Genomic DNA, 139,717 nt, shown 5'->3' with positions numbered 1-139,717 from the left:
CGGAGGGTGTGCTCCAACTTTAGGGGGATCACACTCCTCAGCCTCCCTGGGAAAGTCTATTCAGGGGTCCTGGAGAGGAGGGTCCGTCGGATTGTCGAACCTCGGATTCAGGAGGAGCAATGTGGTTTTCGTCCTGGCCGTGGAACAGTGGACCAGCTTTATACCCTCCGCGGAGTCCTGGAGGGTACATGGGAGTTCGCCCAACCAGTCTACACATGTTTTGTGGATTTGGAAAAGGCGTTCGACCGTGTCCCTCGGGGGCTCATGTGGGGGGTGCTCCGAGAGTACGGGGTACCGGATTTCCTGATCGGGGCTGTCCGGTCCCTGTACGACCGGTGCCAGAGTTTGGTCCGCATTGCCGGTAGTAAGTCGAACTTGTTTCCGGTGAGGGTTGGACTCCGCCAGGGCTGCCCTATGTCACCGATTCTGTTCATTACCTATATGGACAGAATTTCTAGGCGCAGCCAGGGTGTTGAGGGGGTCCGGTTTGGTGACCTCAGGATCGGGTCGCTGCTTTTTGCGGATGATGTGGTCCTGTTGGCTTCATCGGGCCGTGACCTTCAGCTCTCACTGGAGCGGTTCGCAACCGAATGTGAAGCGGCTGGGATGCGAATCAGCACCTCCAAATCTGAGGCCATGGTAATCGACCGGAAAAGGGTGGAGTGCCATCTCCGGGTCGGGGAGGAGATCCTGAACCAAGCGGAGGAGTTCAAGTATCTCGGGGTCTTGTTCACGAGTCAGGGAAGAATGGAGCGCGAGGTCGACAGGCGGATCGGTGCGGCGTCCGCAGTGATGCGGGCTCTGCATCGGTCCGTCGTGGTGAAGAAGGAGCTGAGTCGAAAGGCGAAGCTCTCTATTTACCAGTCGATCTACGTTCCTACCCTCACCTATGGTCACGAACTATGGGTAGTGACCGAAAGAACGAGATCGCGAATACAAGCGGCCGAAATGAGCTTTCTCCGTAGGGTGTCCGGGCTCTCCCTTAGAGATAGGGTGAGAAGCTCGGTCATCCGGGAGGGGCTCAGAGTAGAACCGCTGCTCCTCCGCGTCGAGAGGAGCCAGCTGAGGTGGCTCGGGCATCTGATTAGGATGCCTCCTGGACGCCTCCCTGGTGAGGTGTTCCGGGCACGTCCCACTGGGAAGAGGCCCCGGGGAAGACCCAGGACACGCTGGAGGGACTATGTCTCTCAGCTGGCCTGGGAACGCCTTGGGGTCCCCCAGGAAGAGCTGGCGGAAGTGGCCGGGGGGAGGGAAGTCTGGGCCTCCCTGCTTAGGTCGCTGCCCCCGCGACCCGATCCCCGGACAAGCGGCAGATGACGACGACGAGTTGATGGTTTTACTTGTGTCCCAGACATGCACGTGTGACTTTGACTGTAGCAATGCCTGCGTGGGGTGTGCATGTGTGCTTGCATGTGTGTTTATGTGGATAAAAAGGGTTCACTAACCCATCTGTGCAAATATGTACAAATGTGTGATCAGAATGTTGTTCATCTCATGTCCTGCAGACCTCGTGACTCGTGAAGACACATTATTAAAATGCTCTGTCCACATGGTCACAGCCTTCTGTGGTGTCCAGGGACCATATGCCTCAGGGCTGTCCTCCTCGGCACAGCCCTGCTGGGGCATTAGTGGGGCCAGATGTGGGCCCAGCCTGCTGTGGCTTTGACATGGGGGCTTGGAGTTAGGGGAGAGAAAAATGCCCTGCAAGACCATTCATGAAAATCCCATTGTTTATGGCAATGCAATTATGAGGGCAAAACTTGCATCACAGAGCTCTGGACAGACAGTGATTTGGGATTTTAAAATATTTGGAACTCATCACAAAAGTGGCAGAGATCAAGACTATTTTTGGCAGGGTTAAAGATTTGATGTTTTACGAAGGCTCTCTCTTGGTTTGAATTGTGTTCCATGTAGCACGTGGAACAACCCCAACAGTAGTTCCCCTTTTGACAATTTTCTGACCCGTTAACATTGGTGTTGATTTGACATGTTGCCACTGTGACAGCTGTACTTTATCCAAGAATTCAGCTTCTAGAATGAGAACAAAGAGGAAATATTTCCAGTTGGGAGTCCCTTAGAATTCCTGTTGAGAAAACTGGAAAGATGTGACCACTAGGTGGTCACCAGGGCTGAGGGAGTTTGTTCTCGTAGTTGGTAGTTTGTTTTTGCTTCAGAGTTCTTATCAGTCCCTTGATACGCATGGCTTTCAGTAATAAACACAGGGGCTATGTTTCAAGCATTGCTGACTATATTTTCTATTATTTAGAATGAAAGTTGTTTTGCTCGTTACACTGTATTCTTATGATTTCCAGATGTTGCTTGGTAATTACAGTGTTCTTTGAGTAAGTTGATGTTACTTAAAATAGCAGATCAAGGCAAAAATAAATACAGACAGGAAACCCTAACTATTTTCCTCAGTAACTCTGAAGCTGGTGTTTTCCCTGGGCTCAGATGAAAGCTGCTCCACAGTTGAAATTGACTTTTACTCAGTATTTTTTCTGTCAAGCTTTTTGCACAATCTAGATAAGAGACCAGATACAGAAGTCAAACAAAACAACATAAACAAAAAAATACTAACATAACCATAGCAACCATGTAAAAATAGACATAGATAAATAGTAATGTATCCAAAACTATAAGTAAACACACTTGCATTTGCACATTTCAGAAACCCTCATGTAGCTCTCAATCCGTCGAGGTTGTGGCTCTTGAAACTAGTTGCTGTGCCACACTATCCACAAGTCTTTGTCAGCTATTGACACAGACTGGGTGTACCCCCTATGGATAAACCTCTTATGTACTGGATCTTGCAACACTGTCTTGTCATAATCCGCCTCCCCACTATGATCCCAGTCTTGATCCAGACTGCAACATGACTAACCAACACAAAGTCTAGATCTAAAGGTAAAATATAAGTCCTGATATCACAGATTTTCCTGTGAACTTGGAGAACAGAGAATGATAAGAATGTATAACGCACCTCTGACCGCCAACACCTCCAATCTGCTGTCTTTCAGCCCTAGTCTATGCAACTTTAATGGGGACCAATACAGAAACAATTAAGTATTATAAATTGAAGTAGTTCAACTCTAATATCCCGTGACATTTTTTTCAGTGCTGAAAAATGCTTCCCCATTCATTCTCACTGAATGAAAGACTTTGATCATGTTCCCAGACCTGCTGAGATCCCTTCATGTAAGTATAACCAAAACTGTGTCCTGGGTAAAACCATCCAGTTCTCATCATGTTCTTGGCTGTCAGAAATATGTCTCCAAAGCTGCAGTCTTTTTGTCTGTGCACTTCACCCTAACCAAGTTACTGGCGTGCGTCATGATTTCCAGTTCACCTCAGAGAGAGAATGAGAAAGCAGAAAGAGGGCCTTGTCTTGTTCTCCAAGTCTGAGAAACCCTCACATCACTCAGCAAACTCCAAATTCCCCAAAGAAGGACCTGCTGCCAAAAAAAGCTGGTGTCTGGTTGCCATTAAAGAAATAGTGAATGGGATGAAGAGGAGGGTAAAAAAAGGAAAGAGAAGGGGCACAAAGGCACCAGGCATTAGTTGGAGTTAGTGATGGCAGTCATGGCTGTGGTCGTCAGTGTACTGGACAGACAGGACAAAAGGCCTGCCTGTTTCTCTGAAAGTAGAGGCGTGAGGGAAGGCATGTGGCTGCCTGTGAGCACCTCCTTGTCACAAGCACACATTCACACGACCATTGCAACACAAAGTGAGCTCTTCTCTTGTCCTCTTGAATCAAACCTTATTCATAGTTTAACCTAGACACAGCCTACCTTACTAAAATCAAATTAATAGCTTCAAACGTGACATGTGGTCATAACAATAATGTTCTAGATGTTTTAAATGGTTTTAAACAGTAAGGGGAAGTTCACCCCAACATGTTTCAACTTGAAAAAAAATATTTCTCTGTCAAACGAGTTTGGATGACAAGCCTTGAGGAAATGTCATATGAGTCACTAATACTATAAGACTATAATGTATTTTCTGGGTTTTGCAGGGAAACTTTCTTTTGCAAGCATATGAAGAAACACTGTTCTATTCTTTTCTATTTTATTCCACCATGTTATGTTATGTTCTATTATTTTGTCATTTCACCATGTATAGCTTGCCTTACCAAAATGCACCAGTGACAGAGGTGTCGTAATAGGTTTACGTTGCAGATTAAAATAAACACACAGCTACTTTAAAGGCTCTGCTGCCTAAGTAACATCGTAGACTCATGGACTGAAAGACTCACAGAACAAGTGCAAGCACTGAAATCCTGGAAGGCAGTGAGGCTAAATGAATAGAGCTAGCTGTTTGATGTCACACCCTTAGTAATGCAAATGGCCAATGGCCTTATCCCATTTTTAAAGCATGGAAATTCAAATGGTTCATTCTTAGGCAAATGTAAGATTCCATTGAAGTGTTCCTTTTATCTTGGCAAAGGAATATGTTGTGTTGTTAAAATGAACTATGGAAAAAAAAAAAAAATGTTATCTGTAGTATCACAGTATTCTATTTGTTCTGTTGTAAACTCAAAAACGAATAAAACATAAAACATATTTAACTGTAATTTGAAGTACAGTCCATGTACTACAAGAGCTATATCTTATATACATACAGGAAGTATTTAAGTATGTATTTCCATTTCTAACCAATTGACAAATTGATGATAAACAACCTGTTTCTTCAGAAGGTTATTCCTCGAGTGAAGTGGATTGGTGAAAGAAGATTTACATATTGTATTTTAATTTTCTTTCTCTAACTATAAATGAGGAATAGGAACCGTCGACTTCAGGTGACCTCTACTCTCTCTCAGTGGCTTGTACTGCATGTCAGGTGGTTTACTGTAGGTGCCCAAACCCAGGGTTACAAAGCAGCTCAGGGATGTCTTATAGTGACCAGAATCCCGGCTCAGTGGAGAAGATAAGCTGCCGTTTACAGACTGACAAGGGATTGCTCTCACTTCCTAGACACTGAGTATTGTTTTTCTAAAAGGGGGATGGTATTGGAAGTAACACTCATGCTTGTCTGTCCAAGATGTTGTGCAGATTCACGTACGGACCTTGAATTTATGAATTCTGTATTTTGACTCTAGGGGAAAGACTGGCATTACTGCTGCCATCACTGCCTGTCTTGATTCCTAGACCAGACCTGTGTCTGATGTCCCAGTCAAACTGGTATCCTGACTATAGGGCATTGGTGGGCATCAACCCTAAAACGTCACAGTGACGACACTCTGGATCAAGTCCTATTTTGGCCCACCTGTGGAGTGAAGCTTTGATTCTTATTTTCCAAAAAGGGAAATTATGACCCCCCAACACCAACTAACCTTATGTTAAGATAGGAAATCTTTAACATGCATAATATTACATAGATTTTGCTTTGTATTACAGTTAATTACTAAATCCACAGTCCTGTTTTTACAAACATAATATGCAATAGTTGCCCCTTGGGAAGAAAGCAGTAGAAACCACCCTTTCTGTTCAATAATGCTGGGATCTATCACTACCACAAATTAGCACATACCCAACCTTACTTCATTGTCTTGGTAAATAATCAATTGTATTTGAATAAATTACATGTGAAGAATGCAGAATTACAGAGCTTTTTCCACATATGTCTCTTTAACTATTTATGTTGAGTAAAGCAAGATACTGGAAACACAGGATAGTATAAAACGAATCACGTATAAGTTCTGTCATTAGAGAGATAACTGATTGGTCTTTGCTCCAGAGTGAATGTGGAACAAAGCCTCCCCTGATCGAAGGTAATCAGCCAGACCCAAACATACCAAGCAGGGCCCCTAAGACGATTAGCACCCAGACCCAGAATAGGATTAAGGGAGAGAGACACACGTATGGACAGTGTGTATGTATGTATGTATGTGTGTGTCAAGGGAGCAGGGACAGGTATCAAATGCACACACATTACTTTCAAGTCCATGTATACATTTAGACACAAATGCACATTTTAGTAGGCCTACTTCTGCAAATATACTGCGGAAATATGTTGATAACCTGTCCAGTTTAATGTTATCATAGGTCACTTTACTTTCAATCTCTTACAATACAGATGCAAAGTCTCACTGTATAATGCATTCATTTAGGTCATGCCTCAAGGTCTGTTGTGTGTCCTTCAATCCCAGATTATTTTACTAACCTTTTTTGATTATGGACTTCTTGATTCCTCTTGCATCACATGACACTTGGGAAAAAGGGCTAAATGTTTTACATTGCCACCTTCTAGTGGTTAAAATGGAGCAATGCAGTTTAAATCGAAGTCAAAGACGGTTGTCTGGCGTACAATTTGGGGTACTTGGCAATCTTTTTGTTTCTCTCCCTTGTCTAAAACGCATGATTATTGAATATACAAAATACATAAATACCCCTGAAAGTCAACTCGAGTAAGGATTAAAAAGTCGGTAAAAATATTGTCACTGTCCTAAATGGAAACATCAAAATGTCCGTTTGTTAACTTAAGTGACTTCTAACCAAGAAATAAGGGATGGCGGTTCTCCAATGGAAAAAAAACAAAGGATAACAAAGGACAGCGCAACCATAGAACCAGTCTCATTCATTAAGCCCCATGTTGAGTAAAACCAGTCTCATTCATTAAGCCCCATGTTGAGTAAAACCAGTCTCATTCATTAAGCCCCATGTTGAGTAAAACCAGTCTCATTCATTAAGCCCCATGTTGAGTAAAACCAGTCTCATTCATTAAGCCCCATGTTGAGTAAAACCAGTCTCATTCATTAAGCCCCATGTTGAGTAAAACCAGTCTCATTCATTAAGCCCCATGTTGAGTAAAACCAGTCTCATTCATTAAGCCCCATGTTGAGAGCTGCTTCAGTACCACTCATGCAGCTGAGGTCTGGTTGGTGGTCTACCCACTGACACCATCTTCTTGTAAGCCATAAAACAACCTCTCTCTTTTACAACACTGACTATAGGGCGTTGTTTGGAAGTGATTTCGAAGCGGTGCTGTGGGGGAGACTTGGGCTAGCTCCGTTGCTAGGCGAGGTCAGGGTTGCCAGGGAGTGGTATAATAGTCTCTTGGGGTTGACATGATAGTAGGGTGGGGTGAGCTGAGTGTGGATGAGGTGGGAGTTTTTATTCCTTCTATTCTATGGGGACTGTGGAGGGGAGTTGGTGGGTGAGTACATGTAGGGAGGAGGGGTCGGGGGGGTGAAGGGGGGGGGGTTATCTCCAGGGTGCTGGATGAGTGGGTAGAGGATCTGAGTCTTATTACTTCTACTCTCTGTTACTTATCCAAAACCATCAATCCCCATTGACTTTCTTAGGGCGTTCCTTTAAGCAGCAATTACGAAGCCCCCCAGGGTGGAAATGGGGGAAGCTGGATGTGTGTTTTATGTGTTTGTATCTTCTTCCAGAGGCAAAGCCTGAGTATTGGGAACTGACTGTTCTCTAAAACAGGTAACCTCTCTGCAAGTTGTCTTACACCCTGTATCATTAGTCAAGTAGGTCGAGCAAATCAATCCAATGTATCAGAACAATGGGCATCGTGGGTAACAACAACAAAAGATTTCAACAGAAATATCTCTACATAGAGGAGCTCAGAAAAAAACAGGGTGACTGTTTGACCTGTTTGTTTAAATAGATAGATTAAACTACAATTACAAAAATCTTATCATTCGTGAAAACATGGGTGTCTAACAATGCAAGGATTAATATGTCCACATGATGGCAGCAGAGATTCACCTGAACAACCCAAGGCTCCAAATACTAAAGTAGGAGGAGCAACGTCCAATGAGAAACCCAGAAGTTGACCTTATTCCAAACACAGCATTTATACCAGCAGTGGTTCTTAAGACTGGATTTTTTTTCAGGAAACAATGGCAAGTTAACCAAATACCTGTGAATACTGAAAGAAATCACCCAGTCTGGTAAATGTCGTACCTTTATATAATATTTCTTATAGTGCTCACCTCAGTGAATATTTGAATGTCAGTCCCTAAAATACCCAGAAATCAACCTTGTGGAATCAGAGCATGGTTAGGATGATTAGCTCTTTTGATCACTTTTTGAAAAACTTTAGCTCTGGATGTGGGCTGTATTTACCGCTGAATGGGCTGGCTGAGCCTGTGTGGGATACCTTACCTCATACAAATTGTCTCCTTATCTCATTACACTGAGGTAAATCTCTAATTAGGTGTTTTCATCCTTCTTAAATAGTATTTCACCTATCACGTAGGGGTAATGAAAATGATCAAATGTCTAAAATGACATTAAATTAAACTTTTTTTTTTCAGATTTTCTTGTGAAAGGAAACTGATACCTAGTGTGATTGTACAATTTCTCTATTAAAATCTGTGTATACTATAAATATAGGGGACTGGACAATGTATTTTGCAGTGAATCCTAACCTTAGATTGATGTCCTTGGTCAGATAGGACAATGAGTGCGGAATTAGACTATGTGTTGGTTATGGTGAGTGTTAGCCAGGATTGTCTGAGGTGCGGAGTGCACAGCCTAGCCTCTGATGCAAGCTTAGTCAGAGTTCACTGCCCTGATTCAGTCTAGACAGTGCAAATGAGCTCTGCTAATACAGATCAGCATCAGCCATTGTCAACAGTTTGTGTTTTTGTATGTATATATTTAGAGACATGAGTTGAAAAAAGTTGAGATGCTTAAGAGAGAAATACTGTTACCTCTTACATAATGCAAAAGTATGCCTGACTGCTTCCCTTACGTGCATCTCTCTCCTTGCACACTGAAATCCACCTGAAAGCTCTGGCTTGATCTCCCAAGTCCCTCTGACCTAAAGCAGGGCCACTGTTACGTACTTTTCAGTAAGCTGCTCCTCACAGGCTCGTTCTGACAGCCTAGAACGGAACAACTAAGCCCTGTGTGCAGAGTCAATAAACTGTGCTGTTGTGTTAGTCATGATGTCCAGTGTTTCATTCATATTGATCTTTGGCAACTGGGATTGACAAAAAACGTACATTTACTTTTATTTAAATTAACATTTGCTTTTGTAACAAAGAGCCAATCAAAGGAAACTTATCAGAGAGAGGGGGGGGGAGAGAGAGAGAAAAAGAGAGAGAAAAAGTGACTTGTGCTCCAAAGGTGTATTCCATCTTTACTAGATCAGAGCCCAGATTCCAAATGACAATTCTTAAATTGTCTTTTGAGGTCAATCAGACATGGATCCTAAAATCTTAAAGCTGCAGCGCTCTGACTCCAACAGGGACAATACAAAGCCTGTTGTAAGGGGTTCAAGCTACTAGAGGTAAACATGGGAGAGCAACATCAGGCCAGGATTTTCTCTATTAGGTTTGTAGGTCCTAAGAGTTGAGTGTTATTTTAGACTTACTGCTGTAGAACATCATTTAGATGCTTTATGGTTCCATTGGTTTAATCACACTTAACATCTTTCAAACTTAGCTGTAGTATATGAAAAGATTACAAATAAGAGTTGACGAGAGTTTGATGAGATTACTTCATGATTGGTCATGTTAGTCCATGTCAAAAAACATTTTATATTTGAGGTAGATTTATACTACTTCATAAAAATTAGAGTTGGATTTACAAACTCACATATGTACAGAAGAAAAGGTATTTGAAAGATGGAACTATAATCATAACAAACAATAAAGCAAGTGATAAGCCACACTCACCTTTTAACAAGGACATCAGTGGATTTGTGGACAGGAGCCAAGGAAGTGGCCTTCAGACCTGGAACGCTGAGTCTCATTCTTTCTTCCAGGGACTTGCTTAGAAAGGTTCAATACTTTTAATGAACAAGTTTCCATTCAATGGTTACCTCTCTAAGTGAAAGACAATCTTCTGGTGACATCAAGCAAAAATTCTGAGTTTTTTGGAACATTTGAAAGTTGAATTTGCCATGTGAGAGTCTGATATGGTGATACTTGCAGTGGTGTTTTTCTTGTCAGAAAACGCATCAGTGCAATAAATAAGGGAATAGGATATACAAGTCACAAAATAAAAGTCCGGTTTATTGTCAAACAACAAACTTCACACATACATCGGAACAGGCCATCATAAAACAAATTGCCGACAAAACAGAAATGAAAAGGAATAGAGACTCCTGTTCTTTGGCCATGCCCTCCCATACAAACAAACGCTAGCTATGGTACAACTAAAGAACATACATAAATTTACTGGAATGCTCTGAGTTCAACGGTTTAAGATTTATACATGTTTTGTATCCTCTTCAGCTGAAATATCATAACGTGCTCAACCAAATAAATCTTTCATAAAGAAGCACCGATTTGGTCACAGGAGGTCACTATTCAGAAACGGATCCCCTAACAATATGTACAAAAATATAAAATGTAAATAAAAATACAAACAAATTCTCCTTTTGTGTATTTCATTGAGAATGTGGAGCCTTGATCTGCATTGTTGTGGTGGTGTTTCCTTTAGAACATTTACAGTTGGGGTGTTTGTGTGGACATGGATGTTGAACTACTTTCTAATGACCATGTTTTTTTGAGTCCTCCATTACTGTCACCTCCAACATAAAGGTCAAAGGTGAAGAATCAGGAAGTGTACAGCACGATAGGAAAACGCATCAATCATCGTCATCAGTTTTCTGCTTCTTGGTTTGAACTTCATCCTATAAAATAAAGAGGGGTGTTTTTGTTAAGTCTAAATAGAAGGGCCATATTGAAAAGTCATAAAATGCAGTCATCAACTCATACCAAAACGTCTGTCTTTACCTCATCATCATCATCCTCATCATCGTCCTCATCAGCTGCCCGTTTTGTGCCTCCCCCCAGATCATCGTCATCATCGTCATCGTCGTCATCATCACCTGGAAACAATTTCCATGAATTCAACATCAAAACAGAACCATATACCCACAGTATATGGTTTTGCCCCCCCCCCCCCCCCCCCCCCCCCCAATAAAACTTGTGTTTTCCAATCACCTTCTCCCTCATCTTCCTCATCGTCGTCCTCCACTTCCTCATCATCCTCATCGTCTATCTCGGGCTCACCATTCTCCTCATTTTCCTGTGGGAAAAACAAAAAAGCTAAATCAAAAACCTAGCACAAATTCAATTTGGTACTTTCAAAAGTGTTTGAATGCTATTATGCTACCTTGAGGTTCATAGATTTAAGTTATAGTCTGATATTCACATGAGATATGGGCCCTGCTCTTGGGACAGTAGCCTACACTACTAACCTATATTAAAAAGGTAGGAGCACACCTTGATGTCAAACGTATTTACAGTAAAGAGAAAAGCAATCTCAAACACTACCTTTCCATTGGTGGCAACCTTTTTACCATTCTCTTTCTCATCAAGGAGTTTCTTCTCCTTGAGGTCCTATAGGAGAAAAAAATACAATGTATTAGTATGTTACAATAAAAACTGACCCACAAAGTAAGACAATTGTTTATATACACACACACACACACAACTGTATGATGTCGGCATTTGACGACATCATAAATAATAACATTTATACATTTGCAGGACAACCAAGAGCCCACAATGAGCTGTCCCTTTTACATATTGTTTTGCCAAAAGATGGCTTCCAGTAAACATGTTGGCTGCTTCAGAGATTTAAATAAACGAAAAGCAACGCTTCCTTTTCGACTCCCGCCTACTTTACGGAGTTGTCTGTGTTGTAATCTGATATTCTAATGTTTGGAGTTGGGGGTAGCCTACTGTGGATTTTGTAGTTCAGCAGGTTTCGTCGGCACCATATGTCACGTTAGACACGCCCGGGGAAAACACTGCAATACCCAGGGTGCAAAGCTAAATTAAAGTAGAAGCCTAGAGCCTGAAAGAGCAAGGCCAATTTAACAGAAGGCATAGGACAATAGAAAACGACACATGGCTCTGGACTAAGCAACTGTAATTGTGCGTCATTGGCCACACTCACGCCAAGATTAGTCGGGGCGAACCTATTTATTACTACGCATCACGTTTATGTAGGCTACTTATCTAGTTCACCAATATATTGTGACCACTGTGCTTCTCAACTGTTTCCTTGTTTCACACCGATTAATAACGCAGCACGAATGCTTAGATCAGATAAATAGCATTCTTGGTTTACATAATCTTTTAGCCCTAAATCCGTTTATCTGCACCATCTCAGCGCCGCCTACACTTACGCTACGCATGTAGGATAAACACATATACTTAAGAGAACTTCAGCATCCGGAGTATTGGACTTGAAAGTTTGTGACAATTATTTTTCCAACCTCAGACAATGAATATTGGATCACATCAGACTATGCTAACAACATTATTCTATTCTGTGCGTAATTGTTTGTTCACCTTTAGTTGGCCAAACCAGCATCCGGAAGATAACTGTTGTTGATAAGGTCATACTAGTAATCAAGACCACTGTTTGGGCCTGACTGTTGATCTCTGGAAACAAATTTCGTTCGAAAACAATCAAGCCCTCTGTAGAATTGCCTACTACTCATGGGAGGGAAAAGTGTTAAGCTATACCGTCAACCAGTTTCCTTTCGTGCAGAACGGTTGTAATATATAACTCAAGTTATATTGGGGTCGGTTGGGCCAAGTAGCTGAACTACATTCGCCGTCCGAAAAAAAGTATAATAAGTCATATAAGAAACTGCCGACACTGGACAGCTATAGACTACCCCAAGCGTTATCATTCCGACGCTGAGTTGCGCCTCCATCCTCGGTGGCCAATAAGAAATATTATTTTATAGCTTAAGTGTAGACCATTTTAACACGATGGCAAATCATACCATAGCCTACAATTGTTCTGTGTAATAGTAAGTAGGCTAATTGTAGCCTAAATATTTGGCATTCATTCCTTTTATGTGCGCATTACATAGACCACTTATTTATGGGCTCCTTGTCCATTCAGACGAGCTCTGCCTCGGAACAGCCGGTGAACTTAAGAGTCATCACACCTCAATCAAAGTGGGCTCTGAACTCCACATTTGTCTTGTATCTCAGGGTCAGTGAATTAAGAATGCACATGCATGTCCACTGTTAAAACGGCATAGCTTTATCATGTTTGAAACGCTTTTAGATCAAAGCATCTATACTGTATGAAACCGTTAACAAATCGCCAGATGAAAATGAATTAGAAAAGGCAAAGAAAAGACTCGAACAGATTATTGGAGGAAAAAACTATGAAATATCAAGACACGGATTTAGTGTAATAACAGCTTTAACATTATTAAAGTTCAAAGAACCGGCACGCTTGTATAAACAAAGAACCCGCGCAGACTGACACTATACGGACAATGAAAGCAAACGCTTTCCACCGAGCGGGCGCGATACTTTTGCTCCATCATCCACTTTTATAAAAGTGTGTAGTCAGTGCAGCGTTAATAGGCTATGTTCAAAGTGACCATTCGAATCAGCCAACATTGTTGGTGTTTAAGGGTGTTTAAATGAGCGCGAATCAATGGGAGGAAATCCTTTACAAAAAATCTAGATTGCGAGTCCGTTAAATATAACATGAATCAGCCGACGAAATGATAAACAGGAAATGTCTTACCTTGGCAGAGATATCCGAACCAGAGTCAACTTTCGTATCTGCCATTATGTGTGTGCAATAAAATGGACGGGCGAAAATAATAGTTGCTTTAGATTAAATCCTTTCTGGGATATGGCTCACACTATAATATTGTGCCAGTTGCCAATTCAACCAACAGCGGAGGCTTTAATATAGGCTTGTGGGCGGAATGAAGAAGGCGGTCTGAGATACCTGATTGGTCAGTGGCTACGCAGAGGTGTGCGTCTTGCACGTTGGAGTGGAACAATGGGTAGTATTTCTAAATCCACAAGACACACCTCTATTCGCCAGCTATAGCAAATATCAATTACCAGCAGCAACCAATAGTTTGATTATACCAACTAAAAAACAATTTGGACGAAGAAGTTCTTATCGTGTAAACTAATATTTTTTGAGAACATAACCTATTCAGAACAATTGAGACAGGTTTTCTGGAGTTGACGTCGTAGCTTGATTGATTGCAGTTTTGTTGATTACTAGGGCACTTGACTGCATACCTTTGACCTAAGATTAACTGGCTTTAGCAGTCAAAATCGGCCGACTTTCAGGTGCTCAATAACTGTGCTTCGTTGTTGTTATGCTATTTAGATTTCAACCTGATCTACCCAAACGAGAATATCGTACACCTTTTATAATCTACCAAGCCGGCGATTGTCAAAAACATGCTTGCCCCTCCCCTTCCAACATAGCCTACGTTTAACATCCTTCCAGCCCCAGCAATGAATGTGTGTGCACTAACATGCGTTCACGCGTCAAGGTCGTAGCAAAATTCTCACTTAACCCAAATGTATATGGTGCGACAAATACGCATACAATGTGTGGTTGAATGGCAAAGAAATATGATATTACTTTCATCCATGTATAATGGCGCGTCGTGACAAAAAGCAGTGCTACACATATAGGCTACATGCTATAAACAAGTGCGAAAACAGTGCTCAGTGTTATCAATCACGTATATTCTTTTCAAACACGAGGGCAAACACGTATGATTCTTACCCAGTATAGAACATGGTAAATACAAGCTGGAAGAGCGCTGAATAAAGCGGCAAAATGCCGACATTGTGCGCTTGTATGGGGGAGGGGACCACCAGACAGAGCGCCTGGCTGAACACAAGTAACCCACATTCGCATTCTACTTTGATGACGCATTATCTGGCAGCAAAGACACCCGATTGGTTGAATACATAGATTTAACACTCACTTGACGCCTCGAGCGCAACGATTGGTCACTATGAAAGTCAATCATTTCAAGGGTATAGAAATGGTTGTTGATAAGCATTGGAAGAGGATCTGGATTATGGATTTGTACACTATGCATGCACAATAAAAGTCTACAGTGTTACATTTTTGCCCCTTAATTTAAAAGTACTACCGACTGTCATGGCTCCACGTTCATAATCCCCACGTTCATAATCCCCTTATGCATGTGTGCACTTTTTAGAATAGGTTTTAGAAGGAGAAAAGATGAAAGATAGATATTTATAGGTGTGATTATAGGCCTATGTCAAAGACCTACAACTTTTTGGGCCAGGTGATTTACATCTGCAAATATCCAGATGAACATATATTAACATATTGAATAACACAGCCAAGTAATAATCCATTAAAACAATTAAACACTGAAACATACAATCTATATTATATATTAATATAATACATTCGAATTCAGCTGTGTTTAACTGTAATATAGGCTAGCCTTTAAATGCGAACAACTTTCCGATGACGTCGAACAAGTCTAGAGAGCACTTTCAGGGATAATAATTCCTCCGAATCAATTTGACATAAACTGGAACATTTTCCTTCGTGCTTCTCACCGGTTGGATTTGCAGAGCAGATACCTCGGTTCACACTCCTACCACCTGAGAATCCATAGCTGCCTTTCTCTATAGTAGGCTAGGCCGAGCAGGAGTGCATGTGTAAACCTGTCTCTGCGATGTCGACGGTTGGGGGAGCAGCACTAGTCCAGCGGTACTATCTATGTTTTTGAGTTGATGCCTTAAACCAGAAGAAACATGATATCATTTTATATAGTGGGTTGGATTGTTAGATGTTATATGCTCGCCCTCTAGTGCGGCATTTTGAGTATAGCAATCACTGGTTTGGACCCAACTAAATGGTATTTCATTTTGTTTTAAACACTTAATGTGATACGAATAACTTTATGTTCGAGTTGATCAGACCGACTGGGGCTTATGTTAATTTAACATTGGTGGCGTATTAGACTAGCATACACATGCAAATGTCACTCTATGTACAGTTTGGGCCAGTCAAGAGGTCAAAACATGAGTTACAAGCCCAGTGGACTAACAATACTAGCAACATACAGTTTACATGGACAACAAAATGAACACTGAAAACCATTTAGGCTATTGTCAATGAGAAAGGACACTGAGTGTTATATTGGAGATAAGAGGATGTGTTACCTGACTGTGTGTTTGTGTGGGTGTGTACGTATGTGGTTATCCCCCACTCTGCACATTAAGAGGAACCAGAGACTAATAGGAAGAAACGATATTCTGACATCAACTTCCTCTCACAACAGATTCATGTTAAAAGACCCACTCTCTGGTGCATGTAGCACAGTACATAAAGAGGACCACAATTCTAAACTTACTTGCAAACCAGTCATCCTATTCTGAGGTATACCTTCAAATAGTGGTTGCAAATTAAATCAGTGTGGGTTGTTGTAAAATACCAGTATCCTGTATCAAAAGTTTAACAGGACTCATGGCTTTTGTGTCCTGATTTTTTGGGCTAGTTAACTGTAGTACTTTTGGCATTCTACTGTCTTCAGCCTTTTCTCTCTGTCTTCAGCCTTTTCTCTCTGTCTTCAGCCTTTTCTCTCTCTTCAGCCTTTTCTCTCTGTCTTCATTGCTCTTTCTCTTTCCTCAAGCTCTTCCTCTTTCTCTGTTTCACCTTCTCTATCAACCCCCCCCCCCCCTGTCTTTCTCTGTCCCACTATCTTGCTGGGAAATTCTCCCAGCCTTCTCTCTTCTGCAATCTCAGTCTCTCCCACACGTCTTGGTCTGACTTCATTTTTTCCAGTTTCATCCCTCGCTCTTCATAGCTAGCTCTCCCTCAATCACTAGCTGTCTCTCTCCTCTTTCAGATTGCTTTATCATCTCATCTCCCCCTCCCCCTCTGTTCCCTTCTTCCTCTCTACGTAACTGTCTCCCACTCTCTCTCTCTCTCTCTTTCACACACACACACACACACACACACACACACACACACACACACACACACACACACACACACACACACACACACACACACACACACACACACACACACACATATATACACACTCTCTTCCTCTCTGTTCCTTCTAGTCTCGCTTGTCTTTCTGTCTTCTCTACCTCGCTCCCCTCCCCTTTCTTGCTGGTCTGTCTCCTCCTCTTCGCCCTCTCATCATCTTGTGATCTATTTCCTTTCCCTCCCTTACCCATCCTGCTCTCCACCTCCCTTTCTCAATCGATTGCTTGGACAAGGGCGTTATGCCTGATGTATAACATTACATAGGGTGGATGGAGGAGAACTGGAAAAGAGACAAGCTTGGCTGTGAAGCGGTTTTGCTCCATAAAGCTAACAGAACACATCTGTCTCTCTCTTTCTGCTCTTGCACTGATAAACACCTGTGTGTGTGTGTCACACCTGCACTTAAGTAGTGCCTGACTCAGACCTCTTCAAGGTCAAAGAGGAAAGAAGGCAAACCAACAAAAGGATATGAGAGAGAAGGAGAGGGGAGAGATGAGAAAGAGTGAAGGAGCGAAAGAGAGTGAGAGATAGAGAGGGTAAAAGAGTGAAGGGATGGATGGGGGAAATGTGATTGGGATGCAGATAGATAGATGTGGGGGAGTGGGGGGTGGGTAGTGCAATGTAGACAGATGGACAGTACAGGTGATCAGAGGGTGGGTCAAGATAAGTTTGTAGTGTTAACCAGGTGAGATAAACAATTATTCTTTAAATAATGAATACACAAAGACAAAATAAAATGATGTATGGATCACACTGGCAAAAGGGCTGGAATAACCGCAGACTTAACTTAGAAGTGACATGAAATACCAGTTTGATGAGTGTGTGCACCCACGTGTGAGTGAATGCCGTGGCCGTATGTAACTTCAAGGCACAGTTTTTAAAAAGGTGTCTCTGCAGGTTTTTATGAATCCTTACCCTGAGGCTCAGTACTTAGCATTAGAGTTATGCTTGAAGAGCATGCTGAGACAGTCGGGATTGAGTTAAAGATAAGAAAACAACATCATACGTAAAGAGTCTCCATAATCCTCCTGAATAATTTGCCCATTTACTTCCAAGCCGTATTCATCAGGGAATGGATTTTCACGCATCGAAGAATAGGAGAAAAAAAAGTGGTTTGGGTAGGTGCATGGGTGTGAATGCATTTCAGGGCAGTGTGGAGTCTGAAAATGTTTATCTGTGTTAGATTGTGGATGATATGTGGATTTTAAAAAGTGCTGTGTCAGATATGAATATTTAGACATATAAGATTAAGTACAAACATTTGTTTGATTTTAGATGATGTTTAAAATACCAGTAGTTTACCCACACCCTCCCCTATTAACTCCCCCCCCCCCCCACCACCTTTCTCTAACCTTTATATACAGTACAGTAACACTTGCCTGTGTCTTGTAGACCCCACCCCCTTTTAAGCATGCACCATTTGAAAACACCATTAAGGTACTTCCTTTGTTGGAAATGCATTAACTTGAAAACTAAATACCACTGAAGATGTGCCTGTAGCTATTATAATAGGATATTATTGTTAACAATAGCTTGTGGAAGACTCAAACACTAGCTAGTGGGGTAAAGTATTTGTCCCCACATAGACTTCATGTGTTGTGCTCTGATGACCATCAAAGCTGTTTTCCTCTTTCACCTTTTCAATCAACGTACCAACACTGTCCAAATGGTACTATTTTCCAGTATAAGCAGTATATTCCAAGTATAAGCACTTTCAGCAAAAGGTCAGTGAAACACTGAGTGTATGAATTTTACTTTGGTTGATGAAGCAGATAATAATAAGAAACCTCATAAAATATTAAGTTGCATCAAAAGCCCCTGAGAATCATCTCGTAAATGGATCACATATCACATTTGTATTCAGCTTTCAGTGTAACGAGCCCTAAACATTTACAGATGGCGCTCTAGTGCTGATGCAAGCTAAGGGGCCACATCTTTAAGAAATAGGAAAGAACTGGTTAATGCTGTACAAACCATGTTTGTAGAAGTGCTATAAGGTCTTGTAGATGTAACCATTTATCCTGTAACTGCTTATGAATTTCATTGTCCAGGATGACCTTATGTTACACTGTGCACATGATAAATAAATCACTTACACAGTCTTCAATGTGTTCTTGACTGACAGTCAACAGTGAATAAATGTAAATTATTGCACAGTATAAATAAACATAAATGTTATGCTCAACTGATGTAAAACCTGACCACCAAGCAAACTTAATTCAGGCCAATGACTGTAATCCACTTAAAAGCTTCTGTGTCTTGCATAGTATTCGTCCATATGCCATGGACAGAATTCACTGGTGGTGAATGCTAAAGTATTTTGCATTTAGAGGGGAGGGTTTTTGAATGAGGACACCAAAAAGTTTGAAGAGGGAGAGTAGATGATCAGACTCTATCTATCAGGAAGGAAGGTAGTGTTGTGTATGCTTCTTGAAAAATATAGTATTTTTGTTTAACAATTACGTTTTTCTGTTTAAAGAACCATGACAGAAGAAAACCTCTATCTTAAAATCTGTGTTTTTCTGTCAAAAAAGTAAATGAAGTGTATGGAGTTAAAACAAACTACTGTATAACTCACATTTAAGATGTTTTTTTTTTAGACAAGGACAACATCCAGATCTTTTATTGAAGAAACTCCCCTTCATTCCTAAGAGAACCCCTGCAGAGATTGAACCCTCCCCCGCAACCTCACCCACATGACTTCCTGGTTAATTGCCTCCCCCAGCCTTCTCCAGTCAGTTTTACCATAGGCTCCACATCAGCCCCTCCACATAGCCTATCCTCTTTCACTCACAGACAGACAAGTAATAGACAGCAGGAATTGTTTCTCCTGTTATTCTTAAGCGGTAGTGTTGTGGGAGGGTTTATGTTTTAATTCTTTTTTTGATAGATGACTTTTCCTTTTTTATAAAGAAAGTTTGAGAGAGAGGGTAAGACCTGCAAGAAATGGACTGGGCACCCTGCATTAAGGCCTTAACCTTAGTGGTGCTCGCTCTTTCCCAATGAGAAGATGTTTATTTGTTCTAACCTATTGAAATAATTTGATTTTTTCCCCTCCAAAGTTTATTACATGTATGGCTCACTGAATTCAGGGTTTGAGAGAGTTTGTTAATGAGTCACAGAGTTGACCACATCTTGAGAGGGTTTCTGAATCTTCGTCAATTCTGAATCTGAAACAACTCCCTGCCAGCTCACTAAGGAGTTGATTCACACTGACTTCCCGGAGAGAATTTAAGAGCACATTATTGTTTATCTGCATGAGTAGCTGCAGCTCCAGTCCAAAATATCGCTGGATAATGAGTTGGGGTTTGTTGTCAGAGAGCCTTTATATATATTTGTATCAAATTATCTATTTAGCAAGAAGAACCTAACAAAATGACAGATTAAATCATAGATTTTTTCTACTCAGATATAATAGAGTACTTAGCTGCTAAAACAACACGTTGTAAAGATTAGGAGAGTCAATAAAATGGGTTTACTGTCTTTACATTGTCTGTAGGGGTTTGGCACACTAAGCCGATGCCCTTTAGATCAAACTCAGGGCAGAGGTCACAAGGTCAAATGGAGGCTTATGGTTGGAATGTCTAACATCACTGACCTTGCTATGATACTACACTCACACATTTTCAAACCTATCCATCTGGACATAATATTTCTACCCCCCCCCCCCCTTTCCCTCTCTCTCTGTCTCCTACAGAAACTCACACATATATACATATATTAATAATTCGACAGGCACACAGATGCCGCGCACACACACTCTAAGCGTATTTAGCCAGTTGAGCAAAACAGATGTCTTTCTCAGGTCTTATGTCGTGGCCCATTACACACGTTTAAATATTGATCTCTACAGCTTGTTTGTCTGGATTTACAATTAGATTATCTAATACAGATGGGGCACCAAACTAGATATATCTGTATCAGTTAACTAGAATTTATAGCATGTTCATTATGTGATGAGTGAAATAACATCACAAACCATTAGATTTTAGAAGACTTATTTTCTGTACTTCTCCAAGTTACATATATTTGTATCCTTTCTGACAAATAAAGATTACAGTACAAAATTGCACAAATACATGACTGTTACATTTAACATTGTCAACAGTCATCATAAAAGCTACCTTTTAAATAATTTTGTATGATCATATAATTAGGTACAGACTACACACGTCCCAACCTTTTAGTAGGCACATTTATTTAGATGCATGTTTGATACGGTGAATAAAACAAAACAATTCCAGATTGGGTGCCTAATGCAAACCCACCTGCCTTTTTTCAAAGGTGACTACTTCACCTGCTGTTAAAATACTTTATCACCATCTTGTGGCAAGATATTGTATATGTAGATTAAACTACATGTAGTACCATAAATAAATGAATCCGTATCAATAATCTCTGTGTGGCACGTCATGCAAAAATGGACAGACATATAGCTACCTGAGTTAAATGCCTCAAATATTCCCTATGTCAAAGGAGGACAGAAGTTGGCTGAATCCTACAGAGTGTTTTCAAACCAATTACATTGCCATGAATGAATGATGTATGACAAAGTTACAGGTCACTACAATTTCATAAATGCAATATTTACTTTATTATTAATCCACTGCAGATCTGTAACCAACTGAAATAAAGAAGAAGATTTGAAATATATTGACATGGTGGCCTTTGGCTCAGAAGATCCCTTTCATGTTTGCTCTTTGAAAACTTAAAAAAAGACTACATCTTTTGGGTCACTTGCTGCCATCTAGCGTCCATCCAACTTGGTGAGCCTCATGGGGTTGAGATTGCATTGCAATTATCCATATCAAAACAAAATATCCACAAATATCAATCTCTTATTAAGGATGATAGTGTTGTCCATCCCACTAAACAGGATGCAGAAGTCAAAACAATGAAATACAACCTCTTCTGACAGGGCACTAACACAACAAATGCAAAGAGAGTTACTGATTTACAGTTTTTCCAAAAATAAATGGAAGAGAGCGATGTACACTATCCATATCTGTAACGTTGTTAACCTTACAACCACCATGGTCATTCACCTGGCAATGTATACAAATCATGCAAACTATAGGCTCTCTGGGTTTCTCTATCAAAGTCATGATTTTCCTTTGTATTGTTGATGACTTTGCTCAACTCTATCCATGACAATGACAGGGAAATGGCTGGTGGTCTACTCAGCACTTCCTAAACTTTTGAAGAGATCGCATTAACATAAAGTACACCTATCAGCCCCTTTTTCTCCAGATTTATACATTTGAGCTATCCCAATATCTCAGGCAGTTTACCATAGTATTGTAGGTATTGTGGCTGGCTGTTACATTGGACTAAACTGTATTTAGACATACCTGCCATGATTTTATTTGAGAATATTATACATTTCATGTTTTAATAGTAGGCTAAATCCTATATTTCAACGGATGTGAATTAAAACTAGAATCTACTCTGCCTGTTACCCCTTCCTTCATCAAAAGGTAGTTGGGTCATTATCTAAAGTGCTAAGATTCACCTTCTCTTGGCTACATTAGGGGTCTGTACATTGTTGTTCTGGATTCAGGTTTAAAAGATGCACACATTACAACTTGTATGCACCTTTGGGTTTAGTTTTTTTGTTTGGCATTAAGGGAAATTAAATTACATCTATCTTTATCCATGCCATAATCTATATATTTTGGGTTATTAAAATGTTGCTTTACTATCCATGTTTACCAATGGATTGATCAAATGATTATAGGCCACTAGGCCAGTGAAGTGACACATTTTGAGCATCACCGTCGCCGTGAAAACAAAGACCGTTTTATTGTGTTCTTCCATGACACGACTTGCGAAAACCCCTTTCAAGCAACGTGAAATGGCGGACCTAGGAGAAAAGGACAGTGAAATCTGAACCGAGGATAGCAAAAATAAACATGAAATGTGGAGCGGATCTCAATCTAGAACTGGATCTGGAGCAATATTTTGCTTCCTCAAACGTCTATTCTTTTTTCAGACAGCATTATTAAAAAAATTGTGTTGGATAAACTACATGACAAAAAAGTAATTTATTATGTATAACACATAGCCTAACTCAATGTTTTGATTTTCCATAGTACTATCTTAAATATTATGATTTTAAATACAAAAATACAGCAATTTGAACACAAACCCCATCTTTCTCACACACACACAGAAACTTGCATAATTGCATAACAACAACAAATCTGAATTTGGATGGATTTCAGGAAAATTGTTGCTCCCAGTTACGTTTCCTCACTGGAGATTTGAAACATCCATCCCATTTTCTCCTCCCCCTCTACTTATCCATCGCATACCATACATGGGCTTGCTTGAGAAGAAGTCTCAAAATGGAGAGAGGCGGGTTGAGGACTTGGGAAAGCGGGAACAAGGAGTGGATGAAGAGTGATGTGTGGGCTGGGCTATGTCCTGAAAACAAACATAAACACACTCCACACACATACACACTACACACACATGCACATTACACACACATGCACACTACACAAACATTCACACCCCACACAAAGGCACACATGAGGAGATACAGGCTGCTAGGAAACACTGGTCTTTGGAACAGGGATCAGAGCAAATTTCCCATTCCAATGTCCTAACCTATTATTCTTCACCTATCCAAGATAATGCTGTTGAAACAAAAATGAAACTGTGGTTGCTGTAGGAAACTTGAAAAAACACTCCCATTCCCTCTGAGTCGTAAGCCAATATCTGAGATACATTCAGGGCAAAAATGTAAAGAATGAGGAAGTTTCGGTCCATCAACCGTTTCAAGAGGTCTATCAGTGTTTATTTTGTTTATGCTCTTTCTGTTCCTTTCTCAGTAGAAAGTAAGCTACGGTTTACTTGTTTTGTTATTCATGACCAGGTGGTGAATTTAGGGAAATAAGACCTTTCACATTGTAAAGCATTAATGGCAGACAGTTACTAACATTAGTACACAATCCAGGAAGTAGCTCAATGTAGGTCATGTGAATATCAGAAAGGGTCATAATATACTTATTATACATTTTTTGTTCAGTCTTTTGACTTAAATCAACCCACCAAATTCAAAAAAACTATGCAGAGGCAGAGAGTTTAGGTTTCCAGAGAGTAACATCGAGATCTACTTCCTGAGTCACATAAAGAAACAGGAAGTAGTGAGAGGCCAGTTCTGGCCCAACCATAACAGTATGGGCTGCTTGACTTTAAACAGCTCTGCAAAGAGGTTCAAGTTTCCCCTCATTCTGTATCATGAAGCTGAAACAGGAGCACTGAAGACTTAGCCTTAAGCTGTTTATAGCTCTCTTGCTTGTCCTCATTGAACTGAGTGTGAGAATAGTAATTACTCTTCAAACAAAGAGAAGGGATTAAAATGTAATGGCCAAGTATGAACCTGAGGCTATAAGGTGAACTGTCATCATGTTCTGGTTCACATGTATCGGCCTGAACTGGAATTTGTAAAGTAGTTACCTCAACGGTAGTTTTTTTTTTCTTGCTTGTATGAACTTTTATCTATATGCAACTTGAATGATGAAATTTAAGTATTATTATAAAAAATCTTTATTGGAAAAGTGACCCCTATTTTTTTTATTTATATAAATGTTTCCATTTTATGCATTGTACCAGATGAATTGTACCAAAAAGATCATAAGAAACATCAAAGCTTAAAGCACTGTTTTATGACTAAAGTTGTTTAGTTAATCAGGTTGCTGGAAAATGCCAAGCTTGCATAGATGATCATTCTGAGTCAGTCAAGTTTTGCGGGTAGGTAAAAGGTCTCTAAATGAAAATGAGAAAAAAACAAGCATGAAGAACGTTTTGTGAACTAGGGCAAGATTTTCCTATTCCCCTTAGACTCTTTAATGAGGCTAACCATTAAACAGAAGCAGGGTAATCAGCCAAATCTGCTCAGCAAATCAAGTGGGCCTCTCCAACGACGAGTGGCACATATTTATCAAACCTGCTGGGAGCTCAATGTTCAGAGCCCCATGCCAGATCATCGATAATCTAGTCGTCTCCTAAAGGATACAGGAAATCAGAGTTTGACTTGATAAAGACAGTCTCTCTTGAGAAATGGATGCTGACATTACAAGGTTGCTCTGCTTAGTAATGATCTTCAGCCATGGCCCAAGCCTGATGGCAAATGATTTGTCATAAGCCTGAAGTGTGTCCCCTCCGTATTACCTTCTCTGGTGAAAAACCTGTCACAAATAGAAGAGAAAGGCCATATTCTGGATCCCTGGAGACTGCGGCATCAGCAAGGACATGCCACCAGTTCACAGCAAAGTGCACAAGTAATCTCAACATCCCATCTGTTATGAGAACATTATGACACCAGTAAAGCTGTCACCCCGGCAAGTCCTATGCAGTCAGTTCACACCCAAAACAGACAGTGTCATTGCTCGCTAATGGGCTATAGTCAGATTGCAGTCTCCCTAACAGTCTTCAGGGGGAAAACATTTAAAAGGGAAACATAGGTAAGGGAGGATTGCTTTAGAGGCACAGACAGTTGACATGTGAATGCGTTACATGGGAAGTGTAAAACTTCCCCGATAGAAAAAAGACGACATATAACTGCATTGCAGTGCGCTACAGCGACCGGGGCAGATCTAGCACTCCGACAAAGGGTGGCGGAAGATCGCCATGACTACCGGCCCAATGCTGGTCACAGTGTGAGGTTAGTGTTTCCATGGAGATGGACCAACTGAACATTAATCTGTCTTTGTTTATGTTCTGCAGAAAGAGTGATGTTGGAAGGGGAGTCCTGTGTATGTGTTTGAGTTCACTACAGTATCTCCAAGCTGCAAAAGTAACCATCCTCCTATTAGCAAATCACCCTTGATGCTCTGCAGACAAACTGAAGCCACAGAGATGAAATGACGAGGTAACCTTCCACTAGGGCATGTGAAAAGTGTTGGTATTTCTTTAACGCAAAATCAGCTGTGATTAAATATGTAACAGTCATTAGTGTGTTGGATGTTTGCATGAAAGTCAGTTAAGAGCCGGATTGGGTGTAGCGTAAGCAGGGTTATTTTATTGAATTTTGGGGGGTTTCACACCTGAATTCACATCACATCATCAATTCTCACCTCATATATAATAAAACTTTCTTCTCTGTATCATTCAAACAATACAGTCACACCTGGTTGGCTAAGGCTCAGCGTGATAAATTGGCGGGAGCCAATCCCAAACTCCTTCCCTCTCCCAACCCCCTTCACTTCATGAATATTTAAACATAGCATCCTCCCAGATGGCCAGAGGGGGGAAAAGATCTCTTTGCAATATGACCCTGCTGCTCCTGTCACCCCCCCCCCAAATGTAGCTAACTATAGATGATGTCAATTCCCTTTGTTCATAGGACAAAGTAGACCCAAATAGGTTGTTCTGTGAGACTAATTCATTCAAGGCAGGCGTGTAGTGACAACACTGATGGAGAGAAATCACTTGATTTACTGCCATTATGGTACCTTGCTTAAACCCAACAAGATTGAGGCACTGTAATAAGGAAATTAGTTCAGTTCATCTTTAAAAACCTGGCAATTATGATTGAGGTAAACCAGGCTTACTTTTGTAACATGATCCCAGAAATCAGTCCTTAACAACACAAATTGGGCCTTATTCACTGACAACATCTGGGCTGACAACCTGTAAACATGGGTCTCCCCCAGGACCTGTGTTCAGCACCACTGAAGTGAAGGAGTGAAACGTGATCTACAGAGATGGCTCAAACGTGACATGAGGAATGCATACACTCTTCAGAGATGCTTTATTTTACTTCTGCAACGTCAAACTGAAAGAGAAAGAGTGCGTTTTAGAATGATCTTTTTCTACCAACAGCGGAGGTTGTCAAAGTGCAGTTTTGCATCTATGATCATGTCTGTGAAAGATAAGGATTATATTATACCGTAAACATAATGATGAGTGCATTCTATAAAGTGTATCCATTGGATGCTGGAATATTAAAGCAAATAAATCTTTGAACTTACTTGTTGAAGCTCAAGTTATCTTGTAGGTTCAAAACCAGGCTGTCTGCACTAAGGTTCACCTTATTCTGTGATGTTGCCACCTAGTGATCAAACAGAAATATACAATATAAACTGGTTCATATGAAACCATTACAACTGAGATCACGAAGAGAGAAAGTTATATAAATGCTAGAAACTATGGCTACAACGATATGAATGGTAAGGACACTTTCAAACAAGTGCACCGGTAACTGATCTATACTACAGGTGATAATAGTAGCCTTTTATAGTATGTAAATACATTTCAGCTTAAAATGCAGAATTATTTTTAAACACACCAATCTTACAAGTCATGCGTCAACACAATACGTTTTATGCAATCATCTGTCAATATGATAAAGCCTTAACCATATTCAACAATAGTTTTTTTTCCTGTAGAGTACACGCCATAGAAATGTGCATAATGCACCATGTAGTTCTAGTGGGGTAAACAGTATTATTACTGATTTTCTCCAGCTATAGTCATACCGTCTTTGCTATGTTCTGGGCTGCCCTGATTTTCCGGAGTTTCAGGTAACCAGGGTTCTTTTTCACTGCCTCTCCCAACTGTCAAACAAAGAAACATAAAAAAAAAGTTGAAAAATACATAACATAACCTGTAGATTCCTTGCAGGTTTGACAAGACTTTGGATTCCAACTGCGAGCCTCCCACTGTCTGCATTCAAGTCCCTCAGTTGTGCAAAAGTTAAGGCAAGATTTTCCAATTCATATAATCTTCTACTGAGCATAAAGACAAAAATAACCCAGTACAGGTTTTTTGATGATGTGAGAGTGAGGTTCTGTGACAGTGATGCCTCATAGTGGTCATACTGAACACTGACCAGCTCAGATTCTGCTGCGTAAATAACAGATGGAGACCGACTGCTTTTTGAGAACACTGTGTCAATGACTGCTAGCCAATTTTCCTATCTTCTTGATCTTGCCAGAGATAGCTGTTCATACTGTAAGAAATGGTTTTAACAATTACAAAGATTTAGATAAAGATAAAGCTTTCAGACAAGGATTTAGGTTAATTGTTTTAGGACAAATTGCTACAAATAGCCACAGTTCACACAGAATGGAATCATAACTTTTGTTGTTTTCGTAAGTGACTATTGCATGTCCTTACATGCTCATTTAAATTAATCCTAATTGTCTAAAATTGAGAACTAAAACTGAAGTCCATTTACACTGTTAAAGCTAAACATATTGGTTGACTTCAGATCAAGCTGAACAGAGCCCGGGCCAGTGCAAGTACTCCGACTCCCATCACAGAGGCTGGTGAGGAGAGATGAGGGAGCTCACCATTTTGGCAGCCTGAGCTTCTCCCTCAGCTTGGATGATCTTCTGTCTCTGGTCCTGCTTGGCTTTCTCCACGTAGAACTGGGCCCTCTGCGCCTCCTGCTGGGCTGGGGGTGCAAGGACACCACAGTGCAGGTGGTAACACACACAAAACATCAGTGGTTCCCAACCCTGGTCTTAAGGGACCTCCCAACCCTGGTCTTAAGGGACCCCCCCCCCCCCCCCCCCCCCCCCCCCCCCCCCCGGGGATAACGACCCATTCATTTGAATCAGGTGTGTTGGAGGTTGGAGCAGGGAAACATCTAAAACATGCAGGACAAGGGTTCTCTGAGGACCAGGATTGGGAACCACTGCAAAACATCACCTCCCCTAACTCCCTGTGGTTTGAAGTGGTTGGGGTCTTTAAGGCCACTGACCCAATGTGTACTAACATGTTAGTGGCAGTGACAGAGGTCTAGTTAGAGTGAGTAATGTGTGTGCGTGGAAGAGCTCACCAACTTGCTTGGCCTCCACCGCAGCAGTATACTCCCTGCTGAAGCTCAGCTCGGTGATGGCCACGTCATCAAGGATGATGTTGAAGTCCTTTGCCCGCTCATAGAGCTCTCGCCTGATGAGCAGAGACACCTGTACCAGAATACATATCTCGCCATCAGTAACTGTGTCTACAAGCACTGTGTAGATGGGACTGACATCATGCACCATGGAGCCTCCCAGTACCCCTGTGTGAACAGCTATTTAACTGGCTTGATCGAAGAGATAAAAAGGGCACTTTTGACTGAAAACCTATGTGAAATGGGCATAGGCATACTGTCTAATAAAATGGCGTGTCAGTTGATGGCACGGTTCCCCATACTAGACCACATGCCTGGAGTTCCCTTCGTAGCATTGCTGTACCTGGGCTCTCTGGGTGATGAGCTGTGAGGCGTTGAACTTTGCTACCACACTCTTCAGCACCTCGTTGACGATGGAGGGCAGCACCCTCTCATCGTAGTCCTTCCCCAGCTGCTGGTACATTAAGGGCAGGTTGGAGGCCAGAGGCCAGGACAGCACACGCAGGGCGATGTTCACCATCTGCAGGTCTGGGGGGAAAACAAGGACGACAGTTGTGAGAGGCCTGTAAGTGATTGATGTTGATTATATCAAGCTGTAAGACTTAATACTGTTCTGGGGGAAATTGGTGTACATTATGTAATACAAATGTGTGGTATTTGTGGGCCTGTAAGCTAAGCGAGTTTCTACCCCAACATCAAGGAAGACATACATAAGTAAAACATGAAGTTACAATAATCTCATCAAGGACAAAGCAGTGAGAACAAAAAACACCTTCTGTGGCACACTTACAATCACCCCACAGTTCCCCCCAAAGTCTCTTTTCAAAAAAAACAACAAAGCCCAAGATACCCTTGCTTCCAGTGAGGGAAGATATCTTCCTGGGTCTTGCTCTGATGTCATAGATGATGGGATACTGAAACCATGGTATCCTGTCAACAAGAATGAAGTGTTAATTCACACAATCATGTTATTTAGCCTCTTTTATACAACCACAGCTTTGCAAGGGCTGAAACAACCTGTAAATATGGATTTAGTCATGATGGGTCATTTATGGATAGACGTACTTCAAGTGTAGCCCCTCAGCCAGTACTGTGTCCATTTGCATCCCACCAATCCGGTTGAAGATAATGGCCCTCTGGCCACCTTCCACTAAGGAAAGAGGCTCCGTGAATCTCACTTATTGAACATTCCAACTGAGTCTTGGCATATGTGTTGCGAAGGACTGATGGTTTTGCCCCCTCAGACTGTACACGTGAACAGCCCTTTCGCTGCTGTTGGGTCATGCCGTTAGTGCATGCACCCCTTATGGCTCTACGGGCACAGCCAATCGGAGTGCAGGTTTTGGGGATGCTCGCGCTGACGATACCCAGTGGCGGGAGTAGTGGACTGCCTTGTTTCTGGTGCGGACATTAGTTTATTGAGGAGAATAGAATAATGTTGTATTGTGTGCGTTCATATACATGTAAGTATTTCTGATGCTTCTTGTTATGTCTCGTTATGTCGTTATGAGTCTGTGTTTGTTAGATACGGTATTGTAGCAGTTAAATGTGTTTTCTGATGCCGAAGTGGTGGTTACTGTAGCAAGGCTATGTAACCGTTGTTAGCCAGCAAACGACATGTTTACTTGCGCTGTTTAGCGGCTGATATTCCTACGTGGAACAACAGACAGTATAGACAGTAGTGTCACTGCATTAACGTTGTTATAAGAATGTTGTAATAATATGGCTCTTATTGCTGTGAGGTATTCACTAGCAATATATGTTGAAATGCCTATTATTGTTTTATGCTAATCATCCGTTGTCTGCTGTTTCTTTACAGAACCACGTATATACACATATACACACAGGCACACACAGGCACACACACACACACGCAGAACCCATAAAGGCAAATATAAACAGCACCATTTCTCTCAACTTTACAATAAAAAACAACTTTGAATCTGTACATCATCTCCGGCATTTTCATCAGATGCACCACAGTGGCTTCTAAGCATTACTGACCAGAGAACATAGTCTCCACAATAATATGACTGTCGATGGAATCATTCACAAGGCCTACAAGAAATCTATGGGAAGGCCAATATAATGTGTCGTGCATGCTTAACATGAGCACACAGGCAGAGATGTTGATATGTCTTCACCATGTTGGTGATGTACAGTAATGAGAGTGTACTGGGTCTCAACAGGTAGTCAAACAAACACAGGAGATAAAAAGAAGGACAGGTTGACTTCTATCATAGGGTCGATTACTCTTTTGTTTCTGATACACACTCAGCATTAAAGTAGCTGAAATATATGCAGTCAGCAAACAGAAACATATACCGGTATATATAGCTAAAGGCGAAAGCACTGCTACCAAGTCCATTATTTGCCGTGAAATAGAAAACTCGAATCCCCTTTCAATACCTATAAGCAGCATGTAAGACTTAGTGGCCAGAATAGCTACCTGTGTATGTGGCTTCCTTGAAGCCATAAGCAAGAGCTCCTGCCCCAATAAGTAGTTTGACACCAAGTCCAGCACCTCTTGGACTAGAGGACATTCTGCTAGCAATCTGCCTTAGCTGCTGCAACAGACCCTATTGAGACAAAAAGTTATCCAAATCTATTTCCAGTACACAAACCAAGGCCCCAGGGTTCGAGGTGTCCCCCAGGGACACCTCGAACGCCGTATTCTATGTCACCTGAGGTAGCACTCGAGACAACATTAGTGACTTAGCTAGCTTATCAGTGACAGACGAGTTGGGTGAGTGATGATAACTAGCTAGCTACTATGACTGCCTTTTAGAACAAAATGACAACGTTAGATTTCAAGAGAGGTCCAACCATTGATTTTCTACGAGAATAGATACTTTACCTAAATTCATTCAAAGTTGTTGCTAGTTAAATTGGCTTGATTTGATAAATTAACTACATTTAAAATCGCACGTTATGCAGTTGGTTTTGGACCCAATCATATACTGAGTAATAACTAATAAGCGCCTGTTACTAGCCTACTACTGACTATAGTGTAAAGGCAGCTTTGGCAAATGTTAGCTGATGCGTGGACCCTTATAAGATAACTGTCTACTTACGACATAGACTCGTTTTATGCCATGCCAATTGACAGTGGATTTCAAACATCTATAATTTCTGCCCCCAGAAATGTATGAGACAATTAGTGTAATAGGTTAAGAAGAACTTACACCTGGATCTTTATTCGCCATGCCGTCTTCTGTTTACGAAACGTAACTTTAAGGTCGTAAGCACTTCCTGTGAGAGGAGCATGTTGGGATAGAGGGTTTTTCTCATTTTTAAACATTACGTTTCAGGTCAAATAATGCATCATACTTTGTGGGAATGCACAGCAGTATAATATTTTATAATTCGTAACCATATTATGCAGTTCCATGTCAAAATTCAGAGGACAACCCAAAGTCATATGTTTTACTCATTATGATGCTGAATTATCACATACAGTATACAGTATACATTTTAATACAGTGAAATGTAAAATAAGCCAATTCGTGGACTCATACCAGGTGGCAAATAAGCCCCACCATACCTAAATACCATTTTGTTTGAACCTATGTACTATTTTAGAACACGTATTGCTCTAGGGCTCTCAAGTATCAGGCATTCGCCGTGAGACACATTTCAACCATTTCTCACGGTCTCACGCACCTTGTATTTCTCATGCATTTTAACAATTTCTCTCGCTGAGAAATAAGGGATAGCTCTATTGTCCCGCTATATAGGCTACAATTAATGGATGAGGCGCAGGCATACAGAGGGAAGATTTCTGCCGATTTGATAGTGTATCGACGACAGAGTTGAAAACAGGGGCGAATCTAGGTTCCCACTTTTGGGGGGGCTAAACCCCTAGATAAAACCTATTATTTTTCCTGTGAGCCAGCAAAACTAGGAGGGTCTGGGGCATGTTCCCACATTAGATTTTTTTTCTCGAAAAATATGCTTTAAATAGTGTCATCTAGTGGGTTTTAGGAAGAGAAATTAACAAATGTAGATTTAAAATTAAAATAAATAAATAATAATGTTTAGGGGGGCTAGTGAAACCAAATAGGGCTAGGTACGCCCATGGTTGAAAACCTGCCCAACCAGCCAATCAGAAACATCATGGGTAATCTCACGCAATCTTTTTTTGAAAATTTGATAGCCATGTTAAATAATTAAAAACTTCAGTGACTTTAGAGATTAATCATGGTGATTTCTCTTCACCAGGAGATGGCAGCATATCACTACATGCATTGAACTGATAGCCTGTTAGCATTCACCTAAGAAAACGACCACATGCCGTGAAAACCATGGATATTTTCCAAGATGTAGCCTATTCATCAATTTGTGAGTTTTCATATGATGCTTTCAGGAATGTGGATTATTATCATACTCAAAAGAGCTACTTGTAGGATGGATAACAACCCTTCTATTTCAAACATTGCATAAAATTTGCTTAAAAACACGAAAATAAACAACTTACATTTGTCAGTGACTAAACACAAGGAAAGAGCTTATTTGACACATGACCTACTGTATGACAGAAAGGACTGAGATGAGTGAAGCACAACCATGACAGATTGTCATCTACGTTAATGGAACCTTATTCTTCAACATCAACACTTCAACACTTCAAATACTTGTGAGTGATTGGCATGTCAGAATCTAAACAACCCGACCTGCCTTTCTTTTAACTTTTACACAAGCTTACCCATAAAACTGTGCCATCTACGCTGATTGAATAGTGATTTAATTGCTCTGCAATCTGACTACATCAAGAGATTAAGAGAAGCGATCTGGTTAATGCCTTTTTCTCGAAACATGGCGAATTTTCCATTCAGGACCAGAAAAACCTAAACTAACAACATATATTAAAATAAACAATGATTTCATCAAGCAATGTAATGCAAAGGATGAATCAGAAAATAATGTGTTAAATGTTCAATATACTTGACTACGACGCTGAAAAGATCTGCAGGCAATCAAATCAACATGGTAGACGTCTTATCAGAGGTAGCTGACATACCAGAGGTCTTTTGGTTTACGCAATAGAGTTCCTGACTGTAGGTGACAGGGATTTGTGATTTTATTTGAACAGAGACAAAGGTCATTCAATTACATAAATTAATGTACGTATATCCAATCAACGTATATTCAATCAGTGTATTTTTGTCAGACAGCAAAATGACAAGAGATTAGGGTTGGTTTACTGGAATTAAATCAGAATGCCTGGCTGGAGACAAGCACTGGCCAAGAAGAGATGGGATAACAAAGAGAGGAGTGTGTGGGTGTCTGAGTTTGAAAGAGTGAGAAAGTGTTGACAAAACTAGAGATTAAAAGATTGAAAACAACACACCTACAACCTGCATCCAGCTTTGAAAGAGGTTGCCCTGGCTTGCCCAGTTATGATGGGTCAAGACATTCCATACTCATTGCATTTTTTTTCATAATCAACCCAACAATTGTGTGAGTGGAATTGAGTCCACACATAGACATCTGGCCAGTATGCAAAGGAGCTTAAAGACAGAGTTTACACCACTCACTTACTGAAGTCTTATATTGGTTAAGACAGACAAAATCCGTTCTAAAACCAGCAAATGGAGAAAGTGTGCGAATCATTCCCATTAAACTTGCATCAACATCATTGTAGCTGAACATTGCCAGATGGCATAAGCTTCTGTCATACTGTTTTCTGATTCAGGAAGTTGATTTAATCCTGGATTGAAGAACCGACCAAGCAGTTTGGTCTGTATGCAATATTTTATAACTTCAAATGACTTTAACGCTACAGAAAACAGGATGTCCTGTAGTGGACATGACTTTCAAGCTATTATGGTAGATCTAGGTTGATTGATTTGGGGTTGGAGGTAATTGATCGTCAAAAATACATGAAACAAGGCATGTTTGGTTATGAACAAAGTTTTAAAACGTGTGTATTGAATATGGCAAAATCAGTTTGCAGTCAAAATCAGTTTGCAGTCAAAATCATAAGGACATGTGGGTTCATTTTTCCTTTTATCAAGAAACAGCAATGCCAGAATATTTTTTTTGAAACAGACAGACTATATAAAGCAATACAAAATCACCTGTAGAGGATTAGTGCTTAACGGGCAACCCAATATTTTTGAGCCAGTGAAACACCTTGCTCTTGAATGAGAGGCATGAGTCTATGTCTGCGAAATAAAAACAAACCACTTCTGGATGAGAAAAGTATGTTTTCATGAAGGACTGTCGGAACTGAGAGGCTTGCTGATCTTTTGTTGTTCCTGGATATCTTGAGGACAGGGACAAATTGGGGTCCTTCAAGGTTGAGGTTTACCACAGTTTGTTGTCAGTGAATGATATAGGAGCAAACACCTATATGAAAAGGTTTTTGTCCTTATAGTGAACCCAGTATCTATCCCAGGCTCTGCTGAAATGTACAGTATGTCCCCAAGTAACTTTGCAGAATTACAGTATGTATGTGTTTCCACATGGTGAATAAGACTTCATGCATAGTTATTTGGTTAAAACAACACCATTAAAACAGTGGGTTCCTTTATGCTTTTCCTTTTATATAATTTATTAATGTGTTTATTTTATCTGATCTTATGTCACTTTTTTTCTGCCTCACTTTCGACCCAAAGGGCATGCAGGTTTGACAGCCACGCATATGTCCCCCTCGATCCACAGCTTCCTCTTCCTAGCACTGCTGTCAGCCTGAGCTGGGCAGACTTGAAATCTGGCACTCAACTCACCAGACTAGCGGGACAGACGTAGAGAGAGAGCCAAGCTTGCTGGAAACATGTCAGGATTTGAGGACATTTAATTAAATAGATCTCCACCAAACCCCAGGTGGGGGGGAAAGACAGGAATGTTTTCTTGTCCTTGTCATTGTGAAATTGTCTGTGAAATGTATAACGTAGGAAATATAGTAATTGATTTTTTTACAATTACGTTTTTAGTGCACTCATTTGTAATCAGTGATCCAGTGTCAAGGTGCCCCATACAGCTCTCACCACATCTAAGCAGTGCATCTAAATTGACTGCATAGACTCACACAAACACAAGGCCTGCATGCATGAAACGTGCAGGCAGGCAGGTACGCACACAGGCTGGCAGGCAGTTAGACAGACAGACATACAGACAGACAGACAGACTGACTGACAGGCACAGGCCGAAAATAAGGCAGGCATGCTTTCACGCATGTCTGAGTAAGTGAATCATTGTAAATTATTACTGTGGGTTCTCCTCTTAGTGCTATGCCACTTCACCCTGTGTAAGTGTCTTTCAGTGTCTTTAACATTTACTTACTGGGGGCTCCCCTGCTGTCTATGCTGGTGGGTACTCAGGCATGGCAAGGCCATAAGGTATGATACGTATATAACCTTTGTAGCATCAAGCTCTTTTTGAAATTACATTATGCTAATTTGCATTAAATGAATTGTGCTGACAGATAACAAAGAGAACAAAAAACGAGAGGTGGTCAGTGTAAAATGTTTGTCCCTACGAAAAAGCAGTACCAGTGATAAAATATGAGGGTAGTTGTGTTCCTTCTCAGAATTTGTCAAGCTACGGTCTGTGGTGAATAAAAACAGCATGTTACGCAATATATAACTGTGAATACTCAACATCAGCAAGTTACTTCTTACTTGCACATGCACGCACTCACAAAGCTGGGTGTGTACACACACGCACGTGCACTCTAGACCTTGGAGACCTCATTGAATATATCCGTGTAGAGCTCTTGTTTTTTGCTTACAAGGAATGCATGTGTCATTTCTAATCCTTACTCCTCAGTAAAGAGCAGAATTCGATCCTTAATCGATTCCCAGTCAGTTGTTGCCGCCTTAGGGGCCAACAACATATGCCCTTGGTAGGAATTTATGTAACTGACAAAATGGGAGTGAATGAGCTGGAGGGGGGCAGAGAGAAAGGGGAGATGTTGGTAAGTCATCCTATCTATCAATCATCATAATGGGTTCTCTAAACCTTGTTGACAAGAATCTGAAAACTAATTGAATTCACTATTGATGTTTTAAATGATCAAAGCTGGCAAAAGGCTCTGTTTGATTCTCAAGTGGCCACTGAATCTATGCAAAATAACACATTTTTCAAAAAGACAAAGAACCAATCAAAGCATTTCCAACAACAATTTATTTGCATCCATACCAGACTTGTCCATCCTATCTATTTACAGTTCAGTATAAAGGGTGACTAACATCGAGCATTCACAGTTTGCAGCATTTGAATGTCCCAATTTCAGGGTTTATGCCGCATAATGTACCAGGTATCATGTTATGTTTGATGAAGTCCCACCAAGCTCATTAAATGGAAAGGAAATCGTGTGCACCTGAAAAGCATCATGCTTTGAAGAACTGATTAAGTCTGAGAAAGCCTAGCTGTCTGTCTTCAGGCCAGTCCATTACAATTACAAGCCTACTGAGCCCCCAACAGGGCTCTTCAAGACTGACTTGGTTCAGTGGGATTCAATGTACTTATAGACTGTTTCTTGATAGGCTTCTACATGGAGAGTGCCAGTGTTCTTTATTACAGATCTTGAGTCGGAAAAAACACAGCATTATGCTATTTAGTCATCTTCTGGCCCTATTACCTTTGTCCAAAGTTAGTATCTTAGTATTAGTTATTATACATACAATAGGAATAAGGAATAGAAACAGTGTGTGTGTTTGTAGATGCGCTTCTCACAAATAATTCCAACTAATTCTAATGAACTAACAGTAAACTTGTTTGGCCCTTTATCTGTGCGTCTCTTTTCTCGTTTGAAAAATCAATAAAGTGAGATCTTTTCAGACTGTATTGTTTGCAACAAAGGTTATGATAAGGTCAGGAGAAAAGCTCAATAAAGTCCTACTCTCTGTCAACAACACACAGATGCAATCTATGGTAATTTGAGCATGCTCAGTTTTGGGTTCCACCATCTGTGTCACAGATTAGCTCTCTCTCTCTCTATGGTGGATAAAATATCAAATTTCAGTAATTAAATTATAATCCTGACTCCACAACAGGCATGTATAATAATCTGAAGGTCTGGGTTTGAGCACGGGGATCACAATAGTCCTGTCGCATGTGTTTGACAGAATCCCGTAAGCAGAATCAGGACAGTCTATTCATGTCATTTAGCATGTGCCAATGTTGGGCATACAATAGCTGCACTCGATAAAAATGGTGAAGAGGATATAATGAGCTCTTGTTTTGCATTCTAGTGTAGCCTGATTCAATGTGATGTAGCCTATATTATCCTTAAAAACGACTGAATAAACCATATTTCTCCGATGTTGGGACTGTTAAGGAGAATAATCTAAATTCTGATTGTTTAGAAAATAATACATGGATCAATTTTCTTATATCATGGAAGTTAGTAATTGTTTTGGTTATATTATGTCCATATTCAATTAAAATATATGCCATACCATGCATAGCCAACAGTAAGACTGATAAGGACTGCCTCCTTTCAACGAGATCGTGTTAATCATTATGACACGATGAATGCAGTAACTCAATTTCTCAGCTCAATGAACTTAATCAGACTCCCCTGTTCTTGTTTAAAAACATTGCCGGCATCATTGCAGGCTCTCCACAGTGGTATAGGCTACTCAAGTTAAAATATATTGGTGCCAACAAGATTATACGGAACAGCCTATTTGGCTGCTCATCTGTTTTCTGTATTTGTATCGTTCGGCACTAGATCTCACCTTTATTTTGAACTTGCATAGGTTTTAAGAACTTGCCTACAGCTAAAAGAAAAATATTTGCAGGTTTTTATGAAACATCCTTCTACAAAACCACGTTTCTAGGCCTACGTGAGCAGTTTATTTATTTTAGTAAATTGAAATAACATTCTGTAGCCTACTTCTCAATTACGCCTCCTTACCGAAAGATGCATCTCGAGGTATCAGCATCTCTCACGTTGATTGAGCCTCTGTTCTCGTTCACTATGCGAGGGGGCACGTGAGCGGGAGAAGCTACTTGGTATCTGACTTCGGGGTATGGGACGGGGAGAATCAGTTTACCGTGACCTCGAGAGAAGAGCACGACAGAAACTAGAAAGATTTACAGGCTTAACAATTAACGTCTAAGAAGCGTCCAAGAAAAAAAGGGGAAGGGTTAGAAGAGCGCCGAGCCTTTGACTACTGTTGTCCGGGACCTCATTTCCGATGGGATAGCAACTGGATACAGAAACAGCAGAGCGTAAACTCGGTGTGCAGGACCACGGCAAGGGACAGCTCCTTTTCTTTTCGGATAGTGTCAAGTGAACGTTTAAGGGTTGATCCTGGAACTGACCTCGTCGAGTTCATTTTAACCACCTACCAATTTCATTATGTATCAGGGGCATTCACAGGTAAGTTAGATATTTTATTTCAGTTTTATTTCATCTCTTTTTAACCGTTGCATATTACACGTGGAGAACACAGAAGGTGTTCCTGAGCCTATTTGTAATTGCGATTCGTTTTTAAAAATTATTGCACGTCCACTGATAGATCCAAAAACACAAACATAGATTACACTAACTCTTTAAAATCTCTTTACTAAAATGAAGTGGGGATGAATGAAAATATCCCATCCGCTGCAGTTAAGGAATTGGCTAGGCTACCAACACTTGCAGGTACATGACTGGGCAGCAGGCTAGCAGCATCCTGTTCATTTTCTAGAAAAAGGGTCCATCCCTCAGTGGACCGAGAACACTTTCCCCATTCAGTGATCCTGAACTGTGATTTATGCTATTTGTCTTTGAATTGGACTAAAAAAAGAATTAGGTTAGAAAATAATTATCTCCAGTAATTTTTGGAGACTGGAACAAATGAAGATTATTTTTCCATCAAGGGGTAAAGTGGGCTCAGGGTACCAATTTGGGATTAGTTTTGCTTTCCCAAATCTTAGGAAAACTATAAAATGTAACCATGCAGATCAGTTATTAAAGGCAAAACACAAAAGTTGCTGTCTATATATATACATGTCAAGATAGCTCTGGATTAATGGCTGTACATTGGGTTGCTATTAGGATATTGTCAGGGTGTTAAATGATCCCAAGACATATGCTGAAAATAGAAACAGGGGCTATAACTACAAACAACAAAATGGAAAATAAAAACAACCACTTCACTGCAGAAAGAACTAGTTGTTAAGTCTGTATGAATAGAAAGCTAATACATGTAACCAACAAAGATATGTCAATAATTGTTACACAATCAGCACATTTAATTGAAAATATCATACAAATTAAACACACATACTGTAGATACATGTAGAAACTGAAAAGTCTTCCTCTAATAGGGTAGAATAAGGGACAAACAACATCAGAAGTCCTGGAGTCTTTAACATTGATCAAACCAAACAGTGCACAGTGTGCAAACAGAAATAACTGCTCTTGGACGGAATGCTAGAAACAGACAGATATCAAAATGACTTTGGTTTCCAACATGTGCTAGTGAAAGTATCTTACACAGAGAAAACTTCTTGGTGACACAAAGTCACTACACACATAAGTTGTCAGGCACATTACTTGAATGGGTAATATAAAAAAATTATATACAATTCTGCAATCAAAATGGATACAATCCTAAACTTCCTTTAACTGCTGGCCTTGTCAATACATTTTGTAAACATGAAAGCCGTGCCCTCACTTTCTTATACCAGGAAGATAAATTGTCTGTGTTACTAGTCCATTTGACATCACTGTCAAAGGCTGGCCTTCAAGGGTTGATGCATTGAGTGCATGTAGGCACTTTTGATGGTTTGAGCTGACTTGAAACCTGAAGTTTACTGTTTTGTCATCTAAGGAATAAGCTATGTGAGAAGAAAAAATGGGCCAAGCGCTCGTAAATATTTCATGTCGTCCGGCACATGTGGTATTTTTCCCACTCTGGACTTTATAGACCAAGCATTGCCTTACGAATTCTGATTCCTCAACCCTGTAACGTTTTTGTAAATTTAAAGTCAATTTAAGGTGCCACTTCAAAAGGATTTGAATGGGTTCAATTGTATAGGTCCTATTAGAAAAAGTATACCTGCTCATGCCTGAAGAGATACAGCACGTTATGACAAGTGAAAACCTGGAGTTTATGTGCTGGTCTTTTTTTTCAGACAATGATAGTAAGACCAGTACCAGACAGACTCCATTTACAGCTACATGCAGTTAAGTGCACAGGGAGTCTCTCAGAGTCAGTCTAGAAGAGTTATTTGCTCCCTGGGGTCTCATCCCCTTAAACTGGGAGACAACACTGGAACAACTGAGACAAAACCACAATCACCAGATTCACAAAAACAAAAACATCATGCTAATCTCACTTCCTCAATCTCAAACAAAAAGAGCCCATATGATAATTGGCATCCTCTCAAATGTAAATCTCAATACTATCCACAAGGAGTTGACGCAAATAATCTTTCAAACATACACAGCATGAGCATGTTTCAAACCTGTGCTTGTAGAACAACCACTTCTTTCGATAAAAAAAGCAATTTATGGTTGAATGCATGAATTTATAATTAATGTATTAATTCAGATGTATTGCCATATTACAAACATTAATTAAGAGTTCGCATTTTTTCTACATTTATTCTTTGTAATGGAAAATATAGAGATCAGTCTTAATGCACATCAATGTGCACAGCAACCTAGGCCTCTAAATGGGTTAGTGCACTTCAGCCACGGAAACTGGAAAAAGGAATGACACAGTCGCCAGAGGTGGTTATGAATCTAAATGTTTACCTTTCATTCTTCATGGTGAAGTGAACACGGGGACTGTTAACATCACTGCTGTTGGCCTGACGTACGATGTCCTCTGTGTGTTTCCACAGTTTGGATTTTTACACCCTGTATTGTTAGACAGATGGAGATAGAGGGGGGGGGGAAGAGAGGGAGACAAGCCAGAAAGGTGCTGTGTGATGCAAAAGTGGTTGTGCAACCTTGGACCTCTTAATCGACTGGGTCTGTCTGCTGATCCCTGGATCAGCAGATGAGCAAAGTGTGTGTGTGTGTCTGCATTTGTGTTTGTTAGTTACAAATGTTAATAGTTGTAGTCACACTCACAGGACCAAGGGTGTGAATAACAACTAAACAGATGCTGCACATTTACACCATCACTTGATTGTATCTGCACATTTAATGTTACATAAATGGATTCTCTTGGGACTTCCTTTTATTCTATGAACAGTCTCATTGGAATATTTCGCATAATTTGGAGCTGTCGAGAAAAGCAGAGAAGCAGTTTTCCGTCAAAACAGTGTTTGGCCAATACTATGACTCTTGTTTTGAGGGAGGCTCATCTCTCAAGTTCCCATACCCTAAAGCGAAGATATGATTATTATTTCAAGCTTAAGAATAGGCTTTAAACCCTGGCCAAGTCAGCTGATCGTGCATCAACATATTACGACATAAGCTGCAGTAGGATCCACTGAATTATCCATTAGGCTTAACACACTTGGACAATGGGTAAATATTGTGTAAAGATACGATTTGTTTCAACTTTAATTTGTGTACCGCAATTTTGCAGTGCAGATTGTGAAGAAAACATAATAGACAACATATGACGGATTTCTCTAGATGTTTTGAAAAGAGCTAGACAGGATTAGGGCCATGTCCTGGTTGCTGGCAGCTATCCTACCACATTGAAGACTAGACCTGTTGCTATGGTTCACATATAGTATGTGAAGAAAGCCTACATGGTTGTAGGCCCCTATCTGGTGATCTGCTGTATCCCCCATGGCATCCCACGTCTAACTGACTAGTCATGTCCACAAGGTACAGCAGACATGATTTGTCTACAAATGATCACTGTGATGGGTTGATGGGTCAGACAAAAGCCACATAATACTCAAAAGCCAAAGTGAAGAAACTTAGTGAACTGACGAGTCGAAATTAGTAGAAAAAAAGTAATAGGGTCAACTCCCAGTGGATTGTACAGCTCATGTGCCCTTTGACAAGGAGCACTCAACCTACAGTATGTAGCCACACTTGACGGTCTCAGTAGAAAATGAAGTGCATGAAAATAATGCAATTCGATTTTTTGATTCAAACATTGAATGGAGATTCAAGTTGCCTTGTGTGGGTTGGTTTTGATATTTCCCCTTAGGACACTTAAGAATGAGTGTAGATTTCTAATGAGCATCCTGAATTTCAGGGATAGGGCAAATCTGACCTTGGAGTCTGAGTGAACGCAAGAGACTTAGGGCTTGGGGCTGAGATGGATTTTCTCAAGAGGCTGTGTTTGGAGAAGCCTGTTCCATGTTATACAGTCCAGAGTACATTATTTAAAATGCTATCACCAATAAGGACTTTATTGGAATATCTCCATTAATACATTCAAAGTGAATTGTTTTACAGTGTTGAAGTTATATTTTAAAATGTTTCAGTAGAATATCAAAATCCCCATGTATTTTGCAGCTCAAATTTACCAAAATTACAAAAGGATATTTTTGTGACTTTCCCTTCTTTATGTTAAGCCTCGGGCTAGTTTCGGAACAGTGAGTTCAATTCTGCTCCCCTTTTTTCCGTTGCTCTTCACTGAACATCCTTAGATAGTCATTTCACAAGACGTCTTCTCAAAGAAATCCTGTTCACGTCCCCTAAGAAGATTCAAAGGGCATGAAATAATCCCCCAAACTCTTTATGACTGCCAAGTCAAGGTGCCCTTTCTTGTAAAAGAGAACAGTGAAACCAAAAGAGGGTTTTAACTTAACATAGAGTACAGAATAATAACAACTTAATGGAAAATTCATGTTTAAAACGTTTTGTCGAATGGACAGAGAAATATAGTATAATCCCAGAGAATGTCATTGAGGTTTCTTATGAATCAGTGGGAGGTGCAGGACATGCACTTCTCTATGCTAAATGTTTACACAGAAGGTTTTAGTTAGTAGCCACATACTCATAGTCACATACATCTTGTGGAAGGCATTATATCAATACAACAATTTATTTTACATTGAAGGGCTTCATGCATTGAGGAATAGTTCTGTTGTTGTGGGTTGTTAGCTGTGGTGGTTGGGTCTGAGGTTGTGAACCTCATAGCCAATGGGCTTCATGTATTTACTATTGACATATTCTAGGCCTCTTTGGAATGGTTTTGATTTGACAGATAGCTCAATAATAATGTCACAATCACTTTGTCTGGTCAGCCTGATCAAAGCAGAAAGGATGCTACGTCATCAGCCTTTAAAGAACCTGAAGGCTCTAGGCAGTGATGTTCATCATGCATTCTGCCAAATTACCTGATACAAAGCAGATGCTCTTTGAAGGAGCACATCAATGGAGTGTTGTGTAAGGAAAATAAGTTATTTGCTTAATTTGGAACAGTTCATAATCCAGAGCTATAATCATAACTTCAGGCTTCCAGAAACACACATTTGCCTTTACTACACAACTAACACTGCAACAAGACAACTTACTTGCAGTATATTTCTAAGACAAGACCCCTTACACAAAAGCAGATGTATTTATTTATAGCAAGAGAGTTCATCGACAGTTACAAAACAGCCCAATGAAAGTTTAATACTTTTTCGTTTGTAGTGCAACACAACTGCCTTTTGTACTTCAAAGCCTTGCAATTAATTTCATCTCGCGTATGACCACGCACTGTTGGTCTTGTACATGTCAGTACCCTAACCAATAAATACATTTACTGTAAAGCGGAAAGTTGGTACTTTTTATTTTACTGAAATTATTTGTTTGAACCCTTTGAGACACCATAGTAACGAGATGGCACCCTTTCAGAGCCCTAAAGCTATTTCACACCTCACTAACAAAACTAAATGACCCCAGTGACCCCCAAGCCAGTTAACATCCCCTCAAGCTGTACCCATTTTCACCAAATAGATACAACCGTAAAAAACAACCCGGCAGACACTTGTTCCTCTCTCTCTCTTTTCCAAATAGATAATTTTCACTCTCTCTTTGCTAAAAATAATTTTATAGCAGAACGCGGCTTACATAGCTGACATCTGACACATTGTTTCAGTTTCTAATAATTGTGTCTACAAGGGCAACTCAGGTTAAGTGCTGTGAAAGAGTGAGCGCTTTCTGGGATTTGAACACTGTTTCTTTGCTCCATTGGACAAATTGGACAGTCAGACTAGAAATGCTTTTAAAGGCCTATTCTGCAGAAATAAATATATTATCCTATAGTAAGAAAGTCTACATCCCCTTTAAAATGTAATAAAAAATGTAATGTATTACATTTTGTTTTTCTCCAAATCTGAGGAAATGTGGACTCTTAATGAGCTCCTGTAAACCTTAACACATGTATTTACACATGCGGTTTTTCTTCCAGTTGAAGATCTTTAAAGCCACCACTAGTCTTTCTGGAGTTCCTTTTGTACCAAAGTAACCATACAATAAATCAGGGTTATACAGCATCTGGATATCATCTTAGTAATTGCATACCTTGCTTATTTCAGCACCTGCTGACACAAACAGGGAGTGGAAATGAAGAGAAATGAAAGAAAAGGAAGTGCCTCAACAAAACCTCCTCTCATTATCTTTGGTTCATTCAATGAAACAAGAGTGAGGAAAGAACTCATAATCCTGTTGTGTGTCCTTTCTATCTTCTCTAGGGCATCTGTACAGTAGTTAAAGCCAGTGACTCAGGCAGAAATAACCACAGTGGGGATGCTCTCATACAAGATTAATTAGAAAGAGTGCTGCCGGATTACTGGAGGATATAAATACATAAAACCTTTGGGTCAAATATTTCAGTCAACACATTTTTCTGCCTAACTGACACTTGCGAAAGGTGGTGTCTAGAGGCCCGTCCCTATGCACCCTGCTGTTGCCCTTGGCTGGCTGTCTCCTGCCGATGTTACCCAGCCTTTTGGTTGCATGCTGATCATGACATTGAGGAGATGAGTTAAGTATTCCTACATAACTGTGAATTATTAATTCCCCTCAAAATAACACATAGAAAAACATTCCATCCTGTTGTAATTCTTCACAGAAAATGCTTCTTTAGCCTACCACTATCTTTATGTGTCCTTGCAAACAACAACAGTATTATCCAGATTCTGATCTCCCATATGTCCTCCAGTCCTCTTTTTAATAACAAGAACAAAGTAAGGGGTCACCGTAACTGTGTGTCTCTGGTAATACCATATTTTGACGTACAGTGCCAAGAAGACTCACAGAAGTAACACTGGTTCACTGTTAGAACAGTTTCCTATCCACAGTTTCCTATCCATTACATAAGGTATTAGACCGTGTTAAGGCTACAATCAGCAGTCACATCCCTTTGTCTTGGCATTCTCTTATCCTGACGTAGCAGCCATATGTATCATGACCAAGACGTTTCCCTATGATTGTAATAGTGAAGTATCGTTGCAAATTCTTGGTTTAATTAGATACTGTGAGCTCTGGCCCAGATCAGCCCTGCTCAGCACCGCCGGGACTCTACGTGGCTGATGGTTGACTGTTTGCTCAGCACACAGCTGGTTTATTTTTAGGTCTGAGCCACAACAGCGTCTCCCAAACCGCAACGATGCTAAAGTGCTTCACAGTCGGACAACTGGCATGGTAATAGACTCAGAGACGTAAGAGTCTCAAGAAAAGGAGAAGGTGATTTCTGTAGATGCTCTGGCACAGTAAGAAGACAGTGCTCACAACTCTGCAAAGTAACTATTCTGAATCCTCTCAGATGAAGTTGAAGATAACATGTTACAATTTTGGAGCACTGTGCTCTTGACAGAGAGTGATAGAAGGATGAAAGGGATGAACGCAAGGGAGTTGGGAAAAAAGTCAAACGTAAAGTGTGCTTGGCTGAGCGGAGTTAAAGAATCTAAATATCTGTGGAGGTTCTTTACTACTCCATTCACTTTATTCTTGTACCTGTTATTGGTGTGTCTGGGGGTTTCAGAAGTCAGCAGAAACACTTCTTCACTTAGATTGCATTGCAAACTCACGAAAGGTTCCTTTTAAGAAAAGCTAACTTTGAACCAGACTCGCTTGTCTGCATTTTGACATGTGGAAAAAGTGATCAAGAGTGTCTTTTAAAGCAATTGTTCACTACGTGTCTCTAGAACATTCTTACATCAATAGGAGTTTATACACAGCTCTTTATACAGTGTTCAGTGAGTTAATGGTCATAACATTTGTAGGTTGCTCACTGTCACTATGGGAAATGTCCTATCATCACTGGACAGTTGATTTTTTTTCAAAGACCTATTCGAGGTCATTTTATCTCTTTCAAACTCCCTGATATCATCTATCAACATTAAAAGGTTGTTTAAGGATTGATCCCACGATACTGTAGATCTAATCATTAAAATGCTGGACGTCCTGCTGATATTGATCATCATCTGGGCTATTGATCATCATGAGTACGGAGAACTACCTGCCAGGTGTGATGAAGAGTGTATCAAAGCATCCAGCTGTTTATGTATTAACAGATTTTCTGTGATGTGCATCTGAGCTTTCCTATGACTTTAATGATTTACTCCTGGTCTCCGTTGGACTGAAACAAACTTCCAAAGTGCTAAATAAAATGGTTCTAAATGTAACAGATATCATGCAACAACATTCTTACCATGCCACAGTTCTAGCAGACGTTTTAAAGATGATCTGAATAAATCATACTTTTATTAATGTCTTCTGTGTTTACCAGAGCATTACAAAGCCTTTAAAACATTACTTTGACTCATGGTAATTACAACATCCCTGCTCTCTTAAGTGCTCACTGCATTTGCATTAATGTAGGCTTGTGTGTGTTTGTGTGTGTGTGTGTACCTTACTGAAACCAATGTTGTTAAAAGTATTAGTGACATATAGCTGCATCCTATTCCCTCCACAACTGCCACTGTAAAGGTTTTAAATTGCAATGTGTAGTTGACAATAAACAACTAGACTTTACGTAGTTGTATATAGTAATTCTGTATTATTTATGTTAAAAGACAGCAGTGAAGAGAAACTTAATCTTACACTGGAGCAGGGTCTATTCTGGATTTTTCTTTTGGGTGCTTTTAGGGATATTGACCCAAGAGACTGGTGGCTGCTTAGTGGTTATGTCATGTTGCAGTCTGACCTAACTGGGTCTATGTGGATTATTTCACATCAGCGTCATGTTGGAGCACTGCTGAATGCTGAATAAATGTTAGAAAACTAAAAAAGAAAAGCAGGTCCATTAATGCCTACTACTGTTTCTGTGAAATAGGTAACTGCACCAACAGATTCAGTCTGAATCAGTATCCTAAAGTGAATGGATGCTTTGTAAATGTCCTCAAACAATTCCTCTGCCTATTGATCTGGTTGGCCATGCTTTGTTTTGATGTCAATAAACCAATATGCATGCAGTTCCATTGAGGTACTAACTAGACCTAAAGATATTTTCACGCAGATATCTGGCTAAAAGGTTATCTAAAGAAACATATGATATAAGAATAGAACAAATATATTTGTGCACATACAAGAAAAAGTAAGAACTTTACATTAAGCTGTATGTTATTATCTGGCAATGTTCCTCATTGGGTTCAAAGAAGGGAGACATACCGTAGACTTACTCTGGCATTGTTTTGGTCTTGCATTTTATGTGACATGTAATTTAAATTCTAAATACTTTCCTCATCATTAAGTATATACACATCCAGTCAGTCCACAGTCCGTCAGGAGCACAGAAAACCATATTTCATTGAGAAAAGGGCCATCTCACTCTGTGGGATATACAGTACTGCTGTGACACGATGTGACAGAAGAATATGACGCACAGAAGAATTTTGGAATGATTTCAATTGAACATCATAATCTCCATATGCTAGCTTGTGTAACATGTTCAATCATAAGCATACAGGTATATTTCAATAAACCTTCTTCATACGATATGATAGATCACATCCAACATACAGCATACATCCGTGTGGAAAAAAGCTTTGGGAAATCAACCTGATTTGAAAATTGGAACAGGAAGGATTTGTGACTACTGACTCAAGTCATTGTTGATCTCACTGTTGTAGGGGAAAGGGGAAAGGGCTGTTGCCATGGTGCTGAAGGAGCTTCCGGGTAAAAAGGCATCCTCAGAAGGAAACCCCCTCCTCAGCGTGACAACCAAGGTGGGCATGACAACCACCATCAGGAAGCAACAAGCTCTTCCTGGTTTGGTATACAGTACAACATAGTAATTTATTCTTTATTTTGCTGTATTGTTTTTTATCACACATTATCCCTTAAAACTCTGCACATGTTTTTTGAATAGCCAGGCAGGCAACCTATTCAGGATAAATGCTGCGTCAGAGGGTGTACATAATTCACAAGCCCTCCAGGGATTTGAATCAACGCTGTCTTATTACCACCACAACTTGTGCTTGGAAGGATGCTTGCTGCTTGTACAGTATGCATTTATTGCAAGTGATGGCTTAAAGCTTTGTCTTTTCCAACATAAAAAAACAAATACAATAAATGTAGTTAATTCTGAACCTTTCATCAACCATTTGATGATATTAATATGAAAGTATTCAATTCATTTTTACCCCTACCTCTCAATATCACATCAATCAGATGCCCAAACTGATGAACCAAATCAGAACCTCAGTTTAGTACTTGTCAAATGACAAACCAGTAAATGACAAATCAAACCAAAAAGTGGCTCAGCTTTTGCCCTTTGCTTGAATGTTCCAAGCGTTCATCTTTTGATTTGGTTTTCTTTATATATGTTTGTATGTATAAACGTGTTGTTTTCATCCAGCATGCCATTATTGTGAGCAAAGTGAGTAAGAAATCTAGGACGCTGGCCTTTTAGCAAAGATTTTCTTGCGGTGTTGTGTTACCTCATGATATTTACATTCTGTTGTGGCTTTGGTTACATATTCAAGTCACAAACGCTTTCACTTTGAAGTGTTTTTAATGCCCTTACATATGCAGATTGCGTAAATGTATTTTATGGTGTGTGTGCGTGTGAATATGAGTGCAGAGTACGGTTATGTGATGATGTGTGTGCTGTACGTGTTTCATTAAGTTCACTCTTTTGTCTGAATCTTTGGTCTGTATTGGTGGCCTGAAAACCCTCTATTAAGAAATTGAAAATATGCCAACTGGCCCTTGATGGACCTCTCATTGTAGTATTCACTTAATGAAAAATGTACACTGGGGAACACCTTACCTGAGATTACTTTTACATGACGAATGTAAGGAGGTTGGGGTACCGTAAAACCTTACAACAAAAATGGATGGTCTAGTAGTTGCAAAAAAAATATACAATTTGAAATTACTGTAGCTCACATTTTTTGAGGAACGTTCATGTTTCTGTATTTTATCATGAACTGCAACCGTACATTAATTAAATAACAACACCCCTTTTATTTGATCCACTGTACTATGTGATGGATGTCCAGTCCCATTCATGTTTGGGTGGTAGAGTTCAAACATCTCTTGTGTGGATTGGGATTAGAAAAACAGCGCAGATTGATGTCAGAAAGTGCTACTACCAGAGATTAAGACATGCTTAACAATCAAGTGATTATTTGCCTGTGATTTAATTCGATATCAGTGGATTGGAGTCTCTCTTGTGTGTGTTGAAACATATTAGTATCCAGCTGTCTTTTGTTGATTTCATGGACTGAACGGAACCAGAGTTTTGTTAAAGATGGTTGTGTAACAACAATGGGACTTTTTTTTATCCCTCACCCACATGCACACATATACAGATAAACACATACAAACACACAGGTATATTTTTAACATGTATTCAATGTTGTGACATTTCCACTGACAACTATTCTACATCCAGCGATCAAGCCATCCAATAAAGCCTCTTCATGGTCAACTCATTTGGAGAGGGTGATCATAAAAGCCATTTAAAATGTCTAATTTAAAATTAATGTTTTTTGTAATGGCTTGGCAATTCCACCAAGAGACAATTTTAGCTCTAGGTCACCCTTACAGTAATATCAGCTCCAATCACACAGAGTCCAGCACGAGCAGACTCCCATGTTGTCATAATCAGGACCGCAAACAGGCAGAAATGCATTTCACACACACACATACACACACACACATACACACACATATGCACACACAGCTACATGCTACACAGCTACAATCAAAGTCCACATAAATGTTCCTGGTGTTTCACCATTTTACATGTAAATGATGTGTAGGTGGCTCTCTGGGTAAGAATGCAAACCCTACATACATGTACCCTTTGGAAGATGCTTCCAACAGTCTCATTTCATAGACTTTAATCCAAGACCTGTATTTTCAATTGGGAATGTGTCCAATCCACTATGACTATGATCAGATAGGCTGCCTGCTTTTAAAGTCTAGAATAAAAGAAGATGAGCAATGGAATCATTTGGTCTAAGAGATGAAAAAGATGAAAACATTGTCTGCTGTTCTTGCATGGTTGCAATTTAAGCTTTTAGGATACAGAATACATGTTATATTCTATTTAAGGTTCTGTTTGATCAAATTGGTTTAGATTTCAAGAAGTTTGGTTGGTGTTTGCCTTTCTGTTTCTTGTCTTTTACAGTAACTGTCTGGGTTCTCTGAAACATTCTAGAATATCCATGTTGTATATGACGATGCACGTATCATTCTACAACCATCATCCTTCCATTTGGTGTAATTTACAGTAATGTCACCTCTCTTTACCCAACAGCTGGTCGGTGAGCAGCAAGAGAGCCGCCCACTGCTGAGTCCCTCCATCGATGATTTCCTGTCAGAAAGCCGCATCGACGGCCCTGTGGCCCGGCTGGTCACCTCCAACACAGCAGGTATCCTCCGCAACTCATTACCCACCATTAATCTGCTCCATTTCTCTTTTTACCTCTGGCTTTGTCTGTCAAATCTTCTTGTCGGGCTTTGCTTTGCCTTGACATTTATGCTCAGATTTTTTTTGTATTATTCTAAATGTTTCCCTGAAACAGATACCATGATAATATCTAATAAGTCAATAAGGGTCTAAGTGAATTTGCTTGACTTAAACCCTCAGGCTCAGTGGGAAGCATAGGTCATCCTCAAAGGATTTTTAAGCCATATTAGCCAACGTGTTCCATGGTGGATGAAAGCAAGTAATTCTAGCGACCACAAGCCAGCCATTCCTCAGTATGAGAGAATCATCATCATAATCAGTATTCAGTTAGAAACCCTAGGAAAGCCATGTTGATTTCCACCAAAACATAAAGAAACACTCAAAACGGGCTTCAGTTCTGTCCACAGCCTTGGACCTGGTGGACCTGAGTGAGCCTGGGGAGAGTTCCAGTGGCTTCAACAGCAGGAAGGGCAGCAGCCGGGCCCGTCGGAGCCCCACGGTCCCCAAGAGGGGCAGCGCCAAGAGCAGCCCCCGCAGGAGGAGACCCGAGGACACGGAGCTCATCCAGGTGGAGGTGGACCGCTCGTCCCCAAGCCCTCGCACCCCAGAGAGAGTGTCACTCGATTCAGGTCTCAGTTAGTGTTCATGTTCCTGTCTATTACAACATGCATTATGACTTCGCCGTACCCACCTATACCTACATGGTATTACTTTGGTGAAACTGGTTGTGTCATTGCATGGTTATATTTTTGGGATTAATTTTGTCGTGCAATATAAACAGGCTTGATTGGACGGTCCATATTTCTTTTCATGCTTCTTTTCCTTTCCCATGTCCAGTCAGTCTCTCCAGTTCCCCATTGGACAAATGGGAGGAAGTAAACCTCCAACCGGAAGGCTCCCTGAACAATGGCAGGAAGAGAAGATTCGAGAAGAGGTGCACATCACAACACTCCTCCAGCGAACTATTGTGGTAAATAAAGCACTTATAGAAACATGCCCAGCGATATGTGAAACTGAGTTGCATGTGATGTTGCTTTTTCATAGAATTTGATTTGATATGGACTGCCCTTTACTCTCTCCCCAACCAGGTCTGCAGATTTCAAAACAGATCCATCCACCAAGAACTCGTTCGAGGTCAACAGCATAGATGATATTGATTTTGTATCAGCAGCACAGGTCTATGTTTCTCTATTTATATCTGGAAAAATGAATAAAATGACTGTTACTGATACTGATACTGGATTGGAGAAAGGAAGCGGGGGGATATGTTTCTGTCTCCTAGTTTCCACAGGCTTGCAAAGGAGGTGTCAGTGACCTCTCACAGTTAGAGCTGAGGGTGTTGGCTGACCTGTTTCCTTGTGTTGTGTGTGCGTGTGTGTGTTGCCATCTGTGTTCCCCAGGACTGCTGCGTGGGCAGAGAGAGGCGTCTAGGCCGTGCCCTCCTGGCCAGAAATCAGTCTATGGAGGATGAGTTTGTGAAGGCAAAGGCTGCCGTAGAGGTGAGACAAACACAGAAACACACACCTTGTGTAACAACCCAAGACTGTATCATCCATCATTTAGAAAGACAGTATCACAATATCAGCATCTACATCTAGAGTTACTGTCAGCTAATCTAGTGTCACAGATCGTATATCATCTTGGATCAACGTATAATTCCGCGATCAGAGATATATGGACCCACTGTCTCATACATCATTTCAAAACAAGCTTATCTGCACACCTCAGAACCACCGAGTCGTAGTTTTAGGTGCCTGACAAAGGAAGGACCAGTGAGACAGTGCCAGATGAAGATGGAAGAAGGTGTCGATGACCGACGACAGGACAGAGAGTGAGAAACTTATAAACTGACGTCAGCTGGGAGAAGAGGGAGAGGTAGATGAAAAATACATAGGGAACTAGGAAGAATGATGGTGGACAATCACACGTGGTAAAAGAAGGAAGGAGGAATGGAATGAGACAGAGAAAAGAGGGAATAGGGAGAGGAAGTTTGTGTACCAGCTCTGTTAGAGAGAGAGAGTTATTGAATGATGAGTGGAGGAAGTGAGGAGGACAAAGGTGAGATGGGAAAGAGTGAGCTCCAGTGAGTAAGAACAACATGACAAAAATACAAAAAAGGTGTCTCGACAGAGGAAAACCACAGATAAAATAGTATTACATGAAGAGTGACTTTCCTACAGAAAACATTAGACCAGATTAACACACTGTATGTCCCTCAACTCATGCTATCATTAAGTACTCTTAGTAGTATGGAGAATTGTCCTGAATACAACTGTCAGTTTCAATATTAAACCCAAGTCTTACTGTAAACGGACATCATTTGTATTATGGTTATTACTGTAAATGCATGCCCTCGAGGCATTTAGTCTAATGTGGATTCTTGCTTCTAGCTTTTTAAAGAACTCTTGTCCATTGCCGTTAAGAATTTTTGTACAATATGTCTCTTTTGTTTTCACATGCATATCTAGTACACAGATTTTGTGTCTGTACATGCCCTTTCTCGGCTCCTGTCTGTGTGTTCGATGTGAGAGTGGAAACTTAATCCGGTGTGAATAATGGCTAAAAAAGGCCAAAGCTGATAAGCAGAGTTTTCGTCACACAGCACTAAGGAGTCAGGCTAAAATGAGACGACAACACTGTCACATGACTCACAGTGTCTATGTATAGGTCCCGACTGAGGCTAACTACTAATGACTGGATAACAACAAACACTTTTTTTCCACCATTGTCCTCCACCTCTCTCCTCCTCTTCCACCTCTCAGTATCCACATTCTCCTCTACCTCCCCTCACCTCTTCCTCTCAGTGTGGTACCTCCTCTCTCCTCTTCCCTTCACCTCCTCTCAGTTTTCTACCTCCTCTGACCCTTTTCACCTTACATATCTCCTTTCATTTTAATGTTACTGAACTGGGTGCATACTGTAGTATCATTTCAACCTTACCAATTGCGCTGACCATTCAGTCTAATATGAAGCTACAAATCTTAGTTTAGTTACTTAAGTTATACAATATATCCAATTGACTGCATGTTGCATTACAGTAATATATTAGTCTTTACAGATCACCTCAGAACAAACTGTTAGGCTCAAGCCTTGATTTGACCAGGGAATCAAATAATGAGTTCCCTCATAAGAGAACTGCATTAGTGCGTTCTGCGTGTACATGTGTGTGTTTGAAAATGTTTCCATTAATCAAACAAATGCCACCATGACTCAAATAAATAGAAAGGCTCATTTGATTCAATACTTGGAAGAGAACCAGAACCTGTGTTTTTATTGTAAGCAACTAATCCTCTCTAGTTCAAGTCAAACCAAACTGCCTCTTACCAATTTATCAGAGCCAACTGGCACAGCCATCTTCCCTACTTGGCTAAATAGGCATGTGTTTCCCTTCCGATGAACACTATTTACTGCACTGTGCTTCCATTTCAATGAGCACATGATTAAATTATTCTGTTGGGTTCTATGGTCGGGTTCACTACAAATGTGTCGGATGAGACTCATTTGAACTGACAAGCGCTGGGAAAAATATGCCTCAGTAAACCATGAGAAATTATGGATTTTTGTTCTGCGTCCAATTTTCAGATTTTCAAGTACTGTTCTCTGTTTGAAGTGGTGTCACTAAGACAAACATGACGTGTTAGAACTGAAATGTTCAAGTATTTACTATAGCTGTTTTTTTCATGTGTGGTATATTGAAATTCAGTACCTTAACTAAGTTTGGTAACTTATCTCAATGTCTTGTTCATCACCATATACTGTATCTATGATCTAGTGGGGTTACATATATTACCTCTAAACTTTTATTATGTAGGTATTGGGTTCTCAATCATACAGCACACACTATTGCAAGTTGTCATAAGGGACAAACCTCTTGACTACTGGAGAGAATTACTCCCTAGTTTGGTGGCAGGCCATTGTGAAACATAGACAATGTGTTAAATCTCTCTCTCCTTTTCCTTCACAGTCTGACACAGAATTTTGGGACAAGATGCAGGCAGAGTGGGAGGAGTTAGCTCGGAGGAACTGGCTGGAGGAGATGGACCCTGAAGGCCAAACACCCCCCACAGTCTCTCCAGTAGAGAAGGTACAAAGACCCTCCACCCTCATCCCATACCCCAATATGAGCCATTAATGTATGTAGTATTCAAAGACAAGATGCTATATTAAAGCAAAGGGACAGTAATTCTGTATGAACACCAAGTTATGCATAACCCATTTGATGAAGGTTAGGATTGGGGTCAACAGACACTTTGGGGAAATCTAATTCCTAGGGTCAAGGTTAGGGTTATTTAGAGATAAAGGTAACTCTTATTTTTTTTTTTACTTTGCATCATTAATTCTATGAGAATGTCAGTAACAGCTAATGTGCATTTTGTTCTCCCCCTCATGTCTTCCAGTGTAGCTCACCGTTCTTTCTTTTGGGTAAACAGAGTTTACAGCTGAATGAAAACTATTGAGCAGTATCAAACACAAGAGGGTTGATCTACAAACACTCTCTCATCTATCTGTCACTATCTGAAGGGAAGCAGGCTGCGCTGCGGGAACGCAAAAAGATGTCTGTGATTAGAGTATAGAGGAAGGCGGGCTGACGGAGAGGGAGAGAGACCATAGAGAGAGCTGCAGAGAGAGATACCATAGAGAGAGCTGCAGAGAGAGATACCATAGAGAGAGCTGCAGAGAGAGAGACCAAAGAGAGAGCTGCAGAGAGAGAGACCATAGAGAGAGCTGCAGAGAGAGAGACCATAGAGACAGCTGCAGAGAGAGATACCATAGAGAGAGCTGCAGAGAGAGATACCATAGAGAAAGCTGCAGAGAGAGATACCATAGAGAGAGCTGCAGAGAGAGAGACCATAGAGAGGGCTGCAGAGAGAGATACCATAGAGAGAGCTGCAGAGAGAGATACCATAGAGAAAGCTGCAGAGAGAGAGACCAAAGAGAGAGCTGCAGAGAGAGAGACCATAGAGAGAGCTGCAGAGAGAGAGACCATAGAGAGAGCTGCAGAGAGAGAGACCATAGAGAGAGCTGCAGAGAGAGAGACCATAGAGAGAGCTGCAGAGAGAGAGATGGGGTGTTGCTTTTACAGTCCTGCTTTAGAACACCTAACACATTTGGATCATGCGGTCCTGTTCTGTTTAACATTTATTTATAGAGGAACTTCAACGTTTTTTTAATACAACTGATGTTTAATATCGTAGAGTCATGAAACAATGCATAATTGATGATACATGTGTTTGGTATTTGTTTTACACAATACTTTAACATGCTGAAATATGAATCTTCTATTATACATTTGACATAATATGTGTCCTTTTCACGGTTGGCACAGGTTAACAAAATATATTTTTACGTTATTTATCTATATTGCTGTTCTTTTTATATATAGCTATTATGTTTATGACCTTCATATGCTGTAGGACAAAATTTGTCCTTGAATCACCATCTGAGCATATGGCTGCTGTCAACATTAGGAGTAGCGCTAACCCCCAAAGAGCTGCCCTGAAGTACTGGTCTGGGAACAGTTTCTTGAAATACAATACCAGCATATAAAGCATGTTATGAGATACATGTGAAACGTCATGGAAAAAAGGGAAGCTAATTTGACTGAGTATCGCAGGACAATATAATGATTAATGTTTGAAACCGCAGGATCAATGTTGTTGTTTTGTTATCGTCACATGACCTACAGTACAGTGCATGGTTTAGGCAGCAGTGAAGCTGGACAGCAAGGGCTCAAATCCCTCTGGAAATCTTGTCTGTTGTGGCCTTGAACATGATGCCCACCCTCTAACCTAAATAGCTGAGGTCAGCACTGCTCTGCCATGTAATGGGATGATGCATAGTTGTGAGTCATACACATTATGGATATACATTGTGGTATACTGTCGGTCCTAGTCAATTAACAATGGTCTAATTTTAAGCAACTACAGAATTATGTATTATGCACCTATTGTCATATGAAAATTATACAAAATGACTGTCCATGTCCTTCTGACAGTTTTTTCTACACAGCTGATATTAAATACTGACAGCACAACCTTTGCAGTATTAATCATTATCTGAATATTGGCAATGGCAAAACATTTGAATTACCTTTCAAGGACTTCCCGTAGTTACAACTGTTGTGTTTGGTAACTTGTCGTGATATTTATGTATTTACTGTATGTTTAGAAGATCTGTGCTAGGGTTCATTCTTGATTTGCCTTAAAGGGTTACTTCTTTCACACCAATAACCCATATCGAGAGTGGCCCAATGCTTTTGAAGAGGGCCAGCAGAAGGCCAGAGAGGGTGACCTGAACAATGCTGTCCTTCTGCTTGAGGCGGCCATCTTACAAGATTCTCAGGATTCAGTGGTAAAATAAAGGACACAAAAAATAACAGTGTTACTGTACATGACACTGGATAAATGTTTGTGACATTTGCCCATAAAGAGTTGAACAATACATTCGGCAGTCATCCATTGGTTATAAGAGATTTCACTTTTTAAATTACCATTTAGCTAAGGCTTGTAAACCTGTTGGGTTGTATTTATGATTCAGTGTCCTCTGTTTCCTCAGTCCTGGCAGGTTCTTGGCACTACACAGGCTGAGAATGAAAATGAACAAGCAGCTATTGTGTCACTTCAGAGGTGAGACAGGCTTTCTCTTACAAGATGCTGATAGACTTTTAAATAGACTGTTGCTTACATTTTACATTTAAATGAAGATGCCCTGTAAGATGCAAAAGGATCATGATATCACATCGTGATTTTATATGAATAATATATATCTCATATTAATACAATTATGTTTATCCTACTGTATATCACATTGTTCATATACTGTCAATTTTACCTGAATTATTAATGTTGTCCTTTTTGACTGTTATTGGAGTTCTTGAAATGATCGGCCCTCTATTTCATCCACTTGACAGCTCCAACTAGTACAGTAGTAAAGTACTGGAGGAACTGTAAGAACACAGACAACCCACATGTAGTTTGGTTAACCGTGTCATCTCTTGTGGCAGGTGTCTGGAGCTCAACCCCAACAACCTGCCAGCGCTCATGGCCCTGGCTGTGAGTCTAACCAACACAGGCCAGCAGAAGGAGGCTGGTGAGGCTCTGCACCGCTGGATCTGCCACAACCCCCGCTACAAGCACCTTCTCCTGGGGAGCAGGAGCCCACTGCAGGGGTCTCCAGCCACACCGCGCAGGGGTCCCCACAACCCCACTCTGGGCAGGTAGAGTTGGATTTGGCATTTGGTTTGCGGAAGAAGATATTAATGTATGTGCAGTGCCCTGTGGTAAGAGATTGATCAGTTCAATAGTTAAGACATTAAATACATGGAATTTATTTGATTTATTAGGGTCCTGGTACAGATTTGTACGTTTTATATATAGTAAATATTTCATATTCAATATAGTATACATGGAATGAACATTTAATATTCTTGGTTTAATAATGCATTGAGTAGAGTCCTTTTTGCCATGTCTGGCCCCCCAAAAATTATAAAACATTTATATGCCGTTGACTAATTCTCAGCTTCCACTTCTGCTGACTTTGGTCAAACTTGCTGTGTCTATGCCCTTCAGCAGCAGTCTTAATGTGCTCAGACTGCACAGTGAGCCGGCAATCTGAAGATGTGTGTGTGTGTGTTTATGTGTGTTACAGCTGCCAGCTGGCAGAGGTGAAAGGATTGTTCCAGGACGCGGCTCTGCTGAACACAGATGGAGTGGACCCGGACCTCCAGACAGGCCTTGGGGTCCTTTTTAACCTCAGCTCAGAGTTTGACAAGGCTGTGGAGGCATTTAACGCTGCACTATCTGTCAGACCAGAGGTACAAACAAAAACACACACACACACACATGCACAAACGCACATCTTTTCATGACATGTTGGGTCTCCGTCCAGGACTACTTGCTGTGGAACCGTCTGGGGGCCACACTGGCCAATGGGGACCGAAGTGAGGAGGCAGTGGAGGCCTACACCCGGGCGCTGGAGCTCCAGCCAGGGTTCATCAGGTCCCGCTACAACCTGGGGATCAGCTGTATCAACCTTGGGGCCCACAGGTAGAGAGGGAATGAGAAGCTAGAGGATTTAGGTCACCGCTGAACGTTAGAGGAAGTATGAGCCAGTATTCATGTCATGTTTATCTTCTCTTCTCTTTAGGAAACTATAGAAATGTGAAAATGTCGTCCATCTCTCAATATTGGTCTGCATGGATGTGATATTGATGAGAAGGAAACATTTTAAAATATTAATAGCAAGATTTGCTATAATTGTTCAAACTGCGCAGGGCTGTGCACTGTAAACATCCCCTCTCTTCTGATTGGCCCTCCCACAGAGAAGCAGCCAGTAACTTCCTGACGGCACTGAACCAGCAGAGACAAAGTCACCGCCAGACTCACCAGGTTATGTCAGCCAACATCTGGGCCGCCCTGAGAATCGCCATCTCCATGATGGACCGGCCAGAGCTCTACCAGGCTGCCAACATCGGAGACCTGGACCTTTTAATGAGGGCATTCGACATGGGGGATATGTGACAAGGTATTCTGGAGCCCATAGGGAAACAATGTGCCAGTAGTTAAGGGGTTGCCAGTTTGGCCAGTGGTCGGGTTGCCAAACATGGCTCCAAATATGATGTCCTTTAATATGATGTCAAGAGAGTGTATTTTAGGAAGTGGATGGTGAATGGTTTGTTATAGAAAGTAATAAAACAGATGGGCTGAATACTGGAGGTGAATGACACCCAAGCTTTGGATGATATCATGGTGGAAAATGAAATTACTGCAACAATATTTAGGAAATATAAACAACTTTACTAAATCTTTACAGTGACTGCAACCAACTCGCCATATAATACCAAACAGCCATAGACTAAAAGCCAACTACATAATCCACAAATCTCTTTTTCTTGCACTCTATGGGACTTCCTGTGTAAGGAAACACCATTTCAGTGGAGTGGAGTTTATTGTTTGGTCCTTTTGAAATGGGTTTGCACAACAGCAATGGGGAATTCCCGAAGAAGAATATAACATTGACAAAAAAAAGATGTTTCACAATAGAGGAATTAAAAGCCATGCATGCCTGGCAATCACACTTTGTAATAAAGCCTTATAGTAAATGAAATTGCATCAACTGCACAAGTCATAATCACTTACAGAAAACAAGATATTTTATGTTAGAGGCTACTGTGATTGTCACTATTCTGTTGCCTCTGTACTTGCTATGCTATATGTTGTGTCCCTCTTCCCCTGAATATTCCTACAGTATGAAGCTACTTCCTTGCCTGAGGTAGGCCTAAATAGGAGTCTGGATCAGGGAAAGAGGAATGCACAGTCACATCTGCCTCTGCATACACCACACACACAAACCCACACACACCATTCTTTCTTCCGGGCAGGAATCAGTCACTGTGATTGCCTAGTGTCTCTGTGTTCTGTAATCTCCTAGGAGATCAATCTCCCCTCTCTGTCCAGGTGGGTGCTGAGAGTCTCTCCCCCAGTCACAGATGATTTATCTCCCATGTCTGCAGGTGCACAGCCTGCCACTCGTACAACACTACTATACCCCCCCCCCCCCCCCCCTCCAGCCTAACCAATTAGAGGTTTGGTGTGTATATGACTGCCTGTGTGCATGTGTGAGGGACTTAAATGTAACTGCGATTGGCGCCATTAATTTGTTTCCCTCAGCCCAAAGGTAATTACTACATCAGGAATTACCCACACAGGGGACACATAATTCCCGATAAAAAATAAAGAAAGAAACACCACACACACACAGACAAAAACCACACACACCCTCTCGTCCATCTGTTTCACTAACATTGTCACATCAAATGCCTCTGGCCTTCGCCAGTCTCTTCCTGCTTCTTTGTTGTTGTAGCATTGCCTGAACTGGCTAAGTGTTACTGTACTTGAGTCAAGCTCTGATTAAGATAAGATCCCACCACAATCAGCCTGATCAAATGTATACCTACTTAAACATTGATTCAAAAGTTAGAATTGTCATTAATACTGTACACTGTATTCAAAGTTTAAAAAAAGAGGCAGGTAGTGGACTTGACTGTCACATCCTTGTAAAACAACGCATAGTAACGCGCCACACACATATTACATCTGTCTTTCCGAGATTTCCAAGCACCAGTTGTTAAATTCACAAACAAAAAGTTAAAGTTGTGTTTACTCAGCACACAGCATTGGTTTTGACTCTTTAGAACAGATTAGTAGAACATGATGGGGATAATTTGATGACTTAATTCATTATGAATTGCCATGGAATGTTTATTTACTATCACCGATAAATAATTCGTCCTATCCAAAGATTCAATCTTCGACATGTGACAGGATGGGTTTTAGGCTAGTCTGATAGTTTTACAAATCACTATTTCCATGATGATCTCCCAAAGTTGTACTACTCCTGTGTCAGCACAATGATCTCCTCTGCTATTAGAAGATTGTGGATTTTGGAACTATAGCGACTCAGGTGAATCATTTAGGTTCAGAATGCATGATATTGGCTTCTAGAATGTACTATGAAAATGTATGTAAATTCTCTATTTATGTAAAAAACCTCTCTTAATGCAATGTGAACTGCACAGTTCATATGAAACTGTTGGGCACAAACAGTATGATGTAATTATTACCTATTACAATGTAGAAACATATTTCTATATCATGGCCAGCTGCATCATCAAGATCCATCTGAAGCGCAAACACTGTATTAGCTACACACTGACTGCAACCATGTATTTTTGCAAAAATGGCAACAAGGTATTGCTGTACTGATATGCAACATTTTATGTGTAAAGAAACACTGTTCGATTATTATTTGTAAGCATGTTTTGTAGTTTTCTCTAAGCCCTGACCAATATCCATGCCTCTGTACAGCCTACTGTGTTTCTGTAAAGATTAATGAATACAGGTTTATAGTCAATATTTAAATGACATTATTACAGGTTTATAATCAATATTTGAATGATATTTTAGAAATTAAAGACTTGATACATAATTGAATTTGTATGTTGGTGTTCCTGAAGTTAGCCACAAAACACTATACATACGTAATTGTTTTCGAGTCAACTACCAACCACTTTCAGTCTGCAGCCTTGCCAAAATATATAATTAGTTTAAAGACAGCACTAGGTGGCGCCAGAGCTCTGTAATAGGCAGTGATACTTTATGTTCAAAACAAACTATTTGGCATAAAAAGTCTGGTTATAACCGACTGATAAATTGACACTAATTGCTCCATAATATTCCATGGCATTATCCAATAGCTGTTTATCAAAGATGGTTCAGTTGAGATTATTTTCTTAGTTTAATTAGAATGGATTTGGAATTAGCAAGCAACAGTTGGTTTCATTGATATTTTATTGCCTTCCATCTCATAAATCTCATAATTTGATTACAACTATTGAAGTAATCTCAACAGTCATATTTATTGCTCTTTCCTTTATAAAATTGAAGAGGATGAGGGAAATAATCCAATCCAATTCCATTCAGAATGGTAAACTATATTATCTCTAAAATCCTAAATTCATGCACTTGACATAGCAGCATGTAAAGAAGCTTGATCAAACTGTTATATTTTTTTAAATAATTTTACTGTATCTTGTTCTATAGAGTGTGAATGCACACAAACAGTACGCTTATTGCCAACATCCAATTGTAAACAATTATAAGATCAAATCAAATCAAATCAAATTTATTTGTATAGCCCTTTTTACACGCAAGCATGTCACAGAGGGCTTCACATGCGCCCATAGAACTGCCCCTCAACCAACCTAAACCCTCAAGGAAGACAAGGAAAAACTCCCAGAAAAACTCCCACCGGGAGAAAAAATGGAAGAAACCTTGGGAGGAGCAATTCAGAGAGGGATCCCCTCCTCCAGAGACGGCTGGTAAGAGAGAGGAGCAGAACACAAGCTAAACATAGTCATACAGTGTCAATGGGTTTTGAAACACCAAAATCCATTGTTCGGCTTTATAGACGTTGGATGGGACCGGGAAACTCGCTGTTGGCCGTCATGGAGACTGGATTCCGGGTGACGACCTGGTTCAGCGTTGGCAGACCGACGACCAAGCAGGTCCTGACAGCTCAAACCCCCCACACCACAGGGAATGTGTGGGGGGGGGACAGAGAGGAGAGCAGGGATTAGAGAATGCCAGGAGCAGCTAACAGTTACAGTCAAAATAGAATGAGATCCCCACCGGTCAAGTGTGGACTAGTGCAGCAATTTAACAGAGCAAAAAGGGTATTTGATGCAGCCCCACACACCAAAACAACGACGGCCCCCCTCAGTTGGAACATGAAATCTGTTCCAGGGGAAAGAACTCTAAAGTAGGTTATACTTATACGAATAAGGATGAAAACAGCCAGTCCCCCGTTGTCTCCAACTAGTAATAAAAACTATAACAGTAACAATATACAGCAACGGAACTATAATAATAATAATACTAACAATATACAGTAACAGGTTTACTTTATTTGTAACATCTAGCTGGGCAATGTGAACATAAGCTATAATTAAAATTTAAAAGTTACATGTGATACACACATAGGCAAGCACACATCCCAGGTTTACATATAAAGTACACACATACTTCCCTTTAACAATCATAGAATTGACTAAACAAGAACGTTTTTAATCTAGTTTTAAATGTCGAGACAGTATCAGCTTCCTTAATTGAGATGGGTAATTTGTTCCAAAGAAGAGGTGCTCTATATGAGAACGCCCTACCTCCAGCAGTTTTTTTCTTAACTTTGGGTATTACCAGATAGCCGGCATTTTGAGATCTTAGAGACCTTGCGGGGCAATAGGGTGCAAGGAGACCGGAGAGGTACAGTGGTGCCAATCCATGCAGAGATTTGTAAGTTAGTAGTAGAACTTTGAAATCAGCTCTGGCTTGGATAGGGAGCCAGTGTAAAGAGATAAGAGTCGATGTTATATGATCAAACTTTCTAGTTTTAGTCAATAGTCTAGCAGCAGCATTTTGCACCCGCTGTAAGTTTTTTAGGTAGGTAATTGGGAGGCCAGAGAACAACACATTGCAGTAGTCCAATCGGGACGTAACAAAAGCATGTATTAGTTTTTCAGCATCATCCTTTGAGAGGAATTTTCGTATTTTGGCAATATTACGTAGATGGAAAAATGCTGTTCTGGTGATTTTTAGATATTTGTGTATTTGTGTTCATCAGTTGCTCAGCTCCTCCCATGTCCTTGAAGATACTGGACAGAAAAGGCATCAAGCTTAGACTCCAGGTCTGTGGCTCTGTTTCTGTAGAAAACAATGGACAGGGTAAAACACTGAACTGATTTGATACAGTATCTCACTGCCTAAATCACAAGCATGGACACATCTAAGATTTATCCCCCCCAAAATCAATTGGATACTACTACAACTATTGGATTTGCTCTTTTCAATTTACCAGTTTACCTATGGGTTGTAGGCTTAGAGCAGTTAATCACAGAACTTGCAGTCAATTTCCTAATTATTTAAGATTGTCACACATGGAGAAAAGTTTCAAAACCCAATGCCAGTATTAAAAGACACAACAGACTTTATATTTAAATAAAATACAATTAATTAGAGGGCAACAGAGCATAGCAAAGCTTAGAGAGTGCTCTGAGATAAAAGGAACCTTGTCAAACCTCAGAGCTTTGGAGCGTTGCTGGACCTTCTCCAGTCTCTGGATCCTGGAACTCAGGTGGCGGATTTGGCCCTCCAGCTCCACCTCACTCACATCAACTCGCTGACACAGACGTGCAAATGTCTCTGTCAACTCCCTGCCATATCCAAGAAGAGAGGTTAGAACTAAGGTGGGAAACAGTTGACAGAAAAGGGTCCATGGTGAGTCAGGCTAAATTCTGTAGCTTTGTGTTGATGTTTTCTATTACTTTGATCCACATGCCTTTTGACAAAATGAAAAGGGTCAGTTATGTTGCTAATTAGTCAAAGACACACCTCTGATCTTTGTTATCAGACACTTTGAAATCAAAAACAAGAGTTGTGTGTGCAGTACTAGTTGATTCAAGAAGAGAGCAGAAGAGCAGATACACGTGGGTTCACCCCCGTGACTCACTGATAAACCTGTTGGCTGCAGCCTCTGCTTGTCATGGGGACAATGGCCTTCAACCGCTGTGTGGCGTGCTCCACAAACTGCTGCTTGAGGACTCTCTCCCTGGAGGCGTTGGTCCATGTGAGCTTCTCATACAGGTAGAGCAGGCCGTAGAGCGACACGGACAGAGCGATCAGCCTCCAGCCGACTGAACGCCACACCTGCCACACAGGGCAGGAGGAGACGACCTGTTAGCGTTAGCCATGAGGCAGACGTGTTGGTGTTAGCAGTACTGTAGCCATTAGCTGTCACAGCATACACGAGTCATTGTGGGTTGAAGTGAACTTAGCTTCATTTAGTTACTTTTGCACACGATTACAAAATAATGGAACAAAACATGGCATATGTGCAGTAACTGAGGGAAAAGTTTACACACCACTCCGCCAATGACAAGCACAGTCATGGAGGCCCGGGAAGTTAGTGACACCAGACCAGTCGCCATGGAGAAGACCAGTTCATTTCCTGGGTTATTCTCCCTCTGAGTCTGAAGGCTGAGTGGACCAGAGGAGGAGGCAGTCTGAAGATGGAAACAATGTGACAACACATATTACTTACAACACGCATTACTTAGTTAGCCCAAATACAGTGTGCATTCATTTTCCCCTTGTAAAATAAACAACCAAATGTAAAATAAACAACCTTTATTGATCACATCCTGTGCTAACCTGTTGGCCTAATCTCTGCTCCATGCCTGTCAAGGCTTGTTTGGCACCAGAGGGACCGATGAATCGGCTGACCAATGCTGTCCAGCCAAGAGAGAACTGGAACTCTATGTTCTCCTGGAAGTCTGTGCAAAGGGCAGCTAGACTGAGGTCATAGTTCAGGTCAAACTTCCGGCTAGGTAAGTGGATATGCAGCTGCTCCTGCACAACAGGGGGCAGCAATGGGCGAATACTCTCTGTGAATGGAGAGTCACACACAGCAGAGGAAATCGAGATATGATGAGATGAAACCGTATAAAGACAAGTGATACAAATCAATCATGAACGAATGGCTTAAATAATCACCAATCATGTTTTTCTGGGAAGATTGCACACTGCCAATGATCCCCTTAGAACAACGGTAGCCCAAAGAACTGTTCATCCTGTCCTCCACATGGACAATCAGCTTCTGCAGAGGAAATCGTGAAAGGAGAGGAGGAAGATGAGGAGAGTAGGCAGATGATTACTAGTTGATTCAGTGGTACCGTTATGCTGTACACACGTGTATGCTACAGAGAACAGGCAAGTTTCATTCTTCACAAATGTGAACTGAGAACATATACAAACACAAACACACACACACACACATACACAAACACACACACACAGTCACCCACACGGTACAGTAAACTGCAAGACTTTAAGAGGCTTTGTCTTTAATCCTGTTTAAGGCAGTGCATGCACGACCCCGTTGTGTGCATGTACGTGTATGTGAGGGTGAATGCTTGTGCATGTGTTTGAACCAGTGTGTGTTTGCATGTGACGGTGAGTCAGGATGAAGCAGATGCAAGATAGAAAGGAGTGAAGGGTCAAAGAGGCTTTAATGTTGGTCAGTCAGGAGAATAACGTTTGATCTATAGGGGAACTTACTGCTTTGTAGGCTGTTAATGTGTTTGGCGTTGGGTTAAAATCTGTGCTGAACTCATCAACCAGCGAGGGAAGGCAGCTGGTCTGCTCTGCAATTGCTTTCGCAACCTGAAGAAAAAAACTTTTTGTGATCATGATTAAGCTCATCCTGGTACTGATTACACTGAACTTTCTTTATCAACATATTTGGCATTTAGCACCCTCTAAGGTTTCCGTGTAATAGTATACATGTAACACACCTAAGACACTTTTTATTGAGTTTTAACCTGCTTTAATTGCCACTTGGAAAAATGTGTTTCCACCATAACCATGTCACCAGATTGCCTGCCATTATCAATGTGTCCCCCAACCTGTAAAGATAATGATATTGGTGTCCCAGTGTCCCTTACCTTGGCAGCCACTTCTTCTGTGAGAGCCTTGATCCCCTCTTTGATGTTTTCGGTTAGACGGTTAAGCTGGCCGCGGACAAACTCCAACCGGTCCCTCTGCTCCTCTCTCTCTTCCAGAGAATAGATCCTGACCGCCGTCAACAAAATACAGAACTTCCCTTGACATCCTTGTTCAAGCCAATCTGAAGGCCAAATATTAGATTTTGAGCTGGTCACTCCACGGGTGTACAGTCAGACAGGACATGGAGATACTGACTTCCTTTCAGCTGAGTTGATGTTGATGGAGTCCATGACAGCTTTGACCGCCTCGATGATTTGCCAGGCTCTAACCGTGTGCTGCTCAAACTTGGTTTTGACTGCAGACTGGGAGATGAACTCCTGTGAATCGAATGTAGTGTGTAAGTAAAGCGCAAAAAAACTGAACGAACCACATTACGCCTCAATAACGGGCCGCTCGAGACCATTTACTTGCCTCAAATGTCCTCTCGAACCTCTGAAACTCGCTGAGTCTCTCGTTGAAACCTTCTGCCAGAGCACCACCTACGATGTCAGAAATATGTCAACCGTGTGGATGCCCCTCTCACTGCGGTCCCTCACAAATAATATGAACAACTCGGCTACCACCTCCACTCCCCCTCATCCCATGCCTCTGGTCCCTCACCTGTCTCACCTGTCTCGGGCATGCCTTGGGCCCGGTGCGTCCTGGAGCTCAGAACCTCTTTGGCCGACACAAAGAAGATCCTCCCAGGGGCCTCCTCCGGACTGACCACCCTCAGCTCCTCCGACAGGAAGTTCACACAGCGGTCCGTGTGCTGCTTACGCACCTGCAGGGGGCATCACCAGGTCATGCACGCACTGCCACAGGAGCAGCATCATCTCTCCAAAGACCACCGTTGATAAAGTTGTGGAAGATTTTGCCACATGGTTTGCCGTAATGGTTGGGTATTACTCTGAGACATCTAAAGCTGGTCCAACTTCATTCTCTCTGCCTCTTGCATTCCATCAATCACCAGCATGATAAGCCCCATTTAGCAGGATTAATATCCAGACCCTTAATGGGGTTGTGTCAGTCTCTGACTCACTTCATCAATGTACTCAGGTTCTGACACAGAGGCGTCCCAGCGGTTGTGCAGAATGAAGATGTTTGGTTTAGATATCCGCTCGCTCACTTTGTGGAAGAACAGTTTTTCCTGTAGAGAGTAGAAGACATCAAGCAGCTTGAATATGATGATATGGAGCAGGAGGAACAGCAACGGTTGAGATTGTGAACAGTTTAGAGTGCTTTCTTACTGTGTTCATCAGTGTGGACTCTGCATTGCCAACCAGCACAAAGACATCAGCATCCAAACAGAACTTATCGATCCAGCTGTCCACTTCTGAAGTTACATCTGTCCCCGGGCTGTTGTTAAACTTCAATCAATTGTTGTCTGTCAAATTAGCACGTTTATTTGTGTATAGTGTATGTGACTGTGCTTCACAGTACCTGTCCATGAGAACTAAGTCATCCCTCAGCAGGGCACACCTGGACTTAGGCCAGAACACCTTCACGAGACATCCTGAGTCTAGCATGGCTTCCATATGCAGGGCATGGGCCAGTTGGTTCACTGTCTGTAGCAGTGGTGTTAGTACAGTAGAAGGGTGGAGAAGGCAGAGGGCTTGGGGGAGGTGCAATACACTCAATAGGCACGATGCAAATGTGATGCTTGTGTTGCAAAGGAGTTTTTAAACAGGGTTGCTTTGCTCTGAACAACAATGTGGCAGCAAATGACTGTAGAGTTTTGTAGTCATCGATGAAGACAAATACCCAAGCCAGCGGTTCCTTTCATAAACAGATCATCTGTATGAAAAAACACCATCTGTGTCTCAGAGAATGCTTCAATAAATGACACACGAACAGTAAAGAACCTACTAGTTTGACCCCTGACCCCTGACCTTGATACTCTTCCTGTCCTCTGACCCCTCGATGGTGAGGTAGGCCTCGTCTCGGTCAGTGCCCTCTACCCGCAGGAAGCAGTTGGTGGTGTGGCCGATGCCACTGGGCAGCACCCGGTCCCTCAGCATGGCGTTGATAACTGTGCTCTTCCCGTTGCTTGTCCTGCAAGTTGGCAACGGTGGAAAACCTCTCTTGTCAAATGACCCTCCTTTGAATTTTTCCCTAAAAACTCCTCTCAAAAGTGGTTTGCTCAAGCCAGATGGGAAATTAAAACAAGGTAACTCCACTAAAGCAACGAAGCAATTGATTGGGCCAGACACTTTTTAACCGCAGAATCTTTCTACTCGCCTGCCGAAAAAGGACACTTTCATGTGCCTGCGAGCCAGGACCTCACGGATGACGGCCAGTTTTTTGGCGCAGGACTGAACCTCAAGGCATTGCTCCTCCACCGCAACCTGCTCCAGGTCTGGACTACGCCATGTCGCTGCCATTGGAAACGGAGATCAAACACATGAATGGAGACACTCTTGCACATGCTCCTGAACATGAGGACTTTAACAAGAGCCATCCCACAGCAGGTCAAGAGCCCGTCAAGATTCCTTTGATCACCTTGCGGACCAGATGGATCCCCAATGAACGTCAGCGCACATATTTATAGGCAGCTCTCGTGGATTTTCTTACCTTCCACAAACTCTGATCCTTCTTTAACATACTCCAGCAGCAGATCAAACACAGCGTTGATTGTCCTTTTTGCCACCACAAAATGCCTAAGTGGTGAAGGTTCTCCCAGGTCCATTGCAACTATCTGACACACACACACAAACGAAACATACCTCTATTGTAAACTATAACTTACCTCAAGTAGTTATTTTGAGTCAATCACATTTTTATTTATACCTACCGTGCCTCTAAATCTTCAAACTTGCTACTCTTTTTACATGATGATGGCACAGGGTTGAAAACAAGTATTCCTGCGGTCTGATCCACGCTTCACTGGGCCAAGAAATTTCTATTCTTAGCTACCATGTTTAGCTACCTTCAAGCTACATCTTTTTTTTATAAGTGCTGTGTCACCACTTGTTGTCTCCTTTAAGTCCTGAAGCTACCTTGCATCTGAGTACAAGACCAGATCTTGAAGGCGCATTGGAATTATGCAGGCTGACCAGGTGTGTTTGTGTGTCTTGTGTGTGTGTTCACAGACATCTCTGTTCACAGTGCATGTGAAGGTAGAGTCAGGAAGCTCCAATCCTCTTATCCAGGACTTAGAGTACTGCAACAGGTGATTCAGTCTGGGGTCCACCTCCAGCCATCACGTGCATCAACCATGTTATGACTGATTTTCTATGTACTACTGTATAATCTAATAAATGCATGCAATCTCTTGTACAGGAAATGTTCAAAGACAATATTATAGCAAGCTTACATTTTATTTATCTGGTTGTTGCTATGGATGAAGGAGGAGCTCTCACATGACACATGAACGTCAATGTACTATTTATTCAAATGTATTTTAAGTTTGTGTTCCATCAGTCCTACACTTATTTATTGTATTTAACTAGTTGAGCACTCATTTGAATAGCAGGTTAAAAGTTTGCTATTCACGAGTTTGCTGTAGGCTTTAATCTCACCAAGGAACACTGAGAGGTACTTTGCCTCGCTGACTAGTTAACACAGTGCAAATACATGATATGGCCACTGGAGGGTGCAGGTGGTGAATTATAATCCGTAAAATGGGACATTTAACATTGATGCTACAGTCTTTGAAATAAGTATTTATGACACCTTTATGAAACACTTTCATGAGTTTTGATGTACCACGGATAACAAGAGCTATGCACTAATATTTTGAAAGGTAATTTCCTTTGACTTCCCTTTAAATTATTTAAAGTTGTTTTCAAAGAAGTGTTCAAACTGTGTTGAAGTGTTGCCATGGAAGGGGTGAAGTTTAAATCTAGCTACAATTAGAGAGGTAACATTGTATTTTATTTATTAAATGAGATCATGTGTGATGTAAAAATGTGGTGTCCCCTATCACCATGATCCTTTGAGCGGGGAGTGAACTACCATTACATTTTCACCCAACTTCTAAATAATGTTTCATCATTATGAGAGTTACATCACACATGCACCAACTTAGCTGACAAATGTCATCATCTTGGTACAACGTCAGACCCCTCCCATTTCCTTATCTCGAATGTGAGAGAGACTTTTTCTCCTTCCCTCTCTTTTCTTGTCAAACTATTACCAGCTGACCTGACCTAATGTATAACTGTATTTAGACTTTGTACTTATTATGTCTTCTTTTGGTATGATGGGGAATGGTCACCCTATTGGTGCTAGGACCCTGGAGAAAACCCCTGCAAGGGGCAGTCTTGCAAAAGAGTGGACAAAAAGGCTAACAGCAAAGAAAAAGTAGAAATAAGAGGAAGGCTGAAAGAGAAAGAGATACATTCATGACAGACAGGGCAGACAGAGGGAACAAGACTGTGGATGGATGGAGCGACAGTTGAGAGGCATATAGAGGGAAGGAGGAGCCAACCAAAAAGGGGGGGATGAAGGAGGAGTCTTGAAAGAGTGGAGATAAAAAGGACCAAGAGATTGAGAGCTGAGGAAAGACACAGAGAGAGAGAATAAGTGAGAGAGAGAAAGAGTGAGAGAGAGAGAGAAAGAGATCTGCAACAGAACCAGTCAAAACATACTGGCATCATTGGACCAGCCCGCTGGGACACAGGAATATGGATTGATGTGAAAACAAACGGGAGTTCTGTTTTGGAATAGGACACTCATCTTTAACCAGCAATCCAAGACACTACAACTGTGTGAAGAATTGAGAAAGACAGACAGAGCGAGGTGGTAAGAGAGAGAGAGAGAGAGAGAGAGAGAGAGAGAGAGAGAGAGAAAAGACAAGAGAATAAGGGGAGAGACAAAACGGGAGAAAGAGAGAGAGGAGAGCAACATGGAGAAAGCAGGTCAGTAAAGAGAGAAAAGGAAAAATCTGTTTCACAGACAAGGGTGAAAAAAGGAATAGTCTTTTTTACCACCCACAGTGTCTATACCACACACAGACAGAATTTGTCATGCACACACATTCTCATGTAGAGACACTATCTGTGCCACACACACAGTATTTATGTCTTGCATGGTGACCAAAACACACACACACACACACACATGTAAACAAAGTTTCTCACACACATTTGAGTAACGTACACAGGGCGTTGAGTATTTGACATGATGCCATTCAAACATATCATTTTAGCTTGGAAGACACTTTGAGATGCACTCTTTTGAATACTCTGGCAATCCTCTGCCGTGACACCGAGACTGAGAGACATATAACAACACAGAGGCATCACAAGAGAGACCGCAGCAAAAGAACAACTGGAAACAAATCGTCCTGCGGATATACAATCATCAAAACCAGAGAACATCACTCTGGAAAAAGGAAAACTGTTGAAGTGTCTCTTGGACCCCCTATCATCAAACCATCCACTGAGCTACACTATCGTGGATCACATCCCAGGATGGGATCCCTCAAGGCCTGTTGAGAAGCTGAAGAGCTGATCTTCTTGAAGGAGCACCACAAGGGCCTACCAGACATGCTGCCTCCGTCAGCCCAGGGCAGAGGTGCCCTTTGTGGGCCACAAAGGCTGCTCATGCTGCCCCTTATTCTGGGACTGCTGGTGACTGTTTTTGCTACACAGAGTGATGAGAGCCAGGGGGACAATAACACTGCCAGTACAGAGAGCCCGGTAACTATACAGCCTGAACACCATATGCAATTACTTCACCATTATTCAATTTCATTGCCTGAATAATCCACAACGCTCACACTATTGTTGGTGAATTGTGTATAATAGGTCAAAATAGATTGATCCATTTAACCTGGTCTTTATCAGCATTATCCTGTGTATTCAACTTTCCTCTGGCCTTCCAGGAGACAGTGTCCTCAGATCTGGACATAGTGAGTCCTCGTAACTCCTGGATGATCTTCAGACGGAACTCCAACAAAGGGGAGAACAGGAAGATCAAGGCCCCTAAGAGAGCATCAAAGGTGAGCAGGTTCATGGCCTACCCAGGTTATAGACCGGAGCAATGAGGATATCACATTTAAGCAGAAGAAGACAGTGATAACTATGCTATACTGCTTGCACGTGCACTGTAGGTACATTGACACAGTAAGGAAGGAAGGCTGACAAGCAAGCATAATCAGATATTACAAACAACAGAAGTTAGGGTTATTTTGCTCTTAAGTGTTACTCCTTTAAATTTACTGATTAGGAGCCTTGCCGTTGAAAAGACAGGACCAGATATTTTTCTTATTTTTAAAGGACACTGTGTAGTTTAACTTACAGTGCTGGTGCACCCAACTAATTTTTACTGTCTGAGGATTTTCATCAAGTAAAGGTACAAAGCTCATATTAAAACTTATTTTTAGGTTACACAATTTTACTGTATTGTTCTAGAATCACCAGCTGTCCTTATAATCATCGACTGTTCCCAGAATTCTTTACACAGTTGCCCCAGCAAAGCTTATAGTGGGAGTGGTTAGGCTACTGAGTTTACAGTAAGACGCCCACACAGGAAAAAGTGATGTTTCCCTCAAGGTATACAATCACCTCTCTAATTCTAAAAGGTTTGGGGCGTTTTCGGGCCAGGGTGGCAATAAAAAATAAATCTTATTGCAGTCGGGGTGCTTGCTAATTTTCATTGATATAGTCAAGTCATGGGTTTCATATGGATTTACAAACATTAAATCAGCAATTAATGTAATTTAATCCTGACTACCAAATCCCGGCGGCTCCTTAGACAGAAGTGACTTGCCTCATATTGTAGTGCACAAATAATTGAATTAGCGTGATTTTGTCTTTGTAGCATGGTCTGCCGGGGCCTCCTGGGCCCCCTGGTCCCCAGGGCCCCCCCGGGCCCCCGGCCCCCCTGCTGCCACAACAGGAAGAGCTCATGCAGGAGTTTCAGCTGCGACTAAGAGGTAAAGCATTACTGACTAATAACATGCTCTGCATTCTAACCAATTGCAAGAAGAAATGTTGTTTTGAGGGTTTTGAGGTCAATTGATAAAAAATCATCTTCCACATTAGATTTTTTGGGGCAAACCAAAATGTAGGAAGTCAAGTTCTAAGATTGTGGAAATGCTGGTTTGTTGATATCCAACTGGAATTATCCTATGAAATATTCCTCACAATATACATCATATTAAACACACATCAGATGCTGGACTTGAAGTATGAGGTTAATTATTCTGTATGTTTCCAGCCATAGTGTATTAACAGTTCAAATGTAATAAAAAAAATATATACATATATATATGTATATATACTGTATTTACATATTGATACGATATGTATGTATGTATTCAGTTTATGTATGTCTCTGAGAATTAGAACAAAAGTATCAGGGGTGTGTACGTATCTTGTCTGCTTTGTTAGGGGTGTCTGTCTCATTTGTTGGGGAGGCTACTTGTCTGATTGTGGGCTGGTCTGATCCCTTAATAGCGGTAATTTTCCGGAACGTGGATGTGACTTGGCTCAGTTGTAGAATTCCTCAGATTCCTTCAACTCGCTAGTGTGTCTATGCTACTTTGAGTCTGTTTGTGTGTGAGTGTAGCATTAGTGTGCAAATGGATTTATATTTGCTGAAGCTTCTATGATTCTGTGAGGTGTGTTTGTGTGTGTTTATCTGTGTATGTAGGAAAAAGAGGGTGACTAAGTAAGTGTATAATTGAGTGTGTCTCTGTGTGTGTGTGTGTGTGTGTGTAGAGTAAGTGTGTGTGAGTGTGAGAGAGAGAGCGCTCAAGAGAGAGGGAGAGAGTGTGTGTGGAATGAGTGTTGGCTGGCAGCCATGTGAGCAGACACAGGTCTGTTTGTGCTCTCTGCAAGCTGCAGGCTGTTCTGACAGAAATCTAAAACATAAAGACTCTTATTCACACAGCCAAGCCGGGTGGCGCCACACACACACACACACACACACACTCAGAGACTAAACCACACACTCAGACACTATCCACCAAACTAAAACATACTCTCATACACTCAAATGAACATACCTACGCAGTATGCACAAACCAAATCTTCTAAGTTACTCACACATTCACACGAAACAAAAAACAAAATTACTACAAATATTATATTTTCCTCTGAAATGTTCCTCTGTCCTAGACATGGCAGGGGGTCCCTGTCTACTGTGTGATCGAACCCCCCGTGTGGCCACAGCCTTTCACTGCCGCCTCCAGCACCCTCTCACTGTGCCCAGGCGCAGCCTGCTGGAACTGCAGCCCTTTAACTATGTGAGCTAACCCAACACACACACACACACAGACATCTGCACACAGACAAGCAACAACGTTTGTCTGACCCGTGATCTTGTACTGTTCCTCCCCATGCGACCCCTCCAGCCCTCTGATTCTGAGCAGAGTCTTCAGAGGGGCCAGGGGTTTAACGCCAGCACCGGCCGCTACACCGCCGCCGTCTCTGGCTTCTACCAACTCACCGCCAGCCTCCTTATAGGTGAGAACACATGGCTGACATGTTGGTGGTCGATGAGCACACATACATGAAATGTCATTAGTTGGTGTGTTAAAACAGGAACAAAGGACATAGGAGAAGAGAGTACAAAGGATTGTGGCACCAATAGTGACATTTAAAGCATATAGGTCATAAGAAGAAAACTGCTTTGGTTGTCCATTTGCCATTTGGCCCTCTCGCTCATCTTAGTGTGAGAGGTTCGGTTGCAGCTCACAGGGAGGTATGGTTGAATTAAGGTTGGAGCTAGAAACTAAACAGTTTGGACATTTGGGTGTGTCAATGGCCTGGACCAATCAGAAATGGCCAATGCACTGCCCAGACCAATCACAGTTAGATGGTGTGGTGAGATAAGCTAGTTCTGTGGAATAGGGGTGGAACAGGGGTGGGGTTTTTTCCTCAGAATGTCCACCCAAAGAAAACCATCAAGTGTGAGCCTCACCCTTACCATTATTATGGCAGTAAAGTAGCCACAGACTGACCATTATTACGGCAGTAATGTAGCCACAGACTGACCATTATTATGGCAGTAATGTAGTCACAGACAGACCATTATTATGGCAGTACTGTAGTCACAGTCAAGATGTTAAGCAGTTTAACCATTCAGATTTATTTCAAATGTGTTTTCTCAGAGCCCAATGAGCGGTCACACGCCCGAATAAGAGATAGTGTGAAGGCATCCATCTGCATTGAATCCCTCTGTCAAAGCAATGTGTGAGTATTGAACAATAATAACACACACATACATACACATGTCAAACTGACACGCCCACACAATCATCATGTTATTAGTAAAAACACACTTTACCAATGTAAAAACAAAGATTAACATTCATAAAATACCACGCCACAGTCACATAAATGAAGTTAAGTCGCTGCTAGTTGTGTCATGCCTGTCTGAATGTTTCAGGTCTTTAGAGGCAGTCACAGGGGTGGGTACTACTGGAGGAATTTTCAGCATCTTGCTGACAGGAACCCTTTACCTACAGGTAACAATATAACCAAACACACACACACTGGCACCCAGGCTCATTCGCACGCACACACTCATGCATGCAGTCTTATAAGTTATGTTATGTGTCTAGCCATCCATTGTCTGATGTCAACTGATATCATACTCATATCAACACTCAACCTACAGATAAAGGCAAATATTTATAATTATGGGCTATTACCTGTAGCCAGAGCTGATATCAACACTCAGAGTGATTGATGGTCTTAAGGACTGCTCTTGGTGACAGGAGAGATAGTAGAACGATGAGTGAACGATTGTCATTAACCCTCAGTGTGCTGCTTTCAGGCGGGGGAGTACGTGTCCATTTTTGTCGACAACGGAACCGGCTCTGCCCTCACGGTCCGCCAAGACACGCTGTTCTCTGGGATACTTCTGGGAGTTTAGAGCTACCAAGACGATCAGCATGCATGCACATGTTCACACTGCAATCAACTAATACATAGACCAAGGCACGTATAGGAACAATATGTAAGGTTTGAAACACACATGCATACCCAGTGTGCACCTCTCAATCTCACATGAAAGTATTAAACTGGCAACACTGAGTGGGAGGAGTACATTGACAAAGACCGTATCAGATGAAGATAAGCATGCACTTCACTTATCTATCACCATATTCAGGACAACATTCATTCAGTCATCCAACAAACAACAGCATCTACCCTAACCATATAATGCCCATATAGTTGTATTTTTCTAGTGCTACTTTCAGGTTCTTTTCAACATGCTAACAGTATATAAATGTCATAATATTTATTCATTTATGTTGTGATAAAAACGTTGAGGATATATTTTGCTTTAAATAAATAAAAAATATTGATTCTGGTCATTGTCTCTCCAGTGTACTTAGTTCATTTTCTCATAAAATTTTCAATTATATACATGACGCTATAATATCTCTATATCAAACAGTAAGTTCATGAATTATGACAGTTAAAATAAAACCTTTTGATAAATGTTTATTTGAATAGATACAAAAAAAACATCCTTAAAAGTGAAACTTTGCATAGAAACAACGTGCAGCTGTTGTTGCAGTGGGACTTACTCAATCTGTGGACAAACACACACACAGACACACACAAAGTACGATGAATCCGATGGATTTGGATGAGATCATTCTCGTAAAGTGGCGCCTCATGCTTGGCAAAGAGCCACACACACACTATACCTTCCAAGGATATTTCTAATGTCTGGTTCGCAGAAAGTCTGCCTTACCGTACAAGGCGTGATAGCTGTCAAGCAATGTGCCGAAAGAAAAATGAGCACCTCATAATGGTAGGAGTACTTACTCCATGATGGGCTTGCTGAAAGCAATGTCTCACTATAATCAGACATGGAGACATATGCTATGAACACACACAAACACACACACACACACACACCACACACAATTATAGATTTTGTACACATTGTACTGAATCAATGTGAATTTGTTTTAGCTGTAAGGAGATGGAGAAATGAGGGCAAAAGGTTACACATTCATCATAACTTTGAACATTTGGGGTGCTTGATGGAGTAAGACTGTACAGAAGTAGCCAATTAAACTCATGATAATTCACTTGTTGATATTGTTCATTCATCAATTCCTAACTTTATTGACACAAAAGTCTGTTTTTGTTTTCCATAAATCCAGTAACCAAAACAACATCCACATTTTGGTCATATTGCCCCCTACAGCCTGCTAAACGTACTGTCACCAAGAATAAAAACCTACTCAATTCTTATGTCGACTTTGTGTGGTCCATTGGTCAATTAATGTGTTCTAACATTAAAGCAGTTGGAGCACTGAAACAACAAATGAAACATCTAGCTCATACTTATTGCTTATGTGTTTGAACCACATAACACTTCAATAAGCTAAAACATTGTCTCTCAGGTAATACTCCTAGGTTATACAGGAGCCTTGACAATACATTTTTATATTACCATCAAAACCTGAGCATTGTTGAAATACTCAGCCTAGATTAAAAAAAAACTGGAATTACAGGTGTGGTAAACATCTTCAGTCAAATCCTTGAGCGTCTCATTCCCTTTTTTGTTCTCTGTGGCAAAAGTGGTGTCCTGGGCAACAGTGGTGTCCTGGGCAACAGTGGTGTCCTAGGCAACAGTGGTGACCTGGGTACAGCAGCCAGCCGTGACAAAGGCGCCCGTGGTGGCAGGGGAGACTGTGGTTCCATCGCAGGTGCTACTTTGACTGTGTTTTTCCCATAGAGCCTCCTCTCGTACTGCAACAGCTGGTCCCAAAAGCCTGCGTTGAGCCTGACATACGGCCTACTCCTCTGAACCCAGGAGTGGGCCTGGCTGAGGGTTGTACCCCTGTAACGCATTAAATAAGCCATGACCAGAGCAGGAGAGCGGCTCATGCCCGCTGCGCAGTGCACGAGGGTGCCCCCTGCGCGGTTGCTGTGGATACGCTCTGCCACCCGGTCGAAGTGGTCAACCAGGCGGGCGCTGGGTAGGTCGGAGACAGGAACGCGAACACATTCAACGCCCGGGTAGATGGGGCAAGCGTGGTTGAGGGTGGCGTTGACAATGAGGGTTATGCCCTTGCGAGACACGAGTGCCTGGTTGAGGGGGGCATCGGCTCCACTCAGAAAGAGGGTAGGGGTGATCTGTGACATCGACATTGGGGCTGACAGACACACGAGACAGCATGGAGATGTGATGACAGAATAGGTATTCTCCTCTACTTTACTATGTACGTCATCAGATAACACAAGCAGAAATTTATTAAAAGGTTTAAGTTTCATTCAAAGATTTTTGCTGACTTTTAGTTTGACTTAAGTTATTTAGCTTGAAGTTACAATTACATTATTGTGGCATTACACGAGATAGGCTATCATTTAGGTAACCTCCTTCCACTATAGAGTAATTTGGCTATTAAATATCAACACATTAGTGATAACAAGCAGTTAAACAAACAAAATTCTGGCTTTGTGTGTAAGGTTTGTGTAAACTTTGTAAATGTAAGGACGTCGAGTGCATAATATGATGTTTGCATGTTTGTATTTGACTGTAAAATGTGTAAATGTGTCTTACCCGGTCCCTATGTGTGAGTGTGTGTTTGTATGTCTTACCTGGTCCCTCTATTATGATCCATATAAGAGTAGATCTTTCCGTGTCTGCTCGTGGTCCAAGAGCCCTAGTGCTGCACACACATACACGTACTGTACCCTAAAAAGGCTCTGGGGTCAGGTGGCCAATGGAGAGACAGAATAAATTTAGACCACCTAAGCAGCTGCGGTTCTCTTCCTGAAAACCTACACACGTGCCCCTGTGCCCTTTACCCCCACCCCAATATCTAGGGCAGTACATCTTCACTAATATGATTGCTACATGGGCCTACAGCCAATTGTACTAGTGGAAGTTAATCACAACATGATATGACCAGACTAACTAATTCTACATTAAAATATTACAATTCAATACTTGGAAAAGAGTAATTATAGGCTATGTATTGCATGGAATTACACTATTTCTCCTGTGGTATCACTGGAGCCAAAGGCCATGGTATTTTTGGACATAATTTGTGTACTTTTATTGATCTTTGTGTATGATATATGGATTAATGTAAGGACACACATTTTCTAGTTGGGACATTGGTTCCCACAGCTGATTCTGGGTGTAATTTTCTTTATTATGCAAAAATAAAATAGCATGTCATCAGAGCGCGTTTCAACTGTTTGTCGCGAAATGTGATGTAATTCTGTACAACGACTTCCTGTTGCTTCCAGAGTAACAACATCATTTCCGGTTCTGCGGATTTGTCTACAGAATAAGAGCATGGCCCGAGATTTATCTTACATTTAAAAATGTATTCACTCAACAAACGCATTTATCTTAAGTAACATAAAAACAGTGCATGGAAAGTACAGTAGAAGATCGAGGATCAGAAACAGCTAAACGTTGGAGCTTTTAATAATCTAAAGAGCCTTTTTTTCTCATGACTTTTATTTTGAAAACATTCGGAAATGTGAACTCCTTAATGAAGTTAGCTTCACACTGCTTGTCTGTATCAACATAGAGCAAGGATTTTGTCAACAATCGAAAGTAGATATAGAGGTAATGGCAGAATTAAATCGACAACTTCAAGAGTACTTGGCACAATCCAAAGGGGGTGCCAAGACGATATCTCAGTCCAGCTCAAGTACCTCCATAGACATAGATGACCCTGCATCAGTTCCCGGGAGCTGGTTCGGTAACTGGTCAAGTCCATTCTCTGGTTCCACCAGCAGGTTGAACTCATCGGGCCAAGGATCGAGCACCGGATTTTCCTGGCCATGGTCTACGGAGCCAGACCCATGCCTGCCCGGAATGAGTCGCTCACAACGACTGGTAGCGTTTGGGACCTGCATTACTTTCTCTGCTATTTGCTTTGGACTTTCCGCCCTTTACGCGCCGTTGTTATTATTGTATGCTCGCAAATTTGCACTACTTTGGTCTCTAGGTTCACTTTTCGCATTAATGGGAGCGGGGATACTGAAAGGACCGAGTAAGCTCATTGGAACTCCGACTCCTGGCGCAGCGGTATATTTGTGTTCGCTTGGCGGAACCCTATACGCGGCCCTGAGTCTTCACAGCACTGTGCTCACCGCACTTGGAGCTATTGTCCAGATTGCTGTCATCGCTGGGTACGTCGTTTCTTTGTTGCCTGGCGGCAGTGCTGGTATACGGTTCATGGGAGGGATGGCAGCGTCAGCAATTAAACGGACTGTCACTGGTAAAACAATGCCTATTTGATCATAGACATGTTGACACGCTGTCAAACAGACCAATGATTCACACTGAACTTTGTTCAGGCCGCTGCAGTGATAAGGACTGAGCAGTGTGCGCTTTTAGGATTTCCAGGCATGGACAGTCCAAAGAAACATTCCTGCTGGCTACATTCTAAGATTGGATGGGAATTTCCTATGGACAAACAACCCAGATACAATTTGAGAATAAACACTTAAATGGAAGACTCGGCAAACCATTGTATATGTTGTAATTTTGACTAATAAAATGTACCTTGATACATGTATATAATTGATTTTGTTCCAGAGTCGATCGATAGAGTGCATCTCACCAGCTATGTGATTTTTCGGAAGTCTGACCTGTTGCACTCAAATGTCTGTAGCTGGGCACTAATGCTGATGTATGGATATTAACATGGGTGTGCTTGTCATTAACATTACAATATTATTCTCAAGGAGATATCATTTTGGTAAAGTTTGCACAATTTATTTTATTATAGTCTCATACAAAAATGGACAAAAACAATATGACAATATCATGACAAACTGTACATTTAGAAACAGAAGATGCAACCCTTGATATTCAGAGGTGCCTGGCGATGAGATAGCGTGAATCTTCTCCATTATTTCACATTGAAACTTAAATAAATGGAGCCAAGGACTTGGGGACTGACACATTCAAAGCCCTCCTGTTAGTTTGTTTCCTTTTTTTTTTTTAACCAACAGTGACAAAACACAACTTCAGAAAGAAACACCTATGAGTGACTTTTATTGTTGAATGTTCCTCTCCTAGTGTTTGGAATTTAGAAATATGGCATATTCAGCTTGATATGTCATCAGAACATTTACAGATAGAATCCTAATGTACAGAGAAGCCACACTATTTTACATCATAAAGAATATTGGATGTTCAGAATCCTCATCACACAGCTGTTCTGTGAAAGCCTGATTGTTACATCCACCTGAACTTGGTTTTGCCACTGTATGATTGAGACAGTGCATTTAGAAAATGAAAACCAAAGACCTGGTTCCATTTCCGTACCTGTCCTCTTCCAATAGTCCATAAATCTTCAAAGTGCCCAAATCAGACAAGGGAGGGCAACAAGCAACTGGCTCAATGTAGCCCTCCAATGGTACAAAAAGAGCTTTTTCCATATCAACTTCAACCATCCAATACTTTCAGATAAGTGGACATTAATGAGGTAGGGATACTAACGGAAGGCAAGGAATCAAAGTGGAACCAGGCACACCATTTGAACGTTTTCATACAAGGCCCAAGCCTTGTGACAATTTCAGAGCTTCAGACAAGTTCAATTTTTTTCAGTAATGGGTTTCCATCAAGGAATCTTCAGGTTGAAGATGTCACAAGTTCATGGGTGAAGTCAAGAGGAGGTGTCTGTCAGCGAGCTGTAGAAGTCCGGATACATACAGTATAAACCCTCCTTCCACACAAACACACGCGCATACACACAACACACCCACTAAGGGCCCAATACACACAAGTAAACAATCCATCCTTCAAGCTTGTCTAACGAGATGTAGTCTGAACACAGACCTAATACCCTGGTCCGGAGGGGCAGGAGTTGTTGGGATAGTGTTTGTGTCTCATTTTTGGTCCCAGTCCTCTTTGCAGTCTGTCCTTGTGAGGGGGTAAGGGTGGGGTGAGCCAAGAGTATTAGGGCAGGGTTGAGGAGGTGGTCGGGTGTTGGGGGTAGGTAGTGGAGTCTTTCTCCAGCCCTACCGACCACGTACTCCCCTGGGGGCACCACGGGCCGTCCCTCTCCTGGTGGTTGGCCCCGCGCTACCCGCTCCGGGGCCCCAGCCTCCCCGGCCTCCGCGGGACGAGGGTCCGTAACTGCCATCCTCTCGCTGTGGGGGTCGGCCTGGAGACAGAAGGGGGAAGTTCCATTTGCAGTTGTGGAAAGACACCAACGAGTGTAGAGTGCGACTGGCAGGGCCAGGGAGATGATCCTTAAGCGATCGCCTGACGCGTTCTTCCCAGCCCCCAGCTCATCTTTCCCTCTTACCTCCGGTCCTGTCCTCGGCCCCTGTCCCAGGGGACTCTCTGTCGCGGGGGTCTCCGTTGCCCGGGCCGTCGTGCCAGGGCCGTTTCCGCGGGGGCAGAGAGGCCATGTCCATACCCTGCAGGGAGGAGGAGCGCTCGCGGCTGGCAGGTGACGGGCTGTCATGCATCGTGTGCTCCGGTCTCTGGCCCTCGCGGTACGGTTCGTGACCTGAGATAAAGCCCAAACCTTATCCCCTGGAACTCATTTTGACCAGGTTGGTCAAACCAACTCCTATTCACTATCACACTTGGTTGAGGCATTTATATTCTTTAAGCTGTCTTTGTCCCCTGTGCAGTTGCTGCTCTAGTTTCAGTGCAGGGGTGTCAAACTAAAGTCACTGGTAGCCATGGTAGTCATCTTCTCATGTATATTTTTAACCTTCCTGTAAATTGAGGTATGTGCATTGACAAGCTCAGTTCAATTGGTCTCACCAATCTCTGGAAAAATGCCATTCTCAGCATTATCTTCACTTTGGTAACAGCAGCTTGTGTTGGTTATGTTCCTTAACCCCCATAAACCTAATTGGTTTCCTTATCCAAAGCCCTTATCAAAAAGACTAGTCTCAATAGCCTAGATAAAGAGACACCCCTTTACCTTGGTCTCTCCCGCCCTCCCAGGACTCCTGACTTCTGCCTCCCTCAAAGTGTGGGGGGAACTCATCGGGGGTGGGGAGCAAGCCCATGCGTCCACCACCTGAGATAACAACCAGGGTTGAGTGGAAGATGGATAGATCGGTGGACAGATAAAGGTACAGGCTGTGCAAAAGACCGAGAGATAACCAATAGAAAGAAAGCGATAGATGGACAGACTGAAGGGTAGATGACAGAATGAAGGGTAGATGAAAGAATGAAGGGTAAATGACAGCGAGAGAAAGTGGTGCCAGAGCCAGGCGAGATGGCTAGACGAGACAGAACCCAATCTAACCTCCTCTTGGTGGTCCACCTCCACGGGGGGGTCTCCCCCTTCCTCCGTTGTCCCACCCTCGGCCCATCTCGTCTGGGCCCTCAAAGTTCTCCTCCTGTCCACCACCGTACTCGTCAGAAAACCCCCGGCCTCCCGAGCGCCCTGGCCCGCCCCCTCTGTACCTGTGTGGAGGAGGAGAGGGACCCCATGAGAGTGAGTTTTCTGTCCCCGACAGATTCCTGGGTGACACATCCATCACTCTGTGTTTTATTCAGAACCTTTAAAACAAGGTGCCATAGTTCGGTAGATCAGCACATAATGATTCACTTCAGAAGAATAAAGATGGGTTTCTTTCTCACTGAAAATAAATATATAAGTCTCATGGATCATTCGTGCCACCACAAACACAAGCAACAGTTAGGAAGAAGGTGCATTTTAGACAAGTTGGGAAGTGTGTTAGTAGAAAACATGGAAAGCTAATTAGCGCATGAGACCCACGTGTCATCAGAGTCCTGGCCATGTCTCGGAGGAGGACGTCTGTCTGTTTGCCTCTGGTCAAACTCCTCTACCAGGCCCCCATAATTATCATATCTAACACAAACATACACAGGCCAAGCTTGCAAGTTAACCCACCGCCTCAGCATCCACTGGAATAGGAGTTTAGCTTTGATTACGGTTTAGCTTTAGCTAAGTTTCCACAAACAAAAAAAAGTAAGAAGCCCCAGGTGAGGTGAGAGTTATGTCCGTGGAAGATTAGTACGGTCGCATTAGAATGTGGTTCAGTCCCCAGTGACTTCAGAAGAAGCTCACCTGTCATCTCTGCGTCCGCGGAACTCTCCTCCGTCACGGGGGAACCTCTCCTCGGAGCCCCAGTTCCCTCCATTACCCCCCCCTCCACCTCCTCCTCCACTGCCTCCTCCACCACCTCCTGCTCCTCCTCCCCGATGCCCTCCTTGGTAACCCTGGCCAGGCCCTTGCCTCCAGCTCTCCTCTCCCCTGCCATGGAACTCTTGACCCCCCTCAAAGTCTGGGTGTCCACGCCCACGCCCCTGCTGGGAGTCCCCCCCCCAGTAAGGCGCCGAGCCCTGGTCGGGGCCCCCGGGTCCCCCCGGGCCCTGGCGGTCAGCTAGAGGACCCATGTGGTGGTTAGGAGGACCTCGAGAATCTAATGGGTGGAAGAACCAGGACACAGTAACGTTCAGTACAATAGAACAATAAGTCTTGTGTATTACGCAATCATTTATGCATGGCAGAAAGGTTTCTCCAGCTACCTTTGCCATTGGGTCCTTGCTGTCCCATCCCATGCATCATTGGTCCAGAGTTCTGACCCGTCTGCTAGACAAAGTTTTAACATTAGAGTGAGTCTGCTTTATCCCACCATAAAAGTTCAGTGATTAGCAAGAGGGAAGACAGAATTGAAGTAGATTATTTTATTCTTAATTCATTATTGTGTTCCTCCCCATCAAGTGATTGGAAAACTTAATTTAAGAACTTTACAAACTCACCTGATGTGGCATGTACGATGGCGCCATGTTTCCGGGTGGCCCCTGCATATTGCCTGGGGGCCCCTGCATGTTACCTGGGGGCCCCTGCATGTTACCCGGAGGTGGGCCATGCATCCCTCCAGGAGGAGGTCCTTGCATATTGCCCATCCCATAATTTCCATGTGTCCTTGTAGGGTTCTGCATAGGGGGTCCCATCATCCCACCCTGCATGGGGCCCTGGGGACCCATCATGTTCCCTTGGGGAACATGTGGAGGGGGCCCCTGAGTATCTCTGGGCCCCATTCCTCGAGGTGGGGGACCCATCATCCCACCGGGAGGCCCTTGCATCCCACCAGGCGGACCTCTGGGTCCAGGAGGCATTCCGTGTGGCCCCTGTGGGCCCATGTTTCTGTGAGGACCTGGGTGCCTCTGCATGCCCTGGGGCCCGTGGATGTCTGGTGGCCCCATCATGCCCTGCGGGGGCCCCTGGTGGTGCTGGCCCATCTGTCCAGGAGGCATGAATGGAGCCTGCATTCCACCTGGGCCCATGGGGGGGCCCATATTGTGTTGCATCTGTTGAGGGGGCATGGACTGCGGGAAGCCCTGAGGAGGAGGGGGCATGGGCCCTCCCTGGCCAGGGAAGGGGGGCATTGGTCCCTGCTGGCCCTGTGGAGGCAGGCTGCCATCAGCCTGAAGCTGATTCATTCGCTCCATCTTCATTTGCTGAGGACAGAACAAAGACATTACTACTGGCACTGAGAAGTATTGGACAAAGGCACTTTAACAAGAAACATGAAGGAAGAGCATGATCCCAATGTCAAATCCCAATGGTGGCCCAGGAGAGAAATGACCCTGGCATTCGTCATTCAGCAGGACTTGGCTCGTCTAAATTTGCATGAGGTGGCTCCTAATCGCTGACACTAAACAGGTACTCCACAAAGTGCTTCACCACAGAGTCCATTCTGAGCTGTGCTGGTGGCTCTCAAGTGCTCTGGTTCCGTACCTCTAGAAGCATGGGGTTGGAATACTGCAGAGCGGCCATCTCCTGCTCCATGTCAGCCTGGGATTTTTTCTTCCCGTCCCCTTTCGGCTCCACCTTCCTTTCTTTGGGCATCTCTCCGCCCGGGGGCATCGCGGGCACCTTATTGTCTGCCCAGGCCTGCAAGAGAGAGAGAGGGAGGAAGAGAGCAAGGTCTATGAAACAAAGCACATGCTGTGTCCCGTTATGTGCAGGACTTTGCATCCCTCTTCCTTCCATGCTAGTCGAGGAGACCTTGGATCTTTAGAGTTGCGTACCTGTTGGAACTGGGCAGGGATGGGTTTGGCGTAGGGCACTTTCTTCTGTGGAACCTTCTTCATGTCTTTCAGCATGACTTCCTCCATCCCCCAGTCCAGGCCCGGGATGGACATCTCCAACTCGGGCGTAGCATCTTTACCATGCCACACACAATTTCATTTGAACCTCCAAGACCACATCTAATGTGATTTTCTTTACTATACAGTATAACAGTCCCTTTAATGACTCGTGTCTAGGACCAGAAATAGATCCAGAAAAAGCTTCTCTCACCACTCTGCTCTTGCTCCATAGCAGCTTTAAGCTGCTCGGGGATTCCCATGCCAGGGATTGCAGCCATGCTGTTGGGCTCCATGTCATCTGAAACATAAATCCACAACCATGTCACAACACCGGCCGACAGAATGCAACCTCCAACACAGTAACCTCACGGTCACAATAACACAACGCACCGTACTCCACTCCATCTTCTGACATTCCTGGTAACAAGTTCAGATTGTATCTGTCCCTCATTTTGTCTCCTGGCCTATTTCTTGTCCAGAATTTACTTTAAAAAAAGAAAGAAAAAAAAGGATTGTAAGGACACACATTTTCACAGAGGATAAAAAAAGACAAAGCAGCTGTATTTGATTCACAATTCACTTTACATTCAATCAACTAGAAAAAACCCTGTCCTACCTGGTGTGGTCATTGGACCCAGAGCACAGGATGTGTCCCAGAGGGTGCCATGCCAGACTCCAGATCATGCCCTCGTGGGCCATCTCCATCCCACCCACCTCCTTCTCCACCCTGAGAGCAGAGAACAAGCACCAAAACCACAGTCATTCAATCCATTCTGCACTAATGACCTTCAGACTGATATACCCATGTAGCCCTGCAGGGGTAAAAAGCCAGAGGAAAAGGGGCAAAGATTGGGGATTGTAAGTGCAGTTTGGGGAGGAGGGGGGGGTGTTGAGGTGTCACTGTTACCCTGCGTTCCAGAAGAGGAGTGATCCGTCCGAGCCTCCGCTGGCAAACAGCCCCTCGTGGACGGGGTGCCAAGCTACGGCTACACACCACACAAACACAGCATTAGCACAGCACACTTTACAAAATGAAGTTACCAACTCCTGCAAATCTGATGTCATGATGACTTTGCGTCAAATACAAAATACACCCAATGATATCCACACACACACACACAAGGTGTTTTAACAGAGCATTTGCAGCACACACACACACAAAACAAGATTGGGATGACTGATTTGTCCTCTCACAAACCTGTGGCCTCTTTCTTGTGTCCCCTGAACACCTGTAGCTCCTCCTTCAGGTTGCGGATGTCAAAGAGCTTACAGAGGTGGTCACGGGAAGCTGTGAGGAGCCAGTTACCATTGAGGTTCCACTTCACTTCCATCACAGTGTTCTTGTGGGCATGACTGGGCAGGGTTAAGGAAACAGGAAAAGGAGTGAGGCTAACGTTCAGCAGCCAATTTCATTCGAAAGCAGTGGGTTTGGTGGTGCCTTTTAAAACTCACAGTGTAGCCAAACTCTGGCCTGTCTTTGGATCCCAGAATTTGATTGGCTGCTGGCTGTCTTTGCTACCAGAGACCACCAAGCCTTTGGTGGGGTGCCAGTCCACACACTTCACGTCAGCACCATGACCTAACAAGGGTAAAGGACATTTACAGAGTTTACACAGGATGAGACAGAAACACCATTCAAAATGTGAATGATTTATCTGCAACACAGAAGACCATTGATTTCCAATAAACATGTTGTGGTACATTACAAAAAAAACGTATGTGTAGGTATATTCAATGTGTAAGTGAGTGATGGCCAGTGAAGGAATTAATCGCCTAGTACAGAAAAAGTAGAAGTGTGCATCTTCATTTAAGCTTAAGTCTTTATGCATGTAATCACAATCTGCTATTCAGCTAGCAGTTTCTACATCTCAGCATGGAAGTCATTTGAGATGGTTTGTGCTAATAAAACAGAGGCAATCCAACAAGCTACATGAGAACTACGCAGAGACCGAAGCATTTGAATGCATGTACATGTGCGTGAGCCAGTGTAGAAAGAAGAGATGTGTGCTCAGTAAGCCAAGTAAAACAGCCATTGCATGACACAACGTAAGCCAGGCGAATAAATAAAATACAAACCGTTAATTCTAGATCAAAGACACCCAGATAACTTTTTCAACATTCAATGAAAACATTCAGACGGTTAAAATAATGTATTCATCTAGGAATGTGCATGTGCAGTCCAAATATGAGTGCTTACATATTTAAGATCATCTGGAACCTTAATGAAAATATGGACTTTCTTTTGATTTTTTTTTTGGGGCATCCCACAGCAGTGTATAGAATGGAAGGGGTCCGTGTGTGAGATGAGTTCATATACAACTGGCCTGCTACAATTGAGCCAGATAGGTCATATCAAATCAGGAATGTGTAGCTTATAGAAAGAATCGCAGAACAGTTTTTCAGAGGACATTTCAGTGTTTATTTTTACGTGTATATTGTGAAGGATTATTGCGATATGGTTACAGACGACAGCCTTAAACAGCAAACAATTTGGGGGAAATGCATTTTATTCTCATTAATGAGAGGATTATTAGATACAAATAGATTCTAGACTGGAACTCTAAAATGCCTCATAATTCTGGACTCAACTTTGTTTATTCACAGTTTTGAAACCGCAACTGTTTATTGTAAAAAAAAAACATTCAATTCAATTATTCAATCATCTTACGCTTTCACAGTCACATGCATGACTTTGTAAAAATGTGACCAAAGAAAAGCATCTAAATGACATAACTGCACAGGCCACTACAAAGCAAGGTGGTAAGGCCTACTTTATTGACCAGCAACAAATGGTAAACAAGCTTAGTGTAGGATTGAACAGAATATTTCTTCTGTTATGGTAGAAGTCTAAAAAGTCCTTTGATTGAGGCATCCTATCTTTAACTCTTGGAATACTCTGACAAATATTCCAATAACTTGTTCTTGCATCTCTCAACAATCAGAACTAAAGTAAGGTTCTGAATTCCTTGCACAGACCCACAGCTGAAGTTCTTGTACCACTGGTGTGCATGTTTGCGTATGCGGTTCTAGAGTATGAGAGCAGTGTATGGGGAAGGTACATTAGTGTGTTTTATCCACAGGAACATACCTCTTAGAATTCTCTCCTCGTGGCAGCGCAGGAAGTCCCAGATGCGGACTGTTCCGTCGTCAGAGCAAGTGGCAAATTTATTATCCGTAGGTGAGAAACTGAAGACACAGGCAGGAAGATAATCAATAATGCAGGCAGTCACAGCTGGGCCACCAGGGTTCACACAGGTGGCTGCTACCCCTTCCACCCAGCATGGGGAAGGATTGACTGGCTGGGCACAACCAGTGGATGAAAGGCACCAGTCTCACATCCATCCATTTTACAGTGTTACACTAACATTAAACCCAGTTTGAGTCTAAGCTGGGCATATTCAACAAAAGTCTTATTCAAGCAGAAGGACTTGTACCCGTCTCCATAAGCAGACACTACATGTCAACAAACATCCGTAAACAAACCCGAACATGGCTCACACTGGTGTAATCAGGCCAGCCACAGCCATCTCAAGACAATACGTAAACATTTTCTGCACCTGTCACTTTGCAGAAAACACACATTACTGACTAGACAAGTATGTCAATCCACCTAGTCTAGGTTCACGATACCACTAAAGCCTAACTTGAATCACCCCTGCCATGCCAAAACCACCAGCATGAAAGAAAATGTGCTTTACCAAAATAGATCCATCTAACATTTCAACAAGTCCAACAATGGCATTCTGTTCCAACAATGTGCCCAATTTGTGACAAGACATCTCACAAAACATGGCAAGCGATAGCAAATGTTAAATCTGCATAACAATTAATGAAAGGACTGTTGCAAATCTGATGTGGTTGAGCACATAGTATACCTTCTTCCATTAGCAGACAGTAGGCCTGATACATGTTGCACATCCCCAAAACCTAGGCCTATAAAGGTCAAATAAGTCACTGGTGGTGATCATTAATTACAGACAAATGTCTTCAGCTAAGGTCTTCTATTCAAAGCATTTGGCTGATTGACTTTAGGGCTGAAGCAGGCCTAATACATGTGTGTATTAGAAGGAAGCAGAAAGAAGTTGGCGGTAACCAGCCTTTGGTCACCACCAAACTAAATGGCTCCATCTAGAGGGCATTTGTTTACACACCTTGGAAAAAAAGAAGCAAATGGTTGGTGGAGACCATTTTGATCTTGACAAAATCCCAAACTACAAGAGCACACTGAAAGTTATGCCAGATGACAAAATTGCCATGAAATCTCGCAGTTCCCTTGCCCGGTGCCAGTGTTAACCATGTTCCCCCAAACCCATGTGTGACTCAATATCAGAGGACCATGACCACAGCCCTATTTCCTTCTCCATTGGCCCTGTGATTCAATATGCATTAAATAATATATAATATAGAAATTATATAATTAGCATAAGCAAATAAAAGAATTGTGGCACAGGAGGTTATGTATTCAAAAGGGATGCATCACAGATTTTAACTGAGTAGTTGCATGGTCTGTAAATACAGTAGTATTAGCATGCTGTACGATCTTTATTGATTTTTTTTCTCCTCGATTTTCTTGAGGACATCCGCCACCAATGGCAGACATTAGCAACAAAGCAAAACCTTTAATGCAGCCAAATCAAGTTATTGAAGAGGGTTCTGGTGGCGGAGTGGATGTTTTATGACAGAGTGGTGGGTTGCATGGGAACTAAAAGTGAAAGGTATACACCCAACTGTTCCTACCCCAGAAGCAAAGTGCACTTAAAAGCAGGAAAAAAAGGAAATCTTTATTTAAAAAGCTAAGTAGAACTGCATGTCTAGAGAGTCAGAAGCAGGGAATGCTCGGGGAGACCGATTAAAGGGGTGGGTTGGATTCAAATGATAGACGTGCTCTTGCCGACACCTCAAACCCTTCAAAGCAACAGTGTGACTGTGGCGAAGTGTGCAGGGGTGACACTATGTGTTCGTTTGAGGGACTTCTTGATTTCCCACGGCCTTGTAGAAGATCCACTCAGAACCCTTCGCTATTAAGTATTTTCATGTTCAAACTCTCCACTTTATTTGTGCTTAATGTATCCCTCTGTCCCACTTTATTTTTTATTACTGTATACCACTGGACCTATCTGTGTGAACCAGTACTGCTTTAACGTGCGTATATAAAACACTTTATTTAACAAGACCGTGAAAATCAACCTTTTCTGTACATAGCAATTATGTATAGAAAAAATCAAGATACACAACTCATAAGCCACAGGAAATGAAGGCAATAATAGGAGAAATATCAAAAATAAATCAGTGCCGTGTCGCAACAGCACACACATACATCTGTCGATCATTGAGGACAAGAACTGAAGGCGACACAAGTGCAGGGAGAACACTGAACAGCGCCCCCTGCTGACAAAACCCTCATGACACAGGGGCAGCAATAACAGACTTGGGTTAACTACAGAAAATGGTAGATTGGGTATAGACCTGGCCTCTCTAATCGCCTCCTTGTGAGCCTGGAACATCTTGACGTTGTTCATGTTGGACTGCCAGTACTTCACGTAGCCTCCGTGGTCGGCAGTCAGCATCCACATGTCGTTGTGAGACCAGGTCATGGCCCTCACAGGGCTGTCATGGGCCTGAGGAGACGGAAAGCAGCACAGCGTCAGCATCACTGACCAGGACCGCTCTGCCACCCACAACACACCACATATCACTTTCACGAAGCTGCCGGGTTCACTGCCGAGGATGATTTTATATTCACCTGTAGAATGGTCTCAAAGTTGAACGTGAGTCCGTTCCACAAGGTGAACTCCCCGCTGGAGGCCCCAGTGACCAGACGCCTACCCTCAGGAGTCCACTGTGAGAGCCATGACAGAGAGAGATGAGGAGTGGGGGAAGAAGAGGATGAAATAAGGGGATAAGAGAAAGGAACATAGAATGAGATGTTTTAGAAGGGGAGAGTGAAAAAAGGCCAACCATTAATCCCACTGCAAAATACACTTAAACATGAATCGGTAGTAGTGTTTGTCTGGACATGGTTATGTAAAGCTGTGCTTCAAATACTATAGCTTGGTTTCATACGCAGTTCAATGTGGTGGTGAGACCAAGGCAGAGAGAGGGACACTTACCCTTATGACAAACACAGGACACTTCACTTTGTTGGTGGAAGTTCGGACAAACTTGGTGGTGACAGCATTCATGGAATTGTTCAGCATGCCCACTGGAGGAACAAGCTATAAAACCAGAAAAAAAACAACACAAGTAGTATGAGTCAAAACATTTCAGCAGTCGATCAAAGGGAAAGCCTAACATGCACAATCAATTTTGAAGACAGGTGCATTTGCTCAAATCAGTTATTCCACAAATGTGTGAAGAAGGTCCAAACACTCACATCGTTGTAGCATGCAGCATCTGGTTGGATGGCACGGAAATCCCTGTGGTCCCGCTGCCATAACCGGTTCTGCAACGGGCAAAGCCATTATTGATAAGAAACACGTGCATTTACAGGCATTTCAGGCATTATTGATGTTGGTAAAAGGAAAATGCCACGTAAAGTACTATGGCCAAGTCCTGTCACAAACACCGGAGTAAAACATTACAACTAAACACAGGCTTCAACTCCGATTTCTGTACCTCCAGATATCTGATGACTGAGGGGTTGTAGTCGATGGTCTTGCGGTTGACTGCCTTCCTCATGCGCTTGCCATCGAAGGTCAGCTGTTGCATGGCCTGCTGCTGGGCAAAGTCAGGCCGTTTGTAGAACACCTGCCGCGGGGCCTGGTGCTGGAACCTCGGCATGTGGAAGAACCGCGGCGGGGAGCCGATGTCTGTCGCCATGGTAGCTGGCCTAGATCTATGAATGCAGGGGGGGGTGTTTATCAGTAACGACTCAATAGTTGATTGGCTTTAGCTGAAGACTCGACCACACTGTAGCTGTAAGTTCAACACAAACTATTGGGAGGTAATAAGAGCTTAAATTCTACGTTCACAAGGCAACATTTATGATGATTTTGAGACCTCCACTTCAACCATAACAACATTCCAATATATATTTTAAAACTTACTAGTAATTAAATTGCTGACATTATCAACAGAAGTCAAATAGAGGTAAAGTCTTTATTACCATAGCATAACAGTAATCGTATCCATGAACATAACTAATTACATAGCACGCAATACACATCCCTACAAAAAGCATTCAATTGAGACATATTTTGGGTCCCTTTAAAGAATTTAAACAATGTAATAGGTTGTAATACTTTTACATTTAGTAATTTAGCAGACGCTCTTATCCAGAGCGACTTCCTTTTACATATCAGTGTGTGACAATGACTAGGCTACTACATTATATATATGATACTATATTTTGCTATTTTTTTAAACTGTTGAAGTTTAAGTTATGGCCAGTAAAATACAACTGGTGTGGTTTGCCTAACACTGCATAGGACAAATGTAAATGCCATTTGTGTCACACTGCTCACTATCTCATTACAGAAATTAAAGATTTTGATCAACAAAATGTTGCATCTCAACAGTCTGAGACTATCTTAAAACTTGGTGAAATAGACAAAACTGTCACTAAGCAGCAAGTCCAGTGTAAGCGCGTGAGAACCCCATGTCTCAATGACGAGACCACAACTCTTTTGTACTAGTTGATAGGTGAGAGCAACGATTTTTAATTAATTGCCCACGTCCATTTCTATTTATTAGCAGTGCATGCAGGGAGTATCTGGGAGTCAGTTCGGACACTTGTCAGACAAACTACATATGCAACACTAAATTGGAGGCACAACTCCAACTTCCTCATTAAAGTCTCAAAGCACACATCCCACTTATAACGTTTATTACTAAAGGACCTCCCTCACCACTACTGCACCGACCAACTATTCTACATTTTAAATGACCTGAATCAGTGAAAATAAATTATCCTAAATTTGGAATACATTTATTCCATAGGCCAACTTCACAATAATGTATTTTCATTAGTCAAGACACCATATCTTCAAGCAACAATATTTACATTAAAAGAGAAGTCTAGTCGAGTAGTGGGGTTTTATTCTCCGTCAAATGTAAGAAACGTTTGTTGAATTGAGAACTTTCCTTAAAAATAATTTCCATAAATTCTACAATGAGACGTTTGAATCCCCAGCTTTACATCAACAGTGACTGAACCATATCGTAAGACAATCAACGTTACACGTTCTAGCTGACTAACTTTAATCGGTCTGCATTTTAACAAAAGTGTTGATATTAGGCCAAAACAACCTTTCATTAAAGTTGGTGCATGCTACCTCAGAGACGATTTTTGAATAGGTATACATCTTATTTTAATCCTCTAGCAAGGTTATGGTAAACTATAATTGGATCCTCCTGGCTAACCTTATCTAGCAAGGTTTCGCACATGGGCTTCTCAGCTCTCAGGCAGCCTGTTGTTGTGCTGCACACTGATCTGACGTTACTTACTTCTGAGATTTGGTGGTTAAGCAAGTGTTTTACACGCACATAGCCATTTATTTCACTATAATTCAAACACATGCAGGACAGTGTGTAATTTGGCAATTGATATCTAGCTAGCTAACATTTTTTTAATCTCAAAACCTAGGCTAGCTAGCTTGGAAGGCGTTAGCGTAATTGCTAACGACAGTCCATGTGTACTGGTATGGATGCTAGACTTGGTAGCAAGCAAGTTTGTCTAACATAAAGGGAATAGCAACATACTAATTATATTTGGAAGATAGACAGTGTGCCAAGATAAAATTTGAAATTCTTCTTCAGTTGATTTATTCGGCGTACACTCGCTTGACAACATAGAATTAAATGGCGCCCGGTAGAAGTTGTCTTCACAACAACAACGCGATGCTAGAAACTCACCAACAATATCCAAGCAGAGTAATCTAGCTATGATTAACTAGATTCTTCTGAAATGTATTCTTTTGTTGAATCATAAGCGTTTCAATGTTTATTTAATTTGTTTCGAGTTGTCTTTTCTCGTGTTTAGCCACCTACGGCCTTCATCTCTGCGCTTCCTCGTCGTTTTTTGTTCCGTTCCCCTTGGTGATTTTTCAATATGACGAAATCACGTAAGTCGCGGGAGACTTGAACGTCAGTACGTAAGTACGTAAGAATTAGTGTTTTTCTAGAAATGCCAAAAGGGACATAAATTAACCCCTGTCTTACAGACATACACTATATGGACATGTCTTATCATTAATTATATAATAGTTTAACATTTGTATTTGCTCATCTATTCATTTATTTACACATTTGTACTTCCTATGAATACTACTTGTCTCTCGATAATCAATGTGTGAGTACACAGCATTTTTATCTGTGAGCTTGGTTGTCAATGTCACATTAATGCTGTCAATATATTTCCCACGTATTCTCAATTAGTTCTATCTGCACGAAAACCATCCACCGGGAACTGTAGTGGTACTAGGACCCAGGGCTTGCCTGACCGTGGAATGGCCTATCCCGGCAGTAAATATAGCCTTCATTAGGGCAAAGTCAGGAAAAGGCTCGAGCTGACTGGCAGAACACCCCCTTGACAAGTCCTGCTTGAAGAATAGTCAGTCACTACTGTAGACGAAGAGCGTGTGTGCTTGATAGAGAGGGCAAGGGCATTGATGGAATAAGTGAGTGTGATTGTTGGTACAAGGTTTATAGTATCCTTGATGTTTATACTAGTAATTGTACTGTGTTTTTGCTTTAAGTAGGCATTGCATGTGTGTGAATGTATGCACTTGTGTGTATCGATCTGCCACAGTGTAAAACTTTATTGTGTGTTAAAATTATATGGTTAATTGTTTGTGAATGAATGTGTATGAACATATAGAGAGGGGCAGACAATAACGTTTCCTGTAGGTGTGTGTGATTGAATGTAACAAGATAATTTCAGCTAGGGGCAGTGCACATTTCTGTTGAAGTACCACAGTCCTACAGTACAAGATGCTTCAGCTGTGCAAGGTCACCAAAGCCCTGTTCATAAGCAACGCACGCTCAGCCTGCAGTGACGACCTCATCCAGCAGGAGGCGGTGACACTGTGTATCAACGTCACCCGCCAGCAGCCCTTTCCGGCATCTCATGTGGCCTTGCTACGCATCCCTGTATATGACGACCCTAACGAAGACCTGTACAGCTACTTTGATGCCTGCGCAGACCGCATCGCAGATGAGGCAGCGAGGGGAGGGCACAGTGTCGTCTACTGCAAGAACGGACGCAGCCGCTCTGCCACCATTTGTTTAGCATACCTCATGAAGCACAGGCAGCTCTCATTGGCTGATGCCTTTACGGTAGGTGTGGAAAGCAACCATTCTGCGGATCAGTTGATTTGTTCTGTATCCTGAATGGTCTAAGCTTTTCCTTCGGCAATAGTATGAGATCCTGTGTGCTGCAATTCAGCAGTTCATACCTCTGGGACCAAAACAACTGACTATTCCTCCTTTACAGAAAGTGAAGACCTCTCGCTCAGTAGTAGAGCCCAACCCAGGGTTCTGGGCCCAGCTGGAAAGGTATGAGCATGAGCTGAAAAAGAGACGTGGGGAGGCAGGCAAAATGCCAGCCTGAAGGATCCTCTACCTCTCAACACTGTTGAAACCAGAATGCACCTTTAAACCATCCAGAACCTGGGAAATATAGGTGGAGTAAATGCTAAGCCTCAGTGGTAACCTGCACCCTGTAGTATCTCGCATCTTATACCGCTATGCCTTCAATCAAAAAACATTAACAACACAGAATATATGTTTCATTTAAATATCTGTACATCAGCCCTCCATTGTGTGTCCAGTTTCCTGCCCTGCAAGGGGTTATGTCCCATAAGGGGTTATTTTTCAGTTCTGTGCATAGGTATATCCTTGTAGCCTGGACACAAATATTTGCTATAGACGTAAACCTTGAGTGCAATCTGTAAACGTGTACCAAGCATCTTGGACATCTGCTGAACATTATGGTAGGTATTATAGGTTTCCCTCCCAAATTTGTTTTGCAACAAACATGATTCCATTTGTCAAACAGCTACTTATTCAAATCAGTTATGTTGGATTAGGGTTGGAATGAAAAAAATGAAAACCTACCGGACTGTAGCTTCCCAGGTACTGGGCAGCCCTGGTCTACTAAATTGAGAGAAATTGCAGTGCCACTTGATACCTCCAGAGAGAAACATTTCCCCACAAAAGGATGCATCTATTCAAAAACAACAGTTGAAACAAGAAAAAGACCACTGGGATTCCTTTTATGGGGAGTAAACATGTACATTGTCAAAGAAAAAAAATTATATAAGAAACAATGCTATAGTATAAAATTGCAGGAAAATACACAGAGACGCATAAGCTATCAAATGTCTTAAACATTTGTCAACACGGTAGAATCCGATATAACTTTTAGAGCAGCTACCCGTGAAACACTATGCTCAGGTAATCTTCAACTGTATCTACATCTGAAGGGCTTATTAGAAGTACACTAGTACTTTCAAGGTGCATTACACAGAGTCTGCATTAGTCTCCAACCACTGTGAATCATGTTGTGTATTTTCCAAACACGGATAGTTGCAGTGATTGTATGCCTTTGCAACCATGGTTTGAACAGCACATGCATATACTGCTTAGTTACCTTAAAATGACTGTGAAATGCAAAATAAATTACAATAGTAAATGGGTGGCTTTTTATGGTCCCCATATCAGTTTTTCAAACCTTGTTTGCAACAATATTGTGTTTTCTCAATGTCTAGATGTGTATATACAGTACCAGTCAAAAGTTTGGACACATGGTTGGCTACTGTATATGTACAAAATGTGAACATTTCTGAGACTCACTGCAGTGGACATACTTGTAGATATGTTAATGATGATGTGGATATATGTATTATTGCTGTGTATGTATGAGTGTTTTCTCAGATGTTATTTGCTGCTTGAGTAGCAAAAATATGTTAATGTGCATCACAGCTATATTTCTAACAGGGTTAAGCAAGAACATCACACAATAGCATGGTCATCTTAGGAGAGCGATCATGTTGCTGGTATTGTGATCAGTGCCATACAAGGACAGTAGAGGTCACCTAGAACTTCTGTAGTACTGACCCTTACTGTGAAATCCCTTTAAAACTACAGCAGTCAACCTTCTATTTGAACTGTTACTAGACTTTAGCTTCTACATGATGCATTGTGCAACTCAGGAAACTTGAGCGTGTTGAGACAGAAACTGTTTATGAATGAGGCATGTCAAAATGGACCTGTTAACACACGCATTATGCTTGGTCGCCTACTAACAGTAATAGAGGAACACAGTTGGCTGGAGGCTTGAAGGTAAAGGCTTGACACTTGTTACTTTCAAAATAGTGATTAGCTCTCGGTAAAACGTAACAATTCCTGTGTGCATCTCAAACAGTTTCACTGATAGATAGCATAAGAATACATCTATTTGTTTTCTGTATTGATTATATATCTTTATCATAAATTACACAAATTACAATAAAGAATCACTGTCATCTTTGAGGGTGTCAATTTATTTAACAAAGCGGCAAAATGACTGACACTTAGGGACAAGAAATGGTGGGCTCAATGCAACTGAAAAAAACATGGGATCAGGGATGATCCTGGTCCCACTTATTACGCACGCTATCAATCCACACATTGTAATTGGAGACCTTGGTGTACACACCAAATTTGTCCAGTTTGCCACAGCCCTCCCCCCATGACACCAAGCCTATGACAAACCAGGTGTTACGGTACAGAGTGACCATGGGCCCACCACTGTCGCCCTCGCATGCATCGACACGCTTGCCCAGGATACCTGCGCACAACACGTTCTCGGACACATTGTTAGTCATTTGGCGAGAGCATGTGTTGTGGTCGACCAGTGGTACATTTATGACGTTGAGGGCAGAGCTATAGCGCTTAGAATCCAGGTCTTCTTTGCCCCAGCCAGACACGACAGTGAGCGTGCCGTTAAGGTGGAGCACCCGCTCTGCATGACTGCGCTCCGGGAGGCACGCCGGGAGGATGTATTTGGAGAGTGGTGCGGGAGTGATCAAGTGGAGCATGGCAATGTCATTATCAAAAGTTTTGTCGTTGTAGTTAGGGTGCGGGATAGCTTTAGCTACCTGCAGGGTCACCTCAGTGCCCTCCTTCTTGAAGCGCTCATAGTCACCTGGAGTATTGATGGACTATTCTCAGAAACATGACACACACTATCTCAAGGCATTACCAATGTAGACTAAGATGGAGTGAGGAGGATATTTGGTTTAAATTATATACAGAAACTACTTACCCAGTTTGACATGGAAGCGTAGGCTATCAGTCAAGCAATGGGCTGCAGTAAGTACCCAGTTAGGATCAATAAGGACACCTCCACAATGGAACTTCCCCAATGCATTAATAATGAGAGCCTACAGACATAAAATACATGTTTCCATCCAGTTTTCACTAAATGTATTAATCTCATATCACACACAAATGACATAGGCTGTACTGTACCTGCCAGGGGCTTTCCCCCTTTTTGCCCACCTCACCTCCCATCAGCCAGGGAAGTAAACCTATTATGGGTCCACTGTAGGAGTTCTTCTCTGTCAGTAACTGTCCACAAGAATGATCATCTTAATTCCAAAAGGGCATGGAGAGAAAATATGTGACCATTTGTGCTCCCAACACATGCACATCTTCACTTGGACTAACACATGCACTGCCCTGTAAACATTTTACAATTCTTACCAATAGGGCGACAAGTTCTGGAGTTACTTTGGAGACTGTATCCCTTGATACAGCTACATGTTCTTTCCAGACTGTCCTTACTTTCCGTGCATATATGATCGCAATCCCCATTCTCAATTGAACAATTTGTGGCTGTCTTAGCTGCAAAAAAACAAAAAAAACCTGTTAAATGGTCTCAAAAACAAACAAACCTAATGACCTAGTAACACAAGCACAACAGAATTGGAGGTAAGAAGGACTTACGGTAGTCACAGAGCTTTCCTTCGAACTCTGGATGACAAGAGCAGACATATTTCTGATAAAGGTCCACACAGGTTCCATTTACACAGGGATTCGGTTTACATTGGTTCCCATCTATTAAACATCACAGTTAGATATGCACCATAATGCAAGAGTTTCCTATTGTGTATTGAACGATAACATAGTTATAGTGGGCTTGCTTTTACAGAAAAAAAAGAAAGCACCTCTGTGACTAATAAATCGTGTTAACATACCTGTGTACTTTGTCCAGAATTCCATCTGAAATCAAACTCATAAAAAATGTTTAATGAAGAACATTCTTGTTTCAGACACAGAACATGATGGGGAAAAAATGCCTTGGATGCCTTACCGTGGCCTCTCTGGTTTGGTAGATTTCCCTGGCCTCTTCAAAGTCACACTTCTCCTCCACACACTCACGTTCCAGAGAAGGGGCCTTCATTTCCTCCAGGAAACTGTTCGCTCTTTTAGAGCGGAGAAGCATGTGCGCTTCGGGGCCACTGGAGAACACTGACAAACACAACCAGGAGTTAATAAGGTGACCAAGAATAGACAGGGACTAAGTGGATATAGATATTGATTGGACTATGAGATCCTGTATTTGTGTAGAATAAGACCAAAACTAGTCCAAGTATGAGATGTACAATTATCAAACAGCAATATTGCATCCATAAACATATCTATAAATGCAGCCATGAAGGCTCTTTCAGAGGGATAGAACGGTAGAAGAATGATAAGTGCACTGAATGGACAAATAAGGATACTTAAGGAAGCTAGGCGTTTTTTCTTAAATGCAACATTTATTACCTGTCATACTCAGAACAGAGGCCGACCACAAAGCAAAAGCCAGTGACACCCACAGTAAGAGGCTGCCCATGACATCAACAGACCCTTCAGCCAATGGAATCTGTCAACAAAAAAACATGTAAGGCAATGTGCTTGAGGGATTTACCTAATGATTATGTTCACCTAGATCTTGCCACAATACGGTGTGTTCTGTCCAATTCCATAGAGTATGGAGGATCACTTTTCCTTAATTAAGTATACAAATGTGTTGGGAAATTAAAGACAGGTTTCCGTACCAGATAGTGAATACCAACAATCTCTGTGTAGTGTCTGACCTTCTTGGTGAGAGCTTGAAGGAAGAGACAATTAAACAAGATATTAAAGTGATATTTTTAGTTGCACATACTGAGGTACTCGGACTGAACATTTACCTCTTTGTGAGTGTTTATCAACAGCTCAAACCAATAGTTCAACATGGCCTTGTCCTAATGATCATAGATCAGAAGGAAGGATATTTGTGCGAACTAACATTATCTTGCAACCCCATCAACCAAATTTTTGAAAGTTTTCAGTGACAAATAACAATTTTAAGCATAGGTATTTCACATAAGAAGTAACATTATCGGTATGTCAGAAGAAACTATTTAGTAGACAGATTTGATTTACTTACATCCTGAGAATCAAGGACGGGACAGGACTGATGGATAAACTGTTTAAACTGTGTTAATGACTAACCATAGATGTTTACTGTGAGTCCACAGTCTGACCTTAGCCAACGTTCCAATACAACCACTTCCTTTTGTAGTTCCTGCAGTGTCACAAACACAAGTCTCAGCGAAACATGAAAATACATATTCTTGATTATTACAATATGAAGATAATATGATATTTAATGAAGGAATGAATAATTATAGTGATTAATAATAATAATAATAAAATGTAATAATTCGTCATCATCTTTATTGTATTTGATGTAAAAAAAAAAAAAAGCTACAGAAGTGAGAATATATATGGCTTGATTTGCAGATATTGTTGTCAACTACTATTATACTAACTTTGGCCCAAGAGTTGGGATGTGCAGGGCCCCTGTCACTAAAGGAATTCACAAACTACACGACTACTGTAATCCTTAACTTTCAATGAATATAATTTACAAACATGCCACACACTCACAAGTAGGCTACACACGTACACACACAAGCATGTGTACACACATACAAACACACATACACACACACGCACACAAATGGGCAGGTGTATAATCTACCCTCAGCATAATATACCTTTTGATCTTATATGGGTCAGAAAGAGTTAACTTGATAAGGATGCAGTTGAATACTTGGTATCACCTCCTAGTCTTACTCCATTTCCTTTTATTTTCATCAAAGTTGGATGGAGATTCACATTGTAATTATTACAATTAATAAAATTGAACTCTACTCTATTTAGCCACTTTGGAAAACCTGGACATTTTGCACGCATTTTCTGAATTGTCTTTAAAAACGTAATGGACTCCATATCCCATACTGTAACTTTGTTAAGTGACAATTTGCATTCATTCCTGTATTGCTATACCTGTTTCTCTCATGCCAACACCAATATCTGTGTGCTTATATCTTGAATCACAGCTCTTCAAAGAGTTTTTTAATCATTTCTGTAGATAAGGTTCAGGTACAGTATCACTGTACAGCATGTAAATCTTGGTCACACTTAACTTGCAGTACATAGGGGACAGCCTGCTCTAATAATTGAGCTCAAAGTTTTTACATTGTCATCCTATAACGTGCATCGTGAGCTCACCTGACATGTCAACTCACAAGGCCTTTAGAAGGCACATGCTGCTGTACCTCACTGCTAAAATTGAGATTTAGGGCATGTTCTATTCCCCCCACACACACGTACACAAATGCACAAACAAAGTCGTTGTGATACAAAGCCTATTAGATGTAAAAAGGGAGCAGATTGGCTCCCTCCAGAGTGTCTGTTTGTGTCTGAGGGTGTGGAAATGAGGCCAGTTATTCGGGTTAAGCATTCATGGTCCTTTATTGTCATTGTACTAGAGCCTTGTTTCGATGGCTTGGGTTTCTCTTGTATCCTTGTCGTTTCATTTTTCATTTTTCACAGAACCGCCAAGTATAATCGGATCGGCTCTGGTTCCATCAAGTTCTGCAGAGGGGGACCAAAGTGTTTTTCGAGTGAAGGGATGGGTCATTCCCAGGACACTGTTGGCATGGTACTGGCCGTATTATGGAAGCGTCCCTAATGGCTGGCAGACTGAGGAGTCTGGTCTGTCATTAGGGGTCTGTTCTGCATCCTGGAAGATAGTGGCCCACCTGGTCTTTCCCAAAGACAATGTACAAAAGTAGAACTGGAAGGCAGGTGTGCTGGACACAAATAAAGCCTAGGCATAGATAGATAAATGGATAGATGGATGGATTACAACTTTTTGCCAATTGATCCCAGAGGGGAAATTCCACTGTGATAACAGCAGTGAACACCGGACACAAGGGGATATATCAATAACAGAAACATGAAGAAATCAAGCTCTAAATAAATAAGTCATATTACAGTATTCGGATCCTAAGTACAAATAATGCAATAAATACAACACCTGAAAAATGATTTGTAGCATAAACAGTGGCACTACTTCTTGATATTGACATGTTTTCATAAAGGGATGCAAAAGCCATGAAATCTGTTATGTTGGACCAACTGGCTACTGGGGTGTGGACCCAAATGCACGACTCCACTGAAGGTCAAGTTGACTGGTTTATTGAATTGAGGTGAAGGAGAGCGAAGGAGATCCGGTGGGGCAGGCAGGTGTGGCAGGCAGGCTGATGAACCGGAGGATGTGGTCTGTAGCAGGCAGAGAGGAAACAAGGTTTTAGGACAGACTAGATATAGTACCATGTACTAGGAGCCGATACTACCTTCTGGACGAAGCGTTGAACTGGCGATGAGTGACAGGAAAACCGGGGTTGAAATACTGTGGTGCTGATGAGGGGATGGGTTGCAGGTGTGTCAATTACACAGGAGGACTGGAGTATGGCATGAAACCTGGAGCCGGCACAGACATGCAGAAAACAGAAATCCCGGCCCGGATTAGGCCGGGGACATAACAGAAATCACCTTTCTTCTTTTTCATCAAAGTCACTATTCCTGAACCTAAGCTACATGTGCAGTACATCACTGTCACATTGTTTTCTACTGTAGGTGCTTGATGGCACTTGCTTGGAGTACAACAGTGACCATTTATTTAAAGGAGCTGTAGCTACTATGAAAGATTGTGTCTGGAACAGCCGAATAATGCACTGAAGTAGGGCAGGAGTCCACAGTCTCTGGAGCATTAGTTATAACATCCAGCAGTCTCAGAGAGATCATCTTTCTGTCCCAGCAGCTTATCTATCCATCAAAACCATCTCTGTAATCAAAGAAAAGGGGCACAATGCCCCATGAGAGGAAAAGGGAGATTGAGTGGTCGATTATTGGAGTCAAAGTAAAAGTGAATATTTTAAGAAGAAATACTAAATAAGGAAGATGGAGTGGTAGAGTAGAGAGTAACGCGAGGATTGAAAATTGGGGGATGTGAATGCGGGAGAAGAGAGCTGTAGGGGGTCTTTTGAGTGAGTGTGGGGGGTGGAGTGTCTGTGAAAAAGAATCACTCTCTCTTTTCGTCCTCACAATATTTTCTTGTGATGATTATTTTCTGGACCACGCTGTTTATGCTAAGGTCGTCTTACAGACAGCAGTCCTAGTTACTCTGTCTAAAGCACAAAGAGCTATCACGTCCCTCCCATCCTGCCCTCACTCGGCTTTGTCTGCTATGTCACAGGGCGTGAGCTCGGTTGAAAGAAGTGTTGTTTTGGGCAAGGCCTATAAATGGATCAATGCCTCTGTGCTGCTCATCATTCCACCAACATCTCAGCAAGCTGACAATGACAAAACATTTCACAGGAATGGTAAGCTTTATTTATGTGCGGTGGTTGGTTTGTTTCGATGAGGTCTGTGTCGATGAGTATGCATGGGGTATAGTTGCAATGGGGTTGAAGCGAAAAATGTTAAACGTTACAGTACAATCAATGAAGGATCTCTGTTAATTCACTGACAGCAGTCTTTGAAATGCATGTATTTTTTGCTGATACTACTGGTAATGAGTATGTGAATCCGATTACTAAGTACCGGAAATACAAGCATTTGTGGACATTTTATGTCTTGGTCAGTATTTTATGTTTGTCAAAGTGACAGTAAAGGGGAAACTTTCAAGTACACCTTTGAGGTGTGGTGTAAACATATTCCTTATCACGTGTCACCAAAAAGAGAAAACAACTTCATAGTAATTAACTTCTGGAAGAAGGCAGATTTTCTTGCTGTAACCAGAAGACTCATCTTTTCTTCTATTGCCGTGCTCACTTTTTCTCTCCATGTCGTCTCTTTGTCTCTAGATGGAGACGGTTCTGCTGAGCTTGCTGCTCTGCTCCTCCCTCTCTTCAGCTATGTTTCCTGAACTTAGAGCAGGAGGCCCCCCATTCAACCCCATGGATCCAGCAAATAACAACTCCACCACAAACAATCCGTACCCCATGTCTCCCGACATGTCTGGAATGTCCCGGATGTTACTGCCAGAGGGCCCCAATGGAATATCCCAACCAGACATGACGTACTGTCAGATGCTGATGGAGTCACCGGTACCCACTCCGATGGATCAGGTGCCCTGGTTCTGTCTTTGTTGGCCTTGCCAAAGCAACGGACAGAAGGGAGACCGTGGTGACAGGGGCCTGCCAGGCATGTAGACCACAGCTTGACAACTATATTGGAACGAACATTTGACACAGATAATATTCTGTGTGCACAATACAAAATGGTGAACTAACAGAAATTCTCTTTTGGGTTTTTCTGTAACCACAAACAGGTCGTTCTGGTAGTCCAGGGATACGAGGACTCACAGGGATCAGAGGTCTTCCTGGGTTTGTGGGTAGCCAAGGACTAAAAGGCAAGCAATTTTATCCCTGAAAAATACTTGCATCCAATGCCATGACAACTCATCAATATTTCCTCCTACTGCACACTAACATGCAAACATGTACAATGAAACAAATTCTGTCTATTTTTCTCATTACCTTCTTTTGCTTTTTGCTTTCCCACAGGTCAGAAAGGAGATGTTGGTGAGAAGGGCATGATTGGGTCTTCTGGATTGTCTGGGCCAAAGGGTGACCTTGGTTTCAAAGGTAGATCACACAACACATTCAGACAAATCAATCATGCAAATGTTCCTAATTTGGACAAAATCACCTGTTCTCAACTCAATCTGTTTTCTGGGTGACTTCAGGAGAGAAAGGGGATCGTGGTACAGAAGGGCCATCTGGAGAACAGGGTCCACAGGGGGAGTCAGGTGTGTGTCCTGCATCCTGTGACCTTGCACTGAGCCAAACAGGACAACCAGGCTTACCTGGACCTGCAGGGGCCAGGGGCCTTCCTGGTGTAAACGGCCCCAAAGGGGACACAGGCTCCAAGGGCAGTATGGGGGATGGTGGTAGACCTGGAGCCCCTGGGGTTGATGGTCAGAAAGGGGATCAAGGGATGAAAGGGTCATGTAACTGCAGTAATGGGGCCAAGGGGGAGCAGGGGATACAAGGACCTGCAGGGCTAAAGGGACAGCAAGGGAGCGTAGGTACCCAAGGTCCTACAGGCTTAACTGGTGCCAAGGGGGACCTTGGGAACACAGGGATGACAGGAATGCCTGGGCCGTGCACTCCGGCCATCATGTCCTCTTTCTCGGCCTCCCTTAGCACAGTGTTTCCCATGCCCGACATGCCCGTGCCTTTCACCACAGTCATCACCAACCGGCAAATGCACTTTAACCCTTTCCTGGGTGTTTACACTGCACCAATCAATGGTACTTACGTCTTCAGCTACCACCTAGTGGCTTTCAGCAAAGTGCTCAAGGTGGGGCTGTTCCTTAACTTCAACCCTGTAGTCAAGACAACTGAGACCACGAATTTGGCCTCTGCCAGCCAGCAGGTTGTGCTGCATCTGACAGAGAGGGACCGTGTGTGGCTGCAGGTGAAGGACGTCTTCACAAATGGCATGTATGCAGACACTGAGACCAGCAGCACCTTCTCTGGATTTCTGCTCTACCCAGATTCCTGTGACATGATCTCCGGCCGAGACTTTATGCCACCTGTTCATGGGGGAGTATACACATGGGGTGAGATGCCAGGCCCCACCCTAAGCCCTACCACAGCTCGCTAAACAGAGATGGAAATATTTGTGTCCTACATCCACTACACACGCAACCATAACAGTGAAAGGACAAATCCACACCTGCACTTGTGTTCTCAAATACGGGGACACAGTTTCCAGTCCCAACACACGCGCCTTCGTAAATCAAGAAATGTTTTGAGCAGTGGCTTGTTAGCTGTAGGTAGTTTGTTGTTGTGCCTTAAACTATTTCTTAATTCAATTATATTTAATTGTTGTCTAAGGATACATTAAATTTGTGTTTGTAGTTAAAATCGTGATTGCATTTTTTTAGCAGACGCACTTTGCATTCTTAGAGAAAATCGCATTGAGTCAGGAGATTGAGATACTAGCATACTTTTGGACTTTATGTCTTCCATGGCCTCTCATGCTCTTCAAACAGGATAAAAAGAAGACATTATTTTCCTCATTAGATATTTACTCTTAAATGCAAGCACCAGTTGCAATGTAAATGTTTGAAATGTATATTAGATTGTTTAACAGAGCTTTATTTTTGATTAATCAACAGACTAAATTGAATATTGTGAAATGTATTACAGTAACCAGCAGTTTGCAAGAATAATGTATACTCCTATGACAAGCAAAATGTATTTTAGAGAAAGATGAATACATTAATGAAACACACGATAGAAGTGCAAACATATTGTTGCTTTACAGTTATCTTTGACAGGTACGCTTTGTGATCATTTCCTCATAATAAAGCGCACATAAACTCTCATGACATAATATGGTGCCCAATCCTTTTTCGGGTTTACACAAATGATAGACACAAATAAATAGTCCCCTTGGTAACAGAGAGAGAGTGAGGCTTTTAATGTTTCAGAATGTCCATTGTACTGTGTGTGAGTGTCCTTCAGAGGGATTAATAATAATATAATTCTAGTAGTTACGTTCATCAGTAAGAACAGATACCTAAGCAGACAGTCTATAGATAGTCAAATTACATAAACTCATACTCAATTAACTCTCTACCACACAAGCGCCTGAAATAACTAGCCACTGTTGTTTGGACAACTGTCATTACTTTCTACTCAATACTGTCTTCTTGCTGAGCCCCCAATAGGTGTAGGCCACAGGGGGGTGCTGGTACAGAAAGGGAACTTTCCTCAGGTAGCAGCCTCGCCCCCTGACACATTGCCTTCCTCTTCGTTGTCTGCCATCCCTTTTAGGTAGGAGCGCTTGAACTCTTCAAACACCAGCTCCTCTTCCAGCTCACTGTTCACAAGATGCACAGACAGACAGGTGGATGAACGGGGCAGATAAGTGAAAGAGAGAGATGGGAGAAGTAGGAAATGGGAGGGAGGACAGAAAGACAGAGACAGACAATAGGAAACCGATATGAGAACGAGGACAAACAAGGTTTGTCAGACCAGGAAAAAGGGGAGGACACAGAAGAGGACACAGAACACAGAAGCTCTCAGATATACAGATAACAGTACACATTAAGGATATGATACCTTCCTTCTAACTGGACTGAGAAAGTGAAACGTGGCACACATTGTCTGTGTCAGAATAAAGCCATGTCTTTTCACACTATGTGTGACATGGTTGAATTGTTGTCGCTCAGGCGTTAACTAAATATGTGCTGAACAGCTATATACGTAGCTCATTATGTGGGATGCACTTGAAATAAACAAAGCGGTCTTACCTTTCTCTCACTTCATGAGGCAAATGCAAAAACACAGGAATACAGGGATTTTTAAAAAAATGTATTGTATTATTTTTACGTTTATATTTCCTAATAACACATCCACAAACACACAAAAACACACACACATAGATTTAGAACGAAACACACCGAGATCAGGTTTAGGATGCATTAGTTGGAACGGTATCTCAACTCCCACCTCACTGAAATCAAACGTAAAGTTATATAAACAAAACATAAAATATGAAACAAAATTCAGTTTGCAGCACATTTATAATCATGATAATGCACAAAGTAGTTTTCATACCTTGAGCCCATCATCCTTCGTAAAAGTAAAAATACAGTTTGTAGTTAAACAGACAAGAAATCTCTTTAATCGTCAAGTCAAGTACAGAACAAAAACGTATACAAATGCTTTACTTCTGCAGCCATCACTCAAGATGACACATTGCACAGATTACACAGAAGAAAAGTTGTATTTTGTTTATTTAACTTTTTTATTTGTTGTGGTTTAGCGATGATTAGTACCTTGAGGACGTTTACTGGTTCTGTGTCTGTGTTTTATTGTGTCAATTTGACTCATTGTATTGCAAACCAAATAACAAATCTACCGACGGGTACAAATAAGGTAATCTGAACCGGAACTTGTTTTCTGTCAGAAGCATGAAAAAACAAGCACTCATTCAAAATTACACACAATCACAAAATACTGACCCGCCAATGATGAGCTTGACCATGACTCGGTACGACACCAAGATCCCCATAACCTCTTTCAGTACACCTTCTTTAATCCTTTGAGAGTAAAGAAGATGAAAAAAATATGTAATTATGCATGGTATGGATGGATGGATAAATGGATGATTACATTCACAGATAAGTGGATGATTGATATACAATTGGCAGACAGGTATAGGCAAAATTACTTCAATCACTATCAGTGAAAAGGACTTCACCGATGACAAAACCCTATCAATTAGCTCAATGAAACAATACTATGTGTAACGGGGGCAAATGTCCACCATGAAAATGTGTTTGGGGGTGGGGCAGTCTGTCTGTTTGTGCGTATTGTGTGTGTGCTTGTGACATCCCTCTACAGGTGTCCCTAATTGCTGGCTAATTGGGAACCCACGGGATTGGTCGTGCAGCGCATAACAACCACTGTGTCCCCCCAACGAGAGAGCCTTTCGAGAGCCGCTTCGGACGACGAAAAGATTCCGGGGCCCGCGCCGGACGACGAAAAATGAGTCATCTTCGACGAACGACGAACGACGAGTGAATCCCTGGTTGGTGGCAGTCGCCCGTGAAGGACTTTACTACGAACCTCCACGGACTGTGACAACAGCAACCGTTGCCATCGAGCAGAAGGACAAATACAACGCACTCTACGAAACAACGTCAAGGAAACACTAGAGGACACTGTTCTGTGGGAAGCGTGTACACGCCACCGTTGTGAAAGGACAGTTTGGCAGCGGTGCCCTCGCGGCTGCGTTACACTGGAGCCCGGAGTCATCATCAAGGTCGTGAGTGGTGAATGGACTGGTGGCATAGCTGGACAAATCCTCTCATAAGGGTTCTACTTTTAAGTGGTTAATTCTTATTTATATTAATCAGTACTTTATGCTGTTTCCATGGGTGACTGGGGGTAATGAGCCTATCGCCGTTTTGCGGTATAGAGTTATGGTGTTACGATTATGTTCTGCAGTGTTGTGGGGTTGCTGTGGATTTGCTAACCCTAGCTTTTGGCACCAGGTGCGGAGCTGCGATTTGCTCATGACTGTCTTCTGTTTTTAGAGCTGTATATTAATAAAGTTATATTTTTGTAAACTCTCACCGTGTTGGTTGTGTGCCTCAAGGATCAAAGTATAAACCTGCTATTCGTTACACTATGCTGTTACAAAGCTACCTTCGTCTAAACTCACAAGGTTGTTGAAGCCAGATTTGTGTCTTCATGCTTCAGCTTCCCATCAAGAGCTATTCCGTTCCTCTGCCGGTTGTAGCTCAACAGAGGAACCAGAGTGTACTTCTTCTGCAGGCTTGCACCAGCAGACACAGAATCACTGGCCCAATAGAAGAATACGGATGAGAAAATACTGCACCGCATTCATTTGAAAAATGCACAATACGAACACATATTTCTTTACATACAGATGTTCTTTTGTGAGATTCTACTTGATAATATCAGCACTATCCTGCCATCTCAGACTTTTTATTTTATAAATGTAATGTTACTGCATGCAATAAAACAATTCTAAGTAAATGAGTCTGCCTGCTTTGAAACCTGGCTCCTTTGACTTGCCAATATCCACTAATCCATGTATCAAAGGTTCATGTCACTGACTGAAATGCTAAATGAACTTAACCAACGATTTTTTGTAGCTGTTGCTCCCTTGGAAAATTCAGACATGTCCTCGATTACTCAGCTGATGCTTACCCAGACTCCACTAAGGCCACCACCTTAACGTAGCTGTCATTGGAATATAGGACCACATTGGCCACCTGATCCACTTCAACGTCCAAGAAAGAGATGGAGAAAAATCAAGAAAGAAATGTCATTCCAATATTTCTACAGATTTGCATTCGGCATCAGTCTGATTAACTTTTTGTCAACATTATACAGCAAATATATATATATTTTTTATCTCAGGTGACTCCCTATCATTCTGTCTTTTATACACCGACATTCATTTCATAACCCTAATGATGGAACTGAGTTAGTGTGGTGATTTGTATGTGCACCATGTAAATATGTTTTTGAACTAACCTGACACAATAATGTCCTTCACAGTCTTGTTTGAGCTGTTTGTGACATTGACGTTAACAGAGATTGGCTCTCCATGATAGTATGTCTGCAAGGGGAAGCAGGGATGTCAATGATGACAGGGAAGTCACAGAGATCATTAGTTTGACTGGAGGACACTTGAGTTGAACACTTACCCCCTTCTCCAAACTGGCCTCAAGGTGCAGGGGCTTGTCTGACATGACAAAGTCACGCGTGGTCTTGGCCAAGGGGGCGTCTCCGCCCATCTCCGATGCATACTGAACCTTCCGGATGAGCAGACTCACCGTGCTCCTGCGGAAGGTTCCAGAGCAGGGAGAGACGGGGAAGATTGTCATTGACAGAGAGCATAAAGTGTTTTAAAAATTGAGGGAAAAAAGTGAGGGAGATAAATAGTGAGACAAAGATGAAGAGGATTAAGGAGGCAGGTGGGGAGTGAAGAAAGAAAGTGATTTGACAGATGATTTGTATAAAGGAGCATTAACAGTCTGTTATCCTTTTTTATTGAACACAAATACAATTGGTATGATATATTGTAGTTTGTATCTTTGTGTTTATGTTTTAGCAACTACATATCCTGACGTGCTGAGCCGGAGGGAAAAAGAAGAACAACTCCGCTGACCTTTTGCGCACCTTGGCGACCTGGCTCTCAGCGCTGAAAGCTCTCACCTCAAACTCCACCGCACATTGCTACCAAAGCAACAACAGAGAATGGTGTACATTCCTGTTCAGTACATACATGGCACACAGACTACAGATGTATAGAAAAAGATATGGGGGGTAAGAGATAGGGAGAGAGAAACAAAGAGAGAAAGAAAAAAGAGAGAGAGAGATACAGTGAGTGAGAGAGAGAGTCAAGAGAGAGCTAGATTATACCTTCCCAGCATCATTAGGACCTGGCTGGAGACCCACAGAGCAAGGCAGGTTATCAGGAAACTGAAACAAACAAATACAACAGCAGAACACTTAGAACACTGACTCAAACGTGTGTGTGCATGTGCATTGCTTTGAACTACAAATGTTAGGTTGGCTGTGCAGATTCTCTTGAGAAACACGATAACTTCTAACACATAGTCTGTGTGTGTATATACATGGTATTACCTCAAAGAAAAAAGGGAAAGCATTTTCTCCCAGTTTACGCAACATTTTTCCCTGGGTCTTGGTGTGCACCCCTTGCTCTTTGTCCTGTAAGGGTGGATAGACCTGACGGGTGGACATGTAGATCTCTCTACGGAAGGCTATCCCCATCACATCTGCATCGTCCCGCCCGTAACGGAATATGCAGGACAGGGTGACAAAAGCTGGGGGATGCAAAAGACTTGTTCAGTTCATGTCAAACGGCACATAATAGTTTGTGCAATACTTTCTGACTGATGAGGTTTGACTGAAATTGATGTTCAGTTTGTTAGTAAGATGAAGCTACTGGAGTTATGATGATATATGGTTAGTCGACATAAAGAGAAACAATAAGCCAACATTGAGGCATTATAGTTCATGACGCATTCACATTCACCTTTTCTGCCTTGGAGGGCTTCAGGGTCCACCAGAAGGACGCCATCTAGAGTTTAGAAATAAAACTGATAGTCAGCAGGCCTTTGTAGTACAGTAACATCACATGTAGGATTAACAGATGCACTGGACTGATACAAAAGATTATTCTATTCTACAAGGATAAAACTGTTAGACAAAAACATCTGTATTTGGCTTCATTGACCAACACCTACGAAATTTGTGTACAATTATTTGTCACTTCCATTCATATATTAGATCAATTGATGACTTGTTATTTGATCATGGACTCACCCACTGGGTCTACAGAGTCCACTCGATCAACAAAGTCCCTTTTCCCCATGTAAACTCCAACCTGGATAGGTCCAGAAAAACACATAATCACCGATGAAGTCTGTACATACTGTATATGCACACAACCACTCTCTGTCTCTCTCTCTCTCTCTCTCTCTCTCTCTCTCTCTCTCTCTCTCTCTCTCTCTCTCTCTCTCTCTCTCTCTCTCTCTCTCTCTCTCTCTCTCTCTCTCTCTCTCTCTCTCTCTCTCTTCTCTTTCTCTCTCTCTCTCTCCTCTCTCTCTCTCTCTCTCTCTCTCTCTCTCTCTCTCTCTCTCTCTCTCTCTCTCTCTCTCTCTCTCTCTCTCTCTCTCTCTCTCTCTCTCTCTCTCTCTCTCATACACACACACACTTCATTGTAGCAATGCGCTTTTTTCTCATTTGATTGTACCTATCCCTTAACACAGTGTCTCCTTGGCAGTGTATCCAAGTGCAAGTATTAGACATCCCAGCAGATCAACATTCATAATATGCCAACGAGTCTGTTTTCTACTGGTGCTTCAAAAAACACACACACACATGCACACACATGCACGACCAGCATTCACCGATTTGTCCTTGGACATCTTCTTGAAGATTACGTTCTTTGAACTCATGGTTGCAAACTTGAGAGACTGGAATCTGAGAACTATTGGATGAAGAGAGGCAAACAAAGAGATGAATAAGATTCTCTTTTCAACAGTACCTCAAATAATACCTAAATGGTTATGTCTATATATATTTCACTGTTAGATTGGGAACATGTAAGAGTTACATCATTAAATGTTTTAATATTTACTGTAATCTAAGAATTTGCATCTCCATCGCCTTCAAGTGGGAAGCCAGAAAAAGAAGACAGACTACAAACACACCCATGTACTCAGCTACACACACAGACGCACACACACACACAGACACACACACACCAAACTACCAAACAAACATAGACGCATACAAATACAAACTACCTGTTGCAGGAAGATCAGAGAATCGGAGAGAAGCAGTTATGGATGGTGCCTCTATTTGTACCTGTTGTCCGTCAAGATATCTAGGTACCAAAAAGGTGAGCCGGATGTAAACTTTCAACCTCCCCCAAGCAAAGCACTAGACGTAGACACTCAATTGGATGGGTGTACAAACACATCCAGGAACACATGCAGCTTTCCTGTGGCTGCTATACCTGGCTGAGAGGATTTAGGTTGGTTCCCCTTGCTCAGCAAAGAGTCAGATTAAATGGAGAAAGAGAGGGGGTGAGAGACATAGTGAGAGAGAGAAAGAGGGGCCGGGGATAAAGAGAGGTAAGAGGGAGACGAACAGAGACCACACACATATTCTTTCTTTTTTAATTCTACAAAACACTCTAATTCCTTCAATACCAAGATGACTATTGTAAAATGGACAGACAGATAAAAAGTGATTTTGATCATTCATAGGTACTATAGATGTTGACTGAAACAGACAGACAGATAGATAGAGAGATTGATAGAGAGAAAGATAGAGAGATAGAGACAGGGAGATGTCCTGAAGATGTTTTAGGTAAACCATAATCCTTTGTTCTTTCTGTCAGCAGGATGAGGTCTCCAAGGAGACAAAGGTGGATTACATATATTACATTGGGGATTATACCTACACACAATCCCAAACACATGGACACACACACAAGTCTGTGTGGCCATTCTTGTGGGGACTTAGAATACAGCAGGATTGTCTCGGTATAATTCTTATTAGCGCAAAAGAAATCTACTCAAACTTAAATGTCTCAATAGTACTTGATAAAAAATATATTACCATATGGATTTTCATCAATATTAGTTACAAATTAATTTGTATTTTGTTTTGGTAAGATTTGCAATGTAAATATCCTTATTTATTAAGTCTACACAGTACAATACACAGTACAAACCAGTAATCATATATATGACATGCATAAAATGATAATGAAGGTAAACATGTATGTACAATAAAAAGTTTATTAAGAAGATCACAAATTCCACACAAACTGATCACATTTCAAAATTAATTTCAAATATTTCCTCAATTTTACATCAACCTCAAAACCCTAAAAAATTCTATGTGTTATAAAGACAAAATGGGGGTACCAAAAACAAGGAAGGTGATCCTTCATGTGTAGTAAATGTAGCAAAGCATGGTAAAAGGAGGGGTGTGGTCTTAGACGTAAGCTTTGGATGAGTCAGGTTCAGATTTGGTATTGGAAGTATAAATCCTCTGATTCTGGGTCTGTGAGTAGTAACCCCTGAACGACACAAAGACAAAACCACCGTCAATGAGAGAGACAGATACAGACAGAATAGCAGGCAGGCAGACAGGCAATTTATGCTAAAAACTGGTATGAGGACCAAATACCATGTTAAAAAGGATTTTATAAACAAGTTATAGTGGCATGTAGGATTCGTTATGGGGTAGGTACTAGATGAGTAAAGTTTCTTACGCTTTTGGTTTTCCAGCAGAGGCCCTTTTACAGGCACAACAGAGAAGGCTTCCACCTAGAATGGCAAGCGAGGATGCTCCCCAGCCCATGAAGAGGCCAGTGCCAAGCTCAAACCTAGGCAAACAAGAAAAAACAGTATGGAAAATGTGCATCCATTCTGTCATATCGTTTGTGTTACTACTTGTGGACACTAAACAAATGTGGTCCTCAGTCCACATCCACTTACTTGACGCCTCCGAAAAATGGATTGTTGAAATCTTCCACCACTCTTGTGGCGTACCAAGACACTGCTATCATAGTACAGAGACCTGTAAGAAAGACAGACTTTGAAGAAAATGTTTCATTTGACTGTTTCATTTTGGAATCCAGAAAGCTACTGTTTTTGTCCAACAAAATATTTAACACGCCGTTCATACTAAAGGTAATGTATGTAAAAAATAATAACTTCACACAGTGGTCATAAATAGTATAAAATATGATAACTTTATAATGATATACATTCAATTATATGATAGATGAATATGTATAGTATAGCTATAGCAAGAGTCTATTTGTCAAAATTGAATTCTGCAGTAAGATGGCTGGTATAGCAACCTCAAGATAACTAATGAAGTGGCTGAGACACTCCGGCAGGGGACGTTGTACAAACGTAGTAGACAAAAAAACAATCTGACTAAACTCACCAGAAAGAATGGCCATAAGGCCGCCGCCAAAGGCAACCTTGCCCTTGGTTGGCTCGGTAGCCGAGCCAATCTTAATGCACTTTAACCCCAGAAGTGACACGATCATGCAGCCCAGACCCAGGAGTAAGGAGAGGATCATCAGCGCACGGCATGCCTGAATGTGTCCTGTAGAAAGACAGAGAGAGAGAAAGAGAGAAACAGAGAGAGAGATTGTTAGTGGCCATGGTAACAGTCTATTGTAACCTCATTTGAAATTTCTACATGTAATTATCAAATGAAAACCATATATAGACTCATATAAAGATTTATAGAAAAAAGTTATTCTATTTTCCCGCCATTTTCTTTTCAGGGCGCAAAGAAGGAACAAAATGGCGACCATAACTAAAGATAAGACTATTACCTCACACCTCTGAGGTAGAGAAAAGACATTTAAAAAGAAAGCATATGAAGTCTATCACAATTATGATCATAGGTAGCTGTGGATGGATAGATATTGATGGATGTCTTTATGTATGGACACAATAGTGACTTGGAGTTAGATACAGGCTGTAAAAAAAGGTGTTTATCTGAATACTGACCATTATATGAATAAAAGTAACTATTTTACACTTCAAAATATTGAATCTTTCAAATAATACACTAATTCGATTATCTGGAGAACCTATTCTATTACTCTATCAAGCAATGCAATGGAAAATGCTAAGGCCTCGGAGCGAGGCTTCAATTTGATTGACCTTACGAAGGTTGTTTAATCCATACACCCCAAAATATCAGTATGCCACAACTGGATTTGAACTCCACATGTGATGGAGGTTAAAGTTCCAGTTCTTACCAGGCAAGGCTAGCAGAGATTCAAAGTCCCGACACTCAGCGATGCCAGAGCTGCTTTCTGCACAGGCGTGCCACAGGTTCTCAAATTGCCGGTTAGAGATGATGACGCTCCCAGAGACGGTGGACACCTTCCAGTAATCGTTAGCGAGCGCAGCACCATTGATCAGCCAGCTTGTTACACACATCAAGAAACCGGTTGCTTCTATAGCGGTCGACATGGTGCAAGTGTTTCACGACCAAACACACTTGTGAAACAAAAAATAACTAATGACTCGCAGAGGACACTCAAAATTTAAAAACAACAAAAAAGATTGCTGAAAAGAATACTAACTCTAACCCTAACTCAAAATATTTCTGAAAGTATCACTTGGATTTAGAAATCACGAGACAAAATATAGCACTCCAAAATACAGCGCTCCGAAGAAATGAGCCTGGAGAACTGAACCTACAGGTGTGAGGGGTCGTTGTGAGCAGTTGTGTTCACCCAATGGTTGGTTTTTCTATATCTCAGTGCCTTGGCTGTTACTTGAGGACTTTACACCCAACGGGAGGCCATAAACCGCACCCTGTAGGCCCTTCCCCACCTTCACTCCTCTTCCATCCCTCTCCATTCCTTATGATGACGATGCTATTGACAGCAGCCACACCTAAACCAAACTCGATACCAGTGTCTGTGTTTGCTCATTTGTGTCCAACCTACCCCAGGTTTTGATGATGATGATGACGATGCTAATGGAAAGGGGGAGGTCAAAGGTCACTAATATGCTCTGGCCATGAAAATCACACCAGTTCTCAAACGCACACCGTAGAGTCTTTATATCACCTATTGTTTTTAAATAATATGTTTCTTAAACCATTTTAGTGATTTGATGAAACTAGTGTCCAAGGGTCACAACCAACCAGGCCTTGATTGTTGTTAGATAAACATATATTGATGAGATTGGTACAGTTATACAGTTGAAGTGCCATTAACATTTGGAATAGTTTTGTATTAATTGGTCGAGGGTTGCCCCAATTCATACTTATATTGTGCCATGGAGCTGTCGGAACGATCTGAGATCAACTTAGCTGAGCCACTTATCAATGGTTTCACACTTTCCTTGTGACTTACAAAAATATTGTTGAGTTCTGCTTTGAGCACGAAAGCCATTACAGAACATGAAACTAGCTTACTGAGAACGCTGGTAAAGATACAGTTGAAACTGAAATATATTGGGTAATGATTGCCATAAAGATAGATAAGGTTTTATGACATACAGGATGAATCTCCCGTAGCAGTGGAGAGTACCTATGCTCCATGCTCTGGCGTTGGTGAATGTGTGTGCTGGGTGTGATATGTAGTTCTTTCACAGTGATGTACTTTCTGCACATATTAGTTATTTGGCATTGAAAATATTACAGACAAAGTATATGTTTTATTGTCATCCCTGTTCAATAATGTACTTTTCTGGAAGGTAATTCAACCAATAACCATGTCAATATTTTTATTTTTAGATATCATACATTGTAAATTAAAAAGGACCCAAACTTATGTAGTGGCTTGAAAAGGGCAACTGAAACCTCCACTTCCCGTTTGTTCCAATTTATTCCCCCCGAAATGTATCGCACAAATCTAGTGTTTACAAGACAACAAAAGGGAAGTTTAATTCACACACAACTTCCCGTACAAGGTACAGGAAAGTAAATGAATAATAGCTACTGTATAGTGATAGTGTACATTGTTACAAAAAGTTAACAGGAAACTTCTATATTCATCTTGCCTGTCTGTCTGTCACCTTGTCTGTAGTTGACAATGAACTAATGTCCTCATAAACATTTGAATAGAATAGAATGTGCTACATTTCAAAATGCTCAACAATAGTTTTGGTTTAACCCCATGATAAATTTTCCTTCAAGTCAGGGTAAGATATAGCATGTTTTAAATATTTCCTGAGCTTGGAGTTCATCTGAGACTACACATGCATGTATACATATTGATTTCATGTCATTCATTTTAGTCTTTAGATTACAGAGCATGAACTTGTGCTTCACAAAGAAAACAATGCATGAAAAGTACCTCTCAATATGTACAGTGCTATATTTATTGAATGGAGTAACAGATGCTGAATGAGTTGTTTCACAGACCAAACAATGACTACATCATAGCCACCTTCAGTCATGTGAGTTATCAGGAAGTTGGTGACAAGTAGCAGGGACTGGGTGACCAATCCAATTTGAAGGCTGTCTAAGTTCAATATGGTAAAGAGGAAACATGAATATAGATTGTACAGAAGTTGTTTTGAGAAATTGTCTCGTCATTTATGATCCTGCAGACCATCCCCCATTCTACCACCCACCTCTTCATTGGGTTTCAGGGTAAAAAAAAACAAAAAAACATAGAGAGACAGGGAATGAAAGCTTGAGTCTTTATGCTTTTATGGTTTTATGGCTCTAGTTAATGGTTGATCATCGACATTAGAGTCCAAAGTCTGTTTTTTCTCCTCTCTCGCAGGCCCACATTTGTAACCTCACAAACAGCTTCATAGTCCAAATGTGAAAGAGAAATAGATATATGAAATGTTACAAATGTTACCCATGTAAGAGGATTTTGAAATTAGAATATGAGTTTACAATGCACATATTTTAACAATGTTTCCTCCCTTTTCATCCAGGCCTGATTTGCACAGCCTGACTCTTACAGCACAGCATGTACTCTCTTTTTCTCATTTCTTGCCATGGTGAGAAATGAGGATCCTTTCATGTTTTCAGAATGGAATCCTGGCACAAGGGCAGGCTTATCTGAGATTACACTGCCCTCTGCTGAAGCCTGACTGACACACCATGCTTCAGCTCGACAACTCTTGGCCAACATATTTTGTATGGTGCTTGTGCATGTGTTGTAGGGTAGAGAATGTCAAACAGGCTTTACAACTATGATTTGGACATAAGTATCCAGTCATTCCAGTTTGTCATAGGATGTGCACATTTTTTTATATGCATAAGACAAACAGCTCCACTTCAAGCACCGCAGCCAAGCTTAAACATTTAGCCATGAAGTATTCTTCTGGTCCAAGAGCTGTTTGAAGTACCGGTACTACTAACAATTAACCATTATCTTGTTTAGGTACAGATGATACATTTGATCACGGTTGATGGGATAACAATGCTACAAAGCTAAGTGGAGTTGATGGAGTTGAGGATTATGGGCAGAGCTATGGTAAGGAGAAGAAGCTTTTTAAAAAGCGTGCTTCTACTGGTCCTCAACATCCTCACAAAATGTAAGTACTGTTTGTAAAAAAACATGACATGTCTATTAAGGTATTTAAATATACAAATATATATATATACACATATACATGGGGAAGCGCAATTTTGATTGCCTGTGTCATTATTTGTTGCATTGTCTGATTGACAACAAAGTTCACTTTGACTTTGACTGACTACATGGGGTATCAACATATTTGCACTTTAAAAGGTTTTCTGTTCTTGTGAAAGACATATACGTTTTTATTAAATGTAAGTGCTTACTATACCCTTCATGGAAAACTATTGCAAATACTAGGGATACTATATGATCAATAAAAAAACACTTTAATGGCCCCAAATAACTGTATACCTAACCATCAAACTCTGTGGTGAGTAATGCAACTGATGATAAGCGATGACATGCTCCAGCCCTCTCCGGCCCTTCTCTGTGAGTTTGTTTGGTCTTCACTTGGCGGCTAAGCTGTTCCTAGATGCAATAATATTGACTATGACATATCTAGTAAGGCTGAAATCTCACAAACAGACTTGTGGCAAATGTGACATCCTATGACAGTGTCACGTTTAATGTCACTGAGCTCTTCAGTACAAACATTGTACTGCCAATGGCCGCGTTTCCCAGATTCGTTAAGAAGAAGAGCTGTGTTGAGATGTGTTGGATTTCATGCATCAGTGAGCTGATTGGTGTGATTGAAACACCTGAATTCAATAATTAGGGGGGTTGTCCACCTACATTTGTCCATACAGTGTATCTTTTTTTTTACATAATTCAAATTCCAAAGACAAATGCAGACCATCTGATTATATTTTACTTGATCGTCTTTCAAAGTCAGTTTTTCTGTTCATATGTAGGTGTCTGGCTGTTGCCTTCCCCAAGGAATGTCACAATCAAGTCAATAAACATGCGGCATGTGCTTAAATGGCACCCCCCACCGTCCATCTGTAGCACAACTATGTACAATGTACAATTTCAAGGGTGAGTCTGTCGCCTCCTAAACATTACAGGAATGTGTTCAAGCATGTTCATGAGAAAACTCCCTTATTATCTCTTGACTTGCTTCACAGGTTTTTAAAAAAGGCTTTAGGATTTGTTTTTCATGATTTTAGGGATAATTGAAATATGCCAGTGTGACTTTTGCATTGATACTTTGTCCCCCCCAGAGAGTTTGAGCTGAGTTTCTTGAATGGAAGCTGGGAAGATGTGCCTGAATGCCAGAAAATAACCCAAAATGAATGTGATCTGACCGTTGACCTCAGCTCAGACTCTGACTACAACGTCCGTGTACGGGCAGAGTGCAATAACAGAGTCTCACCATGGTCAGAGCTCCACAAACCATTTAACCGAAGACACAGTAAGGAATTGTGGGACATGAGTCCCTTTGAAGATACTGACACCAACTGGTTAAAGCAGCAACCAGTTTATCTTGTTATCTATTCTATTGACTTATGAATCATTTGAGAGTTGTTATAACTGTTGACCCATTTTACTTGTAACATTCATATCCAACATTAGAGGAGTTCAATAACTTAAATTCAGTTCACAAAGTAAAATGTTTCATTTGAATCAATCACCTTGATGACCTTATAGAGCATGCTTGATTTACTGGAGAATAACTGAGAATATATGGCCCCCCACAACAGCAGTCCTGAGTGTTCCTGATATGACTGTGACAGCAATGGGAGATTCCCTAATAGTGACATTCCAAAACCTGCCCCTTACTGGAGGAGTCATAGTGACAGAGTGGAAGACAGGAGAGGAACTCAGGGTGAGTCTGACCTGCTTAATCTCAATTTGACGATGGTGTGGTGGGTGTGCAGCGTGGAAAATATGCCTCGCAAGACTAAATAAGAACTGTTGCATTAACAAAAAGTGTCAACACTTAGTGTCCAGTGTAGCAGGGGTTACGGATATGTGAATTTGTTATGTAGTCCTGCTTAAGTAAATGTTGTCTCCTTTGTTTGTCTTTATTCCATATACCTTTTGTAGGTTAGCTGTTGGGTCCAGGATTCTATCAATGGTAAATGATCTTGATATTAAGGCTAATTTGAAACTACATTAAATTCACCTTACTCTCTCTCTCTTAGACTAAAACACATGTCATTCCGGTGGACCAGAAATATCTCCACATCACCTCCCTGCAGGAGGGAGCGGAATACTGTATCGAGGCCCACACACACCTGGACTCCCACAGCATGAGCAGCAGCAGCACGGACACACAGTGTGTCACCATCACAGGTGGGCGTTCTACAGTTGTAAACATTACACACACAAACACTGACCATGGAATTGAATTTCAAATGGTGGTTGAAAGCCTTGCAATCAGTAACCATTGCTTTTTTTAATGAATGCGCCACACTGATGTGTGGGAGCATGTAACATCGCAGCAGCCTTTTATAGTCTTTTCATGTCATGATGGTGATCAACAAAAGTGTGCCCTTGAGGAAAGCTTATTTGAGATGCATGCTTCACTTAAGATGTTGCTACATTTGTTGCACAGTCCTAGATTGATGTAATGTTGTGGTTACGATGATGTTACAGTTGTTATCTGGTAAAAAAAAATACAAACCGTTCCTTGGCACTAACCACTTTACTGTTTGAATGTTCTCATTAAAAGAACATAGTTGAAGGAACAACATAGAGCAAGTTATTTACAACATATCTACATGTACGAAACTCCAGGATGCTGTGCTCTGGTTAATGTACAACAGGTCAAGTGTTATAGTAATATCCACATTGTTTTCTCAGGTCACACTGCACCTTGGCTGAAGCCTACTACTGCTATTGTTGCAGTGATATTGGTATGCCTGTTAATTGCTCTGTTTGGATTAGTGGTCCATTGCAATCCAGAATCCTGTCAAGCCTATTTCCACAAAGAACCCATGCCTGCCTCACTGGTGGTTATTATGTTAACTTATTCATAACACACTCTTTACTGAATCTAGTGGCAGTTCACAACAAAAAATGTACACTGGAAAACTATCTATTTTTTATTTTTTTTACAGAGGATGGATCTCTCAGTCACAATATCAAAGCTCCAACTTCCGAAGGAGGAGCTTAATGAGTCAATCCACTTCTGCTGATTGACCGACATACTTAACCAACTGAAAAGGTGGAAAGAAAATGAGTGAGGAAGAATGGCACTTACAAACCAGAAGAGAGGACATTGGTGAATGCGGTTTCATTGTTACAGTACTGAAGAACTTGGTGGAATCTACAGTTTCGTTACAACCACAGAATGTTAGGAGAATGTGATGACAACGGACACATATGCAAATATACATTTTTTTACTAGGATTGAATGTCAGGAATTGTGTAAAACTTAGTTGAATGTATTTGGCCGAGGTGTATGTCAACTTACAACTTCAACTATAGACATTGCATTGTAATTGATTGCATACATCTCTTCAGATATGCAATATCATCCTCTATCTAAACTGGCTGCCTCGATTTTCTACATGGGAAACATAAAACATCTAAATACTCTGATCAACACTGATAATGTCACCTTTTCTGGGGGGCAGGGGAACTGACTAAAATAATACAAGTCTGCTCAATACCACTAATAAAGGTGTATTTGGTGTAGTATTTCATGCATGTTTTATGTTTGGGAGTATAATGTCTCCCAATTTATATTAATGTTTTTCCTTTATCCATCTGAACTGAAATACAAGAGATTGTTTCATACAAGAATGTGTATCCTTAGGCCAGTCTAATTCACTGTACCTTTTAGTTTCATTGCTTCCAGAGAACATAGAACACGGGATGTGTTCTATGATTCCCATTCAGAATCTTAATATTTCAAAACATAAGATTTAGAACTTGATTGAAGTCCCTAAACCATTATTAATTAAAATATTTCTCTTTCCCAAACTACTACTGCTTGGATTCACCCAAAACTCAGGGTATCAGTGCAAAAGGAATTGTAAGCAACTATGTTTTATTATGCTCTGGAATGTAAAACACAAAAACCTTAAGTGTACATTACAGTCAATAGCATACAAATATCCCTTCATGATGTATGTCTCTTTAAGAAATGTCAAACATAAAAAAAGTAGCAACTAGACAATCAAATCCAGGCTCTTTAAACACAGTGTGAATCATTGGCACAATAACTTAACGGCTGGTTAATGACATGCTCCTTCCATTTTCTACACTTTGTAACCAATAGCATAGCTTAAAAATAATAATAATAGTAATTGAAACATTCAAATTTCATCCTTTTTTTGTTTGTTTTTTAAGTCAAGTTATACAACAATTTGCAAAGCAACGACTTACAACATTTACAAGTTTGCCTGTCCTCTACAAGGACAACGTAACAGACTTTAAACTCTGATCACAGTGTGTTGGACTGAGGACCCTTTTCCAGAACAGAGGTAAGCAATGCACTTGAATCTGTGGTAACTGTGCAGTTGCTGAGATGTGCTGTGGTCAAAGTAAGTGATGAGGGTACAGAATAATAACGTACCAAAATACTCCACATTGCTTTACAAAAGCAAAAGTTCTGGCCACAAAGTACAAATGTTCTGGTAGCTACCAATAACAGCATGGATTTTGAAACTTGTATTAAGGCATAACATTTTGCCTTATATTTGAATTGTCTCATTGGTGTAACAGTACCCCAACATAAAAATAATTTAGCCTAACATCCTGATTCCCACAAATAAAGCTCAACCCCAACATATCCATTTTAGACATAGTAATACATTTGGTTGTTTGTCTTGATCAGTAGTAACGACTAACAATGACAACCTACAAGAGATTGTATACTAGATTTTAAAAAGTAACCTGATCAGATGAACTCCACAAGACACAATTCAGGAAAATCATATTGCTTGGAATGGTATCAAATTGTGTGACCAAACACCCCTCTAGTGAGGTGAGAACACCGTTAACTAAAGCAGGCTCTATACTGGGGCAGAAAATACATCCTTAATCCAATGTGATTGCACTAATCACAAGCTTTGAAGAAAAGCAATGGCTTTCACCCATACAATCATGTTAGATCATGAGTATTTGACGGTGTACTTTTAGAGTAGTCTAACAGGCCCCCGATGTTTGGTCAGTTAGTATCAGGATTTTTGCACAAAATGTCTGGTCCCCAAAGAACCCCCCTTTCTTTTCAATATGGCCCTTTAAACATCATGCACTTGGTCATGGCCCAAAGTCAGAATACATGAAAGCCTCTACACATAAGGAGCTTGTGGTTCCTAGATTTGAAAACCATGTCATATATCGATGTCCAGGTGGATTTTGTGTTCGAAGATGGCAATGAGGAGCATGATGGCAAAGCCCAGCAGAATGCCTGCGTTCTGGAGCAGGAAGAATCCACAGTGGCTGAAGCCATGGTCCCCTGCGTCGTTGTGCAGCATCTCAGGAACCTGGAAGCAGCAGCACAACCTTTCTTAATATTACATTGGTGGTTTATCATCCTTTACTTGACCACTGAAATCACTTGCTGGAAACTGAGACAGGGGATTGATATATAAATGTTGATGTTGTTGATGTAAAACCGTTTTACTTTTTAACTGTTTTTATTTATCAGAAGTTGCTAGACTGTAGGGTTGTCAATTGCCATGTCTGCCAATGGCCACTAGGCGTCAACCGTCGCTGAAAATAAACACACCTATCCTGGGCTGTGCGGCACATGTTAATGACAGCACTATTCTCAGGTTTTTACTGTCGGACAGTGAGTGTACATGTGTGTACATGTGAGTGTGTGAATGTTTATTCTCAGACACGTTTGTGTGAAGAGGCCATTTGGTTTTGAAGGCCAACTCCTCGCAAAGCTAAGCACAACTTGACACCTTGTTCACTTTGAGCAATTCTTTTTTTTAACTAGACATGCTGCATCTGCATAACAGGTGGTGTTGAGTCGTGGCCAAAACATGTGAGAGAAAAGATCGATTTGTCATATTCAGACCTGTGCATAACTGAAAAGGCCAGCTAAAAAGGCCCTTGTATGATTCGCTATGCCCCACCAGTCTTATTTTCCACATCCACGTCTTGCCTGGTTCATGGAGAAAGTGCAACAGCCCAATACCACATGTTCAAGTGCCTTACCATGTCCACCAACGCCACATACATGAAGAGCCCAGCAGTGAGGGCAAAGATCCACATGGACACATTCTCAGCATAGTGCCCAATGAGGATGCCTGGGATCATGCCAAGGTAAGCCATCATAGCAGACAGCACGTTGTAGAGAATGGCCTGACGCACGGTCATCCCAGCTTTTAGCAGCACAGCAAAGTCACCTGCAAAACACACACTCATCAGCCACAAGGACTAAGACCTCCAAACAGTACTTTGATTAGTACTCAATACAGTTTTCATGAAATTGAGGGTAAAGGGGTCAAAAGGTTTTGAATTTGTTTTGAGCCTTACCTAACTCATGAGGTAGTTCATGACAGAACACAGCTACAGATGTACTGAGACCGCTGGATAGCCCTTCAGTGAATGCTGCACCTGTATGCATCAGATATTAATGTATTCACACAGCAGATGCTTTTATCCCAAGGGACATGCAGGGGGGAGTATTTACTTTCTATGTACTTATGGTGTTTTTACTATTTTCTGTAGGTAAATAATAGTTACCATAACTGTAACCATATCTGTTAAATGGATGACTTCCAGGATGGAACTGTTAAACAAACTTATTCTAAGTCAATACTACATCAGATGACACAAAACATATGCTGTGTTTGTTTGTGCTCATCACCTCACTCTTAAATCAAGTGTCTTCTTGGCCCCTTGACTAGGCTAAGACTCCTGGTTCACTTTGGGTTTGCTAATCAAGGTGGTAACATCTGACAGTTTAGATGCTTTCAAGTTCTTGAATGTTTGTACAGCTCCTCCATCATCCATGCACGAGTTTCTCTAAGCCTCTCAGTGCCTAGCAGAGACATCTCGGCATTCTTACCCCCTCTTCTGAGAGCGGAAACATAACACGAGCGTACCTATGGCCAGGCCGTCGCTGAAGTTGTGCAAGCCGTCCCCCATGATGACCATCCAGGCGAGGGCGGCCACGCCCGCCTGCTGGAAGTGCTGCTCCGAGTATGAGTGGGAGTGGCTGTGCGGGTGGTGGTTCTGGGAGTGGTGGTGGTGCAGGATGTGGTGGTAGTCGTGGTGATGGTGGTGCATGTTGTCGGGCTGGCCCACCGTGTCGTGGAAGTGCGAGTGGCACTTGTTCTCGCACTCCTCGGCCGTGTAGGGGCCCGAGGCCGAGGCGTAGCCCTCCGGGGTGACGACGACGGCAGGGGGCGCTAGCATCACCTCCTCCTCCTCCGCCAGGCTGCCCCCGTGGACACTGTCGCCGTGGTCACCGAATATGCTCCCGCCATTGGTTTCCAAATCTGTGGACGTTTTGAACCCATTTGTGCCCAATACTTCTACGAAATCTATAGATCGTGACAACAGATGGGATTATTGGTATCGCGTAACAAACATGCCATTCTAGCCTGGCTTTCCAGGTTGACAAGGACAACATTGTCTAACGTACCCTCAGCTGGCTTCAGGTCGTTCTCCTCCAGTGCAGGTAGTTTCTCAGTCTCCACCTTGTCTTCGGGAGCCCATTTTTTCGGTACCTGTTGGATCAACACGGCTTAAAGTCAACGTTGAAACAAAACACTTCCTAGCCTTAAAAGAAACGTGTGTGCACAAAACCATTACTGACGACACCCCGCCACTAAGCTTGAGCGGGTACAAATACAACTGGTGTAATCCATCGGGATCGAAACCTTTAATAATGGATGTAAAACAAGGCCATGTTGATCCCTGACCTTCTTCTTCCTGTCCTTGTACATCTTGCCCAACGTGAGGAAATGTTCAATCAGGAACATGATGTAGACTCCGCTGAGAGCCGTCAGCCCCTTCCACACCGGGTCCAGGTCATACAGCTCGTCCTCCTCCCCATGGGAACCGTGTCCAGATGTCTCATTCAGATCATGATGATGCTGGTGGCCTCCCTGGGACTGTTTGGGGGAGATTGGGATGTTCATGTTAAGCTCTCTGCATGATGTACATGATACTCCAGCAATATCACAAGAGACTACAACGACGATTCTATAAGCAGCATGAGCATGAGACACTGAACAAGAACGTCACTTTTTTTGTTTTTGTTTAAGTACGTCTTCACTTAAAGGTAAGTCAAACTAAAGGTAGGGCTTAACTTAAGATCCGAAGAGCTAAAAGCATGGTCGAACACACCCACAAAACACACTAGAGGGACGTGTAGGGTGCACAGTGGATCTATGAGACACTTAACACTTAGTCACTTCTGACTTCTGATTCACCGACTTGAGCATCAGCTGACCAGCGTCACTCACGTGGGGGATGAGGTGCAGGAAGGCGTCTCCACTGAGCGTGCCCACAGCCAGGGCCACCAGGAAGCTGAGCAGGAACTTGAAGAACACTCGGTTCATCAGGGGAATGAGCACCACACCCGCCAGGGACAGCAGGCTGATGACTGTGATGGAGACGATACCTCCGACCCATGCTGGAACAAACACCCATGTACATGCACACACACACACACACCTTATTCAGGTTTGCAACTTCAGTTCAAGTTCCGGCAGGAGTTAACTAAGAGTTCACATGTAGAAGGTGCGTAACTCTGAAGACTAGGGTGTTGCAGATATTAGAACTGAACTCTGGCTTTGTAAACCTGTGGTGCAGGAGCTAACAGTTTGACAATGTTTACCACTGATGTATTTAGACGTCTGCTCAAGGTGAGATTAGCATTGTCTTACCTGCAGCAATGGAGTGTTTGCGGTTTTCCTCATAGTCAGTCTCGTTGTGGTTGTGAGGGTGATGATGACTGTGGTGGTTGTGCAGTTTATGGTCTGCGACAGAAGAAAGCATTCCTTAGATGAGCATGTCTTGAGTGCATTTAGAAGCAGTCATTCCCATGCTAGTGCTCTAGCCATAATCAAAATGTGTCATTCTGACAAAACCTTACATCGGAGTGAGAGCTCACTTACAAAAGTGTTCTCTTCGTGTGCACAACGTTTGTCAGTAAAATTCAACTGTTTAGAAAGCAATCTTCTTTTTGAGCGAGACAAACAGTCTTCCCATACATTGATGTAACTCTTTGTGCTGTCGTTCATACACTATCTAAATGTTCCAAAGCTATCAGGAAGCTCAAGGTCAGTCAGAAGGGACTGGTCACCTCCCCCTGTCCTGTGTTGCATAAAGCCGCTCACACCTGTCTCTTCGTGCGTGTGGTTGTCACCATGCCGTATGCAGGACTTTTTGTCAATCTGGTTGAGGAGGGCAGGGCAGAGGTAGCTGAAGTCTCTCATAGTGAGGACCCCCTCTTTGGTCATCCCATGGGAGGTCAAGAGGCTGGAGGCATTAAGACACTGGAATATGAAGAGTTACATTGTAAATAAGGCATGCATCACACAAAAAAGAAGGTTGCATATTATTTTGATTAAAAAAGACACATTTTAAAGCATGGGCCTTCATGAAACTTTGTGGGACAGAAAATATTAATATTATGACTGAGAACTAACCCTAGCCCCCGAGACAAAGTACTGAATGAAACAGTTAGACAATTATGCAATAACAAATATTCAATATTATTCTTACCTCGCCCTTGTCCTCTACATGGTCAAGACTTTGATTAAGGTGCTCATCATGATCATGCAAGTGCTGGTCATCAGAACCTTCCTGGCTCATCACAGGTGGCTGGGTTTGGTCCTCTGAGACCAGCACATTGCTCACATGTTCCATCATTCCTCCCTTTGTGATATTCAGGTGTGTTTGATTGACAACAGGACCCCTGTCCTGGGACAGGTCATCGTCTGCGTCCCTACGCCTGCGTCGCTCTACGGACTTCACCACCACGTTGGTGGTGTACGTGGGAGTGGTGCTCATCTCCTGACCGGAGGTGGTGGTCTTCTTCACGTACAGATTGTGGTGGGCGTCCGAGTTCTCCACCTTCTTCCCCGGGGTGGGCTCCTCTTCTTTGGGGACCTTCGGGTCCTTGGGGCCTTTTTTGGGCTCGGTGGTTTCCGAGTGACTGTGTTTTTGCCGTTGGTTGCTGTTGTGATCATGATGTTGATGGTGTTGATGGTGGTGGTGATGGTGGTGGTGGTGTGTGTGACCATGTGCCTCAGCATTGTCATCTTCTGCTTGCTCGTGGTGTTGAACCATCACTTTACGAATACGGTCAAGGCCCACACTTTGCAGCAGACGCTTCAGACCGGATATAGAGATTGTTCCATTTTCCCCGTACCTGGTCAAATAGATATTCATTACTACAGTTAGTTACATGGATGTGCAATGGTGCATATCAAACAGCCAGCGTAACAATAAGCATGGAATAATTGGGGCCCATTACTATTGCTTACCTGTTGAACAGAGCCTCCAGGTGCTGGCGTTGCGTCTGCTCTGCCATCGGACTGTCAACTGTGGGCAGAGGGTGGACTACCGTCCTCTCCCCCGAGACTGTGCTGCATTCTGGACCAGTGGTCCCATTACAGTATGGCCAGAACAGTGTAAGGATACACAACACTGCCACTGTCCACCTCTGCGCTACCATCCCCTTTAAAAAGGAAAAAAATATGTTGTATTGCAATGCCATTTTAACCGTTGCGTGAGCGCCGGTGATAGCTAGTTAATATATTTTTGTTTAGTACAGTATAACTACAGTTGCAGTGGTAAAACGATAGATGTTGCTAGCTAGTTGACAAGCTTGAGTTGTTCACCTGGGAACTGACTCGCTATATATCTAGCTTCTCCTTGTTGACTATTCAAAACCTGACAAGGCGTTGAGTTTCTCTACATTAGGTGCTAACAGGTTGAGAGAGTAAAATACAATCTACAAATACTCATGACGCGACCATACCTACCTACTGATTGTAGCCTAGTTAGCAGTTAAGCTAGCTGAAAAACTACTGTACAACATTGCCGATACAGTACGAAGACTGAGTACGAAGCAAGCTTCCATACCATAAATAACACGTCCCTGAGACTCGACTGAATTTGAAGTTAGATAGCTAGCTCCTATATTAGATGTTGCCATTGCACGTGTTAACTAGTTCTAATCACGCATTGGAAATGTATTAACCGAAATCAACAATAATGCGCAAATCTGGGCCCCACCTTGGCCTTGCCATATGCTACGGCCTGGCGAATGAGTCTATAAAGATAAAAAGCAGACCTTGCGAGAATCCTGTACTATTGACAGGATGTCTGCTGAAAAAGACAACATATCTCGTCGTCGTTGGTTAACATTCAACATCAAAAGTGAGCGCCACAAACTGAATGTATGCACTCTGCACTTGTACCAGGGGCCGTGTGCAGACTCGAACGTCAAACTGTATTTACCGGAAATTACTCAAATCCACTGAACAAAGTGGAATGCACGCGGTACGCCCTCTCGCCGTAAACACAAAGGACTTTCATTGATTCAATTTAGTATCGCAGCAAGAACTTACACAAATTATTGGTTTCGTTGATCCGTGCGTTCTATGTGGTTCTAGTACGGAGACAGATGTACAGAACTGTTTGGATTAAAATGCTCCTTTTACTCGCGGCCCACTTGAGGTAGTGTCTGGAGGAGGCTGAGGATACGTGTGATTGGGCAACCGAAGAGACATGTGATGAAGGACGATTATTCATGTTAAAAAAACGTTCCCCCCTCAAAAATGTTACTCATGCTTATGCTTTTGGGACTGTTTACCTATAACGCCATTATTGATTGTTAGTTACAATATTTATGAATAAAAACTGTAGTTTACTGTTAGCTATATGTCAATCATTTGTTCTACGTTGTAATTCTAATTCTAATGTTGGATATTCAGCCATTCAACATACACTTTGTCACTTTCTCCACGTATTTTTCCCTTTTAGCCCTCACAATCTTCAAATAAGGGAGCGTGTGCATGTGTGTGTGTGCGTGTGTGTGACCTGCTGTAGTATATCAGTTGGGGTGTTGGGAGGAGGTCACAGACAGGCCTTCATTAACTATTCATGCTTGGTTGGAGGGTTATAATACAGGAAAAAAGATCACTCAGCTAGGGCGTCTCACACACTCACATTTATAGAAATATTTTAGTTTGAATAATAACCACACAATATAAAAATCACACTTTATGTTTACATTACAACTAGTACTCTTTCTTTCCACATCAATCAAACATCTTAATTATGTTTCGGTTTGGTTACATGGAAAATCCTTTACTGTTAGTTTATGTTCACTGGATCGGACCCTCTGATGTGGTTGCCAGTCTATGTCCCTTCAGCCAAGTTGCAAGTCTTGCCAAGACACACAAGGGAACATTGTGGCCTTGTTGAATGCAGGAAAACCAGACAGTGGGCAAAGATCCTTCTTCAGTATTCTACAGTATTGATTTGTTTGCAACCACTGTTGATGAACATGTTTTAATGGTTTTGGGTTGACCCATTTCTCATACCATATCAACTGCCATCGCTGATAGTGCCATGTTTCCCATACTTAAAATGGTTCATACATAGAGACAGTATTGCTTGTCTTTTTCTTAAATACAAATGTAGTGTGTAATGAAATTAAAACATTTCAGAAGGAAAAAGACCCAGACTTTAATTATTAATTCTGTACGTTTAACCAAAATAGTATTTTTATCAAAATCTAAAAACTGTGTTTTACACCAATACAAAACTGAATCCAGTTTGTTTGTCTTTGAGTTTTTATATTGCTAGGAATTAAGTCAGCACTTTCTCTTTGGCCTTTAGTAAGAATCTTTCTAAAGCTTAAATTATGTATATGAGCAAAGTGTAGTGACTTGTATTGCACTTATGTTTTATAGTGCACTACAGACTCTAACCAAAAACACATGATTACAAAAAAGGTAATGTATTAAATCGTCCTGTAATACTATATGAAACCACCAGAGGGCACTCCAACTCAATGTAGTACACTCGCTTTACCATGCCCTCCCAGCAAAGTCGCTGGGTGATGAAAGAGGGATAGCTTCATGTTTGTTCTGTTCTATGTCGTTTTTTCAAAAGGAAATGACTGTTACTTGTGGGCATCGTGAATACATATAATGTTATAATTTGAACATCTGAAAATGCAATGGCCTGTGTATTTTAGATAATAAAACATTCTTTTAACCCATTGGATTACAAAAATTACATTACAGATAATGAAAAATAACAGCATAGAGTTTTTTTTGAAGAAGAGTTTGTAATTGAAGATCATTTCACAGTCTATCTACACTCTACACACCAAACCTCATTCTTCAAATGAAAAACAAATATATCTGCGTTTTCATTAAGCAAATGTACCTTTCCCGACCACACTCCCAACAGTCTATCAATCCCCTCTTCCACACTACCACGCTTCCCCAGTCTACTGACCCTTACTCTTTGAACTCTGTGCTCAACAAGCACACATACAGACCCTCAGTGGAGTTAATCATGCCCAGATCCCAGGGTTAGACTTTTGGGGTACTTCAATCCACCCTGGCCCCCAACCCCCTCTCCAGAGGGAATCATATCCTCTTTGAACGTCCTGCAAACCCACCCCTGAGGAACATTCACAGTGGCCATTGGGGTATAGGGGTGCTAACCTGCTCCTGATTATGGTTGGGGGGATGACCCCCAGACACCAGACTGGCCCCAACATCCACCCTGTGTAACCTCATCGGTCAACAAGTGCATCAGTCACCTTAATGAGCAGCAGAGTTCTATTTAGAGAGAGAAAAACAAAGAAAGGGATAGAATGTGCGAGAGAGAGATAGAGAGATACAGCAGAGCGGAGAAAAGAAGAGGAAGAAAGACAAAAGGAGAGGTGGGTCATAGGAAGTGCAGCTTGGGGGTAATGAGAGCACGAGTCAAAGGTGAAGGGTAAACCAGGTGTTGGAGAGAGGTCCAATTGTTAAAGGTCATTCTTGCTATGTGTTCACTTTATGCAAAAGGAAAGGTACACATGTGCCTGCCTAGCAAGCAACCCTTTATGGGATTCATAAAAGTTCAGGGGAGATTGTAAGGGGAGGTTGTTGTTTACCACGAATATCATGCCTGCTGTTCTCATTTGAAGTGTGGTTCTATTATTCAATTTTAATATTACATTCTGGTTATTATTACACACTTAAGAAAAACACAATTCCCCTCAAAAGACGCTGGAAACATTTTAATTAGTGACCACAAGAGCATGAAGTGAAAATTAAAGCTTATGGCGTGGGATTTGTTTAAGTGGCTTGGGAGAAAATCCTCCTTCTGTTAAGTTTTTTAATGCTCTGCTTTCTTAAATGGTGGCTATATACACATTAAGATGATGGGGGAAACATTACAGACCTTAAAAACCTGACAGAAAATACATGAAGGGTACTCCTTAGGAACTGGGCATAAGAAAGTACAAACCAGAATTTTAAAGCAGACAAAAAAAGAATAAGAAGAACACCAAGGTTTTTGTAGGACAATGAGCACTTGGTTCATTAAGAAATAACTACGTTTCCCTTTTGTTAACAACACACAGTAAGTAATCACATGCATATGAACATGGTTTGATTTGTTTACACGTGTTCACTCATTATGACCTGAATCATAATTGAAATGTGACACAGAATGTATTGTGACGGTGACAGATACTCCTATTAATCATTCTAATGAACACATTCATTTGTTGATGAACAGATGGCATTACAACAAGTGTATTCAGGACAGTTTTGTGTGGTTGTGGCCAGTAGAGAAATGTAATTCACAAAGTGATGGTCTTTGCACAAAGACTTTTGCTGTATCAGAGTCTTGTTGTTCTTCAATTATTCAAGCTTTGTTTTCTTGGCCAGCAATATTTGCTTTGCTTTGCAGTATTTGGACATTGGAGAGCAGAAAAGCAATTATTATCCCTGTGAGGGACAGCAGAATGGGGTTTTGTTGATATTCTCTGCTCACATGATTTTCAGAATGCTCCCTCAACCTAGGTGCAGTGTCTAACAACTTTACCAATCATTCATTTCAACTCTGTTTTCAGGGACAGTGTGACTACAAGGTGACCAGCACATATGAAAGTCAATGTTCTACCTCTATCTAAGGAGGACTAAACGTCAACTCGTTTTTGACTACCGACTTGTGACACAATGGTACAGAAAACTCCTCACTATTATTACCTGCATTGCTAGAATAGTACATATCAAACTGTATATGGAATGCCACAAGTGTGCAGCTAATATAGTCTGTTCATAGCACATCTTCATGTCTCTTCAGGCTGTGGCACTGGACCCTCATCTCCATTTGTCAGTCCAAAGTCACTCCTCTGTCACAGAGTAAAGTCCTTGATCTGTTGACAGCTCTCTAACACATGGCTGATGCAATAACACACTGATGAACTGTCAATATCAAGAAGCATCTTATTATAGAGGCCCAAGATGAATGGATTGTCGGCAATCACAGTCATAGATGGAGGTCAGAATAAAAGGAACTTGTACATGCGACAAACAGCCTGCTGGAAAGTCCATCAATACAAAGATATAGAGACAGAAAAGCCCATAACGGACAAAAACTGTTGTTCAATGTAATGAACCAGTTATAAAATGTGATTTGCTTGTATGTGACTTTTCATGGAATGGACAAACATGACCACATGATCAAAAGCATTCAGTTTCCCAAAAGGCAAAGTAGCTCTCAAATTAAAAAAATCTGTGATTTGTTGTAGGATTTGTTGTATTTAAAAAAAGTGTCATTTCATCCATAGCCACATGCACACTGGGAAATCTCGCATTACTGAATGCACTTCTACAGTAATTTAAATCAGTGCAATTGAATTTGCTATACGGAGATGTTAAACCACCACAGCTAAAAATACCAGTGTACAGTCATGGCCCTGCAGTTAGAATGCAGAAGAAATCCACTCGGTATTTCAGTTGGAAGCCAAACTTTGTGCAGGTTGCATTTCAGGGAAAGGGGTGTGGGGGAAGGGGTATTAGAACCATGATACAGCCACTGAACCATGTAGTCAGAGCAATACATCTATTAGATCCATGATTGCTATTTGAGCGACTTGTTTCTTATAGGTCAACTCTGACTTGACTATCACTTGTATAAGATCAATGGAAGAAGCTCCTGTAATCTGTGATCTTTTTATATGGGTGAATCAATTGTCATAGTGAGAGGTGGGGTAAGAAAGGGAGGTAGGGGTCAAAGGAGGGTGGATGGACTTGGTGGTAGAAACTAGATATTGGTAGGATGACGGAACAATGTCTTTAAAATAATTTACTCCACAGGTTTGTCTTTTGTCTACTTTGTTGATATATGGACTGCTTGAGAGAGTGGTCAAATTACAAGAATTTGATTCTAGACCTGTAGGCAACAATGGAGAGTCTTGTGGTATCGACAGATATTGATAATATCCACCATCTTATCACAGATTACACAAAAAGAGATTTTGAACATTTGAAACGTCAAAAGATACAAAATGCACAATGGTTTGTCTATTGACAATGATGAAAAAGTTACAAGCTATTGCGTATTGCTTATGCATCAGCACTGGCAGGGGAAATAGCATTGTCAGGTTTCTCATACACACCATTTCCTGACTTGCTTGTTTACCTGTGTACACAATAGGGTCATCAATTTCATTTTCCACTGTTTGCTCTGAGATGTGATGAGATGTATTGAATGACTGCTCATGCTGGACAAATCTGTCTGTAGGGGGATTAGGGAAAATACAAGGCAAACATGCAGACTGGGGCTTAGTGACACTGGGTTTTACCCATAATCTCAGCTGGGAAAGAGCAGCGGGCACCTTTGCCAGTTGGAGCCACCAAAGACATAATGCCTATTTAACCTTGTTTATGGATTGGGAAAACCGGGAGAGAATTCCATGGTTATTCTTACTCCACGAGATGAGGTGCCTCCATGTGCGGCAAGGCTGTAATTATGTGTAACATTAGTAAGGAGCAACACTCTAGTTATGTTCAAACATCCTGTAATGTCAAATCAAGCTGCTTTGATAATGCAACATGGTTTTGCAATTTGACTTCAGTGTAGTGACAGCTAGAGTATAATTTATTTATATTCTTTCAAGAACTCAGGGGAAATTACTTACTTTATTACATTTCAAAGGTACTCACTGGTGACATTGTCTTTTACTACAAAGATTGCATTCACTTTCTCTAACTGTCATTGAGACTGTCCTCTCAGTGGAGATGAAAATCTTCCATCATTCAATTTTTATATTTTATTACGTATTTAACGTAACAAAATGATCACTTTGCACCAGGTGACATTTCCTACTTTTACTGAAGGAGTTATTCATTTTTTATCTGGTGAAAAAAGTTTGAAATTGTATTCATTTAGCAGATGCTATTTTCTAAAGCAACATATAAATAATGTCAATTATCAGAATTGCATATAGATCTAGAAGTTGTGCAGTTGTGCAGCTGTGCTCAATTAAGGAATGGTTTGTATTCACCAGGCACAGTGCAAGCATCTCACATCTCAATCAGCTTCCAGGTACGATGCGACAACAATTTAATCTCAATTGCAGTGGAACAATAACCTTTAACTACAGTAGAAAGGCTACATAGTCAACGTCTTAAGTACAATATCAGATTTTGTGGGCGTAGTCTTTTACGAGACAGTGGTAAAACAGGATCTCAAATACAACCTTCAGAGAGGAAGCAAATTCACAGGTATCACAGGAAGTAAGATACTGCTAAGTGCTGCTTTCTGTGGCTGTAGGCCAAGCAAAAGGTTGTTCATCTAGGTGGAAGGTAGGTCATGTGAGCTCATCGAAAGGAAAATCTAGGTTATTAGTTCCTATTGTACAACATGGTCTTGTCCCATTGTAATATCCTCATTGTTTTTCCTAACAATTCATTTATATAGATTGTAATGGCTACATAAAATTGATTTATTTATGTAGTTTCCGTTTGTAGACTTTATGAA

The 139,717-nt window shown here is 41.6% G+C and overlaps 15 protein-coding genes across 22 annotated transcripts; 6 read left to right on the top strand and 9 right to left on the bottom strand.

The window, feature by feature from the left end:
* Positions 1-9,955: 9,955 nt before the first annotated feature.
* ptmab (prothymosin alpha b) lies at positions 9,956-14,642 on the bottom strand. 2 transcript variants are annotated; one of them, XM_047028299.1, is made up of 5 exons: positions 14,493-14,642; positions 11,246-11,311; positions 10,913-10,997; positions 10,703-10,797; positions 9,956-10,599 (listed from the first exon to the last, which is right to left on the bottom strand). In XM_047028299.1, the coding sequence occupies exons 1-5, from the start codon at positions 14,625-14,627 to the stop codon at positions 10,555-10,557; spliced, it is 426 nt and encodes a 141-aa protein (XP_046884255.1). In that variant the 5' UTR covers positions 14,628-14,642; the 3' UTR covers positions 9,956-10,554. The 2 variants fall into 2 exon arrangements, with proteins under 2 accessions (XP_046884255.1, XP_046884256.1); XM_047028300.1 differs by lacking the exon at positions 14,493-14,642 and adding an exon at positions 13,479-13,629.
* A 9,816-nt stretch (positions 14,643-24,458) lies between these two features.
* On the bottom strand, positions 24,459-31,819 carry phb2a (prohibitin 2a). Its single transcript, XM_047028548.1, has 10 exons — positions 31,791-31,819; positions 31,055-31,184; positions 29,671-29,755; positions 29,456-29,535; positions 28,949-29,133; positions 28,549-28,678; positions 28,058-28,161; positions 27,242-27,319; positions 26,735-26,814; positions 24,459-26,538 (listed from the first exon to the last, which is right to left on the bottom strand). Exons 1-10 carry the CDS (start codon positions 31,809-31,811, stop codon positions 26,520-26,522), a joined length of 912 nt encoding a protein of 303 aa, XP_046884504.1. The 5' UTR covers positions 31,812-31,819; the 3' UTR covers positions 24,459-26,519.
* Positions 31,820-46,901: 15,082 nt separating this feature from the next.
* pex5lb (peroxisomal biogenesis factor 5-like b) lies at positions 46,902-60,865 on the top strand. The gene is made up of 14 exons (XM_047027093.1): positions 46,902-46,940; positions 48,532-48,627; positions 51,171-51,285; positions 51,719-51,952; positions 52,161-52,293; positions 52,412-52,499; positions 52,724-52,822; positions 55,288-55,407; positions 57,531-57,674; positions 57,879-57,949; positions 58,327-58,539; positions 58,971-59,136; positions 59,211-59,368; positions 59,644-60,865. Exons 1-14 carry the CDS (start codon positions 46,902-46,904, stop codon positions 59,840-59,842), a joined length of 1,875 nt encoding a protein of 624 aa, XP_046883049.1. The 3' UTR covers positions 59,843-60,865.
* Positions 60,866-64,418: 3,553 nt separating this feature from the next.
* On the bottom strand, positions 64,419-70,121 carry mfn1a (mitofusin 1a). The gene is made up of 17 exons (XM_047028066.1): positions 69,992-70,121; positions 69,659-69,794; positions 69,310-69,472; positions 68,861-68,985; positions 68,668-68,776; positions 68,460-68,567; positions 68,048-68,201; positions 67,850-67,917; positions 67,634-67,755; positions 67,378-67,504; positions 66,992-67,096; positions 66,428-66,530; positions 66,086-66,318; positions 65,797-65,937; positions 65,385-65,581; positions 64,954-65,088; positions 64,419-64,579 (listed from the first exon to the last, which is right to left on the bottom strand). Exons 1-17 carry the CDS (start codon positions 70,104-70,106, stop codon positions 64,504-64,506), a joined length of 2,217 nt encoding a protein of 738 aa, XP_046884022.1. The 5' UTR covers positions 70,107-70,121; the 3' UTR covers positions 64,419-64,503.
* Positions 70,122-72,219: 2,098 nt separating this feature from the next.
* si:ch1073-184j22.1 (erythroferrone) lies at positions 72,220-77,681 on the top strand. Its single transcript, XM_047028461.1, has 9 exons — positions 72,220-72,279; positions 72,570-73,062; positions 73,248-73,364; positions 74,186-74,300; positions 75,487-75,614; positions 75,723-75,834; positions 76,482-76,563; positions 76,760-76,838; positions 77,150-77,681. Exons 2-9 carry the CDS (start codon positions 72,910-72,912, stop codon positions 77,246-77,248), a joined length of 885 nt encoding a protein of 294 aa, XP_046884417.1. The 5' UTR covers positions 72,220-72,279; positions 72,570-72,909; the 3' UTR covers positions 77,249-77,681.
* A 737-nt stretch (positions 77,682-78,418) lies between these two features.
* Positions 78,419-80,011, bottom strand: si:ch1073-184j22.2 (dual specificity protein phosphatase 18). Its single transcript, XM_047027995.1, has 2 exons — positions 79,942-80,011; positions 78,419-79,496 (listed from the first exon to the last, which is right to left on the bottom strand). The coding sequence occupies exon 2, from the start codon at positions 79,489-79,491 to the stop codon at positions 78,871-78,873; it is 621 nt and encodes a 206-aa protein (XP_046883951.1). The 5' UTR covers positions 79,492-79,496; positions 79,942-80,011; the 3' UTR covers positions 78,419-78,870.
* Positions 80,012-80,838: 827 nt separating this feature from the next.
* On the top strand, positions 80,839-82,717 carry sft2d3 (SFT2 domain containing 3). Its single transcript, XM_047027239.1, has one exon. It carries the CDS (start codon positions 80,930-80,932, stop codon positions 81,602-81,604), a length of 675 nt encoding a protein of 224 aa, XP_046883195.1. The 5' UTR covers positions 80,839-80,929; the 3' UTR covers positions 81,605-82,717.
* Positions 82,718-83,245: 528 nt separating this feature from the next.
* Positions 83,246-96,457, bottom strand: wdr33 (WD repeat domain 33). 3 transcript variants are annotated; one of them, XM_047027236.1, is made up of 22 exons: positions 96,260-96,457; positions 94,022-94,241; positions 93,780-93,848; positions 93,517-93,621; positions 93,150-93,245; positions 92,873-93,024; positions 90,495-90,592; positions 88,859-88,985; positions 88,605-88,759; positions 88,314-88,392; positions 88,023-88,133; positions 87,797-87,891; positions 87,618-87,704; positions 87,347-87,480; positions 87,054-87,209; positions 86,072-86,773; positions 85,838-85,901; positions 85,377-85,731; positions 84,588-84,748; positions 84,258-84,356; positions 83,625-83,831; positions 83,246-83,480 (listed from the first exon to the last, which is right to left on the bottom strand). In XM_047027236.1, the coding sequence occupies exons 2-22, from the start codon at positions 94,223-94,225 to the stop codon at positions 83,335-83,337; spliced, it is 3,402 nt and encodes a 1,133-aa protein (XP_046883192.1). In that variant the 5' UTR covers positions 94,226-94,241; positions 96,260-96,457; the 3' UTR covers positions 83,246-83,334. The 3 variants fall into 3 exon arrangements, with proteins under 3 accessions (XP_046883192.1, XP_046883193.1, XP_046883194.1); XM_047027237.1 differs by having other exon boundaries at positions 85,838-85,898; positions 96,260-96,451; XM_047027238.1 differs by lacking the exon at positions 84,258-84,356 and having other exon boundaries at positions 96,260-96,451.
* Positions 96,458-96,894: 437 nt separating this feature from the next.
* On the top strand, positions 96,895-99,875 carry dusp28 (dual specificity phosphatase 28). Its single transcript, XM_047028551.1, has 2 exons — positions 96,895-97,681; positions 97,839-99,875. The coding sequence occupies exons 1-2, from the start codon at positions 97,337-97,339 to the stop codon at positions 97,953-97,955; spliced, it is 462 nt and encodes a 153-aa protein (XP_046884507.1). The 5' UTR covers positions 96,895-97,336; the 3' UTR covers positions 97,956-99,875.
* On the bottom strand, positions 99,868-102,910 carry proca (protein C (inactivator of coagulation factors Va and VIIIa), a). Its single transcript, XM_047028549.1, has 10 exons — positions 102,807-102,910; positions 102,433-102,485; positions 102,158-102,257; positions 101,703-101,860; positions 101,587-101,611; positions 101,336-101,446; positions 101,093-101,233; positions 100,859-100,977; positions 100,653-100,770; positions 99,868-100,532 (listed from the first exon to the last, which is right to left on the bottom strand). The coding sequence occupies exons 3-10, from the start codon at positions 102,225-102,227 to the stop codon at positions 99,967-99,969; spliced, it is 1,308 nt and encodes a 435-aa protein (XP_046884505.1). The 5' UTR covers positions 102,228-102,257; positions 102,433-102,485; positions 102,807-102,910; the 3' UTR covers positions 99,868-99,966.
* A 3,122-nt stretch (positions 102,911-106,032) lies between these two features.
* On the top strand, positions 106,033-109,113 carry LOC124473217 (inner ear-specific collagen-like). Its single transcript, XM_047028554.1, has 5 exons — positions 106,033-106,095; positions 106,579-106,918; positions 107,046-107,126; positions 107,281-107,361; positions 107,463-109,113. Exons 1-5 carry the CDS (start codon positions 106,072-106,074, stop codon positions 108,383-108,385), a joined length of 1,449 nt encoding a protein of 482 aa, XP_046884510.1. The 5' UTR covers positions 106,033-106,071; the 3' UTR covers positions 108,386-109,113.
* A 70-nt stretch (positions 109,114-109,183) lies between these two features.
* saga (S-antigen; retina and pineal gland (arrestin) a) lies at positions 109,184-115,775 on the bottom strand. Its single transcript, XM_047028555.1, has 16 exons — positions 115,608-115,775; positions 115,209-115,288; positions 114,622-114,682; positions 114,332-114,376; positions 113,920-114,119; positions 113,695-113,754; positions 113,441-113,508; positions 112,977-113,112; positions 112,804-112,888; positions 112,474-112,546; positions 111,962-112,099; positions 110,757-110,834; positions 110,350-110,364; positions 110,193-110,245; positions 110,043-110,052; positions 109,184-109,609 (listed from the first exon to the last, which is right to left on the bottom strand). The coding sequence occupies exons 2-16, from the start codon at positions 115,254-115,256 to the stop codon at positions 109,501-109,503; spliced, it is 1,179 nt and encodes a 392-aa protein (XP_046884511.1). The 5' UTR covers positions 115,257-115,288; positions 115,608-115,775; the 3' UTR covers positions 109,184-109,500.
* An 820-nt stretch (positions 115,776-116,595) lies between these two features.
* On the bottom strand, positions 116,596-119,123 carry cldn15la (claudin 15-like a). Its single transcript, XM_047028047.1, has 5 exons — positions 118,604-119,123; positions 117,772-117,936; positions 117,315-117,396; positions 117,089-117,202; positions 116,596-116,893 (listed from the first exon to the last, which is right to left on the bottom strand). The coding sequence occupies exons 1-5, from the start codon at positions 118,818-118,820 to the stop codon at positions 116,809-116,811; spliced, it is 663 nt and encodes a 220-aa protein (XP_046884003.1). The 5' UTR covers positions 118,821-119,123; the 3' UTR covers positions 116,596-116,808.
* Positions 119,124-121,543: 2,420 nt separating this feature from the next.
* On the top strand, positions 121,544-125,431 carry crfb16 (cytokine receptor family member B16). Its single transcript, XM_047027599.1, has 7 exons — positions 121,544-121,859; positions 122,698-122,821; positions 123,007-123,197; positions 123,487-123,611; positions 123,931-124,081; positions 124,592-124,740; positions 124,849-125,431. The coding sequence occupies exons 1-7, from the start codon at positions 121,769-121,771 to the stop codon at positions 124,924-124,926; spliced, it is 909 nt and encodes a 302-aa protein (XP_046883555.1). The 5' UTR covers positions 121,544-121,768; the 3' UTR covers positions 124,927-125,431.
* Positions 125,432-125,766: 335 nt separating this feature from the next.
* slc39a6 (solute carrier family 39 member 6) lies at positions 125,767-133,567 on the bottom strand. 5 transcript variants are annotated; one of them, XM_047027596.1, is made up of 12 exons: positions 133,285-133,567; positions 132,196-132,389; positions 131,432-132,080; positions 131,046-131,202; positions 130,591-130,683; positions 130,168-130,337; positions 129,622-129,813; positions 129,342-129,426; positions 128,800-129,195; positions 128,228-128,308; positions 127,907-128,097; positions 125,767-127,224 (listed from the first exon to the last, which is right to left on the bottom strand). In XM_047027596.1, exons 2-12 carry the CDS (start codon positions 132,384-132,386, stop codon positions 127,072-127,074), a joined length of 2,358 nt encoding a protein of 785 aa, XP_046883552.1. In that variant the 5' UTR covers positions 132,387-132,389; positions 133,285-133,567; the 3' UTR covers positions 125,767-127,071. The 5 variants fall into 5 exon arrangements, with proteins under 5 accessions (XP_046883552.1, XP_046883551.1, XP_046883553.1 ...); XM_047027595.1 differs by lacking the exon at positions 133,285-133,567 and adding an exon at positions 132,797-133,157; XM_047027597.1 differs by lacking the exon at positions 133,285-133,567 and adding an exon at positions 132,950-133,157.
* Positions 133,568-139,717: the final 6,150 nt, after the last annotated feature.

Source organism: Hypomesus transpacificus, chromosome 10 (genome assembly GCF_021917145.1).
Source record: "Hypomesus transpacificus isolate Combined female chromosome 10, fHypTra1, whole genome shotgun sequence".
Lineage (NCBI taxonomy): Eukaryota > Metazoa > Chordata > Actinopteri > Osmeriformes > Osmeridae > Hypomesus > Hypomesus transpacificus.
Note: the sequence above shows the minus strand (reverse complement) of the source record. Positions and strands in the feature narration are given on the sequence as shown.

What these genes read in the sequence shown, in the direction of transcription:
- ptmab (XM_047028299.1), bottom strand. Translation starts at nt 14,627, where the DNA reads ATGCGAATGTGGGTTACTTGTGTTCAGCCAGGCGCTCTGTCTGGTGGT. An exon ending in TTTACCATGTTCTATACTGG is followed by an intron (nt 11,312 to 14,492) that starts GTAAGAATCATA and finishes TTTCTCCTATAG; the next exon opens with GACCTCAAGGAGAAGAAACT. An exon ending in TGAGGAAGATGAGGGAGAAG is followed by an intron (nt 10,798 to 10,912) that starts GTGATTGGAAAA and finishes AATTGTTTCCAG; the next exon opens with GTGATGATGACGACGATGAC.
- phb2a (XM_047028548.1), bottom strand. Translation starts at nt 31,811, where the DNA reads ATGGCGAATAAAGATCCAGGT. An exon ending in CAAGGAAGCCACATACACAG is followed by an intron (nt 29,756 to 31,054) that starts GTAGCTATTCTG and finishes CTCTTTCCTTAG; the next exon opens with TGGAAGGTGGCCAGAGGGCC. An exon ending in GGTGGAGGCCAAGCAAGTTG is followed by an intron (nt 28,162 to 28,548) that starts GTGAGCTCTTCC and finishes TTGCACCCCCAG; the next exon opens with CCCAGCAGGAGGCGCAGAGG.
- pex5lb (XM_047027093.1), top strand. Translation starts at nt 46,902, where the DNA reads ATGAGTACGGAGAACTACCTGCCAGGTGTGATGAAGAGT. An exon ending in GCTATTGTGTCACTTCAGAG is followed by an intron (nt 57,950 to 58,326) that starts GTGAGACAGGCT and finishes CTCTTGTGGCAG; the next exon opens with GTGTCTGGAGCTCAACCCCA. An exon ending in CACAACCCCACTCTGGGCAG is followed by an intron (nt 58,540 to 58,970) that starts GTAGAGTTGGAT and finishes TGTGTGTTACAG; the next exon opens with CTGCCAGCTGGCAGAGGTGA.
- mfn1a (XM_047028066.1), bottom strand. Translation starts at nt 70,106, where the DNA reads ATGGACCTGGGAGAACCTTCACCACTTAGGCATTTTGTGGTGGCAAAA. An exon ending in AACCTGAGTACATTGATGAA is followed by an intron (nt 68,202 to 68,459) that starts GTGAGTCAGAGA and finishes TGCCCCCTGCAG; the next exon opens with GTGCGTAAGCAGCACACGGA. An exon ending in TGCAGCCAACAGGTTTATCA is followed by an intron (nt 65,089 to 65,384) that starts GTGAGTCACGGG and finishes TGGATATGGCAG; the next exon opens with GGAGTTGACAGAGACATTTG.
- si:ch1073-184j22.1 (XM_047028461.1), top strand. Translation starts at nt 72,910, where the DNA reads ATGCTGCCTCCGTCAGCCCAGGGCAGAGGTGCCCTTTGTGGGCCACAA. An exon ending in TCCCTCTGTCAAAGCAATGT is followed by an intron (nt 76,564 to 76,759) that starts GTGAGTATTGAA and finishes TGAATGTTTCAG; the next exon opens with GTCTTTAGAGGCAGTCACAG. An exon ending in CAGGAACCCTTTACCTACAG is followed by an intron (nt 76,839 to 77,149) that starts GTAACAATATAA and finishes TGCTGCTTTCAG; the next exon opens with GCGGGGGAGTACGTGTCCAT.
- si:ch1073-184j22.2 (XM_047027995.1), bottom strand. Translation starts at nt 79,491, where the DNA reads ATGTCGATGTCACAGATCACCCCTACCCTCTTTCTGAGTGGAGCCGAT.
- sft2d3 (XM_047027239.1), top strand. Translation starts at nt 80,930, where the DNA reads ATGGCAGAATTAAATCGACAACTTCAAGAGTACTTGGCACAATCCAAA.
- wdr33 (XM_047027236.1), bottom strand. Translation starts at nt 94,225, where the DNA reads ATGGCGACAGACATCGGCTCCCCGCCGCGGTTCTTCCACATGCCGAGG. An exon ending in GTCCTGTGTTTGTCATAAGG is followed by an intron (nt 93,246 to 93,516) that starts GTAAGTGTCCCT and finishes TGGCTCTCACAG; the next exon opens with TGGACTCCTGAGGGTAGGCG. An exon ending in GCAAGGACCCAATGGCAAAG is followed by an intron (nt 85,732 to 85,837) that starts GTAGCTGGAGAA and finishes TCCACCCATTAG; the next exon opens with ATTCTCGAGGTCCTCCTAAC.
- dusp28 (XM_047028551.1), top strand. Translation starts at nt 97,337, where the DNA reads ATGCTTCAGCTGTGCAAGGTCACCAAAGCCCTGTTCATAAGCAACGCA. An exon ending in CATTGGCTGATGCCTTTACG is followed by an intron (nt 97,682 to 97,838) that starts GTAGGTGTGGAA and finishes CCTCCTTTACAG; the next exon opens with AAAGTGAAGACCTCTCGCTC.
- proca (XM_047028549.1), bottom strand. Translation starts at nt 102,227, where the DNA reads ATGGGCAGCCTCTTACTGTGGGTGTCACTGGCTTTTGCTTTGTGGTCG. An exon ending in AGGAAAGCTCTGTGACTACC is followed by an intron (nt 101,234 to 101,335) that starts GTAAGTCCTTCT and finishes GTTTTTTTGCAG; the next exon opens with CTAAGACAGCCACAAATTGT. An exon ending in CAGAACTTGTCGCCCTATTG is followed by an intron (nt 100,978 to 101,092) that starts GTAAGAATTGTA and finishes TTTGGAATTAAG; the next exon opens with ATGATCATTCTTGTGGACAG.
- LOC124473217 (XM_047028554.1), top strand. Translation starts at nt 106,072, where the DNA reads ATGACAAAACATTTCACAGGAATG. An exon ending in TGGTGACAGGGGCCTGCCAG is followed by an intron (nt 106,919 to 107,045) that starts GCATGTAGACCA and finishes AACCACAAACAG; the next exon opens with GTCGTTCTGGTAGTCCAGGG. An exon ending in GGGTGACCTTGGTTTCAAAG is followed by an intron (nt 107,362 to 107,462) that starts GTAGATCACACA and finishes GGGTGACTTCAG; the next exon opens with GAGAGAAAGGGGATCGTGGT.
- saga (XM_047028555.1), bottom strand. Translation starts at nt 115,256, where the DNA reads ATGAGTTCAAAGAACGTAATCTTCAAGAAGATGTCCAAGGACAAATCG. An exon ending in AGCCCTCCAAGGCAGAAAAG is followed by an intron (nt 114,120 to 114,331) that starts GTGAATGTGAAT and finishes TGCATCCCCCAG; the next exon opens with CTTTTGTCACCCTGTCCTGC. An exon ending in GTCCTAATGATGCTGGGAAG is followed by an intron (nt 113,509 to 113,694) that starts GTATAATCTAGC and finishes TTGCTTTGGTAG; the next exon opens with CAATGTGCGGTGGAGTTTGA.
- cldn15la (XM_047028047.1), bottom strand. Translation starts at nt 118,820, where the DNA reads ATGTCGACCGCTATAGAAGCAACCGGTTTCTTGATGTGTGTAACAAGC. An exon ending in ATCTCTGCTAGCCTTGCCTG is followed by an intron (nt 117,937 to 118,603) that starts GTAAGAACTGGA and finishes GTCTTTCTACAG; the next exon opens with GACACATTCAGGCATGCCGT. An exon ending in CCTTATGGCCATTCTTTCTG is followed by an intron (nt 117,397 to 117,771) that starts GTGAGTTTAGTC and finishes TCTTTCTTACAG; the next exon opens with GTCTCTGTACTATGATAGCA.
- crfb16 (XM_047027599.1), top strand. Translation starts at nt 121,769, where the DNA reads ATGGAGTTGAGGATTATGGGCAGAGCTATGGTAAGGAGAAGAAGCTTT. An exon ending in AGACAGGAGAGGAACTCAGG is followed by an intron (nt 123,612 to 123,930) that starts GTGAGTCTGACC and finishes TCTCTCTCTTAG; the next exon opens with ACTAAAACACATGTCATTCC. An exon ending in AACCCATGCCTGCCTCACTG is followed by an intron (nt 124,741 to 124,848) that starts GTGGTTATTATG and finishes TTTTTTTTACAG; the next exon opens with AGGATGGATCTCTCAGTCAC.
- slc39a6 (XM_047027594.1), bottom strand. Translation starts at nt 133,088, where the DNA reads ATGTTGAATGTTAACCAACGACGACGAGATATGTTGTCTTTTTCAGCA. An exon ending in ATGTAGAGGACAAGGGCGAG is followed by an intron (nt 131,203 to 131,431) that starts GTAAGAATAATA and finishes TTCATATTCCAG; the next exon opens with TGTCTTAATGCCTCCAGCCT. An exon ending in CAGCGACGGCCTGGCCATAG is followed by an intron (nt 128,309 to 128,799) that starts GTACGCTCGTGT and finishes TGATGCATACAG; the next exon opens with GTGCAGCATTCACTGAAGGG.